Source organism: Homo sapiens, chromosome 15, assembly GCF_000001405.40.
Source record: "Homo sapiens chromosome 15, GRCh38.p14 Primary Assembly".
In the NCBI taxonomy this organism is placed as follows: domain Eukaryota; kingdom Metazoa; phylum Chordata; class Mammalia; order Primates; family Hominidae; genus Homo; species Homo sapiens.
In genome coordinates this window covers 28,782,793-28,883,854 of record NC_000015.10, presented here as the reverse complement: position 1 = coordinate 28,883,854, position 101,062 = coordinate 28,782,793, and the positions used below count along the sequence as shown (strand labels likewise).

The 101,062-nt window shown below is 44.0% G+C and overlaps 1 protein-coding gene and 4 pseudogenes across 3 annotated transcripts, besides 8 other annotated features; 3 read left to right on the top strand and 2 right to left on the bottom strand.

Moving 5' to 3' along the window:
• Window positions 6,154-6,774: an enhancer, noted in NCBI's record as "H3K4me1 hESC enhancer chr15:29122227-29122847 (GRCh37/hg19 assembly coordinates)". NCBI's record gives its function as "activates a minimal SCP1, AML or CMV promoter by ChIP-STARR-seq in naive and primed H9 embryonic stem cells {active_cell/tissue: H9 hESC(naive and primed)}" and the evidence as "EXISTENCE:reporter gene assay evidence [ECO:0000049][PMID:30033119]".
• Window positions 6,775-7,395: an enhancer, noted in NCBI's record as "OCT4-NANOG-H3K27ac-H3K4me1 hESC enhancer chr15:29121606-29122226 (GRCh37/hg19 assembly coordinates)". NCBI's record gives its function as "activates a minimal SCP1, AML or CMV promoter by ChIP-STARR-seq in naive and primed H9 embryonic stem cells {active_cell/tissue: H9 hESC(naive and primed)}" and the evidence as "EXISTENCE:reporter gene assay evidence [ECO:0000049][PMID:30033119]".
• Window positions 7,396-8,016: an enhancer, noted in NCBI's record as "OCT4-NANOG-H3K27ac-H3K4me1 hESC enhancer chr15:29120985-29121605 (GRCh37/hg19 assembly coordinates)". NCBI's record gives its function as "activates a minimal SCP1, AML or CMV promoter by ChIP-STARR-seq in naive and primed H9 embryonic stem cells {active_cell/tissue: H9 hESC(naive and primed)}" and the evidence as "EXISTENCE:reporter gene assay evidence [ECO:0000049][PMID:30033119]".
• Window positions 8,017-8,638: an enhancer, noted in NCBI's record as "NANOG-H3K27ac-H3K4me1 hESC enhancer chr15:29120363-29120984 (GRCh37/hg19 assembly coordinates)". NCBI's record gives its function as "activates a minimal SCP1, AML or CMV promoter by ChIP-STARR-seq in primed H9 embryonic stem cells {active_cell/tissue: H9 hESC(primed)}" and the evidence as "EXISTENCE:reporter gene assay evidence [ECO:0000049][PMID:30033119]".
• Window positions 22,685-23,286: an enhancer, noted in NCBI's record as "H3K27ac-H3K4me1 hESC enhancer chr15:29105715-29106316 (GRCh37/hg19 assembly coordinates)". NCBI's record gives its function as "activates a minimal SCP1, AML or CMV promoter by ChIP-STARR-seq in naive H9 embryonic stem cells {active_cell/tissue: H9 hESC(naive)}" and the evidence as "EXISTENCE:reporter gene assay evidence [ECO:0000049][PMID:30033119]".
• On the top strand, window positions 25,357-26,069 carry FTLP11 (ferritin light chain pseudogene 11; annotated as a pseudogene).
• On the bottom strand, window positions 27,281-94,021 carry PDCD6IPP2 (PDCD6IP pseudogene 2; annotated as a pseudogene). Its single transcript, NR_037599.1, has 14 exons — window positions 93,874-94,021; window positions 93,688-93,730; window positions 91,853-91,921; window positions 82,363-82,485; window positions 78,950-79,127; window positions 76,804-76,915; window positions 75,438-75,607; window positions 68,260-68,508; window positions 66,968-67,102; window positions 64,857-64,951; window positions 50,477-50,579; window positions 45,033-45,167; window positions 37,019-37,116; window positions 27,281-27,722 (listed from the first exon to the last, which is right to left on the bottom strand). The product of NR_037599.1 is annotated as a PDCD6IP pseudogene 2 (transcript).
• Window positions 34,943-35,077: a silencer, noted in NCBI's record as "fragment chr15:29093924-29094058 (GRCh37/hg19 assembly coordinates)". NCBI's record gives its function as "represses an EF-1alpha promoter that drives an FKBP-Casp9 reporter gene in an ReSE screen in K562 erythroleukemia cells {active_cell/tissue: K562}" and the evidence as "EXISTENCE:reporter gene assay evidence [ECO:0000049][PMID:32094911]".
• Window positions 35,211-42,023, top strand: GOLGA6L7 (golgin A6 family like 7). The gene is made up of 9 exons (NM_001365371.2): window positions 35,211-35,356; window positions 36,663-36,791; window positions 37,606-37,635; window positions 37,905-37,955; window positions 38,044-38,137; window positions 38,220-38,326; window positions 39,592-39,650; window positions 39,980-40,121; window positions 40,415-42,023. Exons 1-9 carry the CDS (start codon window positions 35,306-35,308, stop codon window positions 41,618-41,620), a joined length of 1,869 nt encoding a protein of 622 aa, NP_001352300.1. The 5' UTR covers window positions 35,211-35,305; the 3' UTR covers window positions 41,621-42,023.
• Window positions 38,829-39,375: an enhancer, noted in NCBI's record as "NANOG hESC enhancer chr15:29089626-29090172 (GRCh37/hg19 assembly coordinates)". NCBI's record gives its function as "activates a minimal SCP1, AML or CMV promoter by ChIP-STARR-seq in primed H9 embryonic stem cells {active_cell/tissue: H9 hESC(primed)}" and the evidence as "EXISTENCE:reporter gene assay evidence [ECO:0000049][PMID:30033119]".
• LOC100129687 (C-X9-C motif containing 2 pseudogene) lies at window positions 52,673-52,889 on the top strand (annotated as a pseudogene).
• Window positions 94,022-94,462: 441 nt separating the features above from the next.
• LOC100289656 (Dexi homolog (mouse) pseudogene) lies at window positions 94,463-95,612 on the bottom strand (annotated as a pseudogene). The gene is made up of 2 exons (NR_036475.2): window positions 95,508-95,612; window positions 94,463-95,252 (listed from the first exon to the last, which is right to left on the bottom strand). The product of NR_036475.2 is annotated as a Dexi homolog (mouse) pseudogene (transcript).
• Window positions 99,015-99,515: an enhancer, noted in NCBI's record as "H3K4me1 hESC enhancer chr15:29029486-29029986 (GRCh37/hg19 assembly coordinates)". NCBI's record gives its function as "activates a minimal SCP1, AML or CMV promoter by ChIP-STARR-seq in naive H9 embryonic stem cells {active_cell/tissue: H9 hESC(naive)}" and the evidence as "EXISTENCE:reporter gene assay evidence [ECO:0000049][PMID:30033119]".

The window sequence follows — 101,062 nt, the reverse complement described above, 5'->3', positions numbered from 1 at the left end:
AACCTACACGTTCTGTACTTGTATCTGGGAACTTAAAATTTTAAATTTAAAAAAAAAAAGTATCTTGGAATGGGAAAGGCCTTTCTAAGTATGCAACAAAATCAAAAAGTGGTAACAAAAAAACAGCTAAGTTTGACTTCAAAGAAACTCTGGCATGGCAATCACTACCATAAGCAAAGTCTACAACAAAGGGGAAAAAATTATTTGCAATTCATATCACAAGCAGCTAATTTCCCTAACACATAGATAGCATCTAGAAATTGATAAGAAAAAAAAAATCAAAAGAAGGCATCACGGATCATCACCAGGCCCCCACCTTGGCTCACACCTGTAATCCCAGCTACTCAGGAGGCTGAGACAGGAGGATCACTTAAGCCCAGGAGTTCCAGGCTGCAGTGAACTATGATCATCCCAATGCACTAAGCCTGGGCAGCAGTATGAGACTGTCTCTTAACAGAAAAGACAAAGAAACAGGTAAAGGGTAAGAAGCAGACAATTCACAGGGAAGGAAATACAAATGACTTTTAAACATCTGAAAAGCTGTCCTCCCTTATTCATAATAAGAAATGCAAATTAAGCCAGGCATGGTGGCTCACACCTGTAATCCCAACACTTTGGGAGGCCGAGGCAGGTGGATCACTTGAGGTCAGGAGTTTGAGACAAGCCTGGCCAACACGGTGAAACCCCGTCTCTACTAGAAATACAAAAATTAGTTGGGCATGGTGGTGAGCACCGGTAATCCCAGCTACTTGGGAGGCTGAGGCAGGAGAATCGCTTGAACCTGGGAGGCAAAGGTTGCAGTGAGCTGAGATCGCACCACTGCACTTGAGCCTGGGCAACAGAGTGAGACTCCATCTCAAAAAAAGAAAAAGAAATGCAAATTAAAACTATGCTGAGATGTCATTGTGTTCACTGATCAGAGACCCAGGAGTTCAGTAATACAATATATTCCAGAAAGCAAGAGGAAACTGGCAGATACCCACACTGCCCATGGGAGTGTAAATCAGTACAACTTCTGTGTAGGAAAATCAGATGATGTCTATCAAAATTACAAATGCACAAGCTCTTTGACCTAAGAATTCACTTCTAGGAATTTTTTGACTTGTATATCACACGTGCAAAACAGGCATGAGTAGAATCATTCATGGTGCTATGTTTCTGTAGTAAGTGACTGCAGACAATCTTGATACCCATGAAAAGGGCACTGTTCAATGCATGAGGGCACTTCCCAACACTGAAATAGAATGCAGCCATAAAAGAAGGAAGAAACGCATGATAAATTAACATGGGAAGTTCTCCAAGATAATTGTTAAGTGAAAGAACAAAGGGCAGAAGATGTGTGTAGTATGCCACCATGTGAGTAAAAAAAGCAAAAAGGAAAAAAGGGTGAGCCTATAGATGCTCATATACAATAATAAAGCCTTTCTGGAAGGATCACAGTAAACTGAAAAATGTTGTCACCCTTGGGAAAGAAAGTAGTGTCTGGGGCGGGGGTGACAGGAAAACTTTTCAGTGATTTTCCTTTTCCTTTACTTTTTCTTTTTTTTTTTTTTTTTTGAGACAGAGTCTCGCTCTGTCACCCAGGCTGGAGTGCAGTAGCTCTGTCTTGGCTCACTGCAAGCTCCGCCTCCTGGGTTCACGCCATTCTCCTGCCTCAGCCTCCAGAGTAGCTGGGACTACAGACGCCCGCCACCATGCCCGGCTAATTTTTTGTATTTTTTAGTAGAGACGGGGTTTCACTGTGTTAGCCAGGATGGTCTCGATCTCCTGACCTCGTGATCTGCCTGCCTCGGCCTCCCAAAGTTCTGGGATTACAGGCATGAGCCACCGCACCTGGCCAATTTTTAATTTTTGAAGTATATGATATTATCTATCTCTGAAAAAAAAATGTAATTATCATTCTTAACCCTGGTTTTTAACCCTTTGGAGGGTAAAAGATCTCTGAAATCTTTTGTCTATTGTTTTAGGGGGAAAAAGAAGAACAAGGAAGGTCTGTGACTATATGTTTGGACCACATGGCTGTGATCCCTACCACCACTTAGTGACAGCATACATGAATTGCATGCTTAATGCCGATACCATTCAGCCTAGAGGGGCTCCTGGACCAGGCCAGATTTCCTACAAGGTGTTACCAAGTGGAGTTGGAAACTTGTCACCTCCTCACACCCTAACTTATTTTTTAAAAATAACATATGACTTTCCTATATAGGACAGAAGATTAATGCATTGTTTTATAAGCTGAACAAGATGTTCCTTTACAAAACTTCCAAATGACAGAATACTAATTTTTCCTTCACTCTTTGGCTGACTGTAAAAATGTGCTTAATTAATAAAGACATGTCCTCTCTCTGTGGGGATGGCAGAATAACTTCCTTCTCATAAAGTTACTGCTTGGCACAGGCCTTGTTGGGCCTGGGAATATCAAGCTCTTAGGCTCCTCCTGCTGACTGCTCATTTTATCCTTGTGGAGTCTAAAGTGGCCTGAACCAAGAGTCAAGAGGCCTACATTCTGGTCCCAGCTAAGGCACCAGCCAGGCGGGGGGACTCAAGTAAATCAGCTGGGGCCTCCACGGTACAGTTTCCTCCTGGGTTTCGGTGAGGAAGTTGGCCTAGAAAATCCCCAAGGTCCAGGGTGTGTAAGAAGGAAATGCTAAACACCCCTGTGGGAGTCTGATTTTCTTGCCTTCAGGATTTAAGTCAGTGGAAAAATCACTAACCAGATCACACTCTAATAGGTTTTTCCAAGACCCACTGCTTTATTTTGGAAGACACAGAGACAGCATGGAAATGTCTTTGACAACCGTAGAAGCTAGTATCTTCCAGAAAAGTAAATACCATTGATTTATTTGGCTGATCTCAAGGCTCAAAATCCAGGCTTTGTAGAAATAAATGGATAATTGTAAACAATGGAAACCTGACCCTGGCCTTGGGAGCCACGTAGAACAGTCAGCAGGCCAGACTGTCTGTGGAGGAGCCTGAAGTATAGCCCTTACCCACCGGGAGGGCCTGTGAGGAGGGACCCACCGTGCAGGTGCTGGTGTGCTGCAACAGCAGAGGTTTGTTCTTTTCATGAGATCAGTTACCAACTGCATTTTATTTATTTATTTAGACAGGGTCTAGCTCTTTCTCCCAGGCTGGATTGCAGTGGCACTATCTCGGCTCACTGCAACCTCTGCCTCCCAGGCTCAAGCGATTCTCCTGCCTCAGCCTCCCAGAGTAGCTGGGATTACAGGCACCCGCCACCATGCCCAGCTAATTTTTGTATTTTTAGTAGAGACAAGGTTTCACCGTGTTGGCCATCCTGGTCTGGAACTCCTGACCTCAAGTGATCTGCCCACCTCGGCCTCCCAAAATGCTGGATTACAGGCATGAGCCACCGCGCCCAGCCACCAACTGCATTTTAGTAAAGGTAGGTAGGGTTGGAAAATCACCACAGTGCCGACCTTCTTTATCCTAGAGACTCTTTTGTGTAGATAACAGAGTGAAGGTCACAGAGATCGTTAGGTGTGGCTATAGGTAGCATCTATAGTATAGACGGTATGTAGAAGAAAGAGCAAAGTTCTTATTGTATAATATGGTCTAGACAGGCACTTGAGCATGTCTAGTTATGTGGACATAGAACGAGTCAGCACTACAAGTATCTTGGTGGGCCAGACAGTGATAGGAACGAAGCTGCCCTCCAATACCCCGTGTGTGAGTCTGATCCGCAGCAGAGTGTTGGAGGTAAGTCAGTGTTCACAGGAGGTCAGGCCTCCTGGGAGGGAAGGACTAAGACGGCAACTGCTCCTTTCCAAGATACAGCACAAGAAACCTTCCTGGGGGGCCAGGATGACCCAGATCAGAGCTGAGAGGCACAGAAGGGCGGACAGGCTGGTGATACATATTCCCCAGAGGAAGGGGCATCCAGGCAGGACCCCAGGACCCAGCCTGAAAGTTCCAGAGAGCAGAGCCAGAGGGGATGCTGGAAACTTTTCTGATCCTAGCCCCACAGGGATGTGTCTGGGGACAAGTGGCCAGGGATGGCCGCAGACCAGGAGCAGAGCTGTGAGCCGGGCAGAGCCCGCTGTGTGACTCACCATAGTAGGGAACAAGGAGCCGGAGAAGGGCAGGCACGACCCATCTGCAAGGCTGCCTGTGGGCATCAAGGGGCTTCCACTGTCAAGACCTGACAGCCCTGTCCTATGGCCGTGGGGCGTTTGGAAGGGAACTGAACTCCCACGGCAAGGAGCATTTTCAACCCAGGATGGGATGGCTTCCTGCTGGTAGGGCAGGCAGCATGTCAGCGATTATCAAGAAAAGAGAACGAAGCAGCACCCCCAGATCTGTCCTCCCTCATTCTCAGCCTCCTGGTTTAGAAGAACTGGCCTCTGCCCCACTCAACCCTCCTCCGTCACTTGGGGTGGGCATATGAGTTGGACCTGGCCACTCCATGTATTCCATCCCCTTGACTCCAGGGCTTAGCTGAGGGGTGGGTATGGGACCCAAGACCCTCAAGATTCCATCCCAGGACCTCACTGGAAGCACTGGCAAGGCAGCGCTCTCTCCACTGAGATTGTAAGCAGTAAGGACAATTCGAGCCTGGAGCTGCCCTGTTAGGGCGCTGGTGGGAGAGTGAGGCTACAGCAGAGGGAAGCAGAGCTGAAGGTGGACGGCATCTGTGGCTCTGGGTCCAACCCTGCCTGATCTCCCTTCCTCTAGACATTTGCGTTACTTAAGTCAGTTGAAGTTGAGCTCCTATCTCCTGTAACCTTAAGAGTCCTCACTGGCTGGGCGCTGTGGCTCACGCCTGTAATACCAGCACTTTGGGAGGCCAAGGTGGGCGGATCACGAGGTCAAGAGATCAAGACCATCCTGGTCAACATGGTGAAACCCCGTCTCTACTTAAAAAATACAAAAATTAGCTGGGCATGGTGGCGCGCACCTGTAGTCCCAGCTGCTCAGGAGACTGAGGCAGCAGAATCACTGGAACCCGGGAGGCAGAGGTTACAGTGAGCAGAGATCACGCCACTGCACTCCAGCCTGGTGACAGAGTGAGACTTCGTCACAAAAAAAAAAAAAAAAAAAAAGAGTCCTCACTGATATAGTGAGAATCATGGTGGTTATTTGTTGTAGCTATAGGTAGTAGGAAGACACAAAGCTGTGGGGTTCCAGAAAGAGCAGCAGCATTCATGGTCACAGTGCCTATTTCAGTTCCTGAAACAATCTGATGTGAGCAGCTCTCCTGGAGCCTTAGAACGTGTCCGAGAAGGAACGGAAGGAATTGGGTGCATTAAGTGCGTGGCAGTAATGGCTCAGGGAGCTTTTTCGAGAGCTGCCTTCCGAGGCTGGACTGGCTGTCATGTGGGGAGACACAGAAGTGTGCTGGGGCCAGTGCTGCAGAGGGGTCCACGATGTGGAAGGGTGCCATAAGGAGCAGCTTCACAATGGCTAGTGCTGGGCTGCACAGTGGCTTTCAACGTTGCGGGAGCTCGCCTGATGGCCCTGGTGAGCCACACGTGGGAACTCTAAGGACAACTGCACAATGTGGCTTCTCCATGGGCGCGAGACCGTGACCTGAATGACCTCACCCCAGGCTCCCAGTTCATCTCACCTGTTCTTCAGTCCTGCTCGCGCTTGGCTTATACAAAAGACACCACGTTTCCTAGTCTCATCTGAGAACTTGGGGCCTGACCCTGTATGTCAGTGGCTCTCAACTGGGGGCGATTTTGCAATGATCTGGAAATGTCTGCAGATGTTTTAGGCTGTCACAACTTAGGGGAGTGATGCTACCAGCATCTGGTGGGTAGAGTTCAGGGATGTTGTTAAACATCCTACAATACAGAGGACAGGTGCCCACCCACTCAATGAACTGGTCTAAGCCAAGATATCATGTCAAGATGTGCTGAGATTAAGAACCACTGCCATTTTTTTTTTTGAGATGGAGTTTCACTCTTGTTGCCCGGGCAGAAGTGCAATGGCACAACCTCCACTTGCTGCAACCTCTACCTCCCAGGTTCAAGCAATTCTCCCAGATAGCTGGGATTACAGGCAAGCGCCACCACGCCTGGCTAATTTTGTATTTTCATAGTTTCACCATGTTGGCCAGGCTGGTCTTGAACTCCTGACCTCAGGTGATCCTCCCAACTTGGCCTCCCAAAGTGCTGGGATTACAGGCGTGAGCCACTGCACCCAGCTCCACTGCCATAGTATCTTCAAATATGTCCATTTATTTACATGGAAGAAAGTCTTTTTTTTTTTTTTTTTTGAGATGGTGTCTCACTCTGCCGCCCAGGCTGGAGTGCAGTGGTGCCATCTTGGCTCACTGCAAGCTCCACCTCCTGGGTTCACGCCATTCTCCTGCCTCAGCGTCCCAAGTAGCTGGGACTGCAGATGCCCACCACCAAGCCCGGCTAACTTTTTTTTTGTATTTTTAGTAGAGACAGGGTTTCACCATGTTAGCCAGGATGGTCTCGATCTCCTGAACTTGTGATCCGTCCGCCTTGGCCTCCCAAAGTGCTGGGATTACAGGCGTGAGTCACCGCACCAGGCCAGAAAGTCCAAATATATAAAAGTTAATCACACGTAGTGAACGACTTAGAACGAGAAAAAAACATTGCTATATTTCCACAGTATGGGACGACAGAGACCCAGGTAGTGATGGGGCTGTGGCCCTAGCCTTGGGGGTCCAGCCAGAGACTCTGCAGGAAGCCCACCCTGGATGAGGCAGGGCTCCCATGCAGTCTGCCCAGTCGTCCTGCGCCGCTGCTCCTGAGCAGAGTAGGCACCTGTAAGTCATATCCGCCATCCCATGCCTATCCTCCCTCTCGGTACCCCCAACCCAGGCCTGGAGAGGATCATCCCAGATCCAACAGCAGATGCTGTCCCCCACCGGGAAAAGGAGAGGGCTCAGGGGACGTGCATGCACTCTTCTCCCAGGGGCATAGTTGAGTGCCTGATCCACTGGGCGAGGCCCAGGGCCTCTGCCTGGCCAGGCCTGAGGGACTGCAGTGCTGGGTGACAAGGACAACCCTGATGCCTGCATTAGGGCAGATGACAGATAGGTGGTTACCCGGTGAAGAGAAAAGCTGCAGGGAGGGCTTCCTGGAGGAAGTGTGCAGGCTCTCAATGTGGAGCCCACCCCTCCTGCTCCTCCTCCACTGCCCTGTCCTGGGCTCTGTGCCTCCACCTCCTCCCCAGTGCCCCCCCCTCCACCCTCACCCTGCACCAATGACCACACTGGGTCTGGGCTCATCTCCCTGGGTCTGACTGCCTGTCTTGAAAGCATTCCTGGAACCCTTTACACAGAATTTAGTGACCCCAGGAAGCCGTCTTAGAGTTTCCAGAGCGAAGGATTTGCGGCATTGTTCCCCTGCAGCGGGGTTGCTTTCTCTCTGCTGTGGTCTCTTTGATGCTTTCTCAAAGATGCTTTTGTCAAAGCCACCCCCCACAGAAAGCCAGGCCTTGGAGGCTGGGAGTTCCAAATGGGCCAGCAGTGGCGCTCCCCACCACCCTAGGCTCCGAGGCAGGGGAGGGAGGCCAGTGGCCCTGCTCCCCACTGCTCCGTGAGGTCCCCGCTCACAGCCTTCTCAGTGCCGGGAGCTGTTGCCCTAAGCGTGCTTCCCACGGGGCCCTCGGCTCTCCAGGAAATCCTTCACTGACTGCCAACCCACTGGGCCCAGTCCTGAGGGCTGCGTGCTCATGCCAGCCTGCACTGGCCTCCCTGGCTTTTACCACAGCTTGCAATCCTTTATTTGCATGATTAGCAATTCTCTCTCTCTCTCTCTCCCTCCTTCAGAGGGACTGTACCTGCTTGGACCCCCCACCCCACGCATCACAGCTCATGCCACGATGCCCAGATATGAGGAGGCCCTAAGTATAGGTTCTGATGACTGAATGAATGAATGAAGAAAAATATTTCAGAAGCACTTCAAGGCCTTCTTGTTCCCAAAGATCTGTCTTATCAGCCTTGCATAGTGCCTTCAATTCCCACCGCTGATAATCTGTTTAGAGAAGGCATTGTGTCCAGCTGGGCCCTTCCATCATGGATCATAGGTTGATTCATAAGCTCAGTGGGAACCCAGGGGCTTCAGCAAAGATTGGCAGAGAGGACAGAAGATGGGGCAGGGACTGGGGACAGGTGAAGAGTTCAGACCCAGACTTGGTGCTGCACTGCAGGGCTTCACCCGACTCCAAGCTGTCAGCCTCTCCTGGGGAACTGGATGGGGGCGGGGACTGACTCCAGGCTGGGGTCTCACCAACTTCCCAGGCAGCAGGAATACTGGAAGAGTCTATCCCAGGCCTCATTTATTTTGCTGTGAAGGCATTCACCTTATGCATGTGCCTTAGAAATAGGCCTTCCCAGGCATGTTGGGATGAGATCGTTCTCATAGGTGTGGAGGCAGCAAGAGAGAGGACATGGGAAGAACGAGCCTCACCTTGTGAGTTCCAGATGCCTTCAAGTCACAGACACATGCTTCCTCTGGCAGGAGGCGCTGGGGAAAGGGTGGAGTCTTTTGAGTTGTCTGAAGCTCATTCTAATTATTGGTCCCCCCCAACCCGACTGTTACTGAGCGACACCTTTTCAGAGGTGCTGGAGGTGTCAGTTCAACCACTGCAATAGGACCACTCAGGATCAAGTTTTCTTTTCTTTTTTTTTTTTGATGGAGTCTCCCTCTGTCACCCAGGCTGGAGTGCAGTGGCACGATCTCAGCTCACTGCAAGCTCCGCCTCCCAAGTTCACGCCATTCTCCTGCCTCAGCTTCCCGAGTAGCTGGGACTACAGGCACCCGCCACCACACCTGGCTAATTTTATGTATTTTTTTTTAGTAGAGACAGGGTTTCACCGTGTTAGCCAGGATGGTCTCGATCTCCTGACCTCGTGATCCTCCTGCTTCGGCCTCCCAAAGTGCTGGGATTACAGGTGTGAGCCACCATGCCAGGCCAGGATCAAGTTTTCAATTGAGAATCTGTCGCTATTTTAATCCTGTACATAACCACAGGGTTGTATTATGCTTGGGAATATTTTGTGCATTTAGGAGACCAAGTCAGAAATTTTATGTAAAGACACATGCAGGCCAGGCGCAGTGGCTCATACCTGTAATCCCAGCACTTTGGGAGGCCGAGGCAGGTGGATCACAAGGTCAGGAGATTGAGACCATCCTGGCTAACAGAGTGAAACCCCGTGTCTACTAAAAATAGAAAAAGAAATTAGCCGGACGTGGTGGCGGACACCTGTAGTCCCAGCTACTCAGGAGGCTGAGGCAGGAGAACGGTGTGAACCTGGGAGGTGGAGCTTGCAGCGAGCCGAGATGGTGCCACTGCACTCCAGCCTGGGCGACAGAGTGAGACTCCGTCTCAAAAAATAATAACAATAATAAAAATAAAGACACGTGCTAACTACTACTCGGCTCAGGAGAGTCCAGGTTGTGCCATATGTCATCAATTTTAAGACACTCTATGTTTTACATTTTAGCACCTGCTGAATTGTGTCCACACACACACACACACACACACACAAATCAAAGTCCTAACCCTCCAGTAGCTGTGAATGTGGCCTTGTTTGCAGAGAAGGTCTTTGTAGATGATTGAGTGAAGTTGAGGTCATGAGAGTGGGTTCTCATGCAATCTGCCTGGCATGCTTATAAAAAGGAGAAATTTGAACACACAGAGACAGTTGCACGAAGAAAAAACAGAGTGGACACATGCAGGGAGAATGCTGTCTACCAGCCAAAGAACTTCTGCAGCTACCGGAAACCAGGAGAGGGGCCTGGAGCAGAGTCTCCCCGCAGGCCTCAGAAGGAACCAACCCTGTCTGCACCTTGATCTCAGGTTTCCAGCCTCCAGGACTGTGAGATAATAAACATGTGCTGTTCAAGCCCGCAGTTCACAGTACTTTGTTCTGGCAGCCCCAGAAAACCAGACAACATCTCTGAAACGAAGGCACCAGCACCACCTGGCAGCCGACATCAGTGTTGCCTGCCCCATCCTGTGGGCACCCTCTGCCAGCTTTTCTTCCAGGCCTGTACCTCCACTCTCCTTGGATAATTACCCCTCACACGACTGCAGTGGCTCCACCCTCACCAGCAGAACGCTGGCATTTCCTGGGAGTATACAGCTCCTTTGCCCCCAGGCCTGGAATGGGAGGAGGAACATGGAAGCCTTCTTACCCTGAGGTGGGACAAGCGCTGAGCAGTCACTGACTCCGGAGCTCCCCAGGGGATCAAGCAAGGCTGGGAATCGCACCTTCCTCAGTCTCTTCTACCATCTGTCCTGCTTCTCTAGGGAGTTACTTGCACTGGGATGTTTATCTCTGGTTCTGCTTCTAGGGCACCAGACAGACCCAAGAACCTTGGTAAGGAAGTGGCCTGTGAGGCTGACTCTGAGGCTGGGATTCTAGAGACAGGTGACTCGCCAGGCAGAGGGCAGGAAGGCCTGAGTCCCAGCAGTGAGTGGAGGGCCGAGACTCCAGCACGCTCCCCTGGCTGCAGCTCTGCCAAGCTGGAAGCCAAGTGGAAGGGCATGCCCTGAATGGGGCAATATTTCTGATGATTGAAGCCAGGAGGGAGGTGAGAGAACAGCATAGGCTCAGGTTGATTGACAACCCACTGAAGGCACATGGCTGCATGTGAACTCCTACAGCTGGAGGAGGAGACCTGGCCCAGGTCATGTGAAGAGAAGCAGGACTTCAGCGATGGCCAGATACACGGCCTCAGCACTCTCCCATGCCAGTCAGGACTCTGATAGGGAAGAAGTGGAGCCTCCTTTCGGGGGGGCCCTGAAAGACAGTGGAGAAATAGAATCCTCCCATGGGCAGAGCCTCAGGCAGAGCGCCTGGTCAGTCACTTTGAATGGAGTGAGGAATGGCCCAAGATTAGCTATATTTATGGGCAATAGCAAATAGCTTGGCTGCTTAGTCAGGGTCTAAGGAATAAGGCTGGACATTTTTGACAAGGTGGCCACATGTGGACGGACCCCTGGGAGTGAGCACCACGTAAAAGGTCGTGATATTGCACATCAATGCCCACCAGAGAAGAAACATGAAACCACCAACCAGGCAGGCAAGAGGACTCATCGGGTCAATGTCTACCAATGCCTCCCCCTCAGGCAGCCCAAGGCTTGCACAAGGGGCCTGTGAAGAGTGGCCATGGTGGCAGAGAAGGAGGCTATGGATGTCCCAACAGCATGGACTTCCTCCCACCAAAGCTGAGCCAGGACTATCACTGCAGAATGTCCGATCTGTCAGCATCACAGACCGTGCTGAGCCCCTGTCAGCCACCACCCCTCAAAACCACCAACCAGCCTGCTTAGTCCATGTGGGGTGCTGTAACAAGCTATCATAAACTGAGTGGTTTCTAAACAAGAGAAATGTATTTCTCACAGTTCTGGAGGCTGGGAAGTCCAAGGCCAAGGTGCTGGCACATCCAGTGCCTGGTGAGTTCTTGATTTCTATTCATAGATGGCGCCTTCTAGCCATCCCCTCACATGTTAGAGAGGCAAGCCAGCTCTCTGAGGCCTCTGTTGTAAGGACACGAATCCCATTCATGAGGCCTCCACCATCAAGACCTAATCAAGTCCTGAATGCCCAACCTCATAAACACCATCATATTGGGAATTAGGTTTCAACATGCAAACTTTTTGGAGACACAAACGTTCAGACCATAGCACACTCAATGGCAAAACAATTACACGAGACCTCTTCAGCTTTGAAAATTACAATTCACCCTGATTGGGGTCGCCATATATTCCAGAAATAGATTTGCATTTTTTGCCAGGACCACTAGTTAAGGATTTACCAACGTGGGATCCTCGGACCCATGACTGCCTTTCTGGCAAGGGCAGCGTAGCAATGGGAACGTGGCCATAAGGTCCACACCCATGCTCCCGCCAGATTCCACACCAGCCAGAAGTTTCTGGCCTGATGGAGCGTAGGCTTAGCCTTCTGAAGTGACAGGCTGGCTGTGTCTGTATCCAAATTTCTTTTTTTACATAAGGACATCAGTCATTGGCTTAGAGCCCATCTAAATGACCTTATTTTAACTTGATCGCCACTGTAAAGACCCTATCTCTGAGATACTGGGAGTTAAGACTTCAACATAAGAATATTTATAGGGACAAAACTTAACCTGTAACATGGAGGGAGTTGTTCAATATATCATTTATAGCCTCAGGACCAACTGCAGCCACAGGTCTGAAGCTCATCCCACGAAGCCTCCCAAGCTAGATTTTCCCCATAGACAATGACTGTTTGTATATAATGAATTAATAACAACAAGAGGTTAAGGCTGGCATCTTCCCCACTTAATCATTGGACATCCATGCCCATAAGTCACTGAACATCTGAGATAATTTGGGCAAATGATTGAGCTATTCCGAGAGAAGGGCTATTCAGGACTTCTACTCAGAGTGCCACTTCCTGGTATGTGACAGATGGCAGAAGACACGACTCCTGGAGAGGAGTTGAGGCAAGACTTCCCTGGAGCCATCTCCTAGGTTCTAGGGGAAGGTGAGTGTATCAGTATCCTGCCGCTGCTATAACAAATCACCACAAACTCCAGGGCTTAAAACACAAATGGATCAGTCCACAGTTCTATGGGTTAGAAGTGTGACATGGGTCTCAATAGACTAAAACCAAGGTGATGGCAGGACTCTCTTCCTTGTGGAGGCTCTAGGAGAGATGACTTCCTCACCCTTTCCAGCTTCTTCTTTTTTTTCTTTTTTCTTTTATTTTTTTTTGAGACAGAGTCTCACACTGTCACCCAGGCTGGAGTGCAGTGGCGCTATCTCGGCTCACTGCAAGCTCTGCCTTCCAGGTTCACGCCATTCTCCTGCCTCAGCCTCTCGAGTAGCTGGGACTACAGGCGCCTGCCAATGTGCCCAGCTAATTTTTTCGTATTTTTAGTAGAGACGGGGTTTCACCGTGTTAGCCAGGATGGTCTCGATCTCCTGACCTCGTGATCCACCCGCCTCGGCCTCCCAAAGTGCTGGGATTACAGGTGTGAGCCACCACATGCAGCCACCTTTTCCAGCTTCTAGAGGCTGTCCACATTCATCTGAGTAGACGCAGGTGGAGTTGCGAATCTTGAACCCTGAGCCTGTCTGAACCCACGTCTTTGCTTTGCTGGTGGAAACTGCCAGCTCTCCCATATCTAAAGAGCTTAAATACTTAAATACAGCTCTTACTTAAATACCCTGTGGTTGCTCTCCTCCCTGGACCAGGTCTGAGAGTGGGCAGCGTCACTATTGAGATGGTTCCCCTGGTTTCATGGATGATGGTGGAATTCCACAACGGCAGGTAGCAGTTCTGAACCACCAAAGACAAGGGGGTGTATTCGTTGTAATGGGCAGGAAGACAGAGATCACCAGAACGCTTTGACCCACATGACCTTTGCCAGTTGCTAATGGGCCTCAAGGAATGAAATACATACAGCAAATTTCCACATTGAAACTAGTTCACAGACTCAGAGTCCCTTGATTTGAAGAGGAGGCTCAGTGTCCCAAGGAAGGACACTGTGACATTGTCACAAATATGTGCTGTAAATCTTCGTCCACTTCTTCCCCATAGGGACATTTGGCCATGTATGGAGGTCTTGTGTGCGTGGAAAAAAAAGGACATGCCACGACCTTTTGGGGGATTTCTGGACATGGGCTCTAAAATGACATTAAATCTTATGAAATTTTGGCCGGGTGCGGTGGCTCACGCCCATAATCCCAGCACTTTGGGAGTTCGAGGTGGGTAGATCACAAGGTCGGGAGTTCAAGACCAGCCTGGCCAACATGGTGAAACCCCATCTCTACTAAAACTACAAATATTAGCCTGGTGCGATGGCAGGTGCCTGTAATCCCAGCTACTCGGGAGGCTGAGGCAGGAGAATCACTTGAACCTGGGTGGCGGAGGTTGCAGTGAGCCGAGATCTCATCACTGCACTCCAGCCTGGGTGACAGAGTGAGACTCCATCTCAAAAAAAAAAAAATTATGAAATTTTTAGAATATTCTTAGGAAGCAAAATGCCAGTGTGTGCTATCAGTCAAAGTCGGGGTTTATGGTAGTCAGGTGATAATGGAGTTTTGCTCCAAATCTGACTCACAGTGGGCCCAGCAGGTCTGCAGGTCTACCCCATGGTTATGCCCCAGTTCTGGGATGTATCTTGGGAATGAATAAGTGCGGCCTCTCAAAGAGTCCCCACATGGGGGCTGGGCACGGTGGCTCACGCCTGTAACCCCAGCACTTTGGGAGGCCGAGGCGGGAGGATCACGAGGTCAGGAGATCGAGACCATCCTGGCTAACATGGTGAAAACCTGTCTCTAATAAAAATACAAAAAAATTAGCCGGGCATGGTGGCGGGTGCCTGCAGTCACAGCTACTCGGGAGGCTGAGGCAGGAGAATGGCATGAACCCAGGAGGCAGGCTTGCAGTGAGCCAAGATAGCGCCACTGCACTCCAGCCTGGGCGACAGAGGGAGACTCTGTCTCAAAAAAAAAAAAAGAGTCCCCGCATGGGCTGCCCTGACCCATGGGATGAGGGCCATTATAGTAGGGAGGGCCGAAGAGCTGCTCCTCCCTCCTGGGTTAGTGAACCAGGAGGCGCTGTGTGCAGGGAAGCCTCAGACACCATTGTCACCACAACAGCCTGGAACAGAGCGGGGTGGGATACCCGTTACGGCCCCCTCTTTGCCCTGTGTAGATGGAATATGAATCTTGGAAAATGACAACAGATGGTCATAAGCTTGACCTGGTAGTGGCGCCAATTGCAGCTGTCATTTCAGAGATGGCTTAGAAATACTCCAGATGTGTTTCCAGACTAGAGCAAAACAGCATAGTCCCTGACACCTAGTATGCTTTGGGTTAGTTAACTCTTTCTTTTCCCCATTTCCTCATATGAACAAAACTGGTTAACATTTTAGGTTCCAAGTGAGAATGCGACTGAGTTGACACAATTGTGCAATAATACGGTACTGATGAGACTTCCTCCAGACGCAGGGCAGGAGGGTATGGTGGTGGCTGCATGGGGTAGCTCCTTGCTTGCTCTCCAGACCTCCCCACTGCTCTGCACCTGAAAAACTGACCTCTGAGGACAGACCCATGGGATCCCTGGCCCTCTGGCCTCCAGCTGGGTTTGCCCAGTGGGAGATACTGAAAAAGACTGCAGGGAGTGGAGGGTGATGCTGGTGCATGTGGTCCTAGCTCTCCTCCTTCCCTAGCACTATGAATTGGCCCTGTTGTCCTACCAGAGACTCTAGCTCCTGCACTCAGCTCTCTCCCCCAACTGCAGGCCTCGCTGGATTCCAGTAATCCTTCCCTTCACTTGCTCCTTTAGGCCTGGGAGTGCTCATAGCTCTCCAGTGGTGCTAGCCCCAAGGGGCTATTTTGTTGATGGCACTTAACCCTGCCCCGCCTTTGTAAATAGTCCTTTCACTAAAGACTCCTCATTTATCCCATCTGAAAGTACCATCTGTTTTCTACTGGGACTCTGACTGATTCAAGGAAGAGAATGGATTCCTCCACCTAATATTTATTGGGTAGTTACCATGAAATTCATGCTAGGCATTGGGGATGTCATTGAAGCAAAACTAGACATGCTCACTGCCCCCTCAGAGCTTTCTGGGAGAGATGGCTATTAATCCAATGACCATTCAAAGGGAAATTACAAATGAGGCATGCCCAAGGAAGGATGGGAACGCGGTACTGTGAAAACTCCTCGTGGGAGAGTGGGTGTTCTTCCCTTCCATTTGAGTTGGCATTCCAGGCAATGGAACAGCATGTGCAAAGACCTGGAGCTGTCAGGAGTAAAGTGCTTTTGAGGAATTTGAGAGAGGCTCATGCAGAGGAGGCTGGAGAGGCAGGAGGGTGTGTGAAGGGCATCCCAGGGAAGAACAGTAAAGCCTCTGGAGAAGGTAGTAGGTGGCCGTGAAAATGGCCCTGATGGCCCATGCCTCCTGAGATCCATGGTCTTGTGTAATCCCCTCCCTCTGAGTGTGTGCTGGACTACCTGAGTTACTTCTAGTGAACAAAATACTCCAGAAGGGGGCCAGGCGCAGTGGCTCACACCTGTAATCCCAGCACTTTGGGAGGCCGAGGCGGGTGGATCACGAGGTCAGGAGATCGATACCATTCTGGCTAACACGGTGAAACCCCGTCTCTACTAAAAATACGAAAAAATTTAGCAAATTAGCCGGGCGTGGTGGTGGGCGCCTGTAGTCCCAGCTACTCAGGAGGCTGAGGCAGGAGAATGGCATGAACCCGGGAGGCGGAGCTTGCAGTGAGCCGAGATCACGCCACTGCACTCCAGCCTGGGCAACAGAGCGAGACTCTGTCTCAAAATAATAATAATAATAATAATAATAATAATAATAATAATTCTCCAGAAGGGATGGGATGTGAATTCTGACACTTGTTTACAAAGGAAATACTATGACTTCCATTTCTGCATGCCCTCTTTTGTTCTCTTTTTCTTGACTCACCAGCTGCTGCATGGTGGGGACACTCATGCAGCCTGTGGGGTGGCCCAGATACTGAGGAACCCAGGCCTGACAGCAACCAGGTGGGTGAGTAAACTTGGACATGGATCTCATGAGGACTGCCCTGTGAACACTACTTCCATGTGCATGCAAGGAGCTTCTCCAGCCCCAGGTGAGCCTTCAGGTGACAGCAGACCTTGCTTATAGCTTAACTACAACCTGCCAAGGACTGTGAGCCACAGGCATCCAGATTCCTGACCAGCAGAAACTGGGAGATAATAGATGTACATCGTTTTAACTGCCATGTTTTGGAGTAATTTGTTATGCAGCTATAGGTAACGAATACAGAGCATATTCCGGAGTGGGATGGCATATTTCTTTTCTTTTCTTTTCTTTTTTTTGAGACGGAGTCTCACTCTGTCACCCGGGCTGGAGTGCAGTGGTGCGATCTCAGCTCGCTGCAAGCTCCGCCTCCCGGGTTCACGCCATTCTCCTGCCTCAGCCTCCTGAGTAGCTGGGACTACAGGCACCTGCCACCATGCCGGGCTAAGTTTTCTGAAATTTTTTTTTTCTTTTTTTGAGACGGAGTTTCCCTCTATTGCCCAGGCTGGAGTGCAGCGGCGTGATCTCGGCTCACTGCAAGCTCCGCTTCCCGGGTTCATGCCATTCTCCTGCCTCAGCCTCCCGAGTAGCTGGGACTACAGGCGCCCACCACGACGCCCGGCTAATTTTTTGTATTTTTAGTGGAGACAGGGTATCACCGTGTTAGCCAGGATGGTCTCGATCTCCTGACGTCGTGATCCGCCCACCTCGGCCTCCCAAAGTGCTAGGATTACAGGCGTGAGCCACCGCGCCCGGCCCTATTTTTTTTTTTTTTTTTTTTTTTAGATGGAGACTCGCTCTGTTGCCCAGGCTGGAGTGCAGTGACGCGATCTCGGCTCACTGCAAGCTCCGCCTCCCGGGTTCACGCCATTCTCCTGCCTCAGGCTCCTGAGTACCTGGGACTACAGGTGCCAGCCATCATGCCCGGCTAATTTTTTGTATTTTTAGTAGAGATGGGGTTTCACAGTGTTAGCCAGGATGGTCTCAATCTCCTGACCTCATGATCCGCCAGCCTTGGCCTCCGAAAGTGCTGGGATTACAGGCATGAGCCACCGCACCCGGCCTGTATTTTTTTTTAATAAAGATGGGGTTTCACCGTGTTAGCCAAGATGGTCTTGATCTCCTGACCTCGTGATCCACCCGCCTCCGCCTCCCAAAGTGCTGGGATTACAGGTGTGAGCCAAGGCGCCCGGCCAGGGTGGCATATTTCTTTCCTTCAACAAATACTGACGGGCTGCTATATATCAGGTACATTGTGGGTATTGACATGTGTATTAGTTCACTTTGCGTTGCTATGAAAAATTACCTGGCCCGTCATGGTGGCTCAGGCCTGTCATCCCAGCATTTTGGGGGGCCAAGGCAGGCGGATCACCTGAGGTCAGGAGTTCGAGACCAGCCTAGCCAACATGGTGAAACCCCGTCTCTACTAAAAATACAAAAATCAGCTGGGCATGGTGGCACATGCATGTAATCCCAGCTACTTGGGAGGCTGAGGCAGGAGAATCACTTGAACCCGGAAGGCTGAGGTTACAGTGAGCTGAGATCGCAGCACTGCACTCCAGCCTGGGTGACAGGGAGAGACTGCATCCCAAAAGAAAAAGAAAAAAGAAAAAAGGAAATACCTGAGACTGAGTAATTTATAAAGGAAAGAAGTTTAATTGGCTGACAGTTCTGCAGGCTGTATAAGAAGCATGGGGCTGGGCACAGTGGCTCACGCCTGTAATCCCAGCACTTTGAGAGGCCAAGGTGGGTGGATCACGAGGTCAGGAGATTGAGACCATCCTGGCTAACATGGTGAAACTCCGTGTCTACTAAAAATACAAAAAAATTAGCCAGGCGTGGTGGCAGGCGCCTGTAGTCCCAGCTACTCAGGAGGCTGAGGCAGGAGAATGGCGTGAACTCAGGAGGTGGAGCTTGCAGTAAGCCAAGATCGTGCCACTGCACTCCAGCCTGGGCAACAGAGCAAGACTCCCTCTCCCAAAAAAAAAAAAAAAAAAAAAAAAAAAAAAAAAAAGGCATTGAACCAACATCTGCTTGTGCTTGTGTTAAGGCTCCAGGAAACTTTTACTTACGGCAGAAGGCGAAGGGGGAGCAGGTGTGTCCCATGGTGAGAGAAGGAACGAGAGGAGGAGGTCCCAGTCTCCTAACAACCAGTTCTCCTGTGAACTCATGACTGCAGGGAAGGCAGCAAGTCATTCACGAGGAAACCGCCCCCATGACCCACACACCTCCCACTAGGCCCAGCCATCAACACTAGGGGTCACATTTCCATATGAGACTTGGAGGGGACACATGTGCAAGCTATATCAACATGATACATTTTATACATTTTTGTGTAGTTATATTTTGAATGGGTAACACAGGAATGTGGTTTTAACATTTCAGGCCAGGTGGGGTGGTTCACACCTGTAATCCCAGCACTCTGGGAAGCCAAAGCTTGAGAATCACTTGAACCCAGGAGTTCAAGACCAGCCTGGGCAACATAGCAAGACCCTGTCTCTGTTTTAAAAGTAATTAAATACAATTCTAAAGTAACAGTAAAGGACATAGGAAAAAGTCTCCTCTCCACAGACACCCAGTTCCTTTAGTATGGCTTCATATCATCAGTTTCTGCTGTCCCCTTCCAGAAAGATTTTATGCAAGTGGGAGCAAATATGTATTGGTTCTCAATACCATTCTGCAACTTGCTCTTCTCACATAACAGTTTATCTTAAAGAACATTCTGTGTCTGTACGTAGAAGATTCCTTCATTGTTTTTCACAGCTATATAGAATTCCATTATATGAATGTATCCTCCTACCTTTTCACCCATCCCCTACTGATGAACACCTAGGTTATTTTACAAACAAAGGTGCTGAATAACCATCACTATATAACATGTTGTGTGATCAGATAGATTCTAGAAGTGGGTCCAAAAGCATATGAGTGTCTAGCTTTGATAAATGTTATCCAACTCCCATGACAAGGTATGGTGGGATAGAGGCTTCCTTGTTTTCATGGCTGTGACCGGCAGATGAGAGTGTCTGCTTCCCCAACAATTGTCAGCTGTGTCATCAAATGTTTTCATGTCACCAGTCTGACCATGGAGAAACAGCATTTCAGCGAGACCTGAGAGTGTCCTGCCCTTATTTACTTATTTATTTTTTGAGATGGAGTCTAGCTCTGTCGCCAGGCTGGAGTGCAGTGGTGTGATCTCGGCTCACTGCAACCTCCGCCTCCCAGGTTCAAGCCATTCTCCTGCCTCAGCCTCCCTAGTAGCAGGGACTACAGGCGCCCGCCACCACGCCCGGCTAATTTTTTGTATATTTAGTAGAGACGGGGTTTCACCATGTTAGCCAGAATGGTCTCAATCTCCTGACCTCATGATCCGCCCGCCTCCGCCTCCCAAACTGCTGGGATTACAGGCATGAGCCACCGTGTCCGGCCTGTCCTGCCCTTCTTATGTGTGAGGTAGAGAATCTCCTGACATGCTTAAGAGCTACTAACATTATCTGTGTTAAGGTTATTGTTAAAAAAAAAAGAAAAGAAATCACACTGGCTGCTGAGTGCAGAATGGATTGGATTGTGTGGACCACAGCGGATGCACACAGATGAAGGGGGATGGGGAGATGGAGTGCAGCACATGGACTGAGAGCTGTTTGAAAGGCTCAAAAAAGAGGCCTTTGTGAGCCCTGTGTGTGTGTGTGTGTGTGTGTGTGTGTGTGTGTGTGTGTGCGCGCCTGCGCACACGTGCTCTCAGATAGAAAGTTGCCGAGGGAGAGGCAGTGCCAGCATTGGCCTTCAGTCTCTGACTCTTGCATCTTGAAGAAAGATGGTGCCCTTCCCTGAGACATCCAATGCTGAATGAAGGCCAGGCTTGTGGGAAAAGCTCAACTATGTTTTCTGCTGTTGCTATGAGAACCATTAACTTCTTACATTTACTATACGCCGTGCCTTCCTCCTACACCTTAGCGGGGTTTTAAATTTTAACGCATGTCTTGGATTTAGCATATTTAAAATACCAAGCTAGCAAATCACATACACAAAGAGTATGTCAGGCCATCTATAAAATGTTGATTATTTCTCTGATTGTCTACATAGTACTGAGGGAGCATTTGCAAGAGAAGGTGGTGGAGGCTGGGAATCACCTGGAGGGGCGGCCAGCCCTTGATCTGGCTGCTTAAGTAACTCACACAAACAACACAGGCAGACAGGGCTCCCTGGAATTGGTTTTCTTCCATCTGCAGCCTGTGAAGTCAGTTGAGGCATCTGAAGTTCTTCAGTTTTTCACTTCTATGGGGCCTTCTGATCCAGGTGTGTGGTATTAATGTTCTCTAGGTGCCTGTACTAGATCCCATCCAACTCTCAGAGTCTGCTGTCGAAGGGATCTCAGAGGGAGTAACTACAAAAAAGAAAGTAGGGGCTGGGTGCGGTGGCTCGTGCCTGTAATCCCAGCACTTTGGGAGGCTGAGGCGGGCAGATCACGAGGTCAGGAGACCAAGACCATCCTGGCTAACAGGTGAAACCCCATCTCTACTGAAAATACAAAAAATTAGCTGGACGTGGGGGCAGGCACCTGTAGTCCCAGCTACTTGGGAGGCTGAGGCAGGAGAATCGCTTGAACCTGGGAGACAGAGCTTGCAGCGAGCCGAGATAGCACCACTGCACTCCAGCCTGGGCTGCAGAGTGAGACGTCATCTCACAAAAAAAAAAAAGAAAGAAGTAGTAACTTCTAAAATTATATGTGTATATATCTTCTTGGATAAAAGAGACCATCCCCTTAAATACCAGCTAAATTTAACCAATGGTATTATGGTCATTTAGTGGGTTTTCCCCCAGAAGCCCACACTTCTCCCCATCCTCCAGTTCACACCATTAGCTGTGAGCATGATCCCCATGCCAGTGAAACCGGAGAATAAATATGTCAAAGTCCTGGCTTCGATTCTTCCAAAGTCAAGGTAAGAGAGAAACAGGAAAAACAGCTCCCTATTCCTCTCTCTAGGGTGGTGGTTCTGAGACTGTGGTCCCTCAACCAGCAACACTGGCCTCACCTGGTACCTGGTTAAAAATGAAAATTCTAGGGCCAGGCCCAGTGTCTCGTGCCTGGAATCCCAGTAGCTTGGGAGGCCAAGGTTGGGGGATCTCTTGAGGCCAGGAGTTGGAGACCAGCCTGGGCAACATATCGAGACCCCATCTCTACAAAAAGTTTTTGAAGGCCGGGCGCAGTCAGTGGCTCATTGAGGCCTGTAATCCCAGTACTTTGGGAGGCCGAGGTGGGTGGATCACGAGGTCAGGAGTTCAAGACCAGGCTGACCAACATGGTGAAACCTTGTCTCTACTAAAACTTCAAAAATTAGCAGGGTGCGGTGGCAGGCGCCTGTAATCCCAGCTACTCAGGAGGCTGAGGCAGGATAATTGCTTGAACCCAGCCAGCAGAGATTGCAGTGATCCAAGATTGCACCACTGCACTCTAGCCTGGTGACAGAGTGAGACTCAGTCTCAAAAAAAAAAAAATTTTTTTTTGAATTAGCTGGGTGTGGTGGTGTGCTCCTGTTGTCCCAGCTACTTGTGAGGCTGAGGTGGGAGGAGCTCTTGAGCCCAGGAGATTGAGGCTGCAGCCAGCTATGTTCGCACCACTGCACTCCAGTCTGTGCAACAGAGCAAGAGCCGAAAGAACGAAAGAACAAAAGAAAGAGGAAGGGAGGGAGGGAGGAAGGAAGGAAGGAAGGAAGGAAGGAAGGAAGGAAAAAGAAAGAAAAAAGAAAGACAGACAGACATGGACATTCTTAGGCCTCACTCCAGACTTACGCAGAATAAGACATTCTGGGATGCAGTGCCAGGAAATCTGTAATTTAAAAACTCCCCCGGTGGTTCGATTGCACAACTGACCTTTGAGAACCACTGAATTTTGACATCCTAGGGCTGAGAGAAATCCCCAGGCCATCACGTGGGGTCAGTAAAGACAGTGAGGCTGAGTGGTCTCAGGCAGCGGCCTCACAGAACTGCCTGCAGCCCTCGTGGGAGTGGCTTGGCCACTCCAAGACAGGACACAGCCAGCTGGGTAGGCTGGGCCCGGGACAAGTTGATGCTGAGACAATGGAACTTGCACCAGAGATCCAAAACCCTGGAAGGAGTGGACACCTCAGCCAACACCAGTGTGGAGGGCTGATTAGGCACAAGAGAAGACCCTCGCGGTGTGGCCAGAGTGAGCCGGAGGACCCGGACTCAGGCCCTGACGCCGCTGCGCCTCTGCCATCCTCACTCCGGTCTGGATCCATATTGAGCTCCTGGCCTGCGAGGTCTTACTATTTCACAGAGTAGACAGACAAAAGCAGTCCACTGTTGGCCGGGCACGGTGGCTCATGCCTGTAATCCCAGCACTTTGGTAAGCCAAGGCAGGCAGATCACCTGAGGTCAGGAGTTTGAGACTAGCCTGGCCAATATGGCGAAATCCTGTCCCTCTAAAAATACAAAAATTAGCTGGGAGTAGTGGCAGACGCCTGTAATCCCAACTACTCAGGAGGCTGAGGTGGGAGAATCACTTGCACCCGGGAGGCAGAAGTAGCAGTGAGCCGAGATGGCACTGCTGCACTCCAGCCTAGGCCATAAGCGTGAGACTCTGTCTCAAAACAAAAAACAACTACAAAAAAATTCCACTGTCAAGATGGCAGCGTGACCACGTTACATCTCTTTCTTCTATAGAACATCATTAGACATGGATTTTATATATATATATATATATATGTTTTTTGAGACAGAGTTTTGTTCTGTCACCCAGGCTGAAGTGCAGTGGCATGATCTCGGCTCACTGCAACCTCCACCTCCCAGGTTGAAGCGATTCTCCTGCCTCAGTCTCCTGAGTAGCTGGGATTACAAAAAATACATATATTTTAAAGCAGAGTAACAAATACATAACTAAGCATGGAGTGGAAAGAGGGGACCCCTGTGGACTTGATATTGTCTTTCTTTAAAAAAAAAAAAAAGAAAATGTGCAAGGTGGATGTCTTCCTGTCACTTTGCACAGCCTACTGCCATAGTGCCTGAACCCCAGACCCCAAACTCACTGTCCTGCTCGGGGAACCCCAGGCCACACTGGACATTGAGGGCACCCCAAGCACTCTCCTATCCTCACCTCGCTCCTGCAGTAAATGGCTAAATGAATAACTCAGAAGTGAAGCCAAAAAGAAAAAGAAAATGCACATGGGGAACAGAAGAGGCGAGCAGAGGCCACAGCCATCTGCAGCCTGGAGGCCTGGGCTGATACACTGTGAAGAGATGTCTCCAGGGGCTGCCTGTGGGGAGCAGTCTGCCATTGAGAACACACCTAGAGAAGCCTCTCATAGCAGACAAGGGCAGAACCAGAAATTAACACGTGGGGAAGTTATATACCACAAATAGACAGGACAATCCGTGGAAGAACCGAGGGAATGGTGATAGCAGAATGTCAGGAAATGACTTTATAATATGTAGACCTTAGAGAAATAGAGGAGGAACTGAGACAAAAATCAATTTGAATCCCTGGAAATAAAAAATATAGTGACTGAAATTAACAATTCAGCAATTACTGAACTGACAGCTGGACAGAACTTGTACAGAGTTGTGTGTGTGCCTGTATGCACATGCTCACGCACTCATACAGAAAGAAACTTCAGAATATCAAGGAAAAAGAGAAAAAAGGTGTCAGGGAGAAAAGATGATAAGTAATGCATTAAAAAAATGAAAATCAGGGGCCGGGAATGGTGGCTCACACCTGTAATCCCAGCACTTTGGGAGGCCAAGGCAGGCAGATCACGAGGTCAGGAGATCGTCCTGGCTAACACAGTGAAACCCCGTCTCTACTAAAAATACAAAAAAATTAGCCAGATGTGGTGGCGGGCACCTGTAGTCACAGCTACTCAGGATGCTGAGGCAGGAGAATGGTGTGAACCCAGGAGGAGAACCCTTGCAGTGAGCCGAGATCGCGCCACTGCACTCCAGCCTGGGTGACAGAGCAAGACTCTTGTCTCAAAAAAAAAAAAAAAAAAAAAAAAAGAGAGAAAATCAGGCCAGGCTTGGTGGCTTACACCAGTACTTTGGGAGGCCGAGGCAGGCTGATCGCTTGAGCTCAGGAGTTCAAGACCAGCCTTGTCAACATGGCGAGACCTCGTGTCTACTAAAAATAAAAAAATTAGCCAGACGTGGTGGTGTGCACATATAGCCCCAGGCTGAGGTGGGACAATTGCGTGAGCCCAGGATTTGAGGTTGTAGTGAGCTATGATCATGCCACTGTACTCCAGCCTAAGTGACAGAGTGAGACCCTGTCTCAAAAAAGACCCCAAAACCAAACAACAAAATAACATAAAAATCAAAATATATTGGATTTCATTTCTTAGCTATATTCTGCATATTAAAAACACACATTAAAAATGCAGGTCCAGGCCGGGCATGGTGGCTCACGCCCGTAATCCCAGCACTTTGGGAGGCAAAGGCAGGTGGATCACCTGAGGTCAGGAGTTGGATACCAGCCTGGCCAACATGGTGAAACCCGTCTCTACTAAAAATACAAAAATTAGCCGGGCATGGTGGTGGGCGCCTGTATTCCCAGCTACTCGGTAAGCTGAGGCAGGAGAATTGCTCGAACCCAGGAGGCGGAGGTTGCAGTGAGCCGAGATTGCACCACTGCACTACAGCCTGGGTGACACACTGAGACTCTGTCTCAAAAAAAAAAAAAAAAAAATTGCAGGTCTAGGCAGCACTCCCAGTGATCCCACACATCTGTCCCTTGATTCAACAGTGTTAGGATAGGACAGACCTGAGGACTCCCTTTCTTCCAGCCTCTCCTAACCTCCAATCTTCTCTCCAATTGCAACCTCCAGGACCATCTTCTCAGCCATCTCCTGCTTCCAGGACCAGCCAACACCGTTGTGTTAGAAATAAGGTTAGCTCCTTATTGCCAACCAACCACAAGCTCCCAGATTCGTCAGAATGATTCCACCGAGGAGGAAGCTGCAGTCAGCTGCCTGGTCCATGTGCATCGGCGGGTGTCCTGCACTTACCATTCCCTGGGCTTCTATTTCAACCACAATGAGTGGCTCTGGAGCGCTTTGGCTGCTTCTTCCATGAGTTGGTTCAATAGAAGCACAAGGGCACAGTGTGTCTCTTGGAAGTGCAAAACCAGCTGCACCATCTTCCAAGGTGCACAGAAGCCATCTCTAGATGAGTGGGGAAAATCATGGATGCCATCAAAGCCACCGTTGCCTGGAGAAGAATCTGAACCAGGCCCTTATGGATCCGCATGCCCTGGGATCTGCCCACACAGACTTTCATCTCTGTGACTTTCAGGACAGCCATTTCCTAAATGGGAAGATGAAACTCTTCAAGATGATGGGCAACCACCGCAGTTACCTTTGCTGGCCGGCCAGCCCCCAGGCCCACCTGCACCAGTCTCTTTTCCAAAAGCCTACCCACAAGCACAACCAGGGCCTCCAAAGCCCAGCAGCCTTTGAGGGGTTCCTCTGCACCTCCTGGTATCAGGGCTTCTGCCTGACCCTCTCTCTCCAGCCAGTAGGCAGCTTTTTAACCACCCTCCAGCCTTCTCCCAAGCCGTGGACCAAAGGGGAAGAAAGTTTTTGCAGCAAAAAAAGAAAAAGAAAAGCAGGATATGGAAAAATTGACAGTAACACAACAGAGAGCTCAGAAATAAATCCAAACATATCTGGTCAACTAATTTTTGACAAGGGCATCAAGAGGACACAATGGAGAAACAATAGTCACTTCTTGGCCGGGTGCAGTGGCTCATGTCTGCAATCCCAGCAGTTTGGGAGGCCGACGCAGGTGGATCACCTGAGGTCAGGAGTTCAAGACCAGCCTGGCCAACATGGTAATTACATTTTTTATTTCCAAGAATTCAAATAGATTCTTGTCTCAGTTCCCTATTTCTCTAAGGCCTACACATTACAAAGTCCTTTCCTGACATTCTGCTATCGCCATTCCCTTGGTTCTTCCATGGATTGTACTATTTGTGGTGTATAATTTCCCACGTGTTAATTTCTGGTTCTGCGCTTGTCTGCTATGCTAACGTTGAAGCAAGGATGATAATAGAACCTCCCTAAAACTGATGCTGTCCTTGTCCAGGAGCTGAACCCACTTTTGTAAGATGAATGAAAGGCCACAAGATTAGGATTTGGTGCGTGGGGGCCTGAATTCTGTGAAAATACAGGCATAGTTTCTGTAACCCCTTACTGCTCAGGAGTCATGTGGCCAGAGGTCACAAGATTTGTGTCTTCCCCAGTGCCTCCTGTAGATAACATCACTATTGTGGAACCTAAAATTGGCCTTTTGGGATGTTTCTCAGACTTACCCCACCTGGACTCAACCTGTGGCCCCACCCAGATGTGGACTCAGTGCATAAGGACTATTTCCACACCCGTATGATTGCATCCCCAACCACTTGGGGTAACATCATTCATTCATTTGCACGTGGAAATCCAGTTTTCCCAATACCATTGTAATTCCCTGGTGGGTTCTTCCTGCTTGCTGCACAGACAAAACCAGTTCACTGAGGCCATGGTATTGCAGTAAGGAGTTGAATTAACTCAATGCCAGCCACATGGAAGGACTGGAGTTATCACTGAAATCAGCCTCCCCAAAGGCTCAGAGGTTAGGGTGTTTCAAGGAAAGTTTTGTGGGCAGGCAGGGGACTCAGGAATGGGTGCTCTTTAATGGTTAGGACTTCTCTAGGTGTGTTCTGAATGGCAGACTGCGCCCCGCAGGCAGCACCCGGAGACATCTCTTCACAGCGTATCAGCCCAGGCTTCCAGACTGGCCTCTGCTCGCCTCTCCTGTTCCCCATGTGCATTTTCTTTTTCTTTTTTGGCTTCACTTCTGAGTTATTCATTTAGCCATTTACTGCAGGAGCGAGGTGAGGATAGGAGAGTACTTGGGGTGCCTTCAATGGCCAGTGTGGTCTGGGGTCCCCGAGCAGGACAGTGAGTTTAGGGTCTGGGGCTCAGGTGCTATGGCAGTAGGCTGTGCGAAGTGACAGGAAGACATCCACCTTGCACATTTTCTTCAGTTTTAAAGAAACACATTACCATTTCAGTTATATTTGTTTTATGAGACACAGTTTCGTTCTGTCGCCCAGGCTGGAGTGCAATGGTGCGATCTCGGCTCACTGCAACCTCTGCATCCCAGGTTCAAGCGATTCTCCTGCCTCAGTCTCCCGAGTATCTGGGATTACAAAAAAACAACATACATTTTAAAGCAGAGTAACAAATTGATAACTAAGCGTGGAGTGGAAAGAGGGGACCCCCGAGGACTGGAAATGGCAACGTTAGACTATGAACTAAATTTCTCCCATGGCTGATTTGGCCTATGCCCAGGAATGAGCAAAGACAGCAGACCCGTGAGACTGGAAGCAAGATGGAGTCGGCCATGCTAGACTTCTCTCACTGTCATCTTTGCAAAGCTGGTCTCACCATTTATTGAAGTGAATTTTCTTTTTTCTTTTTTTTTTTTTGAGACGAAGTCTTGCTCTGTTGCCTAGGCTGGAGTACAATGGTGGGATCTCAGCTCACTGCAACTTCCGCCTCCCGGGTTCAAGAAATTCGCCTGCCTCAGCCTCGCCATGCCTGGCTGGTTGTATTTTTAGTAGAAATGGGGTTTCACCATGTTGGGCCTCACAACACACATCAGTCCATCTCCTCTCCTGTTTGGCAGGGATGGTCACGATCCTCATTTCCCAGTTAAAGAAGCCAAAAGTCCATTATGGGGTTTCACCATATTGGCCAGGCTGGTCTCGAATGCCCGAACACAAGTGATCCAAGCGCCTCAGCCTCCCAAAGTGCTGGGATTACAAGTGTGAGCCACCACACCCAGCCAATTAGGAGTAAATATCCAACATTTAGCCAGGTGCAGTGGCTCACTGCTTAATCCCAGCACTTTCAGAAGCTGAGGTGGGAGGATCACTTGAGCCCAGGAGTTTGAGTCCAGGCCTGCCAACATAGTGAGACCCTGTCTCAACAAAACATTTAAAAATTAGCCAGGCATAGTGGTGTGCGCCTCTAGTCACAGCTACTTGGGAGGCTGAGATGGGAGAATGTTTGAACCCAGAAGGTCAAGTAAGCTGTGATTGTGCCACTGTACTCCAGTCTGCATAACAGAGCAGACCCTGTCTCAAAAAAAATAAAATCCAAAATATATAAATAATTGATACAACTCAAAACAAATAACCCAATTTTTAAAATGTTTTTAAAAAAGAACTCGAATAGACCTTTCTTTAAAGAAGACATAAAAATAGCAAGTGGGTATCTGAAAGGTGTTCCGCATTGTAGGTCATTAGGGAAATGCAAATCAAACCCACTGAGATACCACCTCACACCCCTTATGACCATTATCAAAACGTCAAAAGATAAATGTTGGCAAGAGTGTGGAGAAATGGGAACTTTTGCATACTATGGATGAGAATGTAGATTGATACAGCCATTCTGGAAAAGAGTATGAAGATTTCTAGAGAAATTAAAAATAGAACTACCATATGACTCAGCAATCCCTCTTCTGGACATGCACCCAAAGGAAATGAAATCATTACTTTGTAAAGATACCTGTATTGTCATGTTCATTGCAGCCTTAATCACAATAGCCAAGATATGGAAACAATCTAAGTGTCCATCAATGGATAAATGGATAAAGAGACTGTGGCACACACACACAATGGAATATTATTCAGCCCTAAAACAAACAAGGTCTTGCCATTTGCCACAAGATGGATGAGGCTGGAGGACGTCATGCTAAGTGAAATAAAGCATACACAGAAAAGCAAATATTGCATAAACTCATTTATATGTGGGATGTAAAAATGTAAATAAATAAATCTACAGAGATAGAGAGCAAAACATTGTTTACCAGGGGAGGTAGGAGAGGGGAGGAATTGGGGACATGGAGGCCAAAGGACACAAAGTAGCAGGTATGAAGGATGAACAAGTCTAGAGATGTAATGGATGACATGAGGACTGCAGGGAACAAAATTGTTCTGTATGTGAAATTCATGCTCAATGAGTAGATTTCAACCGCTCTTGCCACAAAAGCAACAAGGAAATGGGGAACTATGTGAAACGATTGGTGTGTTAATTTCTTTCAGTATAGGAATCTTTTTACAATCTATATATAACTTTTAACATCATGTTGTAAGCTTTAACTATACACAAGAAAATTTATTTTTAAAAAAGAAAAATTGACAGTCAAAGACTGACAAAGCAAAGACTAAGTAAATAAAAACAAGGGTAACTGTATTTATAGCTGTTAAATGAAAAAAAAAACAACAAAAAATGAGCCACCGACTGAGGCAAGTGCCTGCATCTATAGAGCTTTGTGGAGCTACAATTTGACGACACCCCCGGAAAAAACACAAGCCACAGAAACTACTGTGACCCGTGCTTTCCAAAGAGGGTTTTGGGAACTCAGTATGTAAGGGGAGAAGGCAGGCAGGAGAGAAGAAAGGGAGGGGGAGCAGGCAGTGAAGGGGTGGTTACATTCTTAGGAAGCTCTAATTAGTGCTCAGTAAATCTTCATTTTACATAAGACGAGGTAAACATTTGAAAAGAGGGAGGAAAGAGTCAATTATGAAGCCATCTCAGGATAGCCTGAAGAGTGCTTGATCTCATGTTCTTGTTCTGTACCTGGGAAGATAAACCTGTATTCAACATTGTCAGTGTCAGATTGAATAGAACTCAGTGTCACATCTTAAACTGAGGTTGCAGAGCCAGGGTTACAACTGGCATATGCTTATTTTATAGGGGGACATGGATCCTGAAAGATTTAGGGGCTAGCAGGGAATGTCCCTGTGAACAGTTTGTAAGGGGGGCCATATGGAGAGGTATGTGGCCTTTTGTGGTAGTGGGGACCTGGCTTATGTCTAATGCCATCACACAGGGTTGTGAAATGGCAGCTATCTCTTTGGGGAGAAAGAATGGCAGTTTTGCATGACTAAGCTCCCAAACTTACGTCTCCCTTACCATAACAGGTTTGGCGTTCCAAGACTTTATTTTCTTTTACATATTAAAAAAACTCTAATGAAAGAGGTATATGAGAGATAAAGAGGGTATTTCCTAATGATAAAAGGGTGCAACCAGCAGGGAGAAAAAGGAATTCTAAATGTGTTTATGCCTGGTAACTTAACCTTAAAACACACAGAACAAAGCTTAACAAACGAAAAAAAGAAATAAGTTGACGATGATTGTGGGAAAGTTTCATATCTGTGTCTCAGCCACTGAAAAATAGACAAACATCAGTAAGGAAATAGAATCTTTAAAGGATGCATTTAACACGCTCCGTCTAATTGAGATACGTGGTACACTACGCTCAACATGCAGAATACATATCCTTTTCAAGTGCAGAAGCAATATTTATAAAAATTAATCATATTTTTAATCATTGAGAAGACACAAATTCCAAAGAGTTTTAGTTATACAAATATTTAATCACAGTGGAAGTGTAAGTTTGGAAATTAAGCAAAACATTTTTAGTATGGTAAAGGGATGAATAAAATCAAAGTTTGCTTTTTTGAAACACTGATAAAATTGATGGCCCCCAGCAAGATTGATTAACAAAACAGACAAAAGGCACAAATTCTAACCGCACACCTTATAAGTATTAAAAAGATAAATGAATAATAGAACAACTTTGAAATTTTAGATAAAATGAACAAATTGATTCAGCAAACACAGGTTACCGAAATGAATATTCATATATATGTAATTGAACCTGTAATTAAACACCTTATAAAGAAAACTACAGTCTCACATGGCTTAATAAGTGAATTCTTTCCAAATGCTTAAGGAAGAAATAGCACACATCTTACATAAACTCTGTCAGAAATAGGAGAAGAAACATTTCTCAAATTGTCTAACCAGCATAGCTTTAATACTTCATATTAAAACCTCACAAGTCTGGGTGCAGTGGCTCACGCCTGTAATCCCAGCACTTTGGGAGGCTGAGGCGGGTGGATCACGAGGTCAGGAGATCGAGACCATCCTGGCTAACACGGTGAAACCCCGTCTCTACTAAAAAAATACAATAAATTAGCCAGGGGTGGTGGTGGGCGCCTATAGTCCCAACTACTCGGGAGGCTGAAGCAGGAGAATGGCGTGAACCCGGAAGGCGGAGCTTGCAATGAGCCGAGATCATGCCACTGCATTCCAGCCTGGACAACAGGGCGAGACTCCGTGGCAAAAAAAAAAAAAAAAAAAAAAAAAACACACAGAAAAACTTAGACTCCACTTTCTCTTGTGAACGTAAGTACAAAACTACCAAATGAACTAGGAGCAAACCCATCTCAACCATATATAATATGGTATTAATCATTTATCACAACAAAGTTGATTTAATTCCAAAATGCAATGTTCAACATTCAAAAGCCAATCACTGTTAAGTTACCTTATCAACATAAAAAGATAAGAAAAAACACTGCTCAATCAAGAAAGAAAAAAGCAATTGATACAATTCAGTACCTATTCATAAATCTTAAAACCTGTGTAACAGAGAGGAAGCAACATGTGAGTTAAACACTCCCCCAGCTGAGAATAGTGACATAACTTATTTGCAGCCAAAAGATGAAAATTGCAGGCCAGGCGCAGTGGCTCATGCCTCTAATTCCAGCACTTTGGGAGGCAGAGGTGGGCGGATCACAAGGTCTGGAGTTCAAAACCAGCCTGGCCAACATGGTGAAATCTCGTCTCTACTAAAAATACAAATAGAAATGAGTCGGGCGTGGTGTCATGCGCCTGTATTCCTAGCTATTAGGGAGGCTGAGGTAGGAGAATCACTTGAACCATGGAGGCGGACATTATGACAGTGAGCCGAGATTGTGCCACTGCACTCCAGCCTGGCAACAGAGCAAGACTGCGTTTCAAAAAAAAAAAAAAAAAAAAGGATGAAAATTGAATTGCAGTATAATTTTACAACTTTTGAGAAATCTGTGTTTTTCAGCTAAAAAGAGACAAACTCAGCCTTTTGACCTTTCATCTTTCCCTCCTTGGAAGGCAATCCAAGGCCTGGAAAAACAGCAGCCACATTGTGACCACAAGAATAGAAACCAGGCTAAGGAAGTATCAGGAAACTGAAAAGAACCCTGGACTGCCTTCCTCTGCACGTTTTAAGTGACAAAAATGAAATCTATATTTCTTTAAGTCACTGAATCAGATTTATTCTTTCTGTGGCTACATGTAGCCCTAAATGATGTATTAAATACTAAAATAAATACTAAAATACACACTAAAATACTAAAATTTTGGTCTTGACTCCTGATCTCAGGTGATATGCCCATCTCAGCCTACCAATGTGCTGGGATGACAGGCATGAGCCACCACACCCACCTCAAAAGCTTTGTGTTTTAAAATATATTAGACATATCTCTAGTTTAAAAAAAAAAAAAACTTAACAATAATGTAGGAGAATAAGAGAAACTTTTTCCAAAAAAGAGAAATCACTGTGATTATTTTATCTTATTGGAATGTTGGATAATATAATCTGCTTTACTAATCATTAAGCACGCTGTAAATTTTCCATTACAACAGGATTTGTACCTCAACTAAGGTGATAAAGTTTTAAAGTTTAGAAAGTGAGTCCCTCTCCCTCTCCCTCTCCCTCTCCCTCTCCCCACGGTCTCCCTCTCCCTCTCCCCACGGTCTCCCTCTCCCTCTCCCTCTCCCCACGGTCTCCCTCTCCCTCTCTTTCCACGGTCTCCCTCTGATGCTGTGCCGAAGCTGGACTGTACTGCTGCCATCTCGGCTCACTGCAACCTCCCTGCCTGATTCTCCTGCCTCAGCCTGCCGAGTGCCTGCGATTGCAGGCGCGCGCCGCCACGCCTGACTGGTTTTCGTATTTTTTTGGTGGAGACGGGGTTTCGCTGTGTTGGCCGGGCTGGTCTCCAGCTCCTAACCGCGAGTGATCTGCCAGCCTCGGCCTCCCGAGGTGCCGGGATTGCAGACGGAGTCTGGTTCACTCAGCGCTCAATGGTGCCCAGGCTGGAGTGCAGTGGCGTGATCTCGGCTCGCTACAACCTCCACCTCCCAGCCGCCTGCCTTGGCCCCCCAAAGTGCCGAGATTGCAGCCTCTGCCCGGCTGCCACCCCGTCTGGGAAGTGAGGAGCGTCTCTGCCTGGCCGCCCATCGTCTGGGAAGTGAGGAGCGTCTCTGCCTGGCTGCCCATCGTCTGGGATGTGAGGAGCCCCTCTGCCTGGCTGCCCAGTCTGGAAAATGAGGAGCGCCTCTTCCCGGCCGCCATCCCATCTAGGAAGTGAGGAGCGCCTCTGCCCGGCCGCCCATCGTCTGAGATGTGGGGAGCGCCTCTGCCCCGCCACCCCGTCTGGGATGTGAGGAGCGCCTCTACCCGGCCGCGACCCCGCCTGGAAGGTGAGGAGCGTCTCTGCCCGGCCGCCCCGTCTGAGAAGTGAGGAGACCCTCCGCCTGGCAACCGCCCCATCTGAGAAGTGAGGAGCCCCTCCACCCGGCAGCCGCCCCGTCAGAGAAGTGAGGAGCCCCTCCGCCCGGCAGCCACCCCGTCTGGGAAGTGAGGAGCGTCTCCGCCCGGCAGCCACCCCGTCCGGGAGGGAGGTGGGGGTCAACCCCCGCCCGGCCAGCCGCCCCGTCCGGGAGGGAGGTGGGGGGGTCAGCCCCCCGCCTGGCCAGCCGCCCCGTCCGGGAGGTGAGGGGCGCCTCTGCCCGGCCGCCCCTACTGGGAAGTGAGGAGCCCCTCTGCCCGGCCAGCCACCCCGTCCGGGAGGGAGGTGGGGGGGTCAGCCCCCCGCCCAGCCAGTCGCCCCGTCCGGGAGGTGAGGGGCGCCTCTGCCCGGCTGCCCCTACTGGGAAGTGAGGAGCCCCTCTGCCTGGCCGCCACCCCGTCTGGGAGGTGTGCCCAGCAGCTCATTGAGAATGGGCCATGATGACAATGGCGGTTTTGTAGAATAGAAAGGGGGGAAAGGTGGGGAAAAGATTGAGAGGTTGGATGGTTGCCGTGTCTGTGTAGAGGGAGGTAGACATGGGAGACTTCTCATTTTGTTCTGTACTAAGAAAAATTATTCTGCCTTGGGATCCTGTTGATCTGTGACCTTACCCCCAACCCTGTGCTCTCTGAAACATGTGCTGTGTCCACTCAGGGTTAAATGGATTAAGGGCGGTGCAAGATGTGCTTTGTTAAACAGATGTTTGAAGGCAGCATGCTCGTTAAAAGTCATCACCACTCTCTAATCTCAAGTACCCCGGGACACAAACACTGCAGAAGGCCGTAGGGTCCTCTGCCTAGGAAAACCAGAGACCTTTGTTCACTTGTTTATCTGCTGACCTTCCCTCCACTATTGTCCTATGACCCTGCCAAATCCCCCTCTGCGAGAAACACCCAATGATCAATTAAAAAAAACAAAACAAAACAAAACAAAAAAAAACATTATATTATCGACTATACCTTAAATTATAATAAAAAGTTATATATGTAAAAAAAAAAAAAAGTAAGTGAAAGCCAGCCCCGCCCCTCTCCCAGAGTGGGCGGGGACAGCAGTTCCATGGGAGGCTTTCCTTGTGACATCACAGGACCTTCATGACCCGCAGCTGCCTGGCCCCGCCTCCTTTCCCTTTCATCTTTCTCATTGACCAATGGGCTTGGAGCATTAAGGCCACGCCCCTTTTCCGCATTCTAGTGCAGCCCCGGTGACGCCTCCTGTGGCTCAGTCACATAGCTGTGTGGTACGTGACTGGAGGCATATCACTGTCCTCGCCTGGATCACGCCAATGTGACCCCAACCCCACCACCCTCCCCACCCCATGATGTCCGAAAAAACCCAACAAAGAAAATTGGCTGGGACCAAGAAAAAGGTAAAACGCATCGGATTGCAGCACCCCAACCCCAACCCAGCCCCAGGTCCCCTCTGATGGCAGAACAGCTGCCAGAATCCGTGTCACTCCAGAGGCACGCAGGGCCGGGCCCCCCCCAGTGCCTCTGGGCTCCCCCAACCAAAATCTTGTGTCAGCCCCAACCCCTCAGCAGTCCTGCCCCTGCCCTCACCGGTCACCCCAGGGTGACTTTCAGCCGGTGACTCGTGGGGCTCCCTGCTTTGTACTCTGCCCTCACCTCCTATTGTCCAAAAATGGATCTCCCTGGGCCCTTCGGGCTCACGTTCCCAAGGAACCGGATGCCCCAGCACCTGCCCTCACCAGTCACCCCAGGGTGACTTTGGGCAGGTGACTCCTGGGGCTCCCCACTCCATACTCGGCCCTCACCTACCGCTGCCCCAAGCCTGACTTCCCTGGGCTCTTTGGGCTCACGTCTCCAAGTACCTGGGTCCCAACCCTGTGACCCCATGCCAATCTCAAAGAGGCAACTTGGGCACAGCACTGATGGGATAATGGGTTTGGTTTGGTTTTCTCCCAGGCTTCTACTCTCCAGAGAGACTTTAACAGTTTTTTCTAAGTTCTCCACTTCATATTTGAATTCTCCATGGTTCTGGGACCAGAGTGCCCATCAGTCAGTGATCTTTGAAGTGAGATTTGCTCATCTTCTGTGCAAGAGATCTTGGGAAACTGGACTTGACAACTTGAATCTTCCTCATCTCATCTCAACCTGGGGTACTTTGAGTGCCACAGGATACATATGGGGCATCTTTCTGAAGCATCAGTTTTCCTTGATTCTCGTGGGAGACACAAAACATTAATGTTCTTAGGGATGATAGTCACATAGATTTCAAAGAGTATACAAGACTTCTCTCTGAAATGCAGCTTGGGTTGTCCTCTTTCTGTTTAATTCCCACATTTAACAGAAAGGCTGCCTTCTGCCCTGAGGATACATGACTCTAAGAGGATGTACGACTGTAAACCACACAGTGTACACCTTCCTGCCTACTTTTTACTTTTCTACCTCTGCCTCTGGTTTTGGTCTCTGGCAGCTGCTGATTTGTGGCAACACCCCAGAGCTCAGAGTCAGAAGACTGAGTTTCAGTTCCATTATTGCCTTTCTTTTAGCCATGGTATCAATCCCTCTCAGTCACTAAGTGATTGCGACAACACCTCGTACAGTCGTTGGTGGCATTAAGTCAGATCGTCTATGAGAGTATTTTGTATAAACTGTAAAGTGACTGTAGGAGCTTGTAGTTCTCATGAGTATCACTGCTCCTCTTTTCCACAGTTTACAGACTATCATCAGTGGAACAGTGCTGGTGTTGGTACCGGAGCAACCGACACCAAAAAGAAGAAAATAAATCATGGCGCTAACCCTGAGACAACCACTTCGGGGGGCTGCCACTCGCCTGAGGATGTGAGTCTTGGCTGGCCGGTCTCCTGAGGACAAGGGGCACAAGGGGGAGGTCGAGGGTAACTGTTAAGATTGTGGAAGGAAGAACTGCTGGGTACTGGCTAAGAATTCTGGGTTTGAGTCCTACTTCTCTCTCCAACTGCGAGGGACACGGTTTAGGGAAAATTGCTCGAGCTCTTTGGGCCTCTCTTTTCACATCTGTAAAATGGGGATGGTAATGTTTTACTTACATGTGTGAAGCTTAAATCAGATTTGTTGCTGTTGTTTTTGTGTTAATCCCTAGTCCAGGGCCTGCTGTAAGCTCCCCTCCTCTTTGGGCTTCCGTTTCCTGAGGAGGTAGAGTTAGAGTATCAGAGGTTCTGTTTGCTCTGAGAGTCTGAGATTTAAAGATTCACTAGAATGGAAACCTTGGGGCCAAGGGCTCCTGTCTGCCTTTTCCGTCCTATATCCCAGCAGTGAAGAACCGTCCCCGGCCCCTATGTGCTTGCTCAATGCTTGTTGAATGAACACATCTTTCTCCATCACAAGCTGGCAGAAGGGTGGGCTTTTCTCACACTCTTATGTCGGAAGGTTTATGTTACTGTCTTTTCCAGAGAATCTAGTTTCAGACTTTCAGTTCTGTGGCTGTGGGCAAAAGCCAACAAAGACCCAAATCCTTTTTCTTTGGGCGTTAAGGAAAGTTGACCAGTTTGTGTTCCCATTGGGTCTGAGAACTTTGCCCTTAAAATCCATTCCTGACCCCTGCCTACCGCTTCCTGGCCTGGGGAATAGAGTCGAGGGACCACCCTCAGTCACCTTCCTTTGACTCTCCCCACAGAAACAACAGAACCGAGCTCAGCTGAAAGAGGTAACATGGTTTCTTTCTTTGCTCACGACATGACCGCTGGGTTTGGGGGGCACTCAGATGTAGAGGCCCCAGTCTCGTCTCGCCTACTCCCAGCTTGGGGAGGAAGGCTCACCTCCCAGCTTCCACCCCATCCCCACAGGGTCCCTGATAACCTGGTCCCATGGGTGGGCCTGTCCTGGGACAGTGGGGCCATTCTGGGGGCATGTCTCTTGCTGTGCCATCTCTGCCTCCCTCTAGTAAGAGCTCTGTCTTCCTCTTCTTTTCTATAGGAAAATAAGGCAAGCCACCAACATCAGCAAGCCCTAAGGAGGCAGCTAGAGGTGAGTGGAGGGTGTGAAGTTCCCTCCTGTCCTCTGGAGAAGGTTTCTTTGCTTCTCTTTCAGCACTTGCTTTTCTTGTCTCCCAAAGGCCCAGGATCATACCATACGAATCCTTATGTGTCAGAAAACTGAACTGGAGACAGCGCTCCATGACAGCCAGGATGCTGCCAGGAAATTTGAAGGTGGGAATCTGGGCACCCCGTCATCCTTCAACCTGGCACTTTCACAGGCCTTTGGGCTGCAGCTCAACCTCTCTCATTCCAGAAGATTCCAAGGATCTGGCAGCCCGCCTGCATCATTCCTGGCACTTTGCAGGAGAGTTACAGCGGGCTCTCTCTGCTATGTCCGCAGAGCACGAGAGGGCGGACAAGGTGAGTCCAACCACCTACCCGGTCCCCTGGGAGCCCAGCTTCGCAGATGGAGGAATGAGCCTAAAGGTCCCTTCTGCAGGATGCAGTGTCCTGCCCAGAAGACAGCATGGGCCATTTCTTGCTGCTTTTGTGCGTGGTTGTTAGAGGCAGGTTGGGGCTGAGTCAGCTGCTGTGGGTGAGTTGCGGGGCGCTGTGGGGAGCGAGCACTGGACACAGAGCTCGGAGGCCAAGTGCCCACCCCACCCATACTTGGCTGTGGCCTTGGTCAAATCCTAGGCGGAGTTGAGGGTACTTGTACCATGAAGGTACAGAAGAGTATCTTTAGTATGTTACCATTTGTGTAGAGAGAGGGAACACATGTACGTGTGTGTGTGTGTGTGTGTGTGTGTGTGTGTGTGTGTGTACGTACGTATTATGGTAATATACATAAAACATGTTTGTAAGGATTCATAAAAAACTCAGGAGAGAGGAACAGTGTTGGGGGAAGATATTTCCCTTCTGTACCTTCTGAGGTTTGGACTATGCCAATGTATCATTCTTTCAAAAATCAACAAAGGATTAATTTCCTCCTCCTTATCTGTGCCCCTACCCCCAACCAAAAGAATGGGCTTAGAGAATCAGATATACCTGGGTGTTGAAATCCCAGCTCTAAGTGATCTTAGGCAAGCACTTAACCTTTAATACCCCATGTTTTTCATCTACACAATAGAGGTGATAATGATAACTGTCTCCTGTGGTGGCTGTGAGGATTAAATGGGATTGTTAGCATAGTGCCTGGTGAAGCACTCAAGAAAGGTTCCAACAGTGGTAATAATAACAGTAATAGCAATAACAATATTATCTGATCGCTCTGGGCCCCTGTTAGCCAGCTATCAATTCAGTCTCTTTCTCTGTGCCTTCCACCCTTACTGAGTTCTCCGAAAAACAAGTGAGAGCCAGGTGCAGTGGCACATGCCTGTAATCCCAGCTACTTAGGAGGCTGAGGCAGAAGAATCGCTTGAAGCCGGGAGGCGGAGGTTGCGGTGGGGTGAGATCGCGCCATTGCACTCCAGCCTGGGCAACAAGAGCGAAACTCCATCTCAAAAAAAAAAAAAAAAAGAAAAGAAAAACAAATGACACCACGGGTTTGGAAACGCCTTGAGAACATGTCGGGTGTGACGGAGAGGAGCAAGTGTTACTGTGGAGTATCAGTGTAGCTGTCGTTACTGGTCGTCCAGCTGCTCCTCTGCCTGCTGTATCCTGACTTGACCTTTCTCTGTTTGCAGTACATCAAGGAGTTAACAAAGGAGAGGGAAGCCATGAGTCTGGAGCTGTTCAGGAACATGTAGGATAGGGGAGGGGGGGATGGGAGGTCTGAGAGCCCTTAGCGTGGGTGGTGTGCTGGGAGGTGGGGGGTACAGGTGAGCATGGTAGGGGGTCATACAGGTTTACATGTGTGTGCAGGGAAGCTCCAGTGCCGGCTGTGCCACTGACTCATGGGGTAGCCTCAGGCAACTCATGTCTTCTCTCTGGCCTGCCACCTGGGACTTTTAATTCCTGGGGTCCCTTCCAGTGCCACGGTTCTGTGGTTGTGGGGCGAGGGTAGAGGGTCGATCACCAAAGCGGTCCTTTCTGTTCTTCGTTCATTCCTTTCTCTACTGCCTCCGGCCATAGCATAACCAATAAGGAGCTGAAGGAGAAAAATGCCGAACTACAAGAAAAACTTCGACTGGTAGAAACTGAAAAGTCTGAGATCCAGCTCCACATCAAGGAGCTAAAAAGGAAACTGGAGACGGACAAAATCCCGCTGCCACAGGTGAGCGGCGGCAGCCCCGGGGGTGTGGGAGCCGCATCCGGCTGGGACATGGTCTAGGGATCATGCAGGGTGTGGGGAGGCTCCAGCCAAGAGCTGGAAAATTTGGGTCCTTGTTCTGGTCCCACCACAGAATCCTCTAGAGTGTGCTAAAAATCTACAAATTGGGACCATGCCTGGGAAATCAGAACCTCAGGGTTACGGCTTAAAATTTCTTTTTAAAGAATCATAGACGAAAACCGTTATTTTATAGATTACATTTATATACCTAGCTTATGACTCTATTTCCTTTTGAGGTTCAAACCAACACTTTGCAGGAGAAGATGTGGAGGCAGGAGGAGGAGCTACGGGATCAGGAGGAGCTACGGGATCAGGAGAAGCTACGGAAGCACGAGGAGAAGATGTGGAGACAGGAGCAGAGGCTGCGGGACCAGGAGAAGGAGCTGCGGGAGCAGGAGCAGCAGATGCAGGAGCAGGAGGAGCAGATGCGGAAGCAGGAGGAGCAGATGCGGAAGCAGGAGGAGCAGATGCGGAAGCAGGAGGAGCAGATGCGGAAGCAGGAGGAGCAGATGCGGAAGCAGGAGGAGCAGATGCGGAAGCAGGAGGAGCAGATGGGGAAGCAGGAGGAGCAGATGGGGGAGCAGGAGGAGCAGATGCGGAAGCAGGAGAAGCAGATGCTGAAGCAGAAGGAGCAGATGCGGAAGCAGGAGGAGCAGATGTGGAAGCAGGAGGAGCAGATAGGGGAGCAGGAGGAGCAGATGCGGAAGCAGGAGGAGCAGATGTGGAAGCAGGAGGAGCAGATAGGGGAGCAGGAGGAGCAGATGCGAAAGCAGGAGGAGCAGATGTGGAAGCAGGAGGAGCAGATGGGGGAGCAGATGAGGAAGCAGGAGGAGCAGATGGGGGAGCAGGAGGAGCAGATCCGGAAGCAGGAGGAGCAGATGGGGGAGCAGGAGGAGCAGATGCGGAAGCAGGAGGAGCAGATGGGGGAGCAGGAGGAGCAGATGCGGAAGCAGGAGGAGCAGATGGGGGAGCAGGAGGAGCAGATGAGGAAGCAGGAGGAGCAGATGGGGGAGCAGGAGGAGCAGATGGGGGAGCAGGAGGAGCAGATGCGGAAGCAGGTGGAGAGGCTGCAATTCAAGGAGGAGAGGCTGTGGGATGAGTATGAGAAGATGCAGGAGGAGGAGGAGAAGATCCGGAGGCAGGTGGAGAAGAGGCGGGAGAAGAAGGAGAGGATGGGAGAGCAGGAGAAGACGCAGGAGGAGCGGTGCTCAGAGCCCTGCCTCCCTCCCTCCAAATATCCTTCTGATATGAGCCACCCTGGCAGCCTGGAGCCTGCACGAGAGGCCGGGAAGGGTTATTCCCATGACAACCGCACTGCACAGATCATGCAGCTGCCCCCTGGAATGAAGAACGCCCAGGAGCGCCCAGGCTTAGGCAGCACCTCCTGCATCCCATTCTTCTACGGAGGAGACAAGAAAAAGATCAAGATCATCAGTATCTAAAAAGAACGGTCAACAAGGCCTACAGAAGTGTAAGCCGCCATGTGACCTTGTGAATACAGTCTGAGAACAAACTTGAAAAAAAGAAAATTTATTTTAAATTGTGGCAAAATACTGGCCGGGCACGGTGGCCTGCACCTGTAATCACACCACTTTGGGAGGCCTAGGCGGGTGGATCACCAATCCCAGCTACGTGGGAGGTTGAGGTTGCAGTGAGCTGAGATCACACCACTGCACTCCAGGCTGGGTGACAGAGTGAAACTCCCATTTCAAAAAAAAAAAAAAAAATTCTACCTGAGGACTCTAATATCTATGTATGTTTCTATTGTTTTTTTTGTTTGTTTTCTCCTTTTGTCTTGCGTTGTCTTGTCTTATGGCATGCCTAGTAAAGTTTTATCTGCCTCCAGAGAGTACTGACTTTGACTTTATGGCACACAATTGGCGTTCAAGCAGATCGCCTTCATCTAGTTTGGGACTAAGCTGGCTCAAAGCAGGTTTTAGTTTTTGTGACAGCTGGTCTATTTTTTATTCTTTTGGACTCTTAGGGGTGGCCCTTCCAGGATCCCCACCAAGGTCTCATCTCCTTACTGGGACCCAAATTCTCATTATGTCATTTCAGCCCTGTGAGAGTGCCAAACATTCAGCTAGGCTCTCCAGCCTCTTAACTATCACTTCATACTCAGTTTCTTAGCCTCTTAGCCCTCTACTGTTGACCGATCACCAAATGTGGGAAAAGCACTAAGGACTGTCAGGATCACCTCCTAGGCCTGGTCACTCAAGTCCTGGCTGAGGTCCCCAATTACCTTCCAACAATTGTTTTTGATGGTGGGGGGAAGGGGGGACACATTTTTGTCCAGTTTTTCTAACTGTTCCTGTGGGGAGGCTAGTCTATAACAAGCTACTCTGCCTTTAATGAATGTTGAAAACCTTTTTTTTTTTTTTTTTTTGAGATGGAGTCTCACTCTGTTGCCCAGGCTCTAGTGCAGTGGTGCAATCTCTGCTCACTGTAACCTCCACCTCCTGGGTTCAAGCAATTCTCCTGCCTCAGCCTCCCAAGTAGCTGGGATTACACGCATATGCCACCACCCCTGGCTAATTTTTATATTTTTAGTAGAGACGGGATTTCACCATGTTGTCCAGGCTGGTCTCGAGCTCCTGACTCATGTGATCTACCCGCCTCGGCCTCCCCAAGTGCTGGGATTACAGGCGTGTGCCACTGCATCCAGCCCATCTGTCTTTTTAAAAATGTTTCTAATTTGAGGTATAATTTATATTCCGTGAAATGCACAGATCTGGTTTACATTTTGATGACTTTTAACAAATGCATTACCCATGTAACCCACCTCCTTTGAAGATATGGAACATTTTATCATCCACAAAGTTCTCCTGTGCTTTCATCCTGTCCGGCACTCCCCCAGCAGCTGATGAACATGCTGAGGACATTGGTACAGGATTCTGGCCTCCCCAAAAGAGCTGCTTTGACAAGCCTGCTTGCCTTACCCAGCACTAAGGGTTCTCTCAAAATTTCCATCTTTAAACTGCTTGTACCTATAACCCTCCCACATCAAATCCATAGATAAACCAGCCCACAGCCTAATATTTACTGTATACCCAAGCTTTCAGAAATACGACTCCCAGGAGTGGGGACTGGTGGCTGCATCCCCTCCTCCTCCTGGAAGCCTCTACCAGCCTACAGAGCCCACAGAGTAGATCTCACCAGGCAGCCTGAGCCTGAAAGTGCCGTGGAGCCTCCTGCCGGTTCACCCTCACTACGGTGGCAGCTGCACGGGAGCACCTGGGCTCACTCATTAAGCAAGAAGACATTGGCTTGATACTGACACTCCAACCCCAGCCTGGGCGAGCCTGGCTGAAAGGCCCCTTCCTTCTGGTCAGACTGTGGGGAGACGCGGCGGAGCATACACACTCTACTGCCCTCCTCATGCTTCAGCTGTGCTTCCTTCTTAACAGAGGGAGCCGCTCATGGATTTGGCCAAAGCCTTCCCGAGGGCTGTAGGTTTGACAGGCTGGGTGTGTAGGGGCCACCGTGCTAGAGAGAGAGACTGGTGTGTCAGAAGGCAGCCACCTGGCCAGAGGGGGGTCAATCCCCTTGGTAACCTCCTTCCCCCAGCTGGACACAGAGCCCTGCACTCTCCACATGTGACTGCTCCCCTCAGAGCTGCCACCAGAAGAGGGGTTCTAACCCTGTGGGTGAGGACATTGTGTTACTTTACAGTGGGCCATGGCTCCCTCTGACATCTCCAACTCAGAGGCAGTAGAGAGAAGATGAGAAATTCCCTGCGCCTCTAGTCCTAGCTACTTGAGAGGCTGAGGCAAGAAGGTCACTGGAGCCCAGGAGTTCAAGGCTGCAGTGAGCTATGATTACATCAACGCATTCCAGCCTGAGCGACAGAGTGAGACCCAATCTCAAAAACAACAATAATAAGTTAAACATAAATCTAACTACCACATTATTGGCCAGGTGCAGTGGCTCACACCTGTAATCCCAGCAATTTGGGAGGCTGAGGCGGGTGGATCACGAGGTTAGGAGATGGAGACCATCATGGCTAACACGGTGAAACCCAGTCTCTACTAAAAATACAAAAAAATTAGCCAGGCATGGTGGCGGGCGCCTGTAGTCCCAGCTACTCAGGAAGCTGAGGCAGGAGAATTGCGTGAACCCGAGAGGCGGAGCTTGCTGTGAGCTGAGACGGCGCCACGGCACTCCAGCCTGGGTGACAGCGAGATGCCATCTCAAAAAAAATAAATATGTAAGCATTCCACATTATTGACCAATTCCACTCCTAGGTATAGACACAAAGAATTAAAAGCAGACACTCAAGACACTCGTAAACCAATGTTCATAGCAGCATTACTCACAACAGTCAAGAGATGAAAGCAACCTGATTGCCCACTGATGAAGGGATAACATGTGGCTTACATATATAATGGAATAGCATTGAGCCTTTAAAAGAAAATTCTGACACATGCGGATGAACCCCAAACACCTAAGAAGTTCAATAACCCAGTCACAAAAGGACAAATACTGTATGATTCCCCTTATAGGAGACACCTTGAGTAGTCAAATTCTGAGACAAAAGTAGAATGGTGGTTGCCTGGGGACAGAAGGAGTTAGTGTTTCATGGATACGGAGTTTCAGTTGGAGAAAGGGCAAAAGTTGTAGAGATGGATGGTGGTGATGGCTGGGCAATAATGTGAATATACTTAATGCCAATGAACTGTACACATAAAAATGATTAAAATGGCAAGTTTTACGGTATGTATATTTTACCACGATATTTAAATTTTTTTAATTACATTTTTTAAAATTGTTACCAAAAAATACGAATAATCCATCCAAGTTATTTAGAAAAGGAGCGTCAGATCAAGCTTTCCAAAGTGCCAAAACTCAGATTACCTGGTTGCTTGACCCACACCCAGGTCTCCAGAATTGACTTGGCCCTATATACAGGTGCAGGAGTTTCGTCTTCATTTTTTTTCTCTTTGTCATTCAGATCTTCTTTCTTTGTTCCACTTGGTTCGACACTACCATCTGCAGAATTAAAAAATTTCTTAATCTGTCACCGCTTTTCAGAATGTCATACCATTAGTCTCTGCAAATGTCCCTCCCCGAAAAGTTACAACACACATGATTAACTGAATGGCATGCGGTGTCCCCCACCCCAGGGCTGTGAGCATGCGTGACTAATAAACTGCTATTTCATCTGTCCAGTGTCGGTGTCCTACGTTCAGCCATCCCATATCCCTAGGGCAGGAATCTTCTAGGGTTATAAACAGAACTTTAATCAACCTCTCCTTGGTTATTTTACTGGTTCCATGATACAGCTTTTTCCGTGCAAAAGATCTGAACAGAAACTTCACAGAGGATACAAGAGTGGCAAAGAAGAACACGATATTCAGCATTCTTAGCCATTACGGAAGTGCAAATTAAAACCACAATGAGATCCCACTAGACTTGTTAGAATGGCTCAACTAAAAAACACTGATAACACCAAGTGCTAACAAAGACACAGAGCAACAGAAACGTGACAGATTGCCAGTGGGAATGCAAACTAAAACAGCCACTTCGGAAAACAGTTCAGCACATGACCCAACTTTCACACTACTAGGTCTTTATCCTAGGGAAATGGAAACTATATTCACATAAAATCTGTATAGTAATGCTCACAGCAGGATTACAATTGGGAAAGAAAAATGGAAACAACCACAAGGTCCTACAATGGCAGAATGGATAAACACCATGTGGTACATCCAAATGATGAAATACCATTCAGCAATAAAAAGAACTATTAATACACAGAACAGCACATAAATCTCAAACATATAACTGGGAGTAAATGAAGATGGTTTCAAAATGTTACTTAAAATATGGTTCCACTCACATGACATTCTCAAAAAGAATACCCCATACTGATGGAGAACAGATCCGTGGTTGCCAGGGTATGAGACCAGGGAACACGTGATAAAAAGGAGCAGCACAAGGGAGCTTTTGGGGTGAAGAAAATTCTCCATCCTGATGATGATGGGGGTTACATGAATCTATAGAGGTCAAAATTTACTGAACTACATACCACAATAAAATAAATTTCATATAAGTTTTTTAATAAAAATATGTTGGCTGGGGGGGTGCGGTGGCTCACACCTGTAATCCCAGCACTTTGGGAGGCCGAGGCGGGTGGATCACAAGGTCAGGAGTTCGACACCAGCCTGGCCAACATGGTGAAACCCTGTCTCTACTAAAAATACAAAAATTACCCAGGCTTGGTGGCACGTGCCTGTAATCCCAGCTACTTGGGAGGCTGAGGCAGGAGAATGGCTTGAACCTGGAAGGCGGAGGTTGCAGTGAGCCGAGATCACACCATTGCACTCCAGCCTGGACCACCGAGTGAGACTTCATCTCAGGAAAAAAAAAAAAAAAAAAAGAAGAAGAAGGAAAATATCTAGGTCCAGGGAGGACAGCTGGAATACAGTCTGGTGGAATCATGTCAGAGCAGGGAGCTGGGTCTGGAGGGCTGGAGCAGGGTGCGGCCCCACTCTAGGAAGGAACTAGGAAAGGCATCCTGGGTGAAGCAAGAGCAGAGTCCCGTTCTGCAACAGGTGAGCATTTATCCTGATCTGAGAAACTACATGCAAATTTAATACGTCTCACTTAGCCTCTTATTTTCCTTAACAGCATGGAAAATGAGAGGACAAACAATTCAGAAGGTTAAGACATGAAATACATTTAATTCAGAAATCATACACAGAAAGGTAGGAAATGAATGGGGGAAAAAAGCAGCTAATGGAAAGTGAAAATGGGCCAGATGTGGTGGCTCACTCCTGTAATCCCACCACGTTGGGAGGCCGAGGTGGGCGGATCACTTGAGGTCAGGAGTTTGAGACTGGCCTGGCCAACATGGTGAAACCCGATCTCTACTAAAAATATCAAAATTGGCCCGGCATGGTGGCAGCCACCTGTAATCCCAGCAGCCCGAGAGGCTGAGGCAGGAGAATTGCTTGAACCTGGGAGGCAGAGGTTGCAGTGAGCTGGAATCTCGCCACTGGACTCCAGCCTGTACAACAGAGTAGGACTCTGTCTCAAAAAAAAAAAAAAAAAGTGAAAATAACCTAACATGTACTATGCAAAGCATCTGGCCTAACAACAATACATTACCCTTTTAAATCTTTACAAACAACCTTGAAGGAGGCAGGCTTTGTTGTCTCCAGTTTACCAAGGTAGATAGACATCTTGGGTCACAGAATACACAGCAGAACCCAGCCAGGAACACAGCTCAGGTGAGAACACAGGTGCTGGCTCTAAATGCCAGACTCTGCCCTACGTGTGTGTATGTGTGTGTGTGTTTGGGGTCACTAACCACAGCCCAGGGGCCAAACCCAGCCCACAGCCTCTTTGTGTATGGTCTGAACGCAGAGAAAGTATTTTATTTTTGTTGTTCTTTTGAGACAGAGTCTTGGCTCATCACAACCTCTGCCTCCCAGGCTCAAACGATTCTCCCAGGTTCAAGTGATTCTCCTGCCTCAGCCTCCGAGGAGCTGGGATTACAGGCGTGCATCACCATGCCCGGCTAATTTTTTGTTTTTAGTAGAGATGGGGTTTCACCATGTTGGCCAGGCTGGTCTCGAACTCCTGACCTCAGGTGATCCGCCTGCCTCAGCCTCTAAAAGTGCTGGGATTACAGATGTGAGCCACCACGCCCGGCCACTGTATTTTATATTTTTTAATAACTGAAAAACAATCAAAAGAAAAACAGTATTTTGTGACTTGCAAACATTCTGTGGACTTCATCTTTTGGTGTCCATAAATACACTTTACAGAATGAACGTCCCCTGCCCGCTGACGTGGTATTGTCTGTGGCTACTTTGGCACTAAATCTGCAAGGTCTCATGGCTATGACAGAGACCATAGGGTCCAGTGAGACCTTAAAATATTTACTATCTGGCCCTTTAGAGAAAGTAGGCCACCCCTACCCTACAGCTGGCTATAAATTTTACATATTAAAAAAATGCAACATTCTTAATTTTAATCTCAGTACACTGGAACACTGCTCATCTCCCTTCTTCAAGATGAAAAGCTTCGACAGTCACCAGGAAGCAGACAAGAACCCTAAGTACACCTCAAGAGTTATTCTCAGGAGCATAAATTACAACACTTTACAACAGCAAAAGCAGGATGAAGTCACTGGAGGCCACGAAAACAACCAAGAGTAATTAGCACCACCAGCTCAAAGACCACACCACATCAACTTCAAAGTTGTCTACTCTTCCTTTCACTACTGTAGGGTTCAAAGTATACATAGAGAAAATCGAACACATACTACCCAAACACATTGCTTATGGAATGCTGCAGAGAAGGGAAGCGAGACCTCCCATTGGCCAGGTGTGGTGGCTCATGCCTGTAATCCCAGCACTTTGAGAGGCCAATGTGGGAGGATCACTTGCACCCAGGAGATCAAGACCAGCCTGGCCAACACAGCAAAACCCCATCTCTACTAAAAATACAAAATACGGCTAGGCGTGGTAGCTCACATCTGTAATCCTAGCACTTTGGGAAGCCAAGGTGAGGGGATCACTTGAGGTCAGGAGTTCCACAGCAGCCTGGCCAACATAGTGATACCCCATCTCTACTAAAAATGTGGCTCACACCTGTAATCCCAGCACTTTGGGAGACCGAGGCGGGTGGATCACAAGGTCAGGAATTCGAGACCAGCCTGACCAACATGGTGAAACCTCGTCTCTACTAAAAATTCAAAAATTTGCCGGGCATGCTGGCGTGCACCTGTAATCCCAGCTACTCAGGAGGCTGAGGCAGAGGATCGCTTGAACCTGAAAGGCGGAGGGTAGTGGTGGCGGGCACCTCTAATGCTAGCTACTCAGGAGGCTGAGGCAGGAGAACTGCTTGAACCCAGGAGGCAGAGGTTGCAGTGAGCCAAGATCACGCCACTGCACTCCAGCCTGGGCAACAGAGCAAGACCCTGTCTCAGAAAGTAAAATAAAAAATTCATAGTCTTAATAATGGAAAACAAAAACATTTACTGAATGTCAAAACATCTCCCTAAAAACCCCAATCAGTTGGATTCTACATAAAGAACAATTATGCTCTGCTTTCTAACCATGATTTTTAAAAGAACAAAGGACAAAAAAAGTCATCAAATGTGGTCCAGGCACAGTGGCTCACACCTGTAATCCCAGCACTTTGGGAGGCCGAGGGTGGATCATGAGGTCAGGAGTTCAAGACCAGTCTGGCCACTATGGTGAAACTCTGTCTCTACTAAAAATACAAAAATTAGCTGGCCGTGGTGGAGGGCACCTGTAATCCTAACTACTCTGGAGGCTAAGGCAGAGAACTGCTTGAACCCAGGAGGCGGAGGTTGCAGTGAGCCAAGATCATGCCACTGCACTCCAGCCTGAGAGACAGAGCAAGACTCCCTCTCAAGAGGAAAAAACAGAAACAAAAATTCATGAAATGTAATAAATAAAATATACACTTTGGATTTTTCCATGTACTTAGCTTTTCTTAGAGCATCTTTTAGAATTATTGTTTCACAAAAAACACTTTGGGAAACGTTTTAATTTATTAACAAATACTGGAGGGCTAGGAAGAAGAGGTTAAAACTTTTCAAAATATACAGAATGAATTACTGATACGTGTTAAAAAAAAAAAAAAAAAAAGGTTGCTGACTCCTGTCATGGAAGGCACTGTCATATGGACACTCCCAGCCTCAGCATCCGGAGGTCCAGAAAGGGAAAATTTCAAGTCAGAGAGAACTCTATACATACCATTTGTTTGGAACCTTCGGCCCTTAAGATCCCAACATTATGACCTCAGTTTCAACACAATTGTCCTTAGTCCTTGTATTGGTTACAAATACAAAACAAACAGCTCAACTGAACTAACTCTTTTCTCTCCAGAAACACAAACACAAGACCTCATAAAAGGAGTGAGTTTCTAGCAGCCATAATTACTGCAACTTACTTCTCCAATTTTCCCCTCGACAGTTAACTCAACAGCTCAAAAACTATCAGTAACAAACAACAGTCACCATGATATGGTTAGGAGTGTAGCAGATTTCTCAACCAGTAATAATAATTAAGAAAAAAATTTTCCCTATTAATAAATCTCATTTCCTGCACTTGCAAGAAACTAATTAAAAGGCAGCCGCGCACGATCTACAAAAACAGCCATAAAGACTGTTACATTTTAAGTTACAGGAAACAAACCTGCTCCTCTAATATAGCAAGATACAACTGACTTCCCCTTACATACCCTAAAAAAAAGCCTTACACGAGAAATTTAAACATGGAAGCAGAAATACACCAAGAAAGAGACATGTCAAACCCCACCTGTATATCTGTTTTCAACCATTCGGTGTCAAGGCGAGCCTGGGCAGCCAAACACAAAGATTCAGAGGGCATCTTTTCTCCAGCTTCCTCCCAGGTCTCAGGCCTGCAAGTAAACACACATGTTGAAGACCTAACGCTTCTTAATATTTTACAAAGACACTCCCGAAAGGTTTAATGCAGGAAAAAAAAAAGAGACAGAGAACAAAAAGATGGGAGAGAAGAGCTGGGGGACGGGAGTGAAGTGGAGAGAGGGAAAGAGGGAACAGATGGAGGGAGAGGGAGGTGGGGAAGGGAAAGCCGCCTTCCAAGGTAGGCAGGGTGTGCCTGGTTTCTCAGGAGGCCAGATCACAATGTCATCCCCCTGCCCTCAAATCCAAAAGGTACACACACACGACAGAAAGCCCATCGTTTTTTGTTTTGTTTTGAGATGGAGTCTCCCTCTGTCACCCAGGCTTGAGTGCAGTGGCGGAATCTCAGCTCACTGCAAGCACCACCTCCCGGGTTCACACCATTGTCCTGCCTCAGCCTCCCGAGTAGCTGGGACTGCAGGCGCCCACCACCACGCCCAACTAATTTTTTGTATTTTTAGTAGAGACAGCGTTTCGCCGTGTTAGCCAGGATGATCTCGATCTCCTGGCCTCGTGATCCGCCCGCCTCGGCCTCCCAAAGTGCTGGGATTACAGGCTTGAGCCACCGCGCCTGGCCAAGAAGCCCACAGTTTGAACGACAAATGACAGCAGCATGAATCTGCCGCTTTACCCTACAGCAGGGCGCCTGCGTGAAACAAATTACTCAAAAGGATCACCTGCAGAAAAACCCACAGCCACCACCACTTAGAGACGGAGAGAGACCGGAGGCTGAGCCGCGGGCGGTCCGCGCAGGCCCCCGTTCGGCCGCCCGCCAACCCCGCGCCCGCACCTCCTCCGACGCTGGCAGCCCCGGTGCCCCAGGCCGGGACCTGACGCGCAGGGCCCAGGCGCCTCGCCCCGCTGGCTTGCGGACACAGCCTCCTAGCAGCCGCTGGCTCAGGCGCCGCCAGGGATCCTGATGCCTCTCGCAACCCCAGCCACCCGCGCTTAGGGCCAATCGCAAGGCGGCTCCGTGGGCGCAGCCAATGGGGAAGAGGAGCGCTTCGCCGCTCCTCTGGACTCTCCCGCTTCGTGCAATGCGGTTTATCTTCCTACTTGGGAGCCTACCGGCTGAGGCCAGGGGGCAACCGCAGGCGCCAGAAGGCGGGATTTCCGCGGCACGCACGCACACCCGCACTCCTACGGAAGTCAGTTTCTCACCACCTGAATTATTTGAACTTAGCACCACTAAACGTGGAGCAATCAGGTACAGAGTGCTTCCAGATCTCATGTAATAGAAATCACTGACATCATCTATTTTTTTTTTTGAGACAGAGTCTCATTGCGTCGCCGAGACTGGAGTGCAGTGGCATGGTATCGGCTCACTACAACCTCCACCTCCCGGGTTTAGGTGCCTCAGCCTTCCGAGTAGCTGGGATTACAGGCATCTGTCACCACACCCGGCTAATTTTTGTACTTTCAGTAGTGACGGGGTTTCATCATGTTGGCCAGGCTGGTCACGAACTCCTGACCTCTGGTGATCTGCCCGCCTCAGCCTCCCAAAGTTCTGGGATTACAGGTGTGAGCCACCGTGCCCGGCCTATTTCATATTTTAAATATTAGAAAAGTAGAACTTGGCCAGGTGTGGTGGCTCACACCTGTAGTCTTGGCACTTTGGGAGGCTGAAGTGGGAGGATCGCTTGAGCCCGGGAGTTCAAGACCAGCCTGGGCAACATAACAAGACCCTGTCTATTCAAAAAATAAAATTAGCCAGGTGAGGTGGCACGTGCCTGTGGTCCCAGCTACTCGGGAGGCTGAGGCAGGAGAATCGCTTGAACCCCAGAGGCGGAGGTTGCAGTGAGCCGAGATCGTGCTACCGCACTCCAGCCTGGGAGGCAGAGCCAGACTCCGTCTCAAAATAATAATAAGCAGCAGCAGCAGCAGCAGCAGCAGCTTCGGCGGTGGAGGGCCACCCCCGGGCATTGGCCACCTGTGGAGTGACCTGGCTCTTGGCTCCCTGGCAGCCAGCTTCTGGGTCAGGCATCTTCGTTGGTGACTGCCCCTTCAGCTCTCCTGGTGTGGCCGTGAGTGGTGTGGCACTGCCGTGACCCATCTTTTTGTCTTAAAGATGCATCCTGACTTACCTCCACACTTGCACACTCAAGAATGCAACATCGTGATTAACTTGCTAAAAGAATATCACAAAAATCATAGCATTCGAAAATTTTTTGGTCATTGCAATGATCTGGATCAGGCAATGAGAAAATAAATGCTTGAAGAATGAGTACATGGAAAAGAGGACCAAGAGCAGAGAGTATGGCAATTTGATGCAAAAGAGACTTTTTTTTTTTTTTTTTTTTTTTTTTTGAGACGGAGTCTTGCTCTTTCACCAGAGCAAGTGCAGTGGCTCAATCTTGGCCCACTGCAACCTCCGCCTCCTGGGTTCAAGCAATTCTCCTGCCTCAGCCTCCCATGTAGCTGGGACAATAGGCCTGTGCCACCACACCCAGCTAATTTTTGTATTTTTAGTAGAGACAGGGTTTCACCATGTTGGCCATGGCCAGGATGGTCTCGATCTCTTGACCTTGTGATCTGCCTGCCTCAGCCTCCCAAAGTGCTGGGATTACAGGTGTGAGTTGCTGTGTCCAGCCGCAAAAGAGACTTTTTAATTCTCCAGAGGAATCTGAAAAATAAATTGCATTTTCACTGGATGCCTTGGCTGAGAGAAGACCAAAAGGCTATGGGTTGGCCCGGGCATGGTGGCTCACACCTGTAATCCCAGCACTTTCGGATGCCGAGGTGGGTGCATCACCTGAGGTCAGGAGTTCAAGACCAGCCTGACCAGTATGGTGAAACGCTGTCTTTACTAAAAATACAAAAATTAGCCAGGCGTGGTGGCATGGGCCTGTAGTCCCAGCTACTCGCAGGCTGAGACAGGAGAATCTCTTGAACCCAAGAGGCAGAGGTTGCAATGAGCCGAGATCACGCCACTGCACTCCAGCCTGGGTGACAGAGCGAGACTCCGTCTCAAAAAAAAAAAAAAGAAAAAGAAAACGCAGAGTGCATAGCACATGGTAGATACTGACACTGCACTGAGTCTCTTACACACATCGTCTCATTTTACTCTCACAAAACCCCAGGAGTTTGGTATCTTTATTCTAATTTTTGAGAAACTGAGGCTCAAAAATATTAGGGATATGTCCAAGGTCACACAATGAGTAATTTGTAGATCTGAAATGCAGACAGATCTCTCATTCTGAGCCAAGCGCTTTGACAGCACAGAAGGTAGAGAAACAAAAGTTCCCTGTGGAGTTGTGGGATGCTTATTGAAGGTAGCTCATTTGGTGTGGAAACCAAACACAAATGTGCATTAGCGGGAGTCAAGGAGGAAGGAGGAGGGAGGGGAGTAGATAATTTCATTGCAGGCTGAAGGAGGAGAATGCTAAAGATATTAATTTGTGAAAAAAAAACTTGGCAGTTTTAGTAATTTACTGGTGTGAGGAGAAATAAAGTTAAGAGTATGAATGGTGTGGCGGCAGATCATATGAGAGGTATAGTGAAAATTTACAGAATCTGCTGACCTCAATGTCAACAAAATTAATGGGGCCCAACTCTGTACCTGTCATGACCAAGTTTTAAATTTTTCTGTAGATAGGCTGTTCCTTCCAAAGCTTAGAGATTAAGCATATATATATATACATAATTTTTTTTTTTTTTTGAGACGGAGTCTCGCTCTGTCGTCCCAGGCTAGAGTGCAATGGCATGATCTTGGCTCACTACAGCTTCCGCCTCCAGGATTCAAGCGATTCTCCTGCGTCAGCCTCCTGAGTAGCTGGGATTACAGGCACGTGCCACCATGCCTAGCTAATTTTTGTATTTTTAGTAGAGACGGGATTTCATCACGTTGGTCAGGCTGGTCTTGAACTCCTGACCTCGTGATCTGCCCGCCTCAGAATCCCAAAGTGCTGGAGTTACAGGCGTGAGCCACTGTGCCCGGCCACATTTATATATTTTTAATTGAAGCCACTAGACCTCAGCATGTGGTCTAAACAAAGGCTCTTCTCCTAGTTCAGTCCATTTTCCATATCAGGTTCTCCAAAGGATGAACCCAAGAGGTTCTTGTTAGCTGAAGACAAAGTGAAAGGCTGACGATGACATGCAAATTTAGTAGAGCAAAGAATACACATTTATAGTAGAATAATACAAGAATTTTTTCCTTTCTACCATACAAAAAAAATAATGCTTACAATGCAGGTACATTAATTTTATATTAAAAATATCCTTAGGTTGACCTCTGATGTTTTGCTTTTGCACCTGCCATAAGCCTTAAGGCATTTGGCATTCCCATTTTCACAAACCTAATTTAGTAGACTAAATAGCTATGCTAAGCATTTCACTTGCTTTCTATTATTCTTTGGCTGTAGACTATCACATAATGTGAGTGTTATTGATTTTATACATGTTAATTTCTCCTACCACGTACTATAGCAAGCTATACCTTTAGCATTTTTTTTTAGGTTTTTGGCTTATAGGAAGGTATCTCCTAAACCATAAAACTTATCCCATATTATTCTTTTTTTCATAATTTATTTATTGAGCTTTGCTGTATGTAGCTTTCTGAAGTAGATTTTATAGTTTAGAATTGTTGCTTTCCTTTTTTAATCTTTCACTCTTCATTTTTATTGAGTTATGAATTAACTATCTTTATTGTAGCGGTAAAACCATTTGTAATAGTCATAGTTTGATTGAGTGTACATAAATAAATAAAACCCCTGCGTTAAACTGGGAAGTGACATCAGCCTCTTTTTATTTTTTCATTTAAATTCTGAAAACACATGGAGATGAGTGTCCTTCGTTTCTACCTTAAATGGGTTGTTACAACTGAAGGTAATAGGGTCAGTCAGTTAGCACAAAACAAATGGGCAGCTACACACAAAGAACATTTTAAAGATAAAACATGGGTATTTAGAAGGTTGCTTCCATATGTGCTATGAGTTATGTATGAGTATCAAGGAGAGAAGACAGTAACAACTACCTGGTAATCATTTATGCTCTTATGGAGAACGAGCGGTGACTCCATAATGTCCCCAAAATGAGGCAACAGTCTGTCACTGTAGCAAATGATGAGAGGGCCCTTGAGCTAGCAGGCTGGGGCACATTCTACAACCCCTTTCCTTTGTCCTGTAGGAAATTCAACTTTCACATATGAGAAATACTAAAGGAATTTTCTCAGCATTCACATAAAAATACTCTTAAGAATAAAGATAAAAAAGGAATATATCAACTCTTGTAATAACTAGAAACATGTTGCTACAAAACAGATGAAAAAAGGAATGAACATTTATACATTCCAACATAAATTTTAAGGGTGTAATAAAACATAAAGAGACCATGAAGTGAAATGCAAGAGAATGGGGAAGAGATAGCCAGAAAGTGCAATAGCAACTGGCAGAATCCATGAAAGAAATAGGATTTAAAAACAAAATCATTGTAGAAAAAAAAAAAAAAACTAAATTGTAAAGAGAACAAGGGAGACTGAACCCCAAATAATGTAAGGGTCGTAAAGGGTGTGAGAGAAGAATATGTAGTAAGTCCTCTCCCCGTCCAAAAATCCAAAAACTGTAAAACATAGGATAGAATTAGAAAAAAGTTATTGCCTATATTAAGACAAGATAGATCATCATAAGCACATATATTTACATTACTGTGTAGTATATGCTTATGTATGTTATTAGAATGTTCAACACCAAGATATATCTGTGTATGGGACTAGGACTTTAAAGATTAAGAAAGCATTATGTGAGGGCTTAAGCAAAAATTGTCAACTTAGAGAAAAAGAAAATCATTTTGGCATCAGAGTTTTCCACAGCAAAAGTTAACACCAGAAAATGGGGGGAAATATTGAGAAAGAAGAGAAGGGAGAAGCAAATGGTTATCCTTATCCTTGCAAGATATCTATCAGCTATAAAGTGTACAGTTATAAGCACCCATAATTCAGGGAACACTTTACAGAAAGTTCTTATTAAGAGAGTTACCACAGGACAAAGTTCAATCAACCTAGTTCTGAGTAGGTAAAATACTACCAGTAAGGCAAGAGGTAAGCATTCAATGCGTCATATATAGATTTAAGGGATACATGGTGTAGAAGATGTAAAAAGATATTTTACTGATGATTCTGATAATGTACAAATGATTCAACTGTAACAACCAGGAGGAGAGAGTAAAAGAAAGGGGAAAGTAGGAATTAGCTCCCTGATTGCCTCGTCTATAATAGCTGAGAGTAATGGGTTCATTTTAAATCTCAAAATTTGCCCATAATAGTATGAAAACATTAAGTGGCACAAAGGCAAATATTAAGAAATATCCTGCCACAAAAATCAAATAGTTCAGGAGAAGTTGAGAAAGTGAAAATAGCACAGAGTCTAATTTAATTGCCACTCATTGTGGGGAACCATTAGGTATTATCTAAATAAATGGAGAAAAATATAAATGCAGGTAAAATTACAAAAATAACAACCAGAAAACTACATCTTTCTTATCAATAAAAATAAATTATCATTTAACAATATAAAATATTTAATAATAATAAATACTAAATTTTACAATACATATACAAGAAATACACCAAAAGCAAATATAGCCAAATTTTTTAAAAATAAAATGGTCAACAAATACCAAACAGACAAATGCTAACAAATGAATTATCAACCTATTTTTATTGTCTTCTCCTTGCTTATTTTTTTAAATTCCTTTTTAAAATTTTGTTTAGATATTTAAAATTACTTTTTATATTATTTTCTCTAATAATTCTAACCTTCTGGTTTTGTTTCTCGACATTTCTGCTGTTTCTATCACAATATCTATTTTCCTTGAGTGTTTTCTTGTTGGTGGTGGTTCTTTTCTGGTTTTTATTTGTTTTGTTTGTTTGTTTTGGTTTTGATTGAAAGAAATACAACAATGGAAGCTCACACTACTGCAGGGTGCTTCTCCAGATTTTGCCTATCACTCATAATTCTACTTTTATTTACTTTTCAGATTCCTCAGTTAGTTGCTTATTGTACTTTTCATAGTTTTAGTCGTAATCAACATTTAAGATAGGCTACAGGGAGCTTATCCTGCCACAAAATACGAGAAATCCATCTTTTTTTTTTGTTTCTTAAAAAAAGTCATTTTGAACTTGTAATTTGTAGGAAGGAACGCAGATTTAGAGGCATACATTTTCCATGACATGGAAAAATCATTTAACAATGTTAAGTCTCTATTTCAGCAAATACAGAAAAGATATGATTCACAGGACAAGAAAGCTGACAGTTAAGAACTTACATGCAAAGGCATTTCGACAAATAATATAATCCATCCTACTCCTAAGAGAGGAAAATTTGTATTAATGAAACTTCTACCAGGTATCACTTTCACCTCAGTTAATCCACAAACATTAAATCAGCAACATTTTGTGATAAACCATATCCAAAAGAGTTAATTGATGAAATGTCATTAATAGAACAGCAGTTATCCATGATTCAGTAAAAATTCATCAATCACCCATACAACAAACTTAATTCCATCTTATACTAAGCACATACACTACACTGAAAACTGTCAACTTCTGATGATCTAAAAATGTCTCTTCTATGACCATGTGATCACAATGAAATAAAGAATACAGAAAATTCATAGATGGTCAGTTAAAAAAAAGCTTCCGTGAAGCAATAAACTTTCCTTAAAAATGCCAAAATAGTAACATAGACTGCATGATATAACACTCATTTTACTGACATAATCTGTTGAGGCATTTTGTTAATCAAATACTTTCTTTTATATATACTTATAAATGTCATACCAGAATTACACATTTTCTAATGAAATACAAAAGCATAAAAGAATCGTATTCATAAGTTGATTTTAATCATTGTCTCGGTTCAATATTACAAACAAGTGTAATTATGGTACAAGTACAAAACAAATGGTGATTAAAGCATGTCAGAAAACAGATGTTCCTGCATACAGATGGACAATCCAATTAATACTTCTCAAATAGAAAACAGCTATTTACTCCTTACTAATGAATGATATAATTATTTATTATTAATGCAGCTTGGTTTTTTAATGTCTCCATGAAGAGCTTAAATATAATTTTCCTAAAGATGCATTTGGGCCGGGCGCCGAGGCTCAGGCCTGTAATCCCAGCACTTTGGAAGGCCAAGGCAGGCGGATCACGAGGTCAGGAGATCGAGACCATCCTGGCTAACGTGGTGAAAACCCATCTCTACTAAAAGTACAAAAAAATTAGCTAGGCGTGGTGGCGGGCGCTTGTAGTCCCAGCTATTCGGGAGGCTGAGGCAGGAGAATGGCGGGAACCTGGGAGGTGGAGCTTGCAGTGAGCTGAGATTGCGCCACTGCACTTCAGCCTGGGCGACAGAAAGAGACTCCATCTCAAAAAAATAAAAATACATACATACATACATACATACATACATACATAAATAAGAAAAAAGATGTATTTGGATGGTTAATGTATTTTTAATGTATAATCATCTATTGTAGTTAAAAGATGATCAAATGTGCTGATTCACTCAGTGTCTATGTTTCAAATGCAGGACTTAAGGAACAATTTGCCATAAGCCACCAACTTATTGTTTTCTTTTAAATTATATATCTAACATGCATACATACACACACAATATATATATATATATACACAAAACATTAATAATGATGAAAATTTTGAGAATCATGAAGAATGGTATATATGTAATACATATGTTTTTTTCACAAGTTTTCCAACTACTCTACTTTTTTTTTTAGTAGAATACATTAGATACTACAAAAGAAATGAAAACAAAATGATGTGGAATAGCATGTAAACAATAGAAAGAAGTTTTTGAAGATTGTTACAACACAGCTTCCCTAGCTAATAATACCTGAGAAAACCTGCACATGTAGCATATATGTGTCGCTACCTTTTAGCATATATAATGGATTTATTAATATTTCTTCATTGCATTGATGAGATGAATAAATACAATAGTATGTATAAATACCTAGACCTTTGCTGGGTATATAGGAAATATTGTGTTAAAATAGAACTCTTCTATCTTTCTACAGAAATACACTATGCAGTGATTACTTCTGGCTGTGATACATAAAAACAGGCAAATCCCAATAGAGAAAAAATATGTATTCATGATACATGATTTGGATTTTTCCAAAGAACAAAAACTATGAATTGGGTTGCAAGGATTTCCTGTTAAGACAACAGTAGGAATAAAGACATGGAGTAGAAGATACACACATTGAGTAGGTTTAACAGGCCTAAGCAAAAGATGCACATAATGAAACATCAGGAGAACAGACTAGAAATTCCTCTAAGCCTGTTGTGAGAGCCAAAGAAAATACATCTGGATTTGACTGTTGATAATGAGGAATTTCTGAAAGGTTGACCTATCACAGTTCTGAAAAAATGCTTCTAAACAAACCAGATTCCTTTGTCAAATAGATAAGGGAAATTATGGATATGTAATGCCACTTTAGAAATTTCAAATGCACATTAACAAAGCAACAGCAAAAAGCAAACCCCATTTAACTTTGTTTAACCTAGATTTTATGAACTTATTTACTAAGCAAACTCTCCCATCTGTATTTCCCTACTTGTAATTCTTATTAAGAATCACTGTTTTGGTGTCATTGGAATTTACTTAAGAGAAATGCGGTCTAACCTCTGCTTTAAGAAGACAACTCTGGCAGAACTATCAATTGGAAAAAAGGAGAGTTTAGATGCTAGGAGGCCATTATAATAGCTCACTTGGGAGCTAATCTGTGCATGACTCTGATGGGAGAAAATAAAATTGAGAAAAAGGCATGCATTGGAGGCAACAATCCTTGGAATGTGATTGACCGTAGAGAATAATGAATGTGGAAGACCCAGAACAGGCTTTAAACAAACTTTCAGATTCTTGCCAATCTGAAAAATATTACTTCAGACTAATTTTGATTTGTATTTTATAATGAATGAGGGTATTCATTTTTTTTCATTTATTTAAGAGCTATTTGTATTTCCTTGTCTGCAAAATTCTATTTGCGTCTTTTCCTCAGTTGTCTATTGGGTTTTCTTCTTGTTCATTTCTAGGAGTTCTTTTCTAAATAAAGTAAATTAGCCTTTTGCCTGTGAATAAGTTTCAAATATTGGATCCCCAATTTGTCATATCCTGACTCTGTTTATCATATTTCTATGAGAAACTTATTCTTTTCTTTTTTTTAATGGCTTCTGGATTTTAAGTAGGAGTTATTAGATCCTGCCCATCCCAGCTTTATTAAGGAATTCTCCTCCATTCTATTTTATACTTTATATTTCATTTACAAATTTCAAGTTTGGTCCACTCAGAACTTACTCTGGTATAAAGATAACTTTTATTTTCTAAATGGCTGGGCAGTTGACTACAACCTCTTCTGGTTGGTTGAAGATCTTTTACACTAAATTCACACATGTATTTGAATCTATTTCTATTTTCTATTCTGTCTTTGTCTAATCATGTACCAGTACCACTGTGTTTTAATTAAAGATGGTATTATATACCTTATTATCTGGTAGAACTAGTATCCCTTCACTACTCTTTTTATTGTTTTCCTGGCTGACCTTGTTTCTTTTTCTACTTGAACTTTAGGATCAACTTGTCTAATTCCAAATGAAAAGCTGATTTTTTTTTAATCAAAAGCATGTTGAATGCATATGTTTATTTCTTTTTATTTATTTATTTTTTTTGAGACGGAGTCTCACTGTGTCGCCCAGGCCGGAGTACAGTGGCACGATCTCGGCTCACTGCAAGCTCTGCCTCCCGGGTTCACACCATTCTCCTGTCTCAGCCTCCCGAGTAGCTGGAACTACAGGCGCCCACCACCACGCCCGGCTAATTTTTTTTATTTTTAGTAGAGACGGGGTTTCACCGTGTTAGCCAGGATGGTCTCGATCTCCTGACCTCGTGATCCGCCTGCCTCGGCCTCCCAAAGTGCTGGGATTACAGGCGTGAGCCACTGCGCCCGGCCGTATATGTTTATTTCTTTATTTATGTTTGTTATTAGAGATAGGGTCTCACTGCTGCCCAGACTGGAGTACCGTGGCTATTTATAGGTACAATCATAGCGCACTACAACCTAGAATTCCAGGGCTCAAACCATCCTCCCACTTCAATCTCCCAAGTAGATGGGACTAGAAGTGCATGCCATCACGCCCAGTTGATACATAAGTTAACTGAGAGTTGACATCTTGATGAAGTTGAGTCATCCTATCCAAGAACATGCTTTTTAACTTGCTCAAGCCTTCTTTTGTGTCCTTGAAATAGTTTTTTCTTCACACAGGTCTCATATATGACAAACTTATATTTTATATTTTATCCTTTTTGTTGCTACCGTAAGTGGGTCTCTTCATCTTATCCTCTATAGGTTTATTTACATGAAAGCCACTGATTTCTACAAATTATTTTTATGATCAACAACTTCAGTAATAATTATTTTATTATTTGCAGAGTTTTGGGGTTCTCTTGGGTTTTCAAGTAGTTGTACAATCATAATGTCTGTAAATAGTGCTAGTTTTACTTCTTCCTTTCCAATTTTTAAATTTCTCTCTCACGTGATTGTCTTGGCTGGTACTGCAGTATAGTATTTAAAAATAGTGCTGACAGTGACATTTGTTGTCTGTTCTTGACTTCAGAGGGAACTGTTTATAGTGCTTCTCCATTAATCACTGTACTGAGTTTTGGGCAGAAATATATACACACACATACATATATATTTTTTCATGTTACGGAAGCATCTATCTTCTATCTATTCTTATTTTACTGAGTATCAGAACACTCATTTTCTTAAATGCTTCTGCCTCATCTATTAAGACAAGCCTGTAATCTTTCCTTTGACATGAAAACACTGAATACTGAATACTGGAATAAATGCCCCCCTCCCCTTGGTCAATAATTATTTTTTAACGTCCTGGTGACTATTACTGGCAAATACTTTATTTAGGACTTTTGCATCCATATTCATAACTGAAACTGGTCTGTAGACTGTTTTGTATTAATCTTTGTTAGGTTTTTTTTATCTTTAAGACTAATATGGAGAATACTCATCTTTTTTTAGGCTGGGGGGGTGGCTCACACCTGTAATTCCAATCACCTGAGGTCAGGAGTTCGAGACCAGCCTGGCCAACATGGCAAAACCCTGTCTCTACTAAAAATACAAAAATTAGCCAGGCGTGGTGGTGCACACCTGTAATGCCAGCTACTTGGGAAGCTGAGGCAGAAGAATTGCTTGAACCCGGGAGGCGGAGGTTGCAGTGAGCGAAGATTGCATCATTGCACTCCAGCCTGGGCGACAGAGCAAAACTCTATCTAAAAAAAAGTCACCTTTTTTAAAACATTTAGAACCATTTTTAAAACATTCTAATTATTTGCTTTTTATAGGTTTAGTAGAAATATTCTAAAAACAACTCACCTGCTCTTTCTTAGAGGTAGAAGAAAATAACTTCTCTCATGAACATGAGCAGAGAGGTGAATGAACATGAACATGAACAGAGAGATGAATAAAGATCTAGTTGGCTGAAAGGGTCATCGGTATAAGACTCTTTCAGCTCTTTATATTTATTACTAATGAATATATGGCTTTTTATGCACCCGAAGGACAGTTTGGATATAAAATCTTTAGCATGTATTTACTATATGATATAAAATCTTTAGCTCATATTTACTATCCTTGAGATTACAGCAATCACTCCACTCTCTTCTGGCATACAGAGCTGCCAGCCTAATTTTTTTCACCTTTTTATATACTGGTTTGATTGTTTTGCCTGACTGCCTAAAGGATTCTGCCATTACCTTTTAAGGCCAATAATTTATATGCCTTGATGCTGACAGTTCTTGATCAATTTCCCCTACCATGTGATATCCTCTTTCAACAACCTTCACTTGTTTTAAGAAAATGTTCTTGAGTATCATGAAATAAGTGCTCTGTTTACAGAAAGTTAAATAACTGTTCTGTCTGGTTTTTCTTCTTTGAGAGAAATTCAGTTTTGCCCATATTAGATCTTCTGTGCCCATCTTCTCTCTAATCCTTTCTCATTCTTTCTTGACTTTGGTTTCATTTTAATTTCCTCATTTCTACTCTGTGTTCCTGTGTGTTCTTCAGTGTTTACTCGCCCTTTGTGCTCTTTCCCATGTCGTGGTTTGATTCTTCCCTTCTACTTCTTTCCTGAATTCTGACACCTCACATCTTACCACTTCCTGTTTTCTTACCATATTCCTGCAGTTCTGGAATTTCTGCTCCAAGTGTTCCTTAGAGGAGCAGTCCCCAAACCTTTATGGCATCAGGGACCGGTCTCATGCAAGACAATTTTTCCACAGGGGAGCGGAAGATGATTTCAGGATGAAACTGTTCCACCTCAGATCATCAGGCATTAGTCAGAGTCTCCTAAGCAACGCACAACCTAGATCCCTTACACGGGCAGTTCACAATAGGGTTTGCGCTCCTATGAGAATCTAATGCTGAGGCTGACCTGACAGGAGGTGGGGCTCAGGCAGTAATACTCGCCCAGCCGCCGGCCTGTCTGCCACCCACCTCCTGCTGTGCAGCCCAGTTCCTAACAGGCCACGAACCAGTACCAGTCCATGGCCCCAGGACTGGGGACCCCGGCCTTAGAATGACTGCCTTCTTACATTTGTTGTTGTTGTTCTTTTTGTTTAGTTCATGGTCAGACGTTTGCTCATAATTTTCACCTATTCTGTGACAATATTATTTTGGTAAATATTCTTCATCTATGAAGTTTTATTAAATTTTGTTAATGTTTTTCACCTTTTATCAGCGCTGTGCTACTCCGTGTTGATTACTCAGCAGGAAATGAGTCGTATGTTAACTGGCCCTGCTTTCTCAGCAGCCTCCTCTGAAAGTGATTTTGCTGGTATTCTCTGAGCTATTCACGGCGTCTCCTCCATGTTCTATAGCTCTAGTTTTATGTAAGGAACCTATTTGCCACTTCAAAATAAATTGCTTGTATTTACTGGCACTTCCTGAGATCTGCCACCTGAACTGTTTTATCATTTCTGTGACCTCACTGTACTTCCTGCATCTAGAGTTTCTGCTTCTTTTCATCCTTTCATTCCCAGACTGTGCAGCTGTTTACTTGTTGCTTTGTAAAATACTCTATCTAGTTCCTTCTTCCATGAGAAAAGGAGGGAAACTGCTCTCATACTACCAAGTTCACACCAAAAGTCTCCACATGATTTTTTAAAAGAAAATTCTTAAGTACAATTTGATACACAAAACAGACTTACTTTAAGAGTTCATCTCTTTCTGTCTTCCATGCCAAAACTATATCGCTGCATTTGTTCTGGAACCTGACCAGGATTTCAGTCAACTCATTGTAAAACTATAAGCAAAGAACAAATACAAGTAATGAACAAGAACAATTTTTTAATCCAGAGAGTAATGTGATCTAAAGCTAATTTGTCAATGACAGTTAAAGCCGAAGAACTGAGATCTGCATGAGATACATCCATACAATTTACTAGGCCCAACAACTTAATATTAAATATGATCTAAGACTCCTAAAGAAAATAAAAATAATAAAATCATTTTTATAGAACATTATCATCAAAAATGTAACAAGTTAAAAGTTTCATGATCATGAAAATCTTCCTAATTCCTAGAGAAAAGTCAATTGTTTAATAACATGAAACCTATTTAAGTGGAAGGATTAGGTTTTCAAATTCACTACAGAAATGCAAGCATACTCCCCATCAAAAAGTGGGCAAAGGATATGAACAGACACTTCTCAAAAGAAGACATTTATGCAGCCAAAAACACATGAAAAAATGCTCATCATCACTGGCCATCAAAGAAATGCAAATCAAAACCACAGTGAGATACCATCTCACACCAGTTAGAACGGCGATCATTAAAAAGTCAGGAAACAACAAGTGCTGGAGAGGATGTGGAGAAATAGGAACACTTTTACACTGTTGGTGGGACTGTAAACTAGTTCAACCATTGTGGAAGTCGGTGTGGTGATTCCTCAGGGATCTAGAACTAGAAATACCATTTGACCCAGCCATCCCATTACTGGGTATATACCCAAAGGATTATAAATCATGCTGCTATAAAGACACATGCACTCATATGTTTACTGCGGCACTATTCACAATAGCAAAGACTTGGAACCAACCCAAATGTCCAACAATGATAGACTGGATTAAGAAAATGTGGCACATATACACCATGGAATACTATGCAGCCATAAAAAATGATGAGTTCATGTCCTTTGTAGGGACATGGATGAAGCTGGAAACCATCATTCTCAGCAAACTATTGCAAGGACAAAAAACCAAACACTGCACGTTCTCACTCATAGGTGGGAATTGAACAATGAGAATACATGGACACAGGAAAGGGAACATCACACACCGGGGACTGTTGTGGGATGGGGGGAGGGGGGAGGGATAGCATTAGGAGATATACCTAATGCTAAATGACGAGTTAATGGGTGCAGCACACCAACATGGCACATGTATACATATGTAACAAACCTGCACGTTGTGCACATGTACCCTAAAACTTAAAGTATAAAAAAAAAAAAAAAAAGAAATGCAAGCATACTTCAGAAACCCTTAAAAGAATTTCTAAAGGCTCTCTGGAGGGTTTTCTCAGCTTACCTATTTAAACAAAGCATTTTAAACCAAGTTAAAATGGCATTTTACCATCCTCTCTATTTGGAAGGCTTTGCAGTATTTTCACCCTCTCTTCAGAGGGTTTTACATTTTAGCTACTGTATTTATATCAAGGTAACTTTATTCAGTGATTATTATGAAGTTAAGTACCAAAAGGAATTATGCATCTGAGAAAACTTAAAAATCACTGTTCCCTCAAAAACAAATTGGTAAAAACAAATATAAGTGAATTCCCTAAACTTTTTAAAGGACAAGGCAAGAAAGTACTTACATATTCAGCAAGCCTTCTGACACTTGGGCAGGCCACAAGTCTGTCCTCAGCAAACCACCACACAGAATATAAAAGTCATGCCCGCCCAGCTTTTCCATCACAAATCAGCTTTGACTACTCCTGTCCCCTCAAAATTCATCAAATTAATCAACTTCCTATCCCTTAAAAAGGTGTCATTGACATCTCTGCTAATTCCTGCTACCTGGAATATTTGTACCCCTTTTCTGCCAGTTGAAATATGCAATTCATTCTTCAAGGTTCCCATGAAATGTTGCCACCTTCATTAAGCTTTCTCCCTCCTGTAACAAACTTCGCAGAGGCAATGGCATTAAAGCTAACATTCCAGGCAAAGAGTAATTTGGTTCAACTGGAAATACCATTTAACTTCCAACCTATACGTTCACATCTGTACTTGCTAGCTATGGTTCCTTTTGCATGTACTTCATACCTTTGTGCCTTCCTTCGAATTAGCTACAAGTTCAACAAAGTTGTCACATGCAGTAGCTAAATTCTTCAAAACTTCTTCTCTTAAGTTAGCTTCATTATTAGATTGCTTCATTTTCGAAAATTCCTGATGTGAGACCTTGTTAAAAGAAAGATTTATGTATTTACATTTACTTATAAAATATGGCTCATAACATTTTTATTGATCTTTTCCAATTATGAAAATCATATGTAATTAAATACATATGCAAAATTACTAGAAATACCTAGTATACTCTTTTGAAGCCTCATTATGCTTTAAATCTTTCTTAAGTAAAAATTTCAAAAATCCAATAGAAGTCAAAACAACCAATAATGATCACAGATTTCTATTAGTATATAACACTTGCAAAAAATATAACATGAAAATTATTTTACCTTTTGGAATATTTTATATCATATATAGATACAATGTTTAGGAGTAGAAATATATGTTTAATTTTGCACATTAACTATGAAAAGGGCAAACTTTCAAGTCTTTGTTAGTCCAAACTACCTATCTGTAAACACGAAAACTAACTTCAAACTTCTCAACATATTTAGTTTGCATTATTTTTTTAAAAAATGACTGAAGTCTGTATGTATGTTAGCCGTATAATTAAAGGTATCAGTAATTCCAACTAATTTCGATTTTCCTCCCGTATGGAAAAAAAAAACAAAGCTATTAAAAACTTGAAACCATGAAAAATATCAGAAGTATCAAGCACTCCTAAGTAATATGCAACATTTTAGCCATAGAAATGACTTTGTTTCTGCCGGGCGTGGTGGCTCACGTCTGTAATCCCAGCACTTTGGGAGGCCAAGGAGGGAGGATCAGGAGGTCAGGAGATGGAGACCATCCTGGCTAACACGGTGAAATCCCGTCTCTACTAAAAATACAAAAAATTAGCAGGGCGTGGTGGCGGGCGCCTGTAGTCCCAGCTACTCGGGCGGCTGAGGCGGGAGAATGGTGTGAACCCGGGAGGCGGAGCTTGCAGTGAGCCAAGATCGCACCACTGCACTCCAGCCTGGGCGACAGAACGAGACTCCATCTCAAAAAAAAAAAAAAAAAAAAAAAAACAAGGAGTGACTTGGTTTCATAGACACAAATAAAACTGATATGCCAAGTTTAATTTTACAAAATATATATGTATTAAGTTCTACTCTCAACTACAGATATTCTCCAATGTCATTTTTCTAATTGAATATAGGTTTAGTCCAGACATATCTTTTCTGTAATTTTTAAAACATAGATGTTATTAAATACATAAATTTCACCTGAATATTTTTAAGAAGTCCCTCCTGTTTCTTTAGAGATTCTTGGACTTTAGTTGTAAGACCTCCATAGACTCGATCTAGTTCAGTAACAGAAAGAGCTTCTTCATTTATCATGCCATCTTGAGCCAGGGCTGTCAAAAACTTGCTTGTCATGTCAAAATTCACAGATTTCAAGTCATTCTCCAGACCCTCTCTTTCCTTCTTTACTTCATCAAGATTTGACAATAAGGATTTTAAGACATTTACAACCTAAACAATAAAAAAGACACTTTAGTTTAACTGAAAAAAAAAGCCAATTTCAAGAAGGAAATAATATATAAAGGTTCATTTGGGCTGAGAGAGAGATGAGTTCTCAGAGAGCCAAATATAAATTGAACATCAGGTTTATGTAGATAGACACTGTACCTTCAGTTGACTCATATTAAAACAAAAGCAGCATTAATAACAGTAGCCAACAGCTACAATTTACTGAACTCCTATGTGTTAGGCACCATGCTAAACACTTCAGAAATATAATTTTATGTATTCCTTACAATACCCCATGGGGTATATATATTTATGACCTCTCTTCCAAAGATAGGGATAACGAGTCTCAAAAAAATTAAGTGACATGGTTATACAGTTACTAAGGGGCAGAGGTGAAATTTGAGACCTAAGTCTGACTAGTTCCAAAACCAATCTCTTAGCCACTCTACACTCTACTCCCTCCCAATCATGGCTGTGAAGCAGGGGAAGGTATGATTTTGCTACGTAAGTAGATATCCTATTTTGCCTAGAGAGACTGACAGACAGAGATATAGAGAAATAGAGGTGAAGATAGAAATAGAGATAGTTATGAAGCAAGCATGGTAGATGGAGAAAGAAATAGAGAAAGACACAGATATAAAGGTATATACCACATTTATTTTATACACCGGGAGAGGAAAAGGAAAGAGGGTTCTTGTGCCTCTCTTCATAGCATTAAGAGTTTTAGGCCAGATGTAGAGGTTCATACCTGCAATCCCAGCACTTTAGGAGGATCACCTGAGCCTAGGAGTTCGAGACCAGCCTAGGCAACAAAGTGAGACCCCCATTTCTACATTAAAAAAAAATTAGTTGGGTGCAATGGTGTGTACCTGCAGTCACAGCTACTCCAGAGGCTGAGGCAGGAGGATTGCTTCAGCCCAGGGGGTCAAGGCTGCAGTGAGCCATGATCATGCCACTGCACTCCAGCCTGGGTGACAGAGAGAAACCCTGTCTCAAAACAAAATACAAAAACAAAACAGAGATTTATCTCTTGTATTCAGTCAAGACACTCTCTGACTTATACCCACCTGATTCATAAATACCCCTTTATATTCATAGTGTTCAAGTGCCTTCTAATGAGCACTTTCAAGCTGCCCCTTTCACTCATCTCTTCATACTTTGCTAGGACCACCAAGAACATCAACCCAATCTCCCTATTCTGCTTGCCCCAATGATGCTCATAGAAAGAAAACAGGGGGAAAGACAAAGGGAAGAAGAGGACATCATGAGCCCTGTCTCCACCCCTGTCTTTCTCATTACCAGCAGCAAGTCCAGTTCCCATGATCCCCCTACCAACTGCCTGTTTCTAAAAATTCCTACCCTACTCTTTCTTCCACAGTCTTAGTTAACTCCTTGATAGGAACGTCCAAAGTAACATCCCTTTGTGAAGACCAGAGACTCGAGGTTTCTGCTAAATGTAGGCGAATTTCCTTTTTGGCCTCATTTACATCTATATCTTCTAAACATCCTAATTTTAAAATGGAAGGAAAGGAAAGGAAGAGAAGGGGGAGGGGGACAAGAGAGGAAGGAAGGGGGAAGGGAAGGAGAGAGGGAGGGAGAGAAAGAAGAGGGTACAGGGGAGAAGGCTGTGGAAAGGGAAAGAAATATGATTCCTAGAGTCTAGAAAGCATCAAACCACAGAAACTCTAAAAGGAAGGAGGAGGAGAAAGAATCATACGTGGGTGGATATGACAAAGTCTGTTTAAAGACCTAGTAGAACTTGATATCAGACGATGTGAATAAAAGTTTCCTTCCAAGTGACTTCCAGGACATATTATTAAATGAGAAAAAAAGGGTACAAAAGCATATATAGTGTGCTGCATTTTGAGTAAGACAGAAGGAAAATCAGAAAATAAATATACACATACATAATATGTACATATGTATACATATGTATGCATAATTTTGGGGGAGGTTGGGTTTTTTGTTTGTTGTTGTTCTTCCAAAAAGAAAATCAGTAAGGACAAACCAGAAACTAACGGATATGATTACTTACAGGAAGTATACAGGAAAGAAGTAGAAGGAAAAGGAATGAGGCTTACTCTGCATGTACCTTTTGAATCATGAACATTTTTTACACACTCAGAAAACAAGATTAAGTCAAAACTTGAATATGGAAACAAATGAACTAATGGTCTATCAAAGTGAAACGTAATTACACAAAAAAAACGTAATTACATAGAAAATTAAAAACACTTCAACTCTGACTATACTCCCTTAGAGACCATAATGGGCTTAGTGACTGTGCAATCAAGGACAGGTTACTACTTAGAAAACTCAATTTTCGCAGCTGCAAAATGGGCATAATAGTACCTATTTCAGGACTGTTGTGAAGACTGAGATAATCTATATAAAGTGCTCAACATAACTTCTAACAAAGGGTAAGTATTCAGTCATATTACCTAGATTAGGAAGAAAAGCTTACCGCAACTTCCATGGTATCCAACCAGACTGATACAGAAGCTTTCTAACCAGACTGATACAGAGGGCCAAATAGTTAACAAATCCTGTGATATTCAAAAATGCAATAATTCTAACTTTCTGGGGAAAAAAATGCCATTTCAAACAACGAATTTATGAACAAACTTGTGGACTACCACACAAAGATAGAGATCCCTTATATTACGAACATCTTTTAAAAAAATTCATATGCAGTGCACTAGTTTAACATATTTCAGATTATATGACACTCGCCTCATTTTAACAGAGTAAATGAAGTAGAAAATGAATTAAACTGCTTCCACAAATGAATGACCACGATAATAAGAAAACCACTGCCTAAATTTTCTTCTAAATTCAAATTTGAGGTTTAACATGTTATCAAAGTATATAAATAATTAGAATCCTAGCATATTTATTTCTTATACACAGCTCCAGCTACCTTTCAACTGCAATTAAATGTATCCCTTTATTAAGTTAAGGCTGCCAGCGATGACCATTCAAACAAATGCTTTTTGTTTTGGGACCATTCTAGATGCCATGGACACGACTACTAACAAAAACAGTCTTTTCCTTCATTTGGGGACCAGAGAGGATTAAATAAATATGGAAAGGGGAGGATTAAACAAATACACAAAAATAGAATAATGTGGGTAGACAATGACAAAGATGGAGAAGAGGTGACATCTGAGACTAATGAAAAAGAGGTAATAGCCATGGAAATGGGAAGAAAGCCCTGCACAGAAGGAAACGCAAATATAACAGTCCTGTGGCAGGCACAAGCTTGGCAGGATCAAAGGAAAGAAAAAAAGGCCACTCTGGCTGAAGCATAGTAAACAAAAGGCAGAACAGGAGATGAGGTCAAACAGAATGGCAGGAACGGCATCACCTAGGCTGTCAATACTTTGTCTTTCAGATCAGGAACTTACAAACTTTTTTGGTAAAGGACCAAACAGAAAATATTTTTGCCTCAGTAGGCCACAGTCTCTGTTCCAACTCTTTAACTCTGCTTTGTAGTATGAAAGACAATGTGTAAATGAATGAGCGCAGCTATGTTTCAACAAAAATGTATTAACACTGAAATCTGAATTTTATATAATGCCCACATATTAAAACATTCGTTTGACTTTTTTTTAGCCATTTAAAAAATGAAGTAGAAAGTAGAGTTTTATATTTAAAAAATGTAAAACTCATTTTTAGCTCCCAGGCCATACAAAGAGAAGAGGCAGAGGATTCGGCCCACAAGCCACAGGTTCCTGACCCGAGTTTTAGATTTAAAACCCTCTGTGGCATTTAACAGCACCAAGTACAATATAAGCCGTAAGAAATGCCCTCAATGGGCCGGGCGCGGTGGCTCATGCCTGTAATCCCAGCACTTTGGGAGGCCAAGGCAAGTGGATCACGAGGTCAAGAGATCGAGACCACCCTGGCCAACATGGTGAAACCCTGTCTCTACTAAATATACGAAAATTAGCTGGGCATAGTAGCGCATGCCTACAGTCCCAGCTACTCGGGAGGCTGAGGCAGGAGAATTGCTTGAACCCAGGAGGCAGAGGTTGCAGTGAGCCAAGATTGCACCACTGCACTCCAGCCTGGGTGACAGAGCAAGACTCCGTCCCCCCACGGCCAAAAAAAAAAAGAAAGAAAGAAATGCCCTCAATGAAATCTTCTATTTTACTTTTATAACCTTGTCATTTTATTTTCAGAAAAGGCAAATAAGCAACTATGTCTACACCAACGAAAGCAGAAACTTGATACATTTACCCTACACTAAAGGTAACCTAGAGGAGTTTTTTGTCTCTCTATGTTAGGGACCAAGGTACTCAGCACAGTTCTGGAATAGCAGGCCTTCAAAAAACACTTGGTGAGTAAATAAATAAACAGATTCCAGCCATTCTCAACATGTCTATAAACTTTCTGTCATGAGAAATCAGGAGTAAAAGCTGTGTTTGCAGATCCTCCACTAGTCTGTGAATCCAAAAAAGGCACTCCTCTGGGAGGGCACACAGTTTTAAACAGTTCTCTTTATGCTCTACCTCTAAGGAGATAAAGGGTTTTTTTTTTTTTTTAAAGGTACCCCCTCCGTTACTTCCAGCAGATGTAACACTTTGAGTAAAATTGAACATCATCCTTGTGCAAAAAAATAGATGTTCCTTCCCCTGGCTAGACTCAGCCCCATATACATTAGGGCCAAGGCTTGGCCAGCCAACCACAGACCAGACTTCAGGCCACAGTAGATCATAGGCAACCAATCACAAGCAGTGATCCTAGGTATTTAATACAAAAATCTTGAAATACAAATGACCACTAGTCTGCAAAATTTTTCAGAGTATCTCAATATCTAAAACCAGATGCCCAAAGAGACTGAAAATAAGTAACTAGAAAGTAGGCTACTTCACAATAAAAGAAAAAACAGCCCTACCATCAAACTTGGACTTTTTAATAAAACATATACATTGCATCACTCTAATCAGCAATCAAAAAACTGAGTTTTTATCATAAAAATTCTGGCTAAAATGCGTCATCAACTATTATGACAACCATCTGAAATAGCTCTGATAAACCTGATGCTTGCCTTATTTGATTAAGGCACACGACAAACGAATATATAGAGAGTACTGAAATTTTGTGGTTACCCCATCAAGAACTCTAGCTTCCAAAAAATTACTTCATATTGACTATAAAAGTTCCTTTCTCCTGTGTAACACAAGTAAGGATTAATAAAACTGATACAACTGAATAAAATATCAACAAATCAGTGCATACTAATGCAGATTTTGCTTAGCACAAACCATTTTTACTTTTCTACTGAAAGCAGAAGAATCAAAGGGCAAAAGCCACATAATTCTGAGTCACGTACAAGACACCAAAAAGAATACAAAGAGAGTACTAAACAGAGATCTTTTTCTAAAATAAAAAAGGTACCAGAATGTATTGCTCTTCCAAGGGTCTACAGTTTCTTCTTCGGGTTCTTTGTTGCTCACAAGTTAATCTTCTGACCACCTCCCTTTTCTCCGCTATGTCCTCAAAGCAACAACTCACATTCCCTGTTCCACTGGGTTCCCCCGTTAGATTCAGGTTCAATGCACATTCAACTACGTAGCCTTCTCTTCCCTTTGAGAGGTGCCCGGTACCTGTGCATTTACCCTACACTAAAGGTAACCCAGAGCAGTTTTTTGTCTCTTTATGTTAGGGACCAAGGTGCTCAGCACTGCTCTGGAATAGCAGGCCTTCAAACACTTGGTGAATAAATAAATAAACAAGCAGATTCCAGCCATTCTCAACATGTCTGTAAACCTTCTGTCATGAGAAATCAGGAGTAAAAGCTGTGTTTGCAGATCCTCTGTGCCTCGGATAACTCTCTAGACACAGCCACTACTCAGCCCTTCTCCGATCCTACACGTTTACTTTTTCTGCCTATCCACTCTGTCCTCATAATGTGCCAATCTCTTAAGAAGCCTCTGAAGAGAACTACTCCAAATTACTGAAATTTAAGTACTTCATCTAAATCCTCATAACATACTTCTATACTTTCCCTGTGACATTTTTAAACTTCTTCCCTATATTACAGTCATCCTTGTACATGACTAATATTCCACAATGGATCATAAATTGAGGGTAAAGCCTGTGTATAATTTGTATGTTAATTTTCCAATGTACCTACCATAGTGCCTTACACAGAGCAGATATCCAGTAGGTCTTGGAATACATATATGAAACATATAAAATGCATCTGTGGAAAGACAAATAAGAAACAAAACTCATACTTTTCAGAACTTACTATCCCAGGAAATTCACTTTTTTCAAGAAGTTTTCAGCAGTATTTCTTGCCCTTTGGCTTGTTTTCCTGTGCAGAGATTTGGGACCTCTATCTTTTCCTACTAACTTACCCTACCTCCCCATGATAGGCCATTAAATTATAGTTGCACTTTCTCTTAGGACTTTCCAAATCAGATGCCCTACTATTCAATTTTCTCTTTCCTGTCATCAGTAGAAACACCATGACGGAGCTATCCATTTATTAACACGCACACCTTGCCAATCTTCCTTTCAAAGGTAGTCCCGGGGAAACAAGGTGGAAGGGAGTAGAGAACAATGGAAGAAATAAAGAATTTGTGTATCTGGCCATACCCAGTCCTTTCATTTCAGGAAATTTCTATACTTCCAAGCTTCTCTCTTTTATAAAACCCAAATTAAATACTGTTGACCTATGAAGTATCTAAAATTTAGTTCAAAAAAGGGCATTCAATAAATGGAAGTGACTATTACAGGATAGTTAATATTAGTATAATTTCCTATTACACAGTCTATATACTACTTTAAATATAACAACCCCAATTTATTTCTGCATTTTTTTAAAGATGACAATAAGGAATTGGCAGTGCATTATATAAAATGGCTTGAATGTGGTTTTCTTAAGCAGATGACAACCCACATCAAAGTGCCCTTCTCACCTCACTGCCCTGCATGGTCTTTGCTGGATTAGCAGAAGGGATGGCAGCATTCAGCTCAGGCTCTGGCTTACACAAAAGCACGATGGGGTCACGATGAGACGGGTAACATTCTTTCACGTGTCCATCTGCTTGCACAGCTTTATCTAAAACTGTTCTGAAGCTGGTTCCCTCTGGGAGAAAATAGGTTTGCAGAGCACAGAAGTGATTCTAACAGCAACGTGTATGGCCTGGTTATATGTTGAGTTCTAGTCTCCAACTTTACTTATCTTCCCCTTCTCTAGACCCCAATTCACTTAATCATAAAAACAGCTCCTAACAGTCTTTGCGTTCTCGTTTTTGGAAAGATGACAAAATCACTTATAAAATCAAAAGCATAGCTATACCTTAAAATACATTTGGTGGTTACTATCTGCCAAATAAAAGCTAATTAATATTAATCTTTTCCTACAACTCATGAATGTAGGAAGAAATCATTCTCTCCAAAAATTGGTCCATTTATTTTAAAAGTATTCCTCTCTCAAAAGAGCAATGTGACTTAAAAAAAAAAAGATTTTTAGAAAAATCTCAATAATATACAAACTTTTTACAAAGATAAATAAAACTAATCTCCAGCCACCATGAAGACAGCATTTATCTCAGCAAGCACAAAATCTTCATAATCAAAGTCTTAAGAAGCATAAATTTGGCCTCAAAATAACTTAAAGCTCATTTTCGTTTTACCACCCAGGATTCACTACTAAATGAAAAAAAAATTACAAAGCCATAAATATAATATGCTCTCATTTATGTTTTTAAAATATGCGCAGGGGCCAGGCATGGTGATTCAAGCCTGTAATCTCATCACTTTGGGAAGTGGAGGCAGGTGGATCACTTGAGCCCAGGAGTTCAAGACGAGCCAGGGCAACACGGTAAAACCTCGTCTCTGCAAAAAATACAAAAATTAGCCAGGCGTGGTAGCACATGTCTACGGTGTCAGCTACTCAGGAGGCTGAGGTAGAAGCATTGACTGAGCCCTGGAGGTTGGGGCTGCAGCGAGCTGTGATCCTGCCACTGCACTCCAGCCTAAGTGACAGAGCGAGACCTTGTCTCAAAAAAAAAATAAATAAAATAAAATATGCACAGAGCTTGGAACAGAAAATGAAAGTTGGAGGACCATTTTAACTTTTCCCTTTATACTGTTCTTAAGAATCTGTACTTCTGACAATTGGCAGATTACTTTTGTGAACTTTTTTAATCTTTATACTAAAACTGAGGAAAAACAATTTCGGTAAAAACGAATTTACAACTGAGCCTAATTTAATCAAGTAAAAATGTGGGTCCAAATTGGGAATTTATTCAAATGAAGGTCATTTATACACATTTTTACCTGCTTTTAAAGGCTTATACAGTTCATTGGATGATGTCCTTTGCCAGCGTTCCTTAAATTTTGCTCATAAATCATTATCGGTTGCTTCTTCTTCATCCAAAAACCTTAATGACTTTAAAAGGAAGCAAAAAGAACCCTGAAATGTCATTTCTGGATTAAAAAATTTAATGCAATTATTAAATGTTCATACACAATATAAGGGAGAATTTGGTGAGATGGGAATACTAGGTTAGAATATAAATCGACTTTTTTCTTGCAGACATCTAAGTTATAATGCATTTAACAAAAAGTCTTATAAATTTAAGGCTGAATTAGCTATCACCTTTCTCAGTAAAAAAAAAAAGGAAGAATACATGAGACTATTTACATCCATGTATCAATTTAAAGAAAGTTTTAAGATTAAAATAGATAAATAGAAGCCATAAACAAAGGGGAAAAACTGATCAATTACATTAAAAAATAAAAGATTTAGAATTTCATTCCAATACAACGAACAGAAAATTATGTTTAATATATTTTTAAATGCCTTTTAATGTGTAGATAAGATGACAGGATAGTAGGGGGCCAGAAACACAAGAAAATACTAATCTACCAGTAGACACAGTGCTAGCACCAACAATACATGACAATCCCTGATAGCTTAGGACAAAGAATAGCAAACTTCTGTCAAACACCACAGAGTAAATATTTTAGGCTTTGTGGGCCACAGTCTATGGCACATAGAATTCTTCTTTTTTGACAATGCTCTAAAAAAGATAAAAATTATCCTTAACTAGTGAACCACACAAAAGTAGGCCACAAGCCAGCACTAGCCCACCATCCATAGTTCACCAGCTGTGTAGTTCACCATTGACTTGCATTGTGAATTTAGAACATGAAAAGTCAACAAGAAACATAGGTAGGGACAATAAAAGGTGAGAGGTCAGATCAAAAGCACTCTCCACACTCAAACTGGTATACTTCCAAATAGATGATTCTCAGTGGATGAATTTTTAAAACAGAAAACGGCCCTACAGAAGAAAACATGCCTGTCTGGACCTTGGCTCTAAAGAAAAAAGAAAAAAAAAAAGAAGTATTATCTGAGATTCCTGATCAAAAGCCTGAATTTGGGACTAGAAACCACACTATTTGTGTGACACAAAGTCCTAAGATAAATTACTACTATAATTAAAAGATTATAAAAGAAAGGAAAAAGCCTCTTAAGTTTGAGGAGGTGCCAGGTATATAATGCCTTTTTATGGCAGAAGCAAACACAAATTCTTTCTAGAATTCACCTTAAACCCAGATCTCAATGAATTCCCACAAATAAATTACAGGAAATATGAATGCACAATCAAAACTCACTGAACACTAAATGCAATTCAGTATTCTGTACTGGATCTTGGAACAGAAGGAGGAACGTTGGTGGAATAACTGGTAAAATCTGAGTAATAATACTGTACCAATGTCAATTTCCTAGTTTTAACAATGTGCCACGACCGCGTAAGATTTTAACTTTCAGGGAAGCTAGGTGAAAAATATACAGGAACTTTCCACACTAAATTTGCAAAGTCTCTGTAAATCTGAAACTATTTTTTAAAGTTTTAAAAAACAGTAACAAAAAAACTGAACACAAGAGAAAACAAGCCACCATAAGCAAGAATCAGCAAAAATTACAAATCATAGAATCAAACCCACAGAAACCACAGACATTGGAATTATAAGATAAATAATATAAAATAAATATACTTAATATATTTCAAGAAATTAGGGATAAATTAAAGGGTTTAACCTTCCAGGTTAAGACAAATTAAATTAAAAAGAAAAATCTTGCTACACGCTATGTATAAAATAAATCAATAATTACAAAGACTGAACGGTTCATATGATAGTTGATTTCTCATAGTATACTAGTTTTACACAGTGGTCATTTGAGTTTCATTAATGTGTACTTACTTACCCTTAAGATAAGAATGAAACCCATTCTCACTCAACCAGAATTACTCTTATGCTAAAGAGGCGGCTCTGGGCCACAGTAAATTCACCAAAGTGATGAATACTAACTACACTGTGAGCACTAGCATGAGGAAGTCTCCAGTCCCAATCCCTGCTGGACATCAAGGGATCACAGTGTTTATACTTGAAAAGCAAATCTTATAAAACATACCTCATCTAGGATTTCTCTATTTCATTGCAGTAATTCAGGCAGTTCTTTAGTCAACTGATCAACAGTCTGGATGCCTCCCTGTTCAATCACAGATCTTGATTTAGTCAATATAGACTGAGGTACAGTGTCTCCAGACACATCTTCAATTGCTGCTGGAAGATTAAGGGAAGCTAGCACTCTGAAAAAATGAGATACTATGTTATATTGAAGTCTAAAACAATTTAACTCATCAATATTTACTTTATTTAATTTAATCTTCTATAACCAAATCAACAGCAATGGAGTTAGCACCCAGAAAAACTGGATAAGCCCTATCAATGAAAAACAAAGCAAAGATTAACAGAAAAACAAAAAAATCAGTGATTGATACAATTAAACCAAAATCATTAAAAAATTAAGTTCACAATTCAGAATTAAAAGCCAAAAAATAGGCTGGTGCAGTGGCTCACACCTGTAATCCCAGCACTTGGGAGGCCAAGGCAGGCGGATCACCTGAGGTCAGGAATTCAAGGCCAGCCTGGCCAACACGGTGAAACCCCATCTCTACTAAAAATACAAAAATTAGTCAGGCGTAGTGGTGAGCACCTATAATCCCAGCTACTTGGGAGGCTGAGGCACAAGAATCACCTGAAGCCAGGAGACGAAGGTTGCAGTGAGCTGAGATCTCACCACTGCACTCCAGCCTGGGCGACAGAGTAAGACTCAGTCTGGAAAAACAAAAAAAAAAAAGCCGAAAAATTATGACCGCATTAAAATATATTAGGTATCGTTGGCTTACAGTTCAAACTTGTTTCAGTCTAAGTAATTAAAAGTCAAAAATTCTATCCTAAAAAAGCAGTCTTTTATACTTTTGATTGTTACAGCATCTCTAACGAGTCAGAAACAATACACAAAATAGGTATTTTTTTCTTTTTTGCTCTCTTTCAACAGAATCAATAATTATAATTTCACATCATCTAGGCAAAATGTCAACAGAAGATAGATGATCTAAGTCTTCATTACAGAATCTTCATCTGCTCTCGGTTTTGTAGCACACTAACGATTCCTCAGTTATTTCATTTACATGATGGGGAAGGGAGGTACATATCCCTACCTACTATGTAAAGAAAAAAGGCAAATGAAATGATGGAATACAATGAACTCCTCAGAAAAGAAGCTCTGTAAAATCTCAGACTGCCTGTTTATCATATGCTAGAGTAAACTTACATTCCTTTCTTGTTCAAGAAAAATGATGGTAAAATCCATGCATTAATCAAAACTAAAAACATGAAAAGGCAAGCCAACCACGAGAGAAATACAGCTGGCCCCTGAACAACACAGATTTGAACTACGTGAGTCCATGTATATGTGGACTTTCACCTCTTTCACCTTTGCCACCTCTAAGACAGCAAGACCAACCCTCCTTCCTCCTCTTCTTCAGCCTACTCAAACATGAAATAGACAAGGACGAAGACCTTTATGATGATCCACTTCCATTTAATCATAGTAAATATATTTTCTCTTCCTTATGATTTTCTTAATAGCATTTTTTCTCTAGCTTATTTATTATAAGAATATACTATACAATACATATACAAAATATGTGTTAATTGACTGTTTATGTTATCAGTAAGGCTTCTGGTCAACAGCAGGCTATTAGTAGTTAAGTTTTGGGGACTCAGAAGTTATATGCAGATTTGGCTGTGCAGGGGGGTCAGCACCCATAACCCCTATGTTGTTCAGGGTCAACTATATTCTCAATCGTATGTATCTGACAAAGGACTTGCCTCCAAAATAGGTAAAGAACTCTTTAAATATTAAGAAAACTCAGTTTTAAAAACTGAGAAAAAGATTTCAATAGACACTTTACAGAAAAGATATGAATGGCTAGTAAGCACATGAAAAGCTGTTCAGTATCATTAGTAATTAGGAGAATGCAAATTAAATCACAGTGAGATTCTGCTACACACACACGAAAGCAGCTAAAACTAAAAAGACTGACGGTACCAAGTATTGGTGAGGATGCAGAACAACTGTATTTCTCAAACAGTGCAGATAGGATATAAAATGGAACAACCACTTTGGAAAACAACCTGGCAATTTCATGTAAAATTAAATATGCTAACCACACAACCTAACAATTCCACTCCTAAGTATTTACCCAAGAGAACTAAAATATGTCCACATGAAGCTTTATACACGAATGTTCATAGAAACTGAAATGTCCATTAACAGGTGAAAGAGTTAACAAACTGCTCTATAACCATAAAATGGAATACTACTCCATAACCATAAAATGGAATACTGCTCAGCCACAGAAAAGACTCAAACTGATACACATAATATAGATGAATCTCAAAAACAGTAACTAAGTGAAAAAAAGCAAAACACATTCTAAGTATATACTGTACATACTGTAAGTACTGTATATGTATATGCTAGAATGATTACATGTATTTTAAATTGTATAAAAAGTAAAACTAAACTTAAGACAGGGAGCAGATCAATAGTGGCCAGGGGCCAGGAGAAGAAGGACTGGGAAAGGGGCATGAGAGAATTTTTTTAGGGTAACAGTAATGTTCTCTATCTTAATCATAGTGCCGGTTACATGGGTACATACATTTATCAAAACTAACTAAATAGCCAGGCATGGTGGCTCATGCCTGTAATCCCAGCACTTTGGGAGGTCAAGGCAAGAGGATCACTTGAGCCCAGGAGTTCAAGACCAGGAGCCCAGGAGTTCAAGACCAGCCTGGGCAACAAAGCGAGATCTCGTCTCTATAAAAAAATGAAAAAATTAGCCAGGTGCGGTGGCTTGCACCTGTGGCCTCAGCTACACAGGAGGCTGAGGCAGGAGGATCACCTGAGCCCAGAAGGTTGAGATTGCAGTGAGCCATGTTTAATGTTTACACCACTGCACTCCAGCCTGGTGACAATAAGACCCTGTCCCAAAAAACAAAACAAAACAAACAAAAAAATATATATATACACACACATAAACATATATATACATATAATAATAATTGAACTGTGTACTTAGAATAGGTGTATTTTGTGTGTGCAAAATATACCTAAAAATTTTTTAAACCAATGAATTATTTTCTTAGTATCCAATCCATCAGAAACAAAAATTGGTTCAGAACACTAAACGTACCATGTATCTGAGTTCATTTCTACTTCTCATTTCCCCCAAATAAATATCTCTTAAAATACAAATTTTTAGTCAAACATCCTCACCTTGTTTCTATAATTTCTTCCAACTATATTTGCTAGAGCTTCACAAATACAGTGTCCACCAAAAATAGTTGTGTGTGTCTACATTTTCTATTTTATATACTCTTGACATTTAGCTCTAAGCTCAGAAACTAAAATGTTCACAAACTAAAGAACAACCAAACGGAAAACTTTAGGCTCTAAAATTAAGCTCTACCTACCCATTTGCCAAAGTGGTGGCTTCTCTCATCTGAGCAATTGATCTGTTAACAAATCGGCTTTCCTCTGATCACAGGCAGCCAAAGACTGCCACACTGACACAGGCACCATCTCCTCAAACAGATCTAAGATTAGGAAGAGAAATTACAACAAAATTTTAAGACAAAAACCCGAACTGTAAAAGTGACTGTTCATATTTTCTTTTCAATATTCACATAGTCCATACATATTTGATATTTAAAGATCAAAATATCAATAGTCTATTGACATTTAAAGATCAAAACTAAATCACTATTTAAAGCACAATGATAAAGAGAATTTTTAGATCACTACATTCACCGACAATGGTGACAATGAAAAGTTTCTTCTTTGAACTTAATTTTCTTTAACTTTTTCAGATGTGTTCATCACTGAGTTTGAGGGATCTTTAGTGACGCTGTTCATTTGTTGATTAAACTGAATGAGGGGCCGGGAGCAGTGGCTAAGGCCTGTAATCCCAGCACTTTGGGAGGCTGAGGCAGGTGCCTCACCTGAGGTCATGAGTTCAAGACCAGTCTGGCCAACTTGGAGAAACCCCATCTCTACTAAAAATACAAAAATTAGCCAGTGTAATGGTAGGAGCCTGTAGTCCCAGCTACTGGGGAGGCTGAGACAGAAGAATCGTCTGAACCCAGGAGGCGGAGGTTGCAGTGAGCCGAGATTGCACCACTGCACTGCAGCCTGGGCAATAGAGCAAGACTCGGTCTCAAAAAAAAAAAAAAAATTGACTGAGTGGGTCACGGCAGCAGGATTCCATTTCTGGCTCCAACACTTCCTAGCTATGTGACCTTGAGGAAATTACTTAACCACTCTGTGCATCAGTATCCTCATCAAACAGGGCTAACAACAGTACCCATCTCAGGGCACTTGTGAAAACTAATGAGCCAATATTTGTAAAGTGCTTAAAGAGTACCTGGCACATGGTAAACACTTTGTGTTTGCTAAATAAACACATAATCACCCTTTCCCAGTAACAGGATATTCTCCTTGGGATCTCAGCTAGAGGCTACCATCTGCTGTATACATCTACTTATACTTCCCTTCAACCTAAATAATTATACCTTTTAACCATATTGACAATAATATGGAAATATCACTCAAGAAGAACCTAACAGACCATGGAATTATAATAATTTAAACCATCCTTTTATCAAATGACATGGTCAGAACTGGAGAGGAAAGAGGGATACTAGTAACTTTTAAGTCCTCTACTAAGGTTTTTTTAATAAAAAGACTTCCAACCCACTAGAAAATATGCTTACATTTGCACATACTCCAGAAAAACTAAACATAAATAAATTCCCCACTATGAATGTGTTATAGTGTTGATGTCCTGTGTTACAGTACATGCGTGTCATGAGCTGTCAGGAAATGTGTACACCATGCAGGAGGCTGGACCCTGAGTGAGAATGACTGCCAGTAAAAACTGCCTGGCAATGGGAATGGCCAAAGAACTTTTGTCAATTGGTATGTCTAAGATTCAACTTTAAGCTGATTTCTATAGTGAGGTACAATCCTTCATTATTCTAACACTTAGGTAATGAACACATGAAAGAGAAAGAAAGAGAGAAGAGCAAGATTTAGAATCTTGATGAGAATCTGGTTTTTTGTTTGTTTTGTTTTGAGACGGAGTCTTGCTCTGTCGCCCAGGCTGGAATGCAGTGGCGCGATCTCGGCTCACTGCAAGCTCCACTTCCTGGGTTCATGCCATTCTCCTGCCTCAGCCTCCCAAGTAGCTGGGACTACAGGCACCCACCACCACACCTGGCTAATTTTTTGTATTTTTAGTAGAGACGGGGTTTCACCGTGTTAGCCAGGATGGTCTCGATCTCCTGACCTCATGATCTGCCCGTCTCAGCCTCCCAAAGTGCTGGGATTACAGGTGTGAGCCACCGTGCCAGGCCGAGAATCTTAAAAATTATGTAACTTAAGTTTCTTCCTCATTCTTTTCCAGATTCTGAATAAAGGGGTGGGTTTGAGAGATGGAAAAAAACTTAAAATCAAAAGGTAGTCTTTGAAATTAAACACCATCATACCAGCCTGTGATTTTCCAAACATAGAAAAATCTTTTTAGCCTACTTCCTTCATTACCAAGAGCAAAACAAACCAAAACAGTAGATGCTAAGGTATAAACCTGATGCCACAAATGATACAGATCCAAACAAACACAAATACACACACACACACACACAGATTCAAAAATCACAACACTATAAATCCTAGGACCAATGAATCTAATTAAATCCCTTTTGTGTAATATCCCTATTAATATAGGACTAGAAGACATTGTACACTCAAAAATCCAAAAGTCTAAATTGCTTTCACATAGTCAAAAACACAGGATTTCCACTAACTCCACCACACTACCATATGTGGCTTTAGGTAGCTCAAAACTGAATTCCAAAATGAAGTATATTTTTGAGAGTAACAACTCCCAGAGAAAAACAAGGGCACACATATAGAGTTCCATGCTCCTCAGGAACTGCTAGGTCTGATCTTGGACCCTCTCTTCTACTAGGTTCGGCCTGGATGAATGTATCTGATGAGACCCACATACCTTATCAAGAAATGGCTGGAAAAGGCTAAAATCGTTTCTCATGTTCCCATTACTACAAAGTAAAAGCATGACAAGCTCTATACTTAAGTGTTTTGACTTGGTCAAACGCTAACACCGGGTTTGCTACAGTGTAAAATTAATCTAGAATGTAATCATTGATTCCATTTTCTTTTTATTCTTAAAAAAAAAAAGGGTGGTTGGGGAAGAAATCACTGCTTTTCCATTGCGCAGGTACTTTGTGCTAGAGAGCATGTGTCATTTCTAGGGTCTCAGAAAAAGAACAGATGTATCTATGTGTAAACACAAACAGTAAGTTACAAGTTGCCCCTTAGTACTGAAGGCAAGAATCAGCATCAGTACTCAAAAAAGTGTTTTAAAAAGAGTGTAACTTACTCTTACTGACCCAGGCTAAACGGGCTCTGTCTGGTGCTTCTTTGTCTGCACATGGCCACCCACAGCCTGTCTTCTAATTAAACCAATGCTCTAGCAGCAGAACAAGCAAACAAGTTGCCTCCCATCTGCATACAGCTCTTAAGGATACATTTCCCTTGTTCAGAAGGTGGAAATTCTTGGGAGAGGTGATTTTCTCTGCCTCTTCACAAGAAGAACATGGATACTTGGCTGGATGCAACTCCATGAAGCGTAACTGTGTGTGTACACCTCAAAAAATAAAAAATGCAGAGAAACATAAAGACTCCATAAACAGCTGGAATACACAGAAATACTGAAGCACCACTGGGAATACTGCTAAACAGACAGGCAAAATAGGATCTTTGAAATCATCAATAATACCAAGTTAAGAAAAAAAAAAAGGAAAAAAGAGCACCTAAGGTCAAAACTCCAATTTCATGCAATGAAAACATTGTAAGTACTACAAAAGAAAAAAGGTAAATATTCTACTTCACATACATAGAAACACATCCCACTCCCCTTACAGAGAATAAAAGATATTATCAATGGAAAAGAAAAATGAGATTTTCAAGGGTGGTAGGTCTAAAATTAGACTCACCAGCCACATTATAGTTAATGAGCACTTACGTAAATGTGAGCTAAATGCATCAAGCTGTCGTTCCAGTGTGGTCAGCTCTACTGGGGGGCAGGGGGTGCTGGGGAAAGAGCAAGGGACCACTCTGCTTATGAAAATATAATTTCTACAAAAATAAAAACGTACAGGAAATGAGATGCTCGTTTATTTAAATAATTTTAAACTTCCCAAATCACAGAAATGACCTTAAAGTAGATGCCCCTCCTTTTTTGCAATAAAAACCAAATGACTGAAGTAGGGTAGGGAGCAGGGTGTGGTTAAGCATCTGCTCACAAGAAAACTTGTTATAAGTTTGGTGAGGGAAAAGGGAAATGTATCAGCTCTTCCCAATGTCCCCTTCCATCCTAGGTATGCCCATATGCCATCAGGAAGCCACACCATCTCCATGACCACTAGGCATTTCAAGGACTGGCAGGCCGTAGAAGTTTCTTCTATCCCCCTGAGGCACACAGACAATTCCAGCCGGAAGTATAAAGCCCAGGGGAGAGAATATGGCCTATTCCTGCAGCTGCGCAAGAGGCCTGCGCTGGGGTCCACTCACAATGAACTACTCAAGTGTGACCAACATTCCCATTCTGGAGATCCCTGCCTTAAAGAAATGCAGACCTGGCTGGGCACGGTGGCTCACACCTGTCACCCCAGCACTTTGGGAGGCCAAGGCAGATGGATCACTTGAGGCCAGGAGCTTGAGGCCAGCCTGGGCAACGTGGCAAAACCCCGTCTCTACTAAAAACACAAAAAAAATTAGCCAGGTGTGGTGGCGCACACCTGTAGTCCCAACTACTCAGGAGGCTGAGGCATGAAAATCGTTTGAACCTGGGAGGTAGAGATTGCAGTGAGCCGAGATCATACCACTGCACTCCAGCCTGGGCGACAGAGCAAGAATCTGTCTCAACAACAACAAAGATACAGACAAATGTATAACAGTATTATATATAATATAAATATATAATGAAAATACCTACTTTCTTTCTCTTACATACCAAAATATCAGTCATCTGAACAAGTTATTCTTAAAGGACTTCCCTAGAGTTTACAAGCAAGCAATATTTGTATTACACAGAGATCCAAAGACGACGAACTGTTTTTAACAGAATGACTAAAAACTTGGCCCAATATAATCTGCCCTATAAACGCTAAAGCATTTGGACAAGAAACGAGTTTTAACCATGAATTAGCATCTCCCCTGACCATAGGGAGCTTTAAAGCATGAATTAAGTGAATAAAAAACTTCACAGTCCATTTTTAATAACAGAAGTTCAACAAAAGATTTTTAACAAAGGAACCTGTATAATTTGCCTTTTACTACATAAAACGTAAAAGCTATTCCTATCACTATTCTTTTTTTTTTTTTTCTTTTAGACGGAGTCTCAGTCCGTAGCCCAAGCTGGAGTGCAGTGGTGCAGTCTCAGTGCAGTCTCAGCTCACTGCAACCTCTGCCTCCTGGGTCCCAGTTCAAGCAATTCTTCTGCCTCAGCCTCTCAACTAGCTGGGATTACAGGAACGCGCCACCATGCCCAGCTAATTTTTGTATTTTTATTAGAGATGGGGTTTCACCATATTGGCCAGGCTGGTCTTGATCTCCTGACCTCGTGATGCGTCCGCTTCGGCCTCCCAAAGTGCTGGGATTACAGGCGTGAGCCACTGTGCCCAGCCCCTATCACTATTCTTAATACACGGTATTCTACCTACCAAAATAATCAGTTTTCAGAATGAATTAACCAAAATTTCTCAAAGGTTACAACAAGATCTTCAAAACCTCTGCGAAATTCATCAGTTTTCTCACAAAAGATTATAAATTACCTTCCAAAAGTCTGTCATTCATATTGCACCTATTATTACTCATTAGACTTTTTTAAACCAGGTCTTTGTACTTTTTAAGAAAAACACCATTGTGCAAAAGGAGCTTCAGGCAGTATTTTATAGATAGTTCATTTTCTATCAGAATCCATGAAACACTTTCTATTTTAGAAACAATCCTAAGAAAATGGTAGCATCATGACTCACCCAGTTCTATATCCACTTTTCTCAAAAAAGAAATTCACATTAGAAGTTTTACCATTTGAAATATGCAAAATTATGGTCTGGAATCTTAAATCCACTGTCACTACTTGATCCAAAACTATTTCAAAAGCAGCCAAAAAAGCAACTGGCATCCAAATGTATAGTCCCAAATATGAAGACCAAATTCTTTCACAATATTAATCTTCTCTGCTGTGAGTGAAACCAGAGTTGTACCATCCAGTGAACAGAATTCACTTTCTCATCAGTTATTAAGATAATCTCAAAAAAGCTATACGAAACAACAGGAATGAATCAACTTACCAATAAATCATTAAAATATGATCTATAAACTGACCTTTCCATTTCCTTCCCTACATTTTGAAGATAAACAAAATATACTTTGGAGTAATATCATTTGCATTTCCACACTGCAGAAAACCTCTCATACAGAAGCAGCCACCTTCCCTCCCAAAACTCTAAAGGGAGAAGGTGGTCAATTTAATAGATAGGAACTTTTGCACCTGCTCCTCCTTTACTTAAATGAAGAAAACACCTCATTCTGTTGTCCAGAAGTGACAGTCTTAAGATGACATCACTTGTCTGTAGCGGTGGTAAAGAAAAATAAAACGACACAAAATTATCAGTCTCTAAGAAAAGCTAAAAAATGATATGTCTGCATAATTCCCTTTAGTGTGTGTGGAACACACTACTACACACACACACACACACACACACACATATTTCTTTTGCCTTGTCTCTTCCTCCTTCACTGCATGGAGTTAAGATCAGTATACTTTTCACTATTTGGGAAAATACAAATTATCACATTTTTAAAATATACAGCCAGATACTCTTTCTAGGCAATAAAGACCATTAAAACATTTCAGTCATTTCAATCCACAATTAGTATTTAAGGAATTCATATCAATTTTAATATCTGCCTAAGTAATAATATAACGGGCAAGTTTTAAAAATATGTTTATGTATTGTTTCCTTAAGCTCAGTGGCAAGAACATCATTTTTTAAATCAAAAAGTATATCCCAAAGTCTAAAGAGAAGAGAACAATGACTGTTTGCATCTGTTCAATAATCCAGACATGACTTAACTGAATAGACTGACCAAAACTAAGATAAGTATTTATTCTCAAATTAAACATAATGCATTATTAATAAGGCTCTCCAGAATTTTTCTCAGCACTTTTCAGTATTCTGAAAGGACTCAATACTGCTACTTATATTTTTCTAAGTACAAAAATATTAGAATCCAATCTTCTTACGTCTTTCCATTGACCCAAGCTATTACAATACTTCCCCAACTGAAGTCCATCTGAAAACCTATCCTGTTTTAAGGTAATGAATCACAATTATTCAAGGTGAGAGAAACTGCAGGGGGCAGTATAAGCATGATTTCCAACATAATTCTTAAGATTTAGGAAAATTCTTCCTGTTAGTGTAAGCTTAACCTTAAACTATTAACATGTATTTCAATCAAAGAGTCCATAGAAAAGTTAATTGTTAAAGATAATTGAAATTCTTCCACAAATTTAATAATCAAAAGTTGAGGCCAGGCACAGTGGCTCTCACCTGTAATCGCAGCACTTTGGGAGGCCGAGGTAGGTGGATCACCTGAGCTCAGGAGTTCAAGACCACCCTGGTCAACATGGTGAAACCCCATCTCTACTAAAAAAAAAAAAAAATACAAAAATTAGCTGGGTGTGGTGGTGCATGCCTGTAGTCCCAGCTACATGGGAAGCTGAGGCACAAGAATCACTTCAGCCTGGGAGGCAGAGGTTGCAGTGAGCCAAGATCGCACCACTGCACTCCAGCTTGGGCTACAGAGTGAGAATCCATCTCAAAAATATATATATATATAAAATAAAATAACTAAAAGTTGAGGTGTGGGATGCTCTAAAGTCACTTGGGGAAGAATTCTATGCTACCATTATCCTTATGACTTATTCCAATCAAAAATAATAGAACAAGAAATTTTTTTCCTTTAAATTCATATCCACACTCTTAAAAAAACACAAGTTATCCAAAACTATAAGTCCACTTACTCAGGAGAAACTCATTATTTCAAAATGTATTCTTATCATTTTTAAGTATAAATAAGTAAATCCCTTAAAAGTCAGATTCAACACTAGGGGAAAATAGAATGAAATATTAAACATGATATATAAGTATGACTTAGGAAAATTAAAGTTATTCTAAGATAAAAAGAGAAACTTAATTTTATTCAGTTTTGCATTCATGGTTGCCATTCTAGTATATTCTCCAGCTACTCAATAACCTTCTTTCCCAAACCTATGCTGATTCCATGCAAGTAATTTCCAACTAACAATTGAATTAGTTAAGTTAGATGAAGCCCTCTTTGTGTGTCTGTTTTGAGTAAAGGTAACATTTGGTGGTAAATACATCTATCTTCTTTCTTATGTCATTTTTCTCCTCTGATCCTCAACATATAATTAAACTTTCTTTGATGCTGTAAAACTTGTCATTAATAGTTACCATAAATATTCATCTCATACATACCACTTCCAAAGCACCTCATAACTGTAATAATTGCTAACAGTTATGGGTGCTTACTACGTACCACACACTGTTCTAAGAGACTGTCCTGTATTAGTCATATATGAACTCAGTTAATCTTCACAACTCTGTGAAGTGGGAATTATTATCCTCATAAATAGGGAAACTGAGTCAAGGACAGACTGTGCCACACCCATGGACACATGGCTAATGACTGGTAGAGCTGGCATGAAATGTATCAGTCATATTAGGAGGGCATCACACATCCCCATGTAAGATTCAATAGAACTAGGTGCTCACCATATTCTTTCACCTTCCTTGACTACATTAGGACCAATCTGACATTACCAAGAGAAATTAAAATCTACAAAGCATGATCAAAAGCTCAGGTCCACAATTAAGCATGAGAATATACAGAAAACACGGCTAGGACTTTTGGTAAACACCTGGGCAATTTTCACAAGGAAAGGCATGAAAGGGTGCGTGCCCTGGTATGAGCGCCTGAATACAAGGGCCACAACCCAGTCAACCTGGAAATGTCGCCTTTAACTATCATCTCCTCCCTCAAACTCATCATTGTTTCGTCATCATGTCTTACTTGATTCCCTAAGGAGTATTCTCAACCAGAAAAATATTTTTCACGATAATCCTCTCAACTGATAGATACAAATCTATCTTCTCCAAGTTCGAGCAGCAAGTCAATCTTCTGAAGACCTCAATATCCCCTGCACAAATTCATCAAGGGTCCAAATCAAGAGAACTGAGAGGACCTCACTCTAGAGTATAAAAAATTATGGCAAACGTGAGAGCCTCCCCACTCAATTATTCGATGTCCACAGTAAACTGGGGACAAACCTAACCATAACACTGGGACAAGGCACACTTCACAGCACACAATTTCAGGGTATATATCTAACTGTTAGGTTCGTGAAGAATCTTCCCCTTCTACTTTAGGCACTTCTAGACAGTTGGAATTTATTTTTAAACAACAGAACATACATCACTTTTTGGGGGTTAACTTCAAGGATTTTCCTACTGAAAATGAGAAACTTCAGTATCCAGTCACTAACTTTTGTATTCATGAATCTCACAAAAAAAAAAAAATCAAGAAAAGGAAGGAATTTAACCAACTTTCATATTACTCAGAAAAGTCACCAATGAAAACAACAATATCATAGGCTTCTTCATAACTGTGCTAATATTGGTGGGCAACACTGGTCATATAATTTATGGTTGACTAACTCAACAGTTTCATGTCATTTAAGAACAATAAAGATAAACTCACAAGTATTTTCAATAAAACAGAGAAAAGAAATACCTCAAGTTCCACCAGTGCTGCAGTGACTGCGTCAGTTGCAAGAGCACCCGCCTGCAGCTTTTCAATTGCCTATGAAACCAAGGGGAGAGATTATTCATTGCAAAATCACAACTTCCCAAACTTTCCAAAAGCTTAAAGAAGTATGGGAGACACTTAGATTAATAAAAATTGACCACTAGTTCCATTCCATACTTTAAGACATAAACTACTCAGATTAAAAACAAGCAAGTGTTTATATTCAGGTTAATTGGTAATATGGCTCACTTAATATTATTCAAATTAAAACAATAACATCTAGCTATTAAATGAAAAGTACAAGGAATTTAGTAAGCTTAATTCATTGTAAGGCTATTCAAAATAGCCACAGAAATTGTATGACCCAGTTTGGTTCAAATATCCTGACAATTCGTATTTTATATAGATAACTAAATCTCAAACGAATCATTTCTCCTCCCCGTTAATACTCTCCATACCTAAAAAGAAGTGACTCTGAGTCACAGGGGCGCCGGAATCTGAGGATAAAAGCACACATTTGACAAAAACATTTTGGATACTATAATGTAAATTCTAAATCAAGATGTAACATATTATTTTGTAATATAAACTACACAGAATAAAGGTCTATAAAATCACCTGGCCTTGAGCATAAATTAGGAGAGGAAAAGAGAGAGAAGGAAAAGTCATTTATAAATGATTTATTAACATTTCAATTTAGTCAACAAAGAGAAAGCTCAAAAACTAAGAACTGTATTCCTAATTAAACTTTTAAGAAGTGTATTCATTGGAAATATTAAAGAGGCTAAATATACAATTCAAATGTATTAAATTTCTAAGACTATAGTTACATAAAATTTATTTTCAGATGATAGAAAAATTTCACACTTTGAAAAATAAGAAAAAATATAAAACAGCTTAGAGAACTTTTAGCTTTATTGTTATAAATTTCAAAAGAACAAAATCCCTGTAACAAAATATTCTTATTTATAGGGCTTCATTCATAAGAAAAAGCTTGAATCTCTGATAAAGTATAATCTTTTTAATGTTATGTAAATATCAACGAAAAGAGCAGAGAGAGACGCATATTTACTCGATATACAATATTCAACTAGATCCTATTTGCATAAAAAGTAATGGAAGGTTTGCCTACAAGACTAGTAAGAATCAAAATAAAAAACATTTCTTCTGAGTCCATTCCTGTCCCCACATTAAATATTCAACAGTTTAGCAAAACCTCAAAAACCAATGGGAAAAAAGCACAACTGAGTACAAGGGCAAAGCTGAACTCTGGAATGACAATGAACTTGCTATGATACAAACTACGTGATGAAAAACAGAATGAAAAAGTATAGGACAATCTCTCTTAAAAAAGCACCCATTTTAATTTTTTTATTTATTTTTTTCCCTTCATGGAAAAACACACTGACTGCCTTCAAGCTGTTTTCTCTATCCTTCTGTCTACAGAAGTTCAACATCGTTGCAAAGATTAAAAGAGATATGATTGTGTGCCCACAATTACAAAAATACAGACTTTAATCTGGGACGTGGGGAAAGAGCTAAGCATCATGTGGAGAAAGACACAAAACAACACAAAACGATCCCCTACAAAAACAAGCAAAATAATTTTGTAGTCCAAACCGGAAGACTGCCCTAGAAATGAAACTTTTAAATGTTGAATTTCTTTTTTTTTTTTTTTTTTTTGGAGTTGCATACATTTTTTTAATCCAAAGAAGTCAGCCTCCTAAGTATTGCTTAAACAGGTTTATCAGAATTAAGTAGGCACGACACTCATACTTTCAGAAAAGCATTTGCAGCCAGGGGAGTAACGTGGCACTCACCAGCATGATATCTGTTTTGCCAACTTGCTGAGGAACGAGTAACCTGAAATGAAGAAGCGAGAATCTCATCCTCAGCCCCCCAACAGCTTCCTCAGCTTCTTTTTATTCTGAGTCACTCCCTGAAACAGTCGCTGCATCTAAGACCAGCCTCGGGCTAAACCCAGCTGGCCTGAAGGCTCAACTCACATCAAACAGAGCTGGGAGTTGCTTTTGCGTGTGTCCGCAGTTTGAAGTGTCCTCTCCGAAGGTGAAGTGGAGGAAGCAGGTGCGCTCTGGGATGAAGTGCAGGGAGGCAAACTCTGGCTGGGTTCCTGTAAACATCCATGGCAGTTGCAAATAATGAGAAGCCGAGGCCAGGCCATCGGTGTGACGCTGCAGGCAGATGAGGTCTTGGGACGCCCCTTGCGTTCCCCCTTCTGTGGGAGCAGGTGCCTTCCCAATCTCAGCACTCAGTCCCAATCTCTCTTCCACTCTCCTGGGTCCAAACAGGAACCTCTCTGTTGGCACGAAGCTTTTGAGGGTAGCAGGCAGGCCTCGGAGGCAGGGGAGGGTCTCCTCCTGGGGAACCATCCCCGTCCAGATGGTGCCCCCAACCAGCTGCTGCGGCGCCATGATCTGGGCGGCTGGTCCAGGGCGTGGGTTGCGGATCGTGGAGGGAAGAGGGGAACGGCAGTCGAGACCCTACTCCAAGTACCCATCAAAGACGTCGAGCTCCGAGTCAGCATCGTAAAGGCCCGAGCCGGGGTCGGAGAGCACGCCGAGGTCCACGAGCGCCTGGTCCATGTCCTCGAACAGGAAGACGAGGCCCACGTTGAGGACGATGTACTCCATGAGGAAGGCGTAGTACAGGATCAGCACATTGACGAAGAACAGGCCCACGTAGAACATAGAGGGCAGCAGCGGCGGCGGCACGTAGGGGACCAGGGGGCCCAGTGCGTCCAGGTGGGCCGCGACCCGGGCGCCGAGCATGCAGCCGGTGGCAAGGGCGGCGGCGGCCCGGCGATCCCGGCGAACTCAGCCGCTGTGGCGCCCGGGCCGCCGGCGAGGGCACAGCGCAGCCATCCAGGGGTACCCTGGAGCCCGACAGAAGCAGGGCCGGGCTCCAGATGTCCCCTGGCAAATGCGCCCCGACCCCCGAAATGCGCCGGGCGGGTCACCGCACCCCGAGATGTGCCCCCAAGGCTCTTTCGACCGCCCTGAAGTGGCGGGCCCCCCTGAAGTGGCCGGCGGCTGCCCGGCTCCCTCGAGGCGCCTCCCTGGCGCTCGCAGGGCCTCGCAGAGCCGGCGGGGATCCCACCGCGGCTCAGTGTCTAGGGCCGGTCCCGGCAGCCCTCTCTCCCGCCCGGCCCCGCAGGTCCTAGCGTCGCCCTCCCCCCCGCGCCCCTGCAGGCCCAGCACCCATGGCTGCGGCCGCGGCGTCGCCCTCCGAGTCGCGCTCAGAGCCACTGCTTTATGTTCAAAACTGAAAAGCATAGATGATACACATTGCGTTGATACTCTCTGACAAGCTCGTTTGCATACATGTTTATATTCCTTGGCTTTGGATTCAGAATGATAAACTGCACCTATAGTAGAAAATAAAATCCAGTTGTTAATTGTTAAAATATCAAGAGACCTTGCTTATGTTATATAAATACTCCAATAAACTGATGCTGTCCTAGTAAAAAACAAAACTATTGCCCTAACTGTATGGAGTTTTATGATTTCTTTCTCCAATGTAAGCCTTTTTAATACCATGCCTTATCTCCGTTTTCAAAAGCTCTTTTCCTGCCAAAAGCCCTAAAAATAGCTCATGTCCCCAGAGGCTTCACCAAGGTCACCTCCCCTCTTCTTTTCAAGAAGCTTTTTCCAAATCAGGAGTTCTTTTGATCTGGAGCTAACAACCCAGAAGGTGTCAGGGACAGGGTCCCTCCAGGTTCCTCTCTGCTGAAAGCCCCTGCCATTTGGGAAGTTACTGTTTCAAATCCAGAATTCATAAGAATAATTCAGAAAGCTGGATTGCTTCTGAACAACATTGGAAGTTGAGGCATCTTACATCTCACATGTCCACAACCACCACCAATTGCACCATTCCTAACCAAACACTTCACGTCCTCTCAATAAAGTTGCTAGATTAGTCTCATTTCTTAAAAAGCTGTTTTTTGACAAAATGGGAGAAAATTTTCGCAACCTACTCATCTCACAAAGGACTAATATCCAGAATCTACAATGAACTCCAACAAATTTACAAGAAAAATACAAGCAACCCCATCAAAAAGTGGGCAAAGGATATGAACAGACACTTCTCAAAAGAAGACATTTATGCAGCCAAAAAGCACATGAAGAAATGCTCATCATCACTGGCCATCAGAGAAATGCAAATCAAAACCACAATGAGATACCATCTCACACCAGTTAGAATGGCGATCATTAAAAAGTCAGGAAACAACAGGTGCTGGAGAGGATGTGGAGAAATAGGAACACTTTTACACTGTTGGTGGGACTGTAAACTAGTTCAACCACTGTGGAAGTCAGTGTGTCTAGATCCTCAGGGATCTAGAACTAGAAATACCATTTGACCCAGCCATCCCATTACTGGGTATATACCCAAAGGACTATAAATCATGCTGCTATAAAGACACATGCACACATATGTTTATTGCGGCATTATTCACAATAGCAAAGACTTGGAACCAACCCAAATGTCTAACAATGATAGACTGGATTAAGAAAAGGTGGCATATATACACCAACGAATGCTATGCAGCCATAAAAAAATGATGAGTTCACGTCCTTTGTAGGGACATGGATGAAACTGGAAACCATCATTCTCAGCAAACTATCGCAAGGACAAAAAAACAAACACCGCATGTTCTCACTCATAGGTGGGAATTGAAGAATGAGAACACATAGACACAGGAAGGGGAACATCACACACCGGGGACTGTTGTGGGGTGGGGGGAGGGGGAGGGATAGCATTAGGAGGTATACCTAATGCTAAATGACAAGTGAATGGGTGCAGCACACCAACATGGCACATGTATACATATGGAACTAACCTGTACTTTGTGCACATCTACCCTAAAACTTAAAGTATAAGAATAATAAAATTTTTTTAAAAAGTTGCTTTTTGGTAGTTTATATGTAACACTGTAGTTCTATATGTACTTGCAAATAGCTATAGTACCAGTAAAAAATGTGATAAAATGAAACTCACATATGCCAAAAATACTTTGATTTAGCGCTTCATTAAGTGCATGATTATCTGCATCTTTTGATTTACCTATCTTTACAATTTTCAGCTGAGATACTTAGAGGTCACATAGTAAATTAAGGTTTTCTTTTTTTAAAATAATCTCCATCTTTCTAAATTTGGTGAGTCCAGTAAGTTATTTTTGAGATGTTGAAATCTGTGGCTTTGTTCTAAACTTGAGCACAGAAATCATGCCACTTACGAAATATGCTTTGTCTTCCAACATCAGAGTGTCTGGTAGAAGGTGACTGTTCTTGGAATTTAAAAAATCTTAACAGGAAAAGACAAGAATCTGGACACTTTTTCTGTTTCTGATAATATGGCTGAGTAGGTAGACATGCTGGCTAGTCCTTGCATAGATCAAGACATACTTGAACTTGCCAAAAAAAATAAAAAATCCAGAGTCTCTAAGAATGAAGATGAAGTGAAAATCAGAAGGGCTATTGAGAGAGTAATGGGGAAGCAGCCCCAGTTATCAAGGGACGTGTGCATGTGTTCATTAAAAAGTTTCAGATGTAAAAAAAGTTGAGAAAAATAATGTAACTGCCCTACATATACACATCATCAACAATTTTTCATTCATGGCATGGACAGTTTTTTGTTTTTGTTGGTTTTTTGTTGTTTGTTTTTAAAGGTGGGATTTTGCTGTGGTCGCCCAGGCTGGAGTGCAGTGTCATGATCTTGGCTCACTGCAAATTCTGCCTCTCAGGTTCAAGCGATTCTCCTGCCTCAGCCTCCCAAGTAGCTGGGATTACAGGCACCCGGCACCACATCCGGCTAACTGTTGTATTTTTAGTAGAGATGATGTTTCACCACGTTGGCCAGGCTGGTCTTGAACTCCTGACCTCAGGTGATCCACCTGCCTCAGTCTCCCAAAGTGCTGGGATTACAGGCGTGAGCCACCACACCTGGCCACAGCCAGTTTTGTTTCATTTATATTCCCACTTCATTTATATGCATTCCTTCTTCCTCTGAATTATTTTGAAGTAAAATCTATACATCATATCATTTTTTAATTACCGTATATGTATCTGCAGAAGACAAGGAATTTTTAAAAATAAATATATTCACAATGCCATTAAATACCAAAAAAATTAATATTCTGAAAATAGCCACAAATCCAGAGTTCACATTTTCTTGACTTTCTCATAGGTGATTTTTCTTCTAGGTTTTCTATTTAATCAGGTAACTGTTTGCTCATATTTACATTCCTTACTGAACAATGTCTAAACTTAAACTGACATAAAACGCACATGATCTTCTGACCAAATGCTTAGTGCAAGAAAAAACTTCAAACTGCAAGACGAGTCCCTCCAAATATAGAAAGGACCAGTATTTTAGGAGGTATGTTAACTAAAATGTGGCAATGTAAGGAGCAAAACAGGAAGAACCTTTAAGTCCTAAACTTACAAGTCAATTTCCTAGTCAGTTTCCATGGTCCTTCCACAACAACCTCTGGCATCTGTATTCTCTACAATGGAGGTAACAATAGTAGCTATTTCAGAGCAGGAAAAGGCTTAGAGCAGTGCTGCAAGAGGGTCGTGGCTATATAAAGTTTAGCTATTTGTATATTGTAACAAACCCCCTTTTTTTTTTTTTTTGTCAATAATAGATTTCTTTTGGAAAAGTAGCAGCCTCCTGTCTGGGGACAACTGCAGTTCCACTAAGTGAACATTGGTGTCTGCTCGCCTTTGCCTCTATTTCTCTCAATAATATACTGTCAAGCTGTTCCTTGATTTAGCAATTTTATGTACTTTCTTTTTCTTCTTTTTTTTTTTTCCTGTTTTCCTGAGACACAGTCCCGCTCTATCGCCCAGTTTGGACTGCAGCAGCGCCAACATGGCTCACTGCCACCTCACCCCCACCCCTCTCCGGCTCAAGCAATCCTCCTACATCAGCCTTCAGAGTAGCTGGGACTACCCGCCGGGCCCACCAGGCCCCGCTAATCTTTGTGGTTTTTGTTTTGTTTTTCAATTAAGGGACTGGGTTTCGGGCCAGGCGCAGTGACTCAGGCCTGCAATCGCAGCACCCCGGAAGGCCGAGGCCGGCGGATCACCCGAGGTTAGGAGCTGGAGACCAGCCTGACCAACATGGAGAAACCCCATCTCAACCAAAATAAATAAATAATAAAAAAGTAGCCGGGCATGGTGGCTCACGCCTGCAATCCCAGCCACTCAGGAGGCTGAAGCAGGAGAATCACCCAAACCCGGGAGGCGGAGGCCCGGGAAGCCGAGACCACGCCACTGCACTCCAGCCTGGGCAACAAGAGGGAAACTCCGCCTCGAAAACAAAACAAAAACAAAAACGGGTTTCACCATGTTGCCCAGGCGGGTCTGGATCTCCTAGGCTCAAGCGATTCACCGCGCTCAGCCGTCCAAAGTCCTGGGATCACAAGCGCGAGCCATGACACCAGGCCGATCTATTCCTGTCTGATTAAAAATTGGGCTGGGCGTGGTGGTTAACGCCTGCGATCCTAACACCCAGGGAGGCCGAGGCGGTCGGATAACCTGAGGTCAGATTGAGGCCAGCCTGACCAACATGGAGAAAACCCCATCTCTACCAAAAAAAAAAAAAAAAATACAAAATACAAAATTAGCAGGGCACGGTGGCTCATGCCTGCAATCCCAGCCACTCGGGAGGCTGAGGCAGGAGAACCACCCAAACCTGGGAGGCCGAGGCTGCGGGGAGCCGAGACCCTGCCACTGCACTCTAGCCTGGGCAACAAGAGCGAAACTCCCTATCAAAAAAAAAAAAAAAAAAAGAGGGACTGGGTTTCACCATGTTGCCCCAGCCGGCCTGGAACTCCTAGGCTCAAGCGATCCGCCGCGCTCGGCCATCTGAAGTCCCGGGATCACAAGGGTGAGCCACCACGCCAGGCCCATCTGTTCCTTTCTGATTAATAAATTGGGCCCGGCGCGGTGGCTCCCTCCTGCAATCCCAGCACCCTGGGAGGCGGAGGCGGGCGGACCACCTGAGGTCGGGAGTTTGAGACCAGCCTGACCAACATGGAGAAACCCGTCTCTACCAAAAAAGAAAAAAAATAAAAAGCTGGGCATGGTGGCTCACGCCTGCAATCCCAGCACCCCGGGAGGCCGAAGCAGGCGGGTAACCTGAGGTCAGGAGTTTGAGACTACCCTGACGAAGGGAGAAACCCCGTCTATACCAAAAAAAAAAAAAAAAAAATTAGCCGGGCATGGTGGCTCACGCCTGTAATCCCAGCCGCTCCGGAGGCTGAGGCAGGAGAACAACCCAAACCCAATAGGCGGAGGCCGCCGGGAGCCGAGACCGCGCCACTGCACTCCAACCGGGCAACAAGAGTGAAACTGCCTCAAAAAAAAAAAAAGACCGGGTTTCACCATGTTGCCCCGGCCTGTCTGGAACTCCTAGGCTCAAGCGATCCCCCACGCTATTCCTTTGTGATTTATAAATTGGGCCTTGGGCGCTGGCTCAAGCCTGCAATCCCAGCACCTCCGGACGCCCGAGGCGGGCGGATAACCTGAGGTTGGAGTTTGAGACCAGCCTTATGAACATGGAGAAACCCCATCTCCAACAACAAAAACAAACGAACAAAAAACAAAATGAGCTGGGCATGGTGGCTCACGCGTGCAATCCCAGCCACTCGGGAGGCTGTGGCAGGAGAACCACCCAAACCCGGGAGGCGGAGGCCCGTTGAGCCAAGACCTCACCACTGCACTCCAGCCTGGGCAACAAAAGCGAATCTCCGCCTCAAAACAAACAAAAAGTGACCGGGTTTCACCATGTTGCCCAGGCAAGTATAGAACGAACTCCTACGCTCAAGCGATCCGCCGCGCTCAGCCGTCCAAATTCCTGGGATCATAAGCGTGAGCCACCATGCAAGGCCGATCTATTCCTTTCTGATTAATAAACTGGGCTGGGCGCGCTGGCTCACGCCTGCAATCCCAGCACCCCCGGAGGCCCAGGAGGCGGGCGGATAACCTGAGGTCGGGAGTTTGAGACCAGCCTGATGAACATGGAGAAACCCTGTCTGTACCAAAAAAAAAAGAGAAGAGAGACCGGGTTTCACCATGTTGCCCAGGCCGGTGTGGAACTCCTAGGCTCAAGTGATCGATCCCCCGCGCTCGGCCGTCCGACGTCCTGGGACCACAAGCGTGAGCCACCACG

Excerpts from the sequence above, each read along its gene's own strand:
- GOLGA6L7 (NM_001365371.2), top strand. The coding sequence starts at position 35,306 with ATGATGTCCGAAAAAACCCAACAAAGAAAATTGGCTGGGACCAAGAAA. Across the intron at positions 35,357-36,662 it reads TGGCTGGGACCAAGAAAAAG|TTTACAGACTATCATCAGTG; the intron begins GTAAAACGCATC and ends TCTTTTCCACAG. Across the intron at positions 40,122-40,414 it reads ACAAAATCCCGCTGCCACAG|GTTCAAACCAACACTTTGCA; the intron begins GTGAGCGGCGGC and ends TTTCCTTTTGAG.